This window comes from Vulpes vulpes, chromosome 4 (genome assembly GCF_048418805.1).
Source record: "Vulpes vulpes isolate BD-2025 chromosome 4, VulVul3, whole genome shotgun sequence".
In the NCBI taxonomy this organism is placed as follows: domain Eukaryota; kingdom Metazoa; phylum Chordata; class Mammalia; order Carnivora; family Canidae; genus Vulpes; species Vulpes vulpes.
Window position 1 is genome coordinate 40,662,514 of NC_132783.1, and position 144,179 is coordinate 40,806,692.

Below are 144,179 nucleotides of genomic sequence, written 5' to 3' on the forward strand. Positions count from 1 at the left end.
AACTCCTAAAACTGTGTCGTTGGATTAAAAAAAAAAAAGTGTACCTTTTAAGACTTTCTATATGATGCTCACAATCAGAATGAAAGTGCCAACTTTCATGTATTGTTTGTGAGAATAGTTTTTTTTTTCCTTTCCCTTCTAAATATGTGAGTAGTAAATAATTGGTCACCACTGTTTTAATTCATAGTTACTGGATTACTAGTGAAAGAATCTCGTATAGAAAGAAAATTATAATTTGTTTAAGTTCATTAAAACATTTGTTTACTCATTCTAAATACCAAATGGCCAGTCCCATATATTTGTAGAGTCCTTACCACATGCACGATTAGATCTGTCTTCATGTTGAAAAGAACTAATGACAAGTCCTTAACTTCATTAGGGTTTACAATCTCACTGTTAATCACAAACTAGCTATCACTTAATGAACTACTTCTAGGTACTATAATGAAGTCTTTTATATGTATTTTCTCATTAAAATCTCATGGCAATTTTATAAGAAATTATTTTATCTGCTTTATAAATGACAAAATCAAGGTCTAGCATATTTAAGAGATAAGACTTAGATGATTCAGCTGAAACGTGCTTCACTTCGATAGACTGAAACACTTTAATGGGTAGGATATAAATAATTAAACTTCAGTGTAATATAAACTTAGCACTGGATGGTGGTTTAGGGGAATGTAGGCGATTTGTGATCAGGCTTATTTGACTAATAGTTAATCTTTTCTGAATTCCAAGTCATTGTCTGAGTCACTTTTTCTCCTAAGCCGCAATTTTTTCCTTTAAAACAAGGTGAGGATCAATAATGTCTATGCTACGTTTTGGCCTTATCATATATTATGCACATAAATTTCTAAAACAGAGCTACCCCTCTATTTGTTCTACTGAACAATACACTATGGGAGAGCAGAGACTGTATCTCTACTGCTGAAGATTTTATCTGCTGTGCCTAGGTTACTGCCTGTCCAATACTAGACCCTGAATATTTGTTCCAGTTTCCCTTACTTTGGTTATTACTCAGTATTAGAATAGCCTCATAACTATCCATTAAAATCTATTTATGTATGTGCTTTTTATTTCATCTTCCATATAACTCAGTTTACTCTTAATAGACAGAAATATTTCCCAGCTTCAGTGATGAATCAGACCCAAAAGAAGAACAAATTGTGGAAATTATGTACTAATATGTGATTCATGATGGCCCATGTTGCTGCTACATTTAAAAAAGTTTTTATTTATCTGTAATTCTTTGAAAAATGTCATAAAGCTCTCTGTGTATAGTCATTTGACCTACTAAGAATACAGGTACATTAAAAATAATGAAAATAAATGTCATTCATGATAATAAATCATAAGTCAATGGACATCTTATTTTTTTTCACTCATTTCCTCTCAAATTTATTAGGCTGGAAATGTAGAGCGGTTGATCCAAAACATATTTTAAACCCTGCAAACCTCTGTATCCTTAGCTGCCTCTACAAAAGGCTAGCAAAGGTAAAACCCATTTCTTGGTCTTCTTTCAAATCTAGGGTTGTTTATATGTGACATTGCTTTGCACAGGAAGGATTCCAGGGGAAAGTAATTATTTTCCCAATATATTTTATTGACAAATATTTTCAGAAAATATTTGCTAGAAGAGTCCTTCATTTGGGGTTGATGTGTCACTATTTTGCTTTGAATGAGAGCAAGAAGGCTATAACTGTAGCAGTCACCTTGACACTGAATAGATCACACAATAATAGCAGAACACAAAGATGGAGCTTATCTAGGTCTTTTTATGGAATTATGGTGCAGAGAGATCAACATTGATTTCTAAATTTCTTTCATGTGAGAAAATACAATAGGAATTATTAGCTGGGGCTTTATGTTAGTTGAAGTCATATTCCTAACCTGATAAAGTTGACTTTCCTGACAAGCAAATAGTTTAAGTTAATACTTAACTGTTTATTTTCAGGGTTAACATAATATTTACAATGTTTAGAGTCCCAGGGCATTATTACTCAGGTGTTATTCATCTGGGAAATGTAGAGCAAAATAGTTAATTGTCAAATAGATTCTGTCCAAATGCAGAGAACATGAACAATCAAAATTAAAGTTTTATATATATATATATATATACTATATTTATATATAAAAATATATTTATATGTAGTATATATTAATATATATACTATTAAGTACAAAGCATTTCAAATAAGCCTAGTCCTTATCTTTCAAAATATCATAGTAACATCATCTTATATTAATCTAATTCTTCATATAGGTAAAGTTCTTTTCATATATCATCTCAATCATTTAAAAAATCATGTGAAGGTGAATATATTTATTCCATTTTTTTAACAAATGAAAAATTTAATAGGTTTTCTAATTCAAGCAAGACAACTAAAAAAGAAAGCTTTCCTTTTGCCTTTCTGAATCTACAAAAATAAAATTATAGAAATGCAAGAACTGATAAGATCAGATAACCTCCCCTCAAAACAAAACTATGAAGTTTCATTTAAAGATGTCAAAAAAACCCACGAATAAATGTAGAGACTTCTCATGTTTCCCTATGTGCAAATTTGACATGAAATAGTATTTCCTCCAAGAACAGTCTAAGAATTCAAAGTAACTCCAAAGGAAACCTTAAAATTCCTCAAGGAACTTGAATATTAATTATAAAGTCACTTTAGAAAAAAATTCAAGGATAGCTAATTTAGAAAAATTAAAAGTTATAGGGCAGTGAAAGAATTCTCAGGTTAATACAAACATATCTCTGTAGTTTTATAGAAAGGAAAACAAGATCAATGAATCAGAATGTGAGCACATATGCTGATTTCTGTTAATGTGAGAATTTAATACAAGTTAAATGGGGCATTTGTTTTTATGTGGGTGCAAATTGAAACTGTTTCACAAATGGCTGTGGAACAAATGGCTGTCCACTTGGGAAAACAATATTAGATGCCTATCTCAAAGCATTTATCACATTCTAGATAAACTACAAATGCACATTAAACATACACAAACACACACACACACACACACACACACACACGGCTATAAAAGCATTCAAGGAAAATACCTTAAGGCAGAAAATTTCTTCCTAGAGCAAAGGAGAGATTGTAAAACTTGACTACCAAGTATTAACCTTTCTTTATGATGAGGACAACACAAAGTTAACAGACAAAAGAGCACTGGGGGAAATAATTGTAACATAAATTAATATTTCCCATCTATGAAAAGCTCCTATAAATTTAAATTAAAAGACAAATATCTAAATAGGCAAATGCATAAAGGTTATGAGCCAGGTAATTAATAGTAGAATAAATATAAACAGCCAATAAAAAATAAGAAGTTCAACTTTACTATTACTATTTGTATTCAAAATACAAATTAAAAGCAACAATAATATTGGTCACCCAAAAAATTCAATCATATCCAAAGTTTGATAGGAACAATAGGTATTCCAATGCAATATTGTTGGGAGTATAAGAAAGTAGCATTTCTAGACAGAAAATCGATTTTACATATTCCTAAAAATCATGTATTCAGTTTGACCCAGTAAATCCATGTCATCTATATTTTCCAAAGAATACATGATTTTATTTTACTTATTTATTTTAGTTATTTTAAATTTATTTATTTTAAAGAGAGGGGACCGAGTGGAGGGGCAGAAGGTGAGAGAGTCTCAAGCAGACTCTGTGCTTAGTATGGAGCCTGACATGAGGCTCAATCTCATGACCCCAAGATCATGACCTGAGCAAAAACTAAAATTCAAGTGCTTAGTTTTAAACACCCAAGGGTGCTTATTTTAGTTTTATTTGTAATTGTGAGGAAGTGAAAACAATTTAACTATCTAGCAAAAAAGTGGTGAGAATACCTCCACATTTTTGATGGAGTCTGACTATACAAGTTGTTTTCATCTGTAAGAATTGTGTGATCACAATACTTTAAGCTGACATAAATCCAGAAATCTTCCAAGAAAGGGAGATTGAGACCTTAGGAGACTTTTTTTTCTTGAAAATCTCAGAATAAACTGTGCCTAAGTTGAACTGAGAACTGGTAATTCGGTTCAATCAGTTATTTTATTTTCTATCACAAAACCACAGAGACATTTAAATAAAGCTACATTAAGTGCTTATTGTTACCTGTTAACTGTCATAACACTCTGTTTATTGATATGTTAATTTATCATAAAAAATTTTCCATATTCTACTTATTTTTCAGCTGATTTATTACTAATTATTGTCAAGAATTTTAGTTGATAGTAGCAATAGAAATAACAGTTCTATTTTGCAACTATTGATGCTTAAATTATTCATTTTAAACACCAAACATCAGTTTAATTCATATGTTAGAAGAATTATACATTTTTAAATTTGTATTTATTTTATTTTAGAGAGCAAGAGCAAGTCAGCCAGTGGGGGAGTGCAGAGGGCGAAGAAGAGAGAGATGCCTCAAGCAGACTCCTGCTGAATATGGAGTCCACTGTGGGGCCCCATCTGACCTTGAGATCATGACCTGAGCCAAAGCCAAGAGATGGATACTTAACCAACTGTATCATACAGACACCCCAGAAGCATTACAAATTTGATTTACCCAATCACATTAACACTGACTCCAAATTTATTAGTTTGTTAATTTATTAAGGGAACAGTGGGAGTGTGTATATGCAATTTATATGAATTTCTACTGCTTTTCACCATGTCCGTGATATATTTGCATAGAGCTGATAAAAATATGTTATACTTTATGTAACCTGCTAACAGTCTCATGCGTCTTAGAATCCTAATTTATATTTAATGAGTTCTACAGTTGAGAATAAAGTGAAGCAGGCATTTTCACACATGGCCGAGAGATACATAAATTCATTGAAGTTCTCTGGAAAGCAATTTAAAAACATATCAAGATCCACAAAAGTGTTTAGAACTTTGACTCAGAATTCTGTGAAAAATCATTTAAACTAAGGTGAAAATAGAGAAAAAGATTAAGATTTATGTACAAATATGTTAACCTTCATATGATCAGTAATAGCTGAAAATAAGTATGAAATAGCTTCAAAACAAGTATTCAATTTAGCAAAACAAATTATGAGGAGAAAACAACAAAATAAGGGGATGAAACTCCATAGGGACACACAAAATATGTGTATACCTATAGAGGATGTGTAAAAAAAAATTGCAATTTGCTATGTTAACAAATTCATGAAATAGAACAAAGTAAATATGCACGGGAAAATTTGAGAACAAAGACTCCAGGAACTTTGTAACAAAACTTGACATTATAGCACATTATAAAATATAGTAGCTACATGTTTATAATGTATTAGAATTTGTTTTGCTTCCAGTAAAACTATTGACACACGTTTTGTTTCCTATTGCCTATGATAGAGGCAGTAGGCTAAAAATTCTCTCCATGTGTCAACTACTTGGCAGGAATGGTAATTTCATAATAATGGACAAAGAAGACAAGAGATTATAACTACTGTTTTCATGATCTAGTGCGCCAAGTTGCTGGTGTTTAATGTATATTTATTGCTAAATATATTGCTGTTTCTGTTGAAATGATTAATGTTCTGTATTTTATTTATTTATTTATTTATTTATAAAGATTTTGTTTATTCATTTATTCATAAGCAACAAAGAAAGAGAGAGAAAGGCAGAGACACAGGCAGAGGGAGAAGCAGGCTCTATGCAGGGAGCCCGACGTGGGACTCGATCCCGAGTCTCCAGGATTAGGCCCTGGGCTGAAGGCGCTAAACCGCTGAGCCACCCAGGCTGCCCCAGTGTTCTGTATTTTAAAATGTTTTATCAAAGCTCTGTTTTAACTTGAAATTTGAAAAGTTTATTAAATACTGAACACAATTTTCAATTCCCTAAGCTGTTTGAGGGTAGGATTAGTGTGGGAGGTCTCAGATTGTTTTTTAGAAGTATAGGAAATGTTAAAATAATAATAGAAAGGAAATGCAAAAAGGAAACTGGGTCAGAAATAGCATATGAGCTTTCACATCTATTTTGTCTTGCTGACACTATTTTTTAAAATATTTCTGAAATCTAATGACTTTTCAGCATCTCTACCTTCACTACTTTTAGTTCAAACCACCAATAATTATTTCCTAGGCTATGGTCATAGTTATAGGCTCGCTCTTTTCACTGTAACTCCTATAATCCTGATAAAATGCAAGTCACATAAAGTTCAGATCAATCAGTTACCTGCTGGAAACCACCAATAACTTAAAATTGCCTAGAATAAAATAATAGACCACAGAGCCTTTGTTATCTGGCATCTGACTATAGCTCCAACATCAATTGCCACTCTTATATACATCGCTCCACTTCAGCCAGTCTGGACAACTTGAGATGCAGCAGAAACTCTCACAAATGGCCCTAACTCAGGGGTCTTTGTCAGTTCCTTCACAACCTAGAATGATCTTCCTCCACATATTTCCGTGATTCATTGACTTGCTTTCTTTGATTTTCGCCAAATATCATCTTCTCAGAAAGAAAAACTTCTATCACTTTACCCTATATTCTTTTTCTTTACTATTACTAGACTATTATTGTTTGATTACATTTTTTTTCTTCTCCTACTGAGGCAAAGACTTTCTTTTAAACCACTGTATTCAAGGTTTCTAGATAGCAGCTTCCATATAATAAAAATTGTGTTAGTTAAATCAAAAAGTGAATTTTATCCTTACTAAAGTGTGATTCTACAGGTATCATACAGACTATATAGTGAAGGGCAGGGCCCAGAGAAGCTTTTACTTGGTAAAGTGGAGAAGCCCTGTCTCAGAATCCACAGTTTTGTCATTCCAAAAAGTATGCTTTTTGGCACCACATTGGATGAACTCATTCTTCTAGACCTGAATTATCTGGGAGTCTTCATAAAATATACATATCAGAGCTTCATCCAAGAAATGTTGATTTAGTGGATCTGGACTGAGGCTCCACAGATGAATCTGGTATGCAGCCAAGGTTGTATTTTTATTAAAATAATACAAATATGGTAGATACAGTTCATATTCAGTAAGTTATTCTTCCAAAATAATTTTACTATTACACTAATGTACCTAATTTGTTGAAATAATTAGTGTACATATCAAAGCTACAGGCTTTCAGGGAGAATATGGAGGTATATATATTTATATATAATATGAATGTGTCACTATATTGATATATATGTAATAATTTTTACTTCATGTATACATATATGTAATGATGTTACATATTGTAGCATTACACATTACATATATAATAGTTTGTATACAATATCATGTCATATTAAGTTATAGATATGATATTATGTATGTTAACTCATTTAATATTCACAATCTTGATTATATACCTGTTGAATTTCTATTTAAAAACGTGTTTTCACTGGGAAAGAAAATAGAACACTTAGGAACTTAACCAAAGAGGAAAGCGTTTTTTCCAATTTAGAAGAGAAATTGGACAGGATTAGCTCATCTTGAAAGTGTTTTTAAAAGACAGCAGCTAGAGATAAGCACAAAATGAACATATAGTTCGAAAGGAAGCTCCAGAAAAAGCTGTATCCACTGGAGAGAAAATTTAAGAGGATGAATATCTTAATTTTAAGATCAAGTGACTGACTAATGTGTGCCAGAAGGAAAAATAAATCTATTACTATACCTAGATGTTCAGTGGTGGAGACCATGCTGAATCCTGCTTCTGCAACATGTTACTTATGTGACCTTGGTCAAATTACTCCACTCCTCTATATCTGAGTTTTGTCAAGATCATTGTGAACATTAAATGACTTAGTACACGGAAAGTGTTTGAAGAAATGCTTGACACATGGTATGCGGCATGTGAAAACTTGCCCTTTTAATTTTTACAAGCTGCGTTGCTGGGGAAGTTATATCCCCAGAATAAATAAAATGACTGACTGACTAGAAATAAACAAATAAATAAATATACATCATTCCTCAGAGAATAATAATTCCTGTCTAACCGATTTTCTTTATGTATCAACAGTGTGAAAAGCTGTTTAAAAAATTAGAAATGTTGGAAACTAAAATGATTGTTAAAATCCAGAAAAATAAAATAAATAGTGCAATCACAAACAACTTTGTCTTTTTCTGACTTTGATATGACCTATATTTTTCACATTAAGCATAAGGTTGGCCTTTAGGATGAGATATGTACATACAGTTCATATATTAAAAGAAATATTTTACTAAAAAATTATAAAAAATCATTGTTCAATCAAATGTCCCTTTGGTATATTTAGACATGATTGTATGAGATTATATGATATTTCTCTTTAGGTATATTTATATTATGAATTACAGATCTGCGTTTCCATTTCTGGAATAAATCTTACTTATCCAAGTTATATTACACTGGATTATGTTGCCAAGATATATTTCTAGAATTTTTGTATCAATATTCATATTGAGACTGATCTAAAATTTTCTTCTTTGAACTATATTTGTCAGTCTTTTTATAAATATAATGCTTCCTTATGAAAATAATGTGGAAGCTTTTCTTTTTCAATACTCTATTTCATTCGCATTATAGTTAGCAATCTGTAACAGTTTCATAGAATTTCCCTGTGAAGATTTCTGGGCATGTTTATTTTTTGGTGGTGGGGGGAAGAATGGATATTTATTTAACAATTTCCTTTTTTTTTTAGATTTTTATTTATTTCACTTATTTGAGAAAGAGCATGCCAGCTGCGCACACACACACTAGTGGATGCAAGGGTAGGCAGGCCAGCGAGCAGGAGCAAGGGGAAGGGCAGAGGGGGATGAGCCCACCATGTGGTTCATCTGATGACCCTGAGATCTGGGCCAAAACTGAGACTCCCACACTTAACCAACTGAGCCACTGAGGTGCACCTACAATTTTCTATACATTTAAAATGTTCTAAAATCGTTGAAAATCGATCTATTTATTTATTTTGTTTTCTGGGATAAGATTCAGCAATTTAAAATCCTCTGGTATTTCCTCTATTGAATTCAGTTCTTAAATTTATTTTGAGAGAAGTAATTCCAGTCCAGGGCAGCCTGGGTGGCTTAGTGGTTTAGTGCCATCTTTGGCCCAGGGAGTGATCCTGGAGACCCGGGATCGAGTCCCACCACATCGGGCTTCCTGCATGGGGCCTGCTTCTCCCTCTGCCTGTGTCCCTGCCTCTCTGTGTGTGTCTCTCATGAATAAATCAATAAATTCTTTAAAAAAAAAAACAAAGCAATTCCAGTCTAAACATAGTCCCTTTTTGCCATGTCTTTTTGCCATCCTCACCTGACTTTTTTTTTCTCATAAGAGCAAGCTCTACAATCTGTGGAATGGTGTTTTCTATCTTATCACAAATAAATGTGAGTATGCAATGCCAGAGTTCACAGCATTCATCAGACTCTTTAAAGAGCTCATGACCCAAGGAAATTAAAAGCTAAGGGCTTTAATACAATTCTTTAAGGCTTTCCATGTAAGTCATTGCACAAATGTGTTAAGCAGGGCCCTTTCTTTCAGGTTTATTCTTCCCAGCTATTCTTCCCTCAGCCACTGGGGCTCTATCCTTAACACTATTTCTTAAAAGCCTTCAATGATGCTCTATTGCTCTGAACTCCTTAGTTTAGCACACAGGACATATGGTGAGCTGATTCATTCCTACCTTTTTCTAGCTTCAACCCTTAACTTGCAGTCTTCTCTCTAAGAGAAACCAACTGTGTGTCTGGGACTTCGTAGATGGTATTTTCTCTCTCTGCATGCCTTCACCACTAAATCATCTCCAAGGTAGCACAATTCATCAAATTCTTTAGGAAGGATTTCCTCTTCCAAGCCTGCATAAAAGTCCCTTTTTTAAATGTTTCCTGACAATCTTCTGTATATCCCAAACATTGCACCTCTAATACAGAAAACCTAATGGCGATTTGCTATTCATTCTGTCCATTATACTCTGAGCTTCTTGAGGAATTAGACCATACAATATATCACAATTTCTTTCAGGTACATAAGCTGACTTCCATAACTTTCATTAAATAAATGAGTAAACTTATTATGAACGATATATTCCATAAGAATTCTGAAGAAGAGGGCTCTGTTTACTAAGGCGATCTCTGACAATTTTGAGAGGCTAGAAAACACATTGCAGGAATTTTTCAATTGTATCTAGTGGCCTTGCCTACTATGAATATGTTCCCAGTCAGAAGCAATCTGGAACAATGGTTTAAACAATGATAATACTGCTATCTGGTAGCTAGCACTTGGCTATAATGCAATAAATATATTTCAGAAGCCAGAAAAACTGAGAATGGTCCTTAATTCTTTATTTTGACAACACTACTTGATTCTTATCTTCCAAGTAGTTTATTCCAAAAGCACCTATACCTGGTAACATTATATTCATCAGAATAAATGTCACTTCCCTATTGCAGGAAGCATTGGCACAATTCTATATAATTCAGGTTGAGTATTCTGTATAATTATTTTCTCCACTATATTCCATTTAACTTCATCAATATTATACTAGGTCTCTGAATTGATAATCTCATCATAGAAAAATAGCATTATTATCTTATATAGGGAACATAGTTCTATTATTTAATGTTTGATGTAAACTGATGCAGCTTGTTTTTCTTAGTTTTTAACTAATATCTGCTCATGTAAATAAGTCCCTGAGAACAAGAATGAATGATGTCCCATTGGTCACTTGATAACTGCTCAGATAAATAAAAATATTGAAATAATGGCACAGAATTAGTCATATTAACCAGTGGAAACCCTTTACAACTTTGAGGTTTTGGAAAAGCAAGCGAATAATCATAATTCTGCTTCAAAGGTATCAAAGAAAGGTTTCAAAGACAGCAAATCAAATCATGGATATAGAGACATACATGGCAGGTTAATATTTTAACACCCCCTCTTCATCACAAGGATACTTGTGGAAGGTATCTTGAGGAAGAGAAACACAAAATCTTTAGTTGATGAAACCACAGATTCAGATCACAGCCCATATTACTTTACCAATTTTAAAGAATTCAAGAGTTTCTATTTAAGTATTCTATAACATTTTATATGGCTATAAAAATATTTTTCTTATATTTTTCTCTCTGTGGTATCACTGTTCAGTACGGTTTGTAGAATTTAAATAAACTGATAAATTTATTTGTGCATATTAACTAAATGATTTAAAGGAAATATTCTAACTAATCTTTCTCCTTCTAATTTCCTTCTACCTCTCCTTACCATCTAGCTTACCTCTACTATAAATGTTAGCTTCCCCAAATTATTAAAAACATGTATCTAGCAGTATCACTCCACCTCTAAAGCTCCTCCCAATGGTTCCTCAACACTTTTAGGATAAAGGTCTAAATTCCTAGCATAAGATAAAAGTGCTTCATGAATCTGACCCTAGTGTACATAATCATCTCACAGCAATCAACTTTCCAATGCACATTCAATCTATTCTCACCAACACTCTCACACCTCTGTGCCTTTGCACTCATCATGCTCATTCTGCTTGGAATAACTTTTCCTCATTCCCTCTGCAGGTAAATTCAAGTTCTTTTCAAACCTCATCTCTAGTTTTATCTTTCCAAAGGGAACCTCACCAAGAGTTAGTAGTAATCTCATTCTTCCTTGAGATTAAGCAGTAGTTTTGGAGTGCCTAGGTGTCTCAACGTGTTAAGCATCTGACTCTTACTTTCAGCTCAGGTCATGATCTCAGGGTCCTGGGATCAAGCCCCATGTCAGGTTCCACATCCAGTGCAGAGTCTGCTTGGGAATCTCTCTCTCTCCTCTCTCTGTCCCTCCCCCTGTTCTCTGTGTCATAAATAAATAAATAATAAATAAATAAATAAATAAATAAACATAAAATCTTTAATGAAAATTGCAGTGAAGTTTTTTCTTGAGAACTATACTAAAACTGCATGGTCTTAGTAGCTAATTTTTTAAACCCATCCTACTTGAAGTTATATTTTTAATTTAGTTAATGTTTAACATGTTTTAAGCACACAAAGTACAACAGTAATAAAAGTTCTGTGTTATTATATGATTTTTTTCTGGAAACATATAGTACGGTAGGATGAACATGGGAATTCAAACAAAATCATAACTATGTCATGATTTTTCAAGCAGGTTTCACTATCATTTGCTGATGTATTAATAAGTATTCCATGAATAAAAGGATTCTTCTTTGGCCACAAACCTTTTTGAGAACTCCTAGAACTTAACATACAGATTTTGTAGTAACAAGACTCTTTGCTTATTTGGTCATTGCATGAGTTCAGCTTCGTTTAAAAGAGACTCAGCTAGAGTGGTTTTAACCAATATGTTTTGTAAACATGGAGTCCCATATACAGTGTCTTCAATAGGTCCATAAATCATCAGTGTCTTAAATTTGTTCTAACTTCTTCTCTACTGCTCTCATAATCATCTCATACTACCAAGATGGCCAGTCAGCCCTCAGCCTCTCATCTGAATGCCAGGCAGGAAAAAGGAAATGCCAAAACTTTTTCAGAAACACCAAAAGATTCCCACTGAAGTTTCATTGACCAGAACTGACAAGTTATCCTTGCTTAAGGTAGGCTGAAGTAATGACTTTTGGTTGAATCATATTTTTGCAGCTTCTCTTAGAAAAGAATGTAGACATTAGATAAGCAGCTATCAGTGATTTCCATTATCATAAGACCATTTTTATCCACAAATGTCAAGGAACATGAATATATCATGAAGCAATTTTTAGAATAATGGTAGCATTAAAAACAAACTAGTAACTAAATCTAGGTACCCATATTCTTCCACACAACCCTCTCTTTTGAACTACCAAATGTAAAATATTATGAAGTAGGATTTATGAATTTCATCATATTTAATCAAAGTAAAATTATTGGAATGAAATATAAATTAAAAGTTTCCTTGTAGGAAAAAGTCTTTATAATAGGAAAAAATGATTATGAATGCAGTTGAAAATGGTTTATGAATCTCATGAAGTACTTTTTAGAAATAATTTCAGCCTTTATGCATTATAATGCTATAATAAATATATATGATAATGTCACCTCACATTTTATGTATATTTATGACACTGCGTTGTATTTAAATAACCTAAAGTTTAAAATATCTTGTTTGGTTTTTGTTTAAAAATTTTAGAAAAAGGGCATGTCCATGTCTTCCTCTGTGAGATTTCTCTTCATGTCTTTCAATCGGAGAAGGACAAGCAGTGTATGTTCTCATTCATTTGGGGAATATAAATAATAGTGAAAGGGAATATAAAGGAAGGGAGAAGAAATGTTGGGAAATATCAGGAAGGGAGACGGAACATAAAGACTCCTAACTCGGGGAAACGAACTAGGGGTGGTGGAAGGGGGGAGGAGGGCGGGTGTTGGAGGGGAATGGGTGACGGGCACTGAGGTGGACACTTGACGGGATGAGCACTGGGTGTTTTTCTGTATGTTGGTAAATTGAACACCAATAAAAATTAATTTAAAAAAAAAAAAAAAAATTTTAGAAAAAGGGATGCCTGGGCGGCTGTGATTGAGCATCTGCCTTCGGTTCAGGGCGTGGTCCTGGTCCATGGATCAAGCCCTACATCCAGCTCTGCAAGGAGCTTGCTTCTCTCTCTGCCTGTGTCTTTGTTTCTCTGTGTTTTCTCATGAATTAAAAAAAAAAAAAAAACTTAGAAAAAAATTAGCCTAGAATCCTTGCCAAGAGTTGTAATATCATGAGATTTGTTTTACCTGCTCTGTGGAAGTCATAGACTATTCCCCCACTCAACCTTACACACTGGGATCATCCTCCCCCAATTGTGACTACCTACCAATTGTCTTCCTTGTTTCAAAAGAGTAGACACTGGTATGCTTTGTTTACCACTGTACCTCCACCACACCACACAGGAGACATTTAATGAATACCAGCTGAATGAACACAATGCTTTTGAATGAATGCACTGTGAGACTCACACTGGCTTGATACAATTGAACACAACTGATTTCTTCATCATTACCTTTTGATAATGTTGACTCTACTGGGAAAACTAAAAACTTTTGTTTGTTTCAACAAACAAAAATTCTGATTTAGAGAACTGCCACTGTCAGAACATGGTAGTTATTTAAATTGTATTCGGAAAATAAATAAATAAATAAATAAATAAATAAATAAATAAATAAATAAATAAATTGTATTCGATGTTATAAAAAGAAAGCTATTATGTCAATAACTTCATATTAACTGGAAGTAATGATAAAGTTCATAATTTAGCATTACCTAATAAAGCACTAACTAGAGCTTCATTAAATTTTAAGTTTTTTAAACTGTGATTTATTATAATTATTACACTAAATTATTATTTTGCTTATTCACTATTATCAACAGAGCAATATTGTGTTACACCAGAAAGCCAGACATATTACCTAATTTACAATTCAGAATCTTTTCATTGCCTTGAGTTCTCTTTGCTTTCATCAGCTATCTCTAATGAGCAATCCTAGTCCTTTGTGTTATGCTATTTGTCCATATTCAATACTAAAGAATAATCATTTTCTCCCTTTTATAGAAGTGTATATATGACAGTACTTTATTTTATTATGATGAATTATTTTAAAAGGTAAATAAAGGTATTCATGATGAGTACAAGCAGGGTGAGCAAACAGAGAACAATGCAAGTGGAAAGAAAATGCTAATTTAGAGAATATTGAGGGCATAAAATAAAGTTGCATTGGATTGGAAAGAGCCTGGGGGAAACTGTTGGGAATGAGTTGCCTCTTTTAATTTTCCAAACAGAGGTGGAGTAAAAGTAAGACAATATTCACATGCATACCAAGGAGTGCGATCATTTCTATATCATCCCTTACCTTAAATTGAAAGTCCAAATAGTAACCCTATGATCAGTTCTAGAGAAAACAAGAACAGAGAAGCCAATTTAAAATTGGTCATTTAGGCAAATGTTTTTCTTAAAACTTTGCAACTACTGATAACTCATATCTTCATTTATTGCATCTCTGTTGAGTATTTAATAACATCTTAATTAATGGATTTTTAAAACTCTTACATCGGGAGCCATTAAAGTGAAGTTAATGCAAAGCAATGTATCACTGTTTTAAAAATATGTAATTGCATACTTGAGTTTTATTATGAAATTGTATATCAGCATATTTTGCCTTTGAGTGTTTTCATTTGTAATTTCAAATCTTTTGTCTCTTTAGGTATATCTTAAGCCCTTGAATATTATTTACAACCAAAGCATTTTATTAATATTAGTTCTTTTTTAAATTGTGTATGCAATAATCATTTCTCAAATTTTCCTAGAAAACATATTATGCATTAATGCATAAGTCTATTAGGAATACAAATAGTCAAAAAATAGAAAACTTGTAAGTAAACTTGTAAGTATTTACATGTAGTAGAGAAAAAAAAATATAAAGTCTCTCAAAGTCCCTGACACATTATTTAATGCTCAGTGACAATTTTAAATTAGTTTGTTAGGCAAATAAATTAACTACATGACATAAAGCAGCCTCTATAATCAGTAGTCAATATATTGTGGCATGTAGCTATATTTATAATTGAAAAAAGAACGAGCATATACAATCTTAAGATATCTTTTTGGAGGCTTCTCAGCTTAATCTATCATATATTTTCTCAGAGCTAACTGCAGTATTGCAGTGAATGACTATGTATTTGATATACTATCTTCTTGCCTCCAAGTAATTCACTTCAGTCTATATTTTGTGTCTAAATTCCCTCAATTCTGTGATTGGAATATATAAGTAATTTTTTAAAGATTTTATTTATTTATTCATGAGAGAGAGACAGAGACACAGGCAGAGGGAGAAGCAGGCTCCATGTAGAGAGCCTGATGCGGGACTTGATCCCAGGACTCCAGGATCACACCCTGGGCCGAAGGCAGGCACTAAACCGCTGAGCCACCCAGGGATCCCCTATAAGTAAATATTGATGTTAGATTGACATCAAATCATTCCCTAGGTCAATCAAAGGTACTAACATCTGTGAAGTGATATAGCAGCTCCCCCACTGCAAGCTGTAATCAATTAAAAGATCAAAGAATTGAACTTACACTAAGCAAATTGGTTTCCAGTTTAGTCAAGTCTAGGTAAACTCCTTTATGCAGTAAAATTTCACATATGCTTTGTATTGAAAATTTTAAATGTGAGCTTTCAATAACGAAAGTATTTCATAAATAAAAATATTTTCATACTCTCAGGCTTCGTCTTCCAATAGAATAGGACTCTAGTCACCATGAATGTGCTTGAAGATAAAAATAATCTTTGAAAACAACAATAAAGAAGCAAATTTCCCAAGCAATCTACTTCCAGTTTCAGAAAAATGTAGGTTGAAGAATTAACTCCTAGTCAGATAGCTTGGGTTTATTCTGGTGCTACTGTTCAATAGCTGTGCGATGTAGGAAAAACTAATTATTACTTAGTTTCTTCATATCCAAAAATAAAAATATGCCATCTAAAGTATTATCTAATATTTGGGACGCCTGAGTGGCTCAGTGGTTGAGCATCTGCCTTTGACTCAGGTCATGATCCCAGAGTCCTGGGATTGAGTCCCACATTAGGCTTCCCACAGGCAGCCTGATTCTCCTTCAGCCTATGTCTCTGCCTTTCTCTCTCTCTGTCTCTCAGGAATAAATAAATAAAAAATTTAAAAAATAAAATAAAGTATTATCTAATATTTACCCTACAAACCTAATAGAGCTACTAAAAGACAAAATACATGAAAAGAGTTTAGAAAGAAGTCGGCACAAAGAATGTTGTCATAAATTCTAGATGCTATTGTTTTTGTTATTATTATTATTAGCTATAATTTTCAAGTAATAGACTTCAGTTGTTGATCAACCAATTAAGCAGTATTTTAGGAGTTCTCCAATTAGAAGTTAATGGATCATCTCTATACTCTTGAAAATTAAATTAGTAAGTAGTTTTTGACTAATGGACTAATGAAGTCCAGTTAGACTCTGGAACTCATACTTCTGTCAAGAGAGAGACCTCAGGAGAGTTGAAAGCACAGGATAATAAGTAGCAAAATGAAATAAAATCTAGTATAGCTGGATTTGAGCATCAAATCTTAATCTTAGGAATAACGTAGAGATGGTTGAGAGTACTGGCTTAAGTAGAGACTTTGAGGAACTTCTCTCCTTTTTAGGACTTGATATAAATCTTTGAAATTTACCACAATCCAGTTAGCAACTTTGAAGAAGAGAGTACAAGATAAGTAAGAAAGTTAGAGTTTTCCTATGTGGGAGCAGTACAGGCTATTCACCACAAAATGGAGAAAGACAACTCCATACCTTAGTGCATGACCTCCTAATCCAGCACCTCTGCCAACTCACAATCATGGTCCAATTAGAGCCTTAAAAACTGGACAATCTATAACAATTCCTCTTTGGTGAAAGAAGGGCTTATGACATAAATGAAGCAAATTTCCTCCCTTATTCATTCCAGAGAACTACATAGGAACAAATGAATTGCAATACATAACTACTTCCCTCCAAAGCTTGTCATATAATGTAAGATAATTCAAATTACTACTTCTACATAACAAAAAAATGTTTTAATAAATTAATTTTTTATTGGTGTTCAATTTACCAACATACAGAATAACACCCAGTGCTCATCCCGCCAAGTGTCCCCCTCAGTGCCTGCCACCCAGTCACCCCCACCCCCCACCCTCCTCCCCTTCCACCACCCCTAGTTCATTTCCCAGAGTTAGGAGTCTTCATGTTCTGTCTCCCTTTCTGATATTTCCCACACATTTCTTCTCCCTTCCCTTATATTCCCTTTCACTATTATTTATATTCCCCAAATGAAGGAGAACATACACTGTTTGTCCTTCTCCGATTGACTTATTTCACTCAGCATAATACCCTCCAGTTCCATCCACGTTGAAGCAAATGGTGGGTATTTGTCGTTTCTAATGGCTGAGTAATATTCCATTGTATACATAAACCACATCTTCTTTATCCATTCATCTTTCGATGGACACCGAGGCTCCTTCCACAGTTTGGCTATTGTGGACATTGCTGCTATAAACATCGGGGTGCAGGTGTCCCGGTATTTCATTGCATCTGCATCTTTGGGGTAAATCCCCAACAGTGCAATTGCTGGGTTATAGGGCAGGTCTATTTTTAACTCTTTGAGGAACCTCCACACAGTTTTCCAGAGTGGCTGCACCAGTTCACAGTCCCACCAACAGTGTAAGAGGGTTCCCTTTTCTCCGCATCCTCTCCAACATTTGTAGTTTCCTGCCTTGTTAATTTTCCCCATTCTCACTGGTGTGAGGTGGTATCTCATTGTGGTTTTGATTTGTATTTCCCTGATGGCAAGTGATGCAGAGCATTTTCTCATGTGCGTGTTGGCCATGTCCATGTCTTCCTCTGTGAGATTTCTGTTCATGTCTTTTGCCCATTTCATGATTGGATTGTTTGTTTCTTTGGTTTTGAGTTTAATAAGTTCTTTATAGATTTTGGAAACTAGCCCTTTATCTGATATGTCATTTGCAAGTCTTGTACCCAAGATGGCGAATCCGAGAAACCACCAAGAGAAGCCGACACCCATGCAAACACACGAGGGTTTATTTACAAGCTGGAGCTTGTGTCCAAGTGTACCCGACACAGCGGAGCAGGGACTTGGACTCCGAGCTCAGTCATTCATCAGGAAATGCATCTTTATGGATTTGGAAAGAACTGAGAGACATTATCACCAATGGTCCTGTTACTATGTGAAGGATTTTTCCCTGAGATTCTTCCCCTGTTTCAACTGACACTGAAACACTGTGAACTCTTTGGAAGACAAATGTCAAGGAAATAAATGTTAGGCATTGCTAATTAAAAAAAAATTAGATTTAGATTTAGTTACTTAAAATAATTATTTTTTTTTTTCATGGATTCTGTGGATGGTGACTTTGGATAGGGTACATTAAATATAGTTTGTTTTTGCTGAAAAGACTAGATGAATGACATTGATCATTGTTCCACAGCCTAGGACTGGCGTCAACTACAGGTTTATTTACACATATGTATAATAATTCATAATGGCTATTTGCTGGGTCTTCAGCTGAGACTTCCACAGAACCTCTTCATGACGCCTGCACTTCCTCACAATATGACTGCATTAAAGTAATCAAAATTCTTAAATAGCATTTCAGAGCTCCAAAAGCAAATATCATGGTGACCATTTCATCATCTTTTCTAACATAGCCTTTGTAGTCATGATGCAATTGACTCATAAGCCTACCCAGAATTCAAGGGAAGGGGACAAGTGTCAAGGTCATATTGTCAAAGAACATAAAGGATGGGAAATATTAGTGTAGCCATCTTTGTAAAATATAATCTGCCACAAAGACATAACATTACAATGAAAGATTAATAAAAAATCATGTTAAAAGCAAACAAATTAATTGTCAAATTTTGGAAATTATACTATGAGCATGAATGAAATTCAGGAATTGCAGATATCAGTGAAAGCAACTCTAACAACAAATAACCTAATGGAAGGGACTTGCCCTGAATTGGGCTTTGAAAGATATGTAATATAGTTTAACAATCCCTCTATACTTCAGGAATAAAAAATATTGATGCCCAGCTGTTCTCCATTTTCCATTTAAAACCAATTATGGTTTGCCAATTTCCTGTTAGAGTTAGTGTTTAAAAGAAGAAAGAAACTTTTATATCATTGGCAATGATAAATGTAAGAGTAAGATCTTCTAAAATAGGCTGAAAATATTAAAACAACTTTTTCTAATATAGCTAGCACAAAATTTTGCTTAACATACAAAAAGGAACAAAATTATAAGGAGTCACAAAGTTTCAGGTTAAAGAATGATGGAAACTATAGATTACCCATTGAAAGAAGATTGAGAAATGAGTTTTTGCATTTTCATGATAAGTATCTTTTGAACAACATTTTTTTGATGATCTTTTAAGTAACTTAGAACCTGAGAAATAAAAAATCTTTCTGGCCTACCTCATTCAAAACAAATGGCTCACTTCGTAAAAAATATTTTCTGGATACCAGTTTCTGGATATAACATTCTTTCTCTGAAAAACTAGAAAAGATTAATTTAGTTTATAATAAAGAAAACTGAAAAAAGAAAAGAAAAGAAAACTGTTATCTGAATAGCAATTTTAAATATACTATGAGGGGGATCCCTGGGTGGCTCAGTGGTTTAGCACCTGCCTTTGGCCCAGGGCGCGATTCTGGAGTCCTGGGATCGAGTCCCACGTCGGGCTCCGGGCATGGAGCCTGCTTCTCCCTCCTCCTGTGTCTCTGCCTCTCTCTCTCTCTTTCTCTGTCTATCATAAATAAATAAATAAATCTTTAAAATAAACAAATAAATATACTGTATGGTGTCCAAGCATATTATGAATTAGTAGTGAGTAGATTAAGTACATTGGTACTAATAAGTTTCAAATATAAAAATAAAACAACTGAAATAATTTCAGATCTTAAGAATGCTTTACATCATAAATTATTATTTCTTATATTGAATGGTTATGTCTGTTTGCTGAAAACATCCAACAACGTTGAAGCACACTGAACCACAGATAAGATGGCTTAGCCAATAGGCCATTTTTGAAATACTGGTTCTTTAGCAGCTGGGTTTCATCCACCAATATTTGATGCAATTTTTTCTTGACCATTATAATCTTTGTTTATAAAGTCAGTCATGCTTTGCTTTTAACCCTCTTGCTTTTTGTGCAATTTCATTTTGTGCTCTTCCACCAGGCACAGTCTTGTCATACCTTATTCAAATAATAGAACTCCATTTGCTCCCTCTGGATTACCTACATCTGCAAACTAAATTTCTCACTAAGCAACCATGTCTTAGTCCCTTCTTTGACTAGCAAATACAACAGAGTGTTAAAACACACTGTGACTTTTCTGTTTGTGTTTCAACACTCTGGAAGATCTGTCTTGATTTTTAATGATCCTTATGAAATGTAGTCTATGCTAATTTCACTTAATCATTTTAACACACAATTTTTAATTGAATAGACAGTGAAACACACACATATATTTATAAAACAATACATAGCAAGAATCATTACTTTGATGGCACATAAAAGCATAGCAGGAATATATGAAATATGTGTTCTAAAACTTCATTAGAAGACTTGTAGTTTCAGCCCTAACATGTAAAGATCTTATACATTTTCCCTCTCATCCTGCTAATGAAAACAAGTTGCAATAATAGTCAAAATTGGTGCCTTCATTTGGATCCATCATAGAATTGAAGTCATAGGGCAAATGTCACTCCAAAATCTGGAAAAAGAGGTATGTCCAGAAAGTATGACAACCAAGATTTGCTTACCTGGAGCAGAAGCCTATAGAGCCATTAAGTTGAAGTAATGTGGTAATTTTGAGACTGAGAATAGGGCTGTAGTTTTAGAGGAACTCATCCTTTCATAGACTTCCCCTCCAAGAATCCTACCAGGTGCTCACTGTAATGATCCAAGAAAGTTCCCCTTGTGGCTCTGACAGGGTGAGGAGAATAGTAGCCAATGTGAGACACTCCCAAAGCCTGCTTTCCAAGGGCAAAACTTTGTGGGAGCAAAATTTTGAAACCCTATCTAGCTGAGTGAAAGGAATTCCTATCCACAGCAGTCCCTCTGCAGTAGAAGAAAAATTAGTTTCTTGCCTCACTATGGGGAAGAAACTATAATCAACAGGAGACAGAACTAGAAGGCTATAAATTAGGAATGCTTCAGACAGGCAAGGGAAACATCAAAAAAAAAAAAGAAAAGAAAGCTATAAAATGGAAGAAGGATGGAAGAAGGTCAGGAATATTTGTGAAGGACACAGTCCAAGTCAAAGTCCCACTAAAAGACTAAGTCTTAACCAAAATACAATAGAAAAATTTCCCCTCCCCCACACCTTACTACCACAGAAAAAGGGCTCTCATTTATGTATTTATTTTTAAAGATTGTATTTATTTATTCTTGAAAGACACACACACACAGAGAGAGAGAGAGAGAGAGAGAGAGAGAGGCAGAGGGAGAAGCAGGCTCCCTGTAGGAGCCTGATGTGGGCCTCAATCCCGGAATCCTGGGATCACACCCAGAGCCATAGGCAGATGCTCAACCACTGAGCCACCCAGACATCCCAAGGGCTCTCATTTAATAATAATGATTACAACTGAAAAAACTCAGATTCTGAGGGACAATAATGGGGAAGCCTCTAGGACAGGAGAGAAGACAAAAACAAAGTCATTAGAAGAATTTAAAGCCCTTGCACCTATAGCTACAACAAATATTAAACACAGTCCAACTCTAAGATGATAAATAAAAATCCTTGCACTCAAGGCTGATTTCCTTTATTTACTATTACCCAACACAACGTGTATGGCTTGCAACAAAATATTATAAGGTATGCAAAGAGGCAAGAACACCCAGTGGGAAAGGATAACACAATTATCTGAACTAGGCTCACATATGACACACATGTTGGAGGTATCAGAAAAGAAATACAAAATAATTATGATTAATATGTTAAGAGCATGTGATAGAGTTCCTATGACAACTCTCAGGCTCACTTATTTACTAGAAAGACTGCCCAGAACATGGGAAAGCTATTATATTCATGACTAAGGCTTTTTACAATGAAAGGAGACAGATTAAAATCAGCAAATGAAATGATACATGGGGCAAAATCCAGGAGAAAACAGACATATGTTTCCTGGTATCCTTACCCAGGGAATCACACCAGAATGCACTTAATTTTCCCAGAAATGATGTGTGAGAACACATGATAAATGTTGTCAACCAGGGAATCTTATGTGAGCTTTGATGTCTTGGTTTTTATTGGAGATCAGTCACACAAGCACGCAGCATCTACATGACTCATCTCAGCTACTCAAAATCCCCTCCTCCCAAAATAAACTAATATATATATGTGTATATATATACATATATATATACTAATATAATATAGATGAATATATATCTATATCTATATCTATATCTATATATAGATATATAGATATATAGGTATATATAGATATATATCTATATATAGATATAGATATATATTAGAATAGCTACATTACATAAAGCTAACAATACAAATTGCTGGCAGGAATGCAGAACATCAAAAACTTTCATTCATTGCTGGTGGGAATGTAAATGGCACAGGCATTTTGAGAGACAGTTTGGCGATTCCTTCCAAAGCTAAACAGTGCCTTACCATGATCCAACAATCCAACACTCCTGGGTACCTGCACAACTGAATTGAAAACACATGCCAACATAAAAACCAGCATATAAATGTCTATAGCAGCTTTATTCATTATCACCATATACTGGAAGCAACCAAGATGTCCTTCCATAGGAAAATGAATAAACAAACTATGAGACATTCACACAATGGAATAATACTCAGTGACAAAAAGGAATAAGCTATCCAGCCCCATAAAAAAAATATAGATGAATTTAAATACATATTTCTAATTGAAAGAAGTCAGTCTGAGAGTGCCACATAGTTCCATTTTTATGACATTCTAAGAAAAATAAATCACGAAGTCGGTAAACAGATCAGTAGTTGCCAGGGTTTTGTGAAAAGAGATATTTTTAGGGTGGTTAAGCTATAATATGATACTGTAATATTGGATACATGACATTCTGCACATGTCCAAACCCACGGTAATTTACACCCATAGAGTGAATTTTTTTTTCTTTTTTATGATAGGCACACAGTGAGAGAGAGAGAGAGGCAGAGACATAGGCAGAGGGAGAAGCAGGCTCCATGCACCGGGAGCCCGACGTGGGATTCGATCCCGGGTCTCCAGGATCGCGCCCTGGGCCAAAGGCAGGCGCCAAACCGCTGCGACACCCAGGGATCCCCCATAGAGTGAATCTTAATGAATGCACATTTAAATTTAAAAATCACTTAGGGGGTGCCTGGACGGCTCAATAGGTTAATTGTCTGACTTTTGATCTCAGCTCTGGTCTTGATAGCAGGGCTGTGAGTTCAGTGTAAAGCTTACTTAAAAAAAAAATCATTTACAAGGTTGAAAGGTTGAAAGGATTGTAGAGTGGAATTCAGACTGTGACAAAGGAATTGAACCATATTAAAAATACATTAAATAACCTCATTTGTGGGAGTAAGGAAGAAAGTTTAGCTTCTGAGCTAAGCTACTTTGAAAATGGCTGAGTTTGTATGTTAAAGCCAAAAGAAACTGAACACAAGCAAGGTACTCTAACTGGCAAAGTTGTTTTCTTTTGGAGGTACAAGTTAACAATTCTGACATCATTATACAGGTATAATGGAATTGACAAATAAATAAATTGATGGGTGATGGTGAGATCCAGGTTCATCACATGTGGAATGGAATATTATGGTTAAGCCAAAAGAAGGGTAGAAAGATCCATGTAGTACTAGATTACAGTTAGACACATCAATACTAGTACATGTTTAGCCTAACAGAGAAAAAGATGGATACATTTAGAAATATTTGTAGATATGAGTCTATACACAAGCTACTATATGCACATACACATCTTTGTTCTGTCCTCTGAGAGGGCCTAGAATCAAGGACAGCCAATAGCAATGAACACACTCAGAGCCCACATCTAGATTCCTTTTTTTTTCTAAGGATTTTATTTATTCATTCGTGAAAGACACACAGGGACAGGTAGGCATAGGCAGAAGGAGAAGCAGGCTCCCTGCGAGAAGCCCAATATGGGACTCAATCCAAGGACCCTGGGATCATGCCCTGAGCCGAAGACAGACGCTCAACCGCTAAGCAACCCAGGCATCCCGATTTTGATTTCTAATACCATTCACCAATCAAACGAAATAGGGCTTCTTAGATAAATGTCTTATTCTTAAGCTGGGACAGGAATTATACCAGATAAGGCTAAAACATCTTACAGTGCCAGAAAGTAAGGAAATGCTAAAATAATAATAATAATGATAATTACACAACAATGGAATTTGTCAAAGAGACATGGAGGACAACCAAAAGAGCTCCCAAAGGCCAAAGCTGAAATAATTTGAGCAAGAAAATAAAAATACAGTAGTATTAAATTATAATCCAAAATAAAAAATTAATATCCATGAGTCTGTACTTATACAGATAGGTAGATAGATAGATATGTACATAAATGGGTAAGAGAAACATTTCCCATTCAGAAGATACCTAATACATAAATTATTTATGTAGCTACTCTGCCTGAAGGAGGTAAGCACAATTCCACACTTCTTAAGCATGGGCTACACATGGTGGCTTACTTACAAAGAATATAGTATAGAAAGAGAAAGAAAAGTGAGTAACTTTAAAATGGCTAACCATGACAAACACTACCTCAGTCAAGTGATCAAGGCCAATATCAACAGAGATAAGTCTTATTGATATAATGAACCTTTGATGCCATATGATGAGAATAACTTCATCTCTGTGGTCTTCCTCCCCACACCATGTTACTTCAGTCTAATCATGAGATAAGACTTCAATAAACCCACACTGAAGGGCATTTTTTAAAAGATTGATTTATTCATGAAAGACAGAGAGAGATAGACAGAGAGAGAGGCAAAGACACAGGCAGAGGGGGAGGCAGGCTCCTCGCAGGGAGCCTGATACAGGACTTGATCCCAGATCCCAGGATCATGCCCTGAACCGAAGGCAGATGCTCAACTGCTGAGCCACCTAGGCGTCCCTGAAGGACATTTTATAAAATGGCTGACTAGAAGTTTTCAAAAATGCTTCAGATCATCAAAAACACAGGAAGTCTGAGAAACTGTCACAGCCTAGAGGATCTAAAAGTATATGATGACTAAGTGTATTATCATAGCCTGAATGACATTCTGGAACAGCAAAACAGCATTATGGAAACACTAAGAAAATCTGATTTAAAAATATACTTCAAAGTAACACATTTATTAGTTTTAAGAAATGTTTCAGAATCCAGATGGGGCACCTGGGTGGCTCAGTGGTTGCCCATCTGCCTTTGGCTCAGGTTATGATCCCAGGGTCCTGGGATCGAGTCCTGCATTGGGCTTCTAGCATGGAGCCTGCTTCTCCCTCTGCCTATGTCTCTGTCTCCCTCTGTTTGTCTCGATGAATAAATAAATAAAATCTGTAAAAATAAAATAAAAAATAAAATTATCCAGAAAAAAGTTATTTTTAAAATCATTACAATCATAAATCGGTTATAATCTAGGGGAAAAGATAAATAAATAAATAAATAAATAATAAATAAATAAATAAATAAATAAGTTTTAAAGATTTTTCTTTTTAGCTAAAGAGGTTCCTAAGTATAATCAGTGTTTACATTTCATCAATAGGTCAGAGACCTATGACATGAGCTAAATTACTGAAGAAAATATGGCGTTTTACTACTTAATATTATCTATATACAAGCACAGGAAGATATAAAAATATACATTTTGGCAGTAAATGTATTTGGTCTCTGACCTATTGATGAAATGTACACCCTGTGTATTTTACACTCTGTATGATGATTTGACATTAAAAAAAAACATTTAGCCTCTTCCAATTACTTCCCATTAAAATTAGGCCAAATTTAAAATGGTTATAATTTAAAGTTGTTAAGTGGGTGGGATTTGCTGTTGAAACCTCTGGATTTGAACGCTGGCCCTGTTAGTTAAATTTCAAATTACTTTTCTGTTAGTTTCCTCACTCATACAATAGAGATGTTAACAATTATGGTAGTATACTTCTATATATATATAATTTTTTGGACTATATACACTTCTATAGTTGACTTAGGGGCACTGATTCCCTGCACAGTCAAAAATCCAAACTTTAACTCCACAAAAACTTCAATATTAATATCCTATTGTCTCCCAGAAGCCCTACCAATAATAAAACCAGTCAATTAACACATATTTTATATGTTATATATATTATATACTGGATTTCTACAATAAAGTAAGAAAGAGAAAAGAAAATGTTAAGAAAATAATAAGAGGAAATACACTTACAATACTATATTTATCAAAAAAAATCTGCATATAAGTAGACCCATGCAGTTCAAACCCTTGTTGAAGGGTCAACTGTACTGTAATACCTTGTATGTGTACTTGAAAGACTTCTGTTCAGGAAAAATAAGGAGTTACATTAAAAAATTTAAAGAACAGGGTATATGGGGAAAAAAGGTTCAGGGACCCTTCTCAAAATATATACAATTTAGTTACAAGAGCACTATCAACACTTCAAATCAGCATTGGAGGGATACTTTGGATGAGTGAAGTAGGAGGTAAACACACCTGGAGGTAGCGTCAACTGATACTAAAAATGTACCCACAAGGGACACCTGGGTGGCCAGTCGACTAAGTGTCTGACTCTTCATTTCACTCAAGTCATGCTCCCAGTTGTGAGAGTGAGCCCCCAAAATAGAAACAAGATACTATGCATCAACTTCCCAGTACTAGAGTTATCATTCCCTCAATTGCCAATCCCATGAAAACTAACACCTACAGGTACTTCAGTATGGAGTGTTTTATCTTTAGTTTTGGGGATACTGAGGAATTCCAAATGTTCCCAGGGAAGAGAATAAAACTTCCTAAGAAGAAAAAAGGAAAGTATCTATGTTTCAATCAATTAGGAGGTATATCAATACTATAAAAATTAGGACAACCATTTCTGCACACACCTGCTGACTCCCAGCTGCGTAGACAGCCACGCAAGTTGCAGGGCTGCAAATAACTTGTTTGTACAGGTTGTGTGAGGAAAGTAACTATGAAACATTATTTTTTTTACTAGGAAACATTATTAATATTTCAAATTAATTACAGAAGGGGAATTTTCATATATATGACCAGATCTACTCTATGTGGATGGAGATTACATATTGGGATCCTAACTGTATTTTTAAAAACTATTGTTGGGCAGCCCAGGTGGCTCAGCGGTTTAGCGCCACCTTCATCCCAGGGCGTGATCCTGGAGACCTCGGATCGAGTCCCACGTCGGACTCCCTGTATGGAGCCTACTTCTCCCTCTGCCTGTGTCTCCCTCTGCCTGTGTCTCTGCCTCTCTCTCTTCTCTGTGTGTCTCTCATGAATAAATATATAAAATCTTAAAAAAATAAAAACTTGTCAGTGGTTTCATCTTTCATTTTCATAACATCTTAAATGTACATAATATGTTAGTGCAATAATGCAATTTATATATTATTTGTGCATAAGTATATAATGATGCTTTCTTTTCAGCTCTTGATCAACAGCTAAATACTAAACTAGTCAGTTTATAATACTACAAAGATTAGAAGGTAATTTGTGCCTCAGAGTATTAGCTATATTTGGTTTTTTAATCTAAACCAGATTTAGATTAAACTATATAAAATGCTGATTTGATTATAGATTATGTTCTTAGAAATCTTCTTAAACCACTACGGACATTTTGGAATAAATATGTATCCAGAAAATTTTGTGCACTATTATGAGCAAAGTTTACCTATTTTCTCTTTAATATCTTTCCATTCTTGTGGAGTTTATGCAGAGATCATATTTGAAATGAAAAATTATGCCAAGCAAAACAAAGCTACTTAAATAAAGATATCAACCTCTCCTCTACACACTAATTTCTGATTCCTCCTTTAAATGATAGTAAATGAATGTGTAGTACAGAAATTATATACCAATCACGGAATCTTATAATTGTACTGATTACCTTTGATTTAATTAACAGATAGGAGTTCTCCAAGGAGCTCTTATTTTGAGAGCTAAAAAAAGCTGAATTATCCCCCCTACCTACTCACACACATTTTTAGCAGTTTTTAATTTAGGGTAATAGATACTTTAATGAGTTTTGAAAGATTAATTCTTCTCTTAATTATGTCACCTGTATATTTTGAATCAACATGGGAAATGCCAGTGTTCGTAGATAACCAACAGATGTCTCACCTACCACTCCATACTTATTTGAGTAGAACCCTTTCTTCTCTTAGACAAAAAAATAAACACACCTTAATGTTATTAAAATTCTGTTAATGAATTTATACAAATATGCTTTTCTTTGGAAATTGTCTCCAAATTACTCAAGGGTATAAATGCAGGTAGCAAAATTATCATCCCTCTATAACTCTATAAATTATATGTGCATTTCATTTTGTAAAATTCCAATAAACATACTTGGAAAATAAAGGAGGAAATAAATTTCTGTTGTTTTAGGCCACTCAGTTTCTGGTAATTTATTATGACAACCCTAGAAAACTGATATAAATGTCAAATACTAATGTTACAGAAAGGTCAAGGAAGTTAAGGACAGAAAGTGACAGTTTGATTTAACATGCAGATAATTGATAGGACTGTGCACTAAAAGAAAAGTACTAAATATTTGATACTTAAGAATATTATTGTGAGTGAGGAAGTGAAAATATTGAGTTTAGATATTTTGCTAAAGAAGCTCATATGGGGATAGAAAAGAAAGAAAAGTGGTGACCAAAAGGAATGTGGTCAGAAAAGAGCTATTTTAATGTAGAATCTTAGATATGCTTCAATTCTAAAGAAAAAAAAGATGCTAAAAGAGAGACAAAAGAGAGGATTTGTTGAAAGAACAGGTAGCACAGATAAAAGAATCGGTTTTAGTAGAAGATAAAGCACTTTCACCAAGATGATAACAAATGATGAAAAGATGGATGAAATGCACAGAAATGTGAAATTCATGGCTGATGTTCTTTTTTTAAGATTTTTTAAAATCTATTTATGTATGTATGTATGTATGTATGTATGTATGTATGTATGTATTTAGAAAGCAGGGGTAGGGGCCGAAGGCAAAGGAGAGAGAGCATCTCAAGCAAACTCCGTGCTTAGATCCCAATGCAGGGCTTGATTTCACAACCCTGAGATCATGACCTGAGTCAAAATCAAGAGTCAGTCACTTAACTACCACCTAGGAGCTCCAACTTGGCTGATGTTTTTTGGTTTTTGGCTTTTAGGGGTTTTTTGTTTTGTTTTGTTTCTTTTTTTGTTTTGTTTTGTTTTCAGATAAATTGGAGATAACTTGCTGAGCAGGAGAAGGATGATGAAGAAAGAAGAAAATTGAAGGAAAGTTTGGATTTGGGAAATAGGAATCACAATACCCCTTTTCTGTGGGATATCTGGCAGACAACAAGCATTTTCAAGGAACACCTGTCTACACAATTGAGTGCAGTTGTATCGATTGTTGATTAGTGATTGATTGCCAGCAGTACTCAGTAGCCTGACTGTAGGAGTCCAAAACTCAGAAAGTGGAAATGACCCGAGGTAATTGCAAAGGAGTATGATGAAATAACAAAGGGAAAAAGTGCAAAGCAAGAGTAGAAGTGTGGACTATCAGACCTGAAATTCATAGGAAAGAAAAATAAATCTCAAAAAGTGGTAACAGTGAACATACTGAAACCAAACTGTCAAAGAGAAGTGGTTGTCAGAGAAATCTGGAACTTTGACAAGTTTTTTCTAAAAATAACTTCTTCACTAGCCAGCACCAATACCTGAAATTCTACCTTATTATTTTCAAGAGGACTGTTAAAAATGCAAGTGTGAAATATGCCATATGGTTTCCTTGAGTTGTATGAGAGAGAATAAAAGGAGAAAGGAGGCAGGGAAAGCATGTCATCAGTATCCATTTTATTATTATAAGTTGTTAGCAAATTACTGGGGCACATTACCAATATGTATTCTAAGTGAAAATATGGAGAACAAATGAAACTTGAAGGAAATGTAATCTATTACACATCATAAAATAGTAAAACATTTCTTGGTCATTAGGAATAAATAACAAACATTCACATAAAAGATAATAATTTGTATTAACATTTATGCAGTCAAACCAAAATTTAATCACTATTATATAAAACCTACTAACATCTCCTATGATACTATGCTTGGCTTATTTCCTAGCAGCCTCGTGTATTTGCATACGGTTTAAATATGCTCAAACACACTCCTAAGCTTTTTTCCCCCCTTACTATACACGTCTCTTTTTATTCTTTTGGTAATCTCTTCCAGAGTTAACCACTAATTCCGTTTGTACATGATGAAACGTGTTAGGAATCCACTTCAAACATCGGCACAGCGCTGAGCATGGCCTTTCCCTTTACTTGAACTCAGAATTCATACTTTCAGTTCTTATTTTCTTTAATTCCGGTCCCAGAAGTAGTTTTCACTGTAGAAGTCATTTGCAGTCAGTCTTCTGCTTTCTAGCAGTAGTCTACAACCAGGCTCTAGTTTCTCCAGGACGCAACACAGGATGGGTGTAACTATTAAACTAAGAGGCATTCTCTCAAAGAGTTTAAATGCAACTTATCTTTACACAACCTACATGATACGTAATATATATATATATATATTAAGATATATATATAATAAGATATATATATAATAAGATATATATATATCTTAAAAACAATGCCTCTGCTCCAAATAAATCAGAGTGAAAAGAAATGATGAGCTCAAGATGACATCAGGCCCATTTGTCTAAGTCCTAGTATTGTGTGAGTGAAGAGCAACAGCCAGTTATGACAACAGGTGATATATCCAAAATAATAGCTAAATTCAGTAACATTTTTCCATTTCTAAGCCATTCTTAAAGAAACTCATAGATGAGGTCACTCCATTCTCCAGTAACCCAGCAAAGCAACCATGCCATCTGTATTCATGTTTTCTCCAATAAAGAACTGGTAAAAAAAATAAATAAATAAATAAATAAAAAAATAAAGAACTGGTAAGTTTTGAAATTAGCTAGTATGTGCCTGATTTGTTCCGCAGCTCCTGTCACAAAAAGTTTTACTCTTTCTGGCCTCTGTTCTTCAAGTTTGCCTTTGATTGATTTCACATAATCTCAGGTATACTTTTTGTAGGTTTCTTTTGTGAAGCTAGTTTCCTGCAAGTGATGGTTCATGACACTATCAACATCATTGATTACTGTGCTTCCAGTATGTTTGCCTTCATCCCTGTGTGACTTACTTGTTACATAACCGGAAACTTGTGTCTCCCACTCCCCTTCACCCATTTTGCCCACCCTCTCCTTTCCCCACTGGCAACCATCAGCATATTCCTTATAATTATGGGACTGTTTCTGCTTTTTTGTTGGTTTGTTTTGTTCTTTGGATTCCACATATAAGCAAAATCATATGGCGTTTGTCTTTTTTTACTCATTTCACTTATGATACGTTCTAGGTCCATCCAAGTTGTCGAAAATGGCAAGATCCCATTGTTTATGGCTGAATAATATTCCATTGTGTATATATACCATAACTACTTTATCCATTCTTCTATCAATGGTCACTTAGGTTGCTTCTGTATCTTGGCTATGGTAAATAAAGCTGCAATAAACAGAGAGGTGCATATCTTTTAATTACAAAGAAATTCTTTAAGAGAAGTAGAAAGAATCCAGAATCCAGTGAACACAACATCCTCCTATTCAGTTGCACACTCCCATTTTCCTCTGTACCTTCCTATTCTACTATTCATTATACTCTAATGTAATACTTGCTCTAATGTCAAAAATACTGCCAGACTGCAGGTTCAGTGAGGGCAGGGTTCATATCTGGCTTCTCCCTGTAGTTTCATTCCTCCATCTTTAGTACTTGGCCCAGCTCCTGTAAGGAAGTATATCCAGTACTGATGGGAAGAATCACTGAAGCAATGAATGAACAATAAATCCTCTACTTGGGTACAGAGAGATTCGTTCTGTGGAAGGCAGATCTAAAAGGAAAGCCATGACCTGGATCTTTCTCTTCCTCTGAAAGGAAAGAACTCACTGATTAAAACCCTGGCATTGTAAGTACTTCTAATCCTGTCATTATCACTTTTTTTTTTTTCATATCATTTCCAGTCAGGGAAAAGTTCAATGAAAGCAGAATCACAGACATGATACTCTGTACAGACAAGTAAAGCAACAGAGTAAACTGAATGGATTTCTACACAAGTAGGTAATTCTACGTTAAATATTTTATCAAAATATCCATGATTACCAAGCCACCACATGGCTTATTTGGTGCATGTCACACAAAAAGTTTTTAATTCTTCCTTGATTTCATTAGAGAAGAAAGAGGTTTTCATTTGTAACTCAAGTAATTTCTAAGTGGTGAATTGGCAGAAAGAAATAATCTGCCATTCAAAAGAAAATAGTTACATTTAGAATTAGTAAGCAGGACATGTGGAATCTCTATTAAATTCTCTTATAATTCATCACATATTTTCACAGGACTTTCTGAGAAGAAATAGTAAATAATAACTTTTGAAAATCATCATTTTCAGCATGCATTTATTTTGAAGCAGGGTTGTATCAAAATACTTATCAGGTTGCCTCAAACATTTCTATACACTACCTTGTTTGTCATAAACACTACAAGAAAGAAAACATTATTCATTACCAGACATCCTAAGTTCATTGGTACAATCCTCACTGCAGAGTTTTGGAAAAAATACATCCTTCACCAGGAAACTAAAGAATACAAAATGTTCACAAATCACATGCTATCTCTTCTTGAAGCAAATAAAACTTGCTGTGCCAGTCTATTTACCTGAAAATGTCTAGATGAAACAGACAATGATAACAAGAGGAAAGGGTGCTAACACATATGGAGGTCTCCCTCTTCCCTCCTGTTGCTGAAAGTCTGTTGAAACTACTCATCCCATAATTATCCTGTAAATAAGATTTTCTTAATATTCACTTTCAAATGAGGAAACTCAAGTTCAAAGAGTTCAATGTTTGGGGGAGGCTGCTAAAATATGCTTAACCGTAAATCTCTCTATCCCTGCCCCCCTCAAGAAACTAGAGCTTCTACTCTGGAACATATTGATACATCATCCATCTAAGCACAGACTACATCTTCCAGCTTGCACTCCACGCAACACTGCTGCTCACCTGCTCCAGGCCAAAGCTCAGAAGTCAAGCCCCCTGGGTCTGCACAGGAAACAGGTTACTGTCACTCATCCTTCTCAGTGTGTCCTCTTGGTCAGAGCCAAAAACTAAGGTACCGAATATCCAAAGCCATATAATCAGATGAATGTGTTCAGATCACTTACAAGATACGTTCACACCAGAGAAAAGAAGTGATTCAATTCTCATCATTGTATCTAAAAAAAAAAAATAAAAATCTACACCGGGGGCTTTCTGATTTACCCTCAGCGTGTTATGGCATTCCAGCATGAGCAGAATCCTCCAGGAGAAACCATAGTTTCTGCCTGGGAGGAAGTCAGAGAAAACTGATTTCTAAGTGATGGAGCTTAGAAGAGGACGAATGGGTAGAGACCTCAGAAGTGGGAGCAAGTGGGAGCGAGAGGGAGAAGGATGTGAGAAGTGAGAACATAAACACACAAGCAGAAAGTGGAGCGAAATTCCAAAAGCCAGGGAACCCCTAACAAAGCGCGCGTCCCAGCTGTGCCCACAGCCTGCAGCCCGTGACACCCACACACGCCCTTGTGGTCTCCCGGGATCTTGCCTCCGCTTTGGGGGTGAATGCTTTGACTGGTTTAGAAAAGAACAGCCCGTAATAAAGGTCTGAGAGCATGGACCTTAGCAAAATAGCTTGAAACTAAAAGAGGAAAAAAAAAAAATCTTGTACAGATTTCAATTACAAGCGAAGAAGTGCAGCCCTTCCCGAGCGCCTCAACCCCCTGAGGTCCTGCGCGCGGCTTCCAGCAGCGAATGAACCAGATGCGTGCCAAGGGCGCGCTGGGGAGAGGAGCTCAGTCGTAGCCCACGAAGGGGTTCGTCAGCTCCCGGCCCCCACAACGTCACCGAAGCAGGGGACTGCAAGAGACTATAAAGACCCGCTGCAGCGCCCGGGCCCCCGGAGTGCCCCGCTGGTGACAGCTCCCAACATCTCCCTTCCCTCCCCTCTCCGCCTTCTGGCCTGCTGGAGTCGCACACTCCTCCTCGGGGAAGGTGCCTCCCTTGCCCCCCCCCCGCCCCCCGCCCCCCGCATCACCTGCTGGCTCGCAGCATCTCCACCCAGCAAGGGCCGCGGTAGCGTCTCCGCCTCCCTTGCAGGCGGGAGCTGCGGGCCGCCCAGCAGCCAGAGGACCGGGAAGCAAGAGCTCGGAGGGCGTGGGCGGCCCGGCGGGCGGCTGCAGCGCGCAGACCCGCGGCTGGACACGCGCGGCGATGGGCTCCCTCCCCGCAGCCGCCGCCTGGACGGACCGCGCGGGCCCCGCGGGCGCGGGCGCGGGCGCGGGCGCGGGCGGCGGCAACCTGAGCGCGGCGCTGGCCGCGGGGGCGGCGGCGGGGGCGGCGGGGGCCGAGTGGCTGCAGCTGCTCGGGCGAGCCGGCAACCTCTCGGCCTCTCCGTCCGCGGCCTCGGCGGCGCCGGCGCAGCCCCGGGCCAACCTCACCAACCAGTTCGTGCAGCCGTCCTGGCGCATCGCGCTCTGGTCCCTCGCCTACGGCCTGGTGGTGGCCGTGGCGGTCTTCGGGAACCTCATCGTCATCTGGATCATCCTGGCCCACAAGCGCATGAGGACCGTCACCAACTACTTCCTCGTGAACCTGGCTTTCTCCGACGCCTCCATGGCTGCCTTCAACACCTTGGTCAACTTCATCTACGCGCTTCACAGCGAGTGGTACTTCGGCGCCAACTACTGTCGCTTCCAGAACTTCTTTCCGATCACGGCGGTGTTCGCCAGCATCTACTCTATGACGGCCATCGCGGTGGACAGGTGAGGCGAGGGCAGGGAGGCAGGAGGGTGGGGGTGGGGGTGGGGGGTGGAGGGTGGAGGGCAGAGGGGAGAGGGGAGGGCCGGGCAGTGGGATACAGTCACCACCAGATGCATCTCCATTAAAGGCAAGGGCCCAGGAGGAGCTCTTGGGAAAGGAGGTCACTGACACGTAGTCCTCCAACTGGCTCAGCCAGTTTCTGCTTCTGCGGCCTCCCACCGCTGTCCCCCAACCCCCTGATGCCATTCAGGGCGGTTAGAGGGGCTGAGAAGACAAATGAGGGAGATGGGGGAAATCTGTCATTCCAAGTAGGACAAACTCAGCTGGAAACAATGCTAGCAAGCTTTCTCGAGTGGCTTCAAACAATCGCTGAAAACCTCATGGTCTCTTTTGGTCCTCCTTCTTTCTAGTAGTCACTACTCTGTCAGAGAAATGGACTATGAGTCACCCTCCATCTTTCCCCCTTCTCTCTGGTCTGCTGGTCCTCATCCCCACCCGCCCTATTCCCTATCCTTGCTCCAAAGCCAATACTGGCGTGGGCTCCCAGGCATGGAGCATGCACTAGAGGTAACAATGACCCCCCAAAAGACTGCCTTATGCTGGAAGTTTCCAGTGTCTTGCCTTAGATTTCACTTTCAATGATCTGGGGAGGCTATGAGCTGGGTACACGTTGTTCTTGGAAGATTACATACAACCAAATGTTTCAAATGATGAGGGGAAAATCTCAAATAATAAACGGTTAAGGGGATCCCTGGGTGGCTCAATGGTTTGGCGCCTGCCTTTGGCCCGGGGCCCGATCCCGGAGTCCCGATCCCACGTCGGGCTCCCTGCATGGAGCCTGCTTCTCCCTCCTCCTGTGTCTCTGCCTCTCTCTCCCTCTCTCTCTCTGTGTCTATCATGAATAAATAAATAAATAATATTTAAAAAATAATAAACGGTTAAAAATGAGACATACTACCTTATAGCTATTCAATTTAACTAATAATTTATAATAATTAGCTAATAATTTATAGCTAATAGTTTTTTTAAATATTCCCCCATCTACAATGGGGATTTCTGAGATTGTTAAGCAATTAAAAGAAGCTAGATAAGTCACCAACATTTGTTCTCGTATTTAAGTTTTTAAATTTTCTGTTTGCATTTGCTTTCTCCTATTGAATATTATGGAATATGCATACTTGTGTTAAGACAATGGTGAACCCCTACTTATTCAATATTACACTTTAATTCAATATTATTGTTACACTTTAATTCAATATTGTTGAAAGCTGGTTACACTTTAATTCAATATTATTGTAAAACTTCAACAACACCAGTTGATTCCTCTCTGTTCTGTGATTGGCAGCTGCATGGGAAATGTAGGGGAGGTGGTGATGTGACTTGAACTTCAAGCCTCAATTTTAACTGTGAAAAGAAAGTACTTTTTCTATATTAACAGCCTGTTTCAAAATAAAATAAGACTTAATATTCTTACTACATTAAGCCACCACTGTGAAATAAAACAAGAAAAAACAAATTCTTTCCATAAATCCATGCTCTGTACTTACTATTTTGAAATAGTGAGCACAAAGATACTGAAAACATAAATCTTTAATAACTACTTTTACATGCTAGGCTCAGAGGATTAAACTGAAGGAGCAGTAGTTAGTGGCCACTAATTAAGATAAGCACAAAATCATATCTTCTAAAAGCCTTGAAACTGTCAATCTTCCCTTTATCTCTGATCTTCCACATATATCTCACCACTTTACTTTTACAGAAACAGGAATACAAAGTAGGAACAAAGCAGCTCCAAGTGGAGGGATAGGTGAAACTGCCTCTAACCTTACTCCACCAAGATAAAATGAATGTTCTTTTGGTTTGAGCATCTTCCTTTTTTTGTTTTGTTTTGGTTTCGTTTTTCCTTTTTTTTTTTTTTAATTACTTGTAAACATGTGGTTTTTAATGGAATCAGGAGGGGCATTGGCATATCATGTTTTAAAATTCTCACAATCTTCTTGAGCTATTATTAATAATTCATTATGAAATTTGATTAAAATTTACTGTGTGGGAAATAGGCATTTCAAAGTCTGAAGGGTACACAAGGGTTATTTTTCCGTTATTTTCTGCCAGCATTTATACAAAATCTGAAGTGGTCTTGGAGTTATTTCAGTTGATAATATAATGCTATTTCATCACAATCACTGACCTGATCTTAATGAATACTTATTCTTTACTATTTCTTTAGTAGAAAATATTATTCAGTCACCAAAACAATACAAAATTTATTGAGCATGCAATTTGTAACAAAATTTGAAGAATGTTTGGCTTAGATACTGAAAAGCTTTTTAAAAACTTGTTATTTAAAGTAATACTTTGAGCATACCATTGACAAAAAGAAATACAAACATATAGAAAAATCTACTTAAGATAATTTTTAGAATCAAAGACTATATGAATATAAATTATTAGAATTCTCAATAGTTTACCATCCCATCTGCACTAGTGTCTTATCAAATATGAACTGGACATACTAGTCCTGTGGTATTTGTAGTTACTTTGTAGATTCAAGTTTGCAAGATTGACCCCCCCCCCCCCCCATACACACCCTGAGAAATTTCAGGTGAGTCACAGTGCCTTTGGTTATGGTTGCATGGACTCTACACCCCATATGGAACATAGGCAATAGCAGATGCTCACAGAAATTATATTTTCCCATATAATTAATGCTTATTGAAATAATCATAAAGGTTATTAGTTCCCTAATTAGTTCTTATTGATAAAGGAATACATCATTTAGACTGCAACATGAATACTTGTTATTGTGCTTTCTATCCTCATTAAATATAAACTGAATTGCATTCTCCTAGGCTAAAGAGAAAACATATTTAACTCACTCTATCCCTCTGCATAAAATCAAAAGACCCTCTGAGCTTGAAAATGATTTCAGCTTTGAGTCAAGCACAAATGGCTTTTCTTCAGCTGTAGCAAAATGCTTGCAATCTCCTATGAACTTCGAAATTGTAGACCTGATTGTAGGTATTCCTTTTATGAACACATGTATTTTGCAAATGGAGAACCTCAAGCTAACTGTGACCACATTTTGTTTTGTTTTACTTTTGTATGGTACTAGTAACTCTGCTAAAGATGTTCATGTGAGGTCACAGGTTCTGGTCTTATCCTGACACATTTTCCCTTTTGCTTTGTTAGAAATTTCTGCAAAGCTATTTTTATTAGCTCAGAAAGCATCTTTCAGTTCTACACAGTCCCCTCATGCCTGGAAGTCTAATACCCATGCCCACAGACACCCACACACATTACAATTATTTGCCAATGAGCTTGCATTTCTCTTCACCATCCTTCCCAAATTTGCCATTTTGAATCTTAACATTTTTTTAGGATTTTATTTATTCATTGAGAGACTGAGAGTGTGCACAGTGAGAGAGAATGAGAGAGAGAAGGAGCATGAGTGGATTGAGGGGCAGAGGGAGAAGCAGACTCCCTGTTGAGCAGGGAGCCCCCCGATGTGGTGCAGGGCTCTATCCTAGGACCTTGGGATCATGACCTGAGTGGAAAGCAGACGCTTAACCAACTGAGCCACCGAGGCACCCCCTGAATTTTAACATTTAAACATGACATTTATTTGAAAGATGCTGAACTTTTCTCACCTGAACTCTGGATATAGCCTGAGAAGCAGATAACTCCAAGTTGTAAGGTACGGCTAAAGCTCTCCAAATCATCTTCCTTCCAGCCCTCAATCTCTGATCCTTATCTATCCCCTCTACCATTCTTTTTCCCAAGATCATGCAGTACAGCAAAGATTCAAGACACTGTAATCCACTCATGGGTCTGTGCTATTCTCAGGTTATAATACACTCTTAATGGCTCCTAAAGAATCCTGATGACTGTAGAGTTTAATTAGACAAAATTATTACCTTCATTTAAATTAGACTTTAGTGCTTGTTTATATTATATAAATTTTGTATCTATATATTATATATTTACATGTATATATATTTTATGTATACACTAACAAGATACAACACTAATATAAAAAGAACAAAAGATATGAACAGAAAACGCATAGAAGTAAAAATGTCTAACAAACATAAAATTATGAGCTGCTTACAATCCATATCTGCATTCCTTCACCCGCTATTTGCTCCTCAAACTACTCAAATCTGAATTCGTCTCCTAACACTATCTAAAGATAAGTTGTGAAACCCAGTAGGCATTTCAGTCCTCAACCCTTTGATTTTTCAGTAGTATTCCTATCAGGTAGCTACTGCTTCTTGGCTTCCCACTTCCCAGGTCCCCTCCTTCCTCCTTGGCCTGTCTTCCATGCTTGTATTTCTGATTCTCTGCTTCTATATAGTAATTAAATACATAGGTTCCTCAATGCTAAATCCTGGGCCTGAGTTTGTCCTAACTTTATTCTCTCCCCAAGTAAGTTCATCCAAACCCATGGCTTTATTTTTCACTTTTGAATAAAGAGCTCTCATTTTTTTTCTATCATCTAATTGGTTTTCCTCTGGATTGTAAAGACACATAACAATCTGTACAGTAGACAAATATAAATGAATGAAAAATTAAGTCTGGACAAAATAAAGAGAAAATAGGAACAAAATCAGGGTAAAGTTATAGCATAGACATCAAGTTAAAGAGTCATAATCATTAAAGTTGAACTTAAGATATGTCTGAGATTCTTGATATATATATGCAAAAAATACAATTAGTAATATAGCCTACACTGTCCATAAAATAATACATTCCTTAAGAGCTAAGGAATTCTTGGTATTAGGTTTCAAGAAATTCTTTGTATGGGCAGTAAAGAAGATACTGTCCTCAACTACACTGTCACAAATACAAAAGCAGGTTTCCTACAGGGTTTTTTTTTTTTAATAATAAATTTATTTTTTATTGGTGTTCAATTTGCCAACATAGTGCTCATCCCGTCAAGTGCCCCCCTCAGTGCCCACCACCCAATCACCCCCACCCCCTGCCCTCCTCCCCTTCCACCACCCCTAGTTCGTTTCCCAGAGTTAGGAGTCTTCATGTTCTGTCTCTCTGATATTTCCTACCCATTTCTTCTCCCTTCCCTTCTATTTCCTTTCACTATTATTTATATCCCCCAAATGAATGAAAACATATAATGTTTGTCCTTCTCCAATTGACTTATTTCACTCAGCATAATACCCTCCAGTTCCATCCACATTGAAGCAAATGGTGGGTATTTGTCATTTCTAATGGCTGAGTAATATTCCATTGTATACATAGACCACATCTTCTTTATCCATTCATCTTTCGATGGACACCGAGGCTCCTTCCACAGTTTGGCTATTGTGGACATTGCTGCTAGAAACATCGGGGTGCAGATGTCCCGGCATTTCATTACATCTGTATCTTTGGGGTAAATCCCCAAGAGTGCAATTGCTGGGTCATAGGGCAGGTAACTTTTACAGGGAAACCTTCCGTGAGGCTTCCAATTTAAATTAAATGTCCCTTTATTTGTTAAGGGTTCCTCTGGGTGAGCTAAAGGCATGTTTCAAAGCAGAATTCAGTGAATGAAGTCCTCAGGATACCAAATCTCTTTTTGAACAGTTTTTAGATGGTCAGGTTGGATGCACTGAAGAAATTACAAGAAAGGATAAAGTACATTTCCCCCAGAAGTATTTTTCTCACCTGAACCCTGGATATAGACTGAGAAGCAGATAACTCAAAGTTGTAAGGTATGGCTAAAGCTCTCCAAATCATCTTCCTTCCAGCCCCCAATCTCCGATCCTTATCTATCCTCTCTACCAGTCTTTTATTCCAATATTTTTTTCACTCATTCATTTTAAGAGGCACATATGCACGGTGCAAAAAATTCAAAAATTTAAATATTAGGAGGTTAAATTTACATATGGTTATACTACTCCCCAAATATAGCCAACCTATGATCTTCATATTTGTATTTCAACTCTCATTTTGTGATTTATAATCTCATCTCATATATATATGATATTTATACACATACTCTGGTGCTTAGTATATTATATACATGCATAAATACAAATGTCTTTCATTTATTACTAAAATAATGTCACATTATGTCATTTTTAATTTAATATACTTATAAACATTTATTGAACAAATTATAGATCTCAGACACTATTTGATATAAGAATATAGAGATTTATCTTGCTGTATAATGTTCTTTAAATTTTTAATAGACAATACATATATTTTGTTTAAAATTCAAAAAGTAAATGGCTCACAATTTAAAATCCTATATCTAAACCTTCTTTGAGCTGTGGTTATATGCATTCAGTTACCTACTTGACATTTCCACTTGGATGTCTGAAAGCCCCTTAAACCCCATCAAATGCATTACCTTACCTCTAAACCTTTTTCTTTTCCAATGTTCCCCATTTCAACAAATAGTACAAGCATCCATTCAGTTGTTCAAATAGCTCCCAAATCTATTACCTTTTTTCTGTCTCTACCCCAATTTTCCAAGTCCAGCTATCATTATGATCATACAAAGAATGATGCTTTCAAAATATATATAAGACCATGATTCTGTACCCCTGCTTAAAATCCTACAGTGTTTTCCCATTGCTCTTATGAGAAAAAAAATATTCTTAATCCAGACATAATGACTGGATTCCTTCACCTGTCTAGCTTCATCTCATACTCATACCACAGCTCAACCGGCGTAATCTCTGTTTTAGGCACTCTTATCTTCTTTCAAGTCCCTGAATGTATGATGCTCTATTTTTGCCACAAAATCTTTTTTTTAAAGATCTTATTTATTTATTTACTTATTCATGAAAGACACACACACACAGAGAGAGGCAAAGACACAGGCAGAGGGAGAAGCAGGCTCCATGCAGGGAGCCTGACATGGGACTTGATCCCGGGTCTCCAGGATCAGGCCCTGGGCTGAAGGCGGTGCTAAACTGCTGAGCCACCCAGGCTGCCCTGCCACAAAATCTTTGAACAATTTACCATTTCAAATTTCCTTCTGCCATTTCCTCATTAGTCAAATGTACTCCTTTTTTTAAAAAAAGATTTTATTTATTTGAGAGGGACACAGAGAGAGAGAAGGAGAGAGAGAACAAGTGACCTGGGTGGGTTGGGAGCAGAGGGAGAGGGAGAAGCAGACTCCCCGCTGAGCAAAGAGCCTGACACCAGGCTTGATCCTCAGACCTCTGGGATCATGACCTGAGCCAAAGGCAAATGCTTAACCAACTGAGCGACCCAAGTGCCTCAAAGGTACTCCTCTTAAATAACAGATCAAATGTCACTTTTACAGAGAAACCTTCCATGAGGCTTCTAATTTAAATTAGATGTCCCTTTATATACTCTCTTAACACATCAGTCATGGCCTTTTTCATACCTTAAATTTCATTTTTATTTAGGAATATTTGATTAATAATTTCCTCTAATAGACTTGTATATTTTTTCTAGTAGACTTGTAAACACCATGAAGACAGGTTCAATTCTGATCTTAGTGCCTTTTGTATGCTTACGCTGATCATAGTGGTTTACACATGGTAGCACACAATCCAGACTATTGAATAAATGAATCTTAAGAGTAATTAAGCAAATGAAAATTAAAATAATGAAATACAACTCTTTATTAAAATTGGCAGAGATTGGTAAGTATGTTTGTAGTGAACAGGGCATTTTTATATATGCTTTTAGGTTCAACCATATGCAACTGCCATTTTTTTTTTTAGTTTAAAATGTCAATATTCTGGGGGATCCCTGGGTGGCTCAGTGGTTTAGTGCCTGCCTTCAGCCCAGGGTGTGATCCTGGAGTCCCGGGATCGAGTCCCACATTGGGCTGCCTGCCTGAAGCCTGCTTCTCCCTCTGCCTGTGTCTCTGCTTCTCTCTCTCTCTCTCTCTTTCTGGTCTCTCATGAATAAATAAATAAAATCTTTAAAAAAATAAAAAATAAAATGTCAACATCCTATATCATTTAGCCTAACAATTGGATATATTTTGTCGAAACCTTTCAGGAGTTCAATTTGCCAATATATTCAAGGATATTTTTCTTATTTTTCTTTTCTCTTCCTCTTTTTTTTTTAAAGATTTTATTTATTTATTCATAAGAGACACATAGAGAGACAGAGACACAGGTAGAGGGAGAAGCAGGCTCCATGCAGGGAGCCTGATGTGGGACTTGATCTCAGGTCTCCAGGATCACACCTGAAGACAGTGCTAAACTGAGCCACCAAGGCTCTTTCTTTTTTCTTTCTTTCTTTCTTTCTTTCTTTCTTTCTTTCTTTCTTTCTTTTCTTCCTTCCTTCCTTCCTTTCTTTCTTTCTTTCTTTCTTTCTCTTTCTTTCTTTCTTTTCTTTTCTCTCTCTCTCTTTTTTTTTTTTTGAGAGAGCGAGAGCGAGTGTGCATGGGAGAGAACAGGGGAGGGGCAGAATGAGAGGAAGAAAGAAAATTCTAAGCAGGATCCTTTCACAAGGCTCCGTCTTAGGACTCTAGGATCATGACGTGAGCCAAAATCAAAAGTCAGACCCTTAACCAACTGAGCCACCTAGGCACCCCTCAAGGATATTTTTCAAATCAAAATTCAAAGTTTAATGAAAACATTAAATTAAACATTCAAAGTTTAATGAAAACATTAAAAATTCCAACAAAAGAAAATGATCAAATAAATGATGGGGCATCTATGAGGCCAAAATGAAATTCTGTATAGAAACTTAAATCCCATATTTGAATATAACATTAGTCCTCTCAAGTCTCCAGGCACACATGTGTAAATGTGGTAACATTAGCAGAAATATCAATATATTTAGTTCATAACCTTTCCTTATAAACCACTTCTTGGGGCGCCTGGGTGGTTCAGTCAGTTAGGTGCCTGTCTTCGGCTCAAGCAGTGATCCCAGGGTCCTGGGACTGAGCCTTGAATTGGGCTCTCTTCTCAGCAGGGAGCCTGGTTCTCCCTCTCCCTCTGCTACTCACCCTGCTTGTGTTCCCTTGCTCTCTCACTCTCTCGCTGTCTCTCTCTCTCTTACAAATACATAAATAAAATCTCAAAAACAAAACAAAAAAATACTTCTTGGTAGTCTCCAATGATTTCAGAGTCCTTAGGAAGGTCTGATAACGGTTCATCAGTAGTCCTCTTTAGCACTTCTAATCTCCCCATCCCACCCTAAGGAAAAAAGAAAAAGAAAAAGCAGTATCATCACACTGGTAGAGAGCATGACAGTATCTCTTGAGGTGGAAACACTGTCTTTCTCCAGACTGTTGTTTGGGCACATTGCATCGAAATCTGCAAAATTCATAAGTTACAATCTTTACTCTGTGCTTGAAATTTTTGTGATGACTATTTGTGTTGAAAGAGCATTTAGAAGAAATGATCTTGTTCCTAATCTTTGTTCCATTAACAGTTTCCTAATGACCAATATTCCTTCATCTTCCACTTGCAATTCTCTCTCCCTGGGCTCAGCAATAAATGATATGTCCAGGATGGGGAACTGTCCATACCTCCTCTTCCCCATGCCTCATAACTCTGAGCATAAATCATTTTTATTGAAGCCTGCTCACTGGTATATTAAATAAATTCTGCAAAATACACAATTGGGGTTTGCAGCCCTACCACCTCATTAGACACAGTCAGAGTCTGAATCCCATTTTAGACTCAGCAGGATTTCTAACACATGAGGAATTTTTAGACTATGGATTTAACAGTCTGATATAATTCTATATATGCAAAAGGTTTATTTGCTCTGAATGGTAAGACTTTGGGTAACTTTATTTCGTTTTGTACTTTTCTTTTTAAATTATCTACAACATGTGCTTATTTTACATGAAGCAAATTATTAATTAATTGAAGTTCTGTGGATAGTGGTGAAGGCTGCACAACAATATGAATGTACTTAATACTTGGACTATACACTCAAAAATAGTTAAAATGGTAAATTTTATATATGTTTTACCGCAGCACAAATTTTTCAAATATTAATTAAATATTTTTTAAAGAACCAATAGTGACTCTGAGATATATGCCAAATAGTTTGAACTGCAGAGCTAAATAGCTTGATTAAACTTTGTATAGACATTCTTGTGGTAGATGTCTTATGGCAACATTTTTAAACATATTTCCTGGCTGAGTTTGAATTTATGAAGAAAGCTCTGGCAAGAGAGTACTGTTAACATTATAATAGATTATTTTATAGGCTATGAAATCTTTTTTTCCAGGAATTGTATAATAATATCTCAGCTGTGTGGAATAGCTTAAAAGCCTGGCTAATGGTACAAGATAAACTTAGTTTGGTATGTGACATAGGTTTTTAAATATTTGCTTAAATATCACATTTTGAGCTTTTATTATAATCTATGAGATTTTTTCCTTCCTATCTGCCCAAGTATCAAGATTATTTAAAATTCTCTTTTATGCACACCTGTAAGTAAGGAAAATATGTATATGATTATATCACTAGGTAAGAGTTGGCTCAGTTTTGTTCTGGAGCTGGTTTATACTGGCTAGAGGGACTCAACTCCACACATTTCTTCCCAACTCTACATTTAGTGATGTTAGTTTGGTAGCTAGAAATCATGGTAGGAGTTTACACCACAAAAATCTGAAAACACTAGAAATGGGAAGTTTTGTTTTCCATTTGATTTTTTTCACCCAGTGTGGTTGTAGTTTAACATTTACCAGCATACAACTCACTATATTTGTAGTCACTCACTCAACGGGTATTTCTTGAGTACCTTCTAAGTACTAAACACTGTATAGATATGGTACACACATTGGGATAAACAAGGTAGATATGGCTCATATCCTAATGAAACCAATTAATATATCTAACTTGAACCCCTCAGCTGTATTCCAGCATCTTAAATCCAACAACCTATTCAACTTTACCAGTGAAATGTCTAACAGGCATCTCAGACTATCCTGGGGTTGAGATGTCCCCAGACTTTACGGAGTTCTTTACATTCCTTCAAACTTATTCTTCCTGCAGTCTTCTGAGGTCAAAATCTGAGCCTCAGGTCAAAACTCTTAAACATATTCTTGACTCGTCTCTTATTTCCTACTCCATATCCAATCCATCTAGAGACAAATCTAACACCTCTATATTTAGAATATATGTAGAACCTAATCACTTCTTAAGATATCTACTGTTGCCTTCCTAGTCTTAATCCATTTCTCACCTAACATGGTTCCCTACTCCTACTCTTATTCATTTTTGGTTTGTTCTACATGAAACCACCAGAGGTATCCTGTTAGTAATGAATCTGATCATTTTCCCCTCAACAAATTCTCCAATGGCTCCCCAGTTCTCTCAGGACAGAAATCAAAGTTCTTACAATGCTTTATAGAAATTTGTAGCAACTGGTCCTTTGTTACTCTCTGCTTTTATCTCCTGCTACTCACTACTCCACCACTCTGCTCCACCATCATTAGTCTCCTCTGTTTCAGCAATATAGTAAGCATATTTTCACTTCAGGATCTTTCCTTTTTCATTTTCTATGTGAAACATGCTTTCTCCAGATAGCCATATTCCTCATTCCCTGTACTACTTCTGAACTATAACTGTTTTACTTAAAATTGATTTATTCTTTATCATATGTATCACCTTCTGAAATACTATACAGTTTCTTAAAGATTTTTTTATTTACTTATTCATGATAGACATAGAGAAAGAGAGAGAGAGTCAGAGACACAGGAGGAGGGAGAAGCAGGCTCCATGCCGGGATCCCGACGTGGGACTCGATCCAGGGACTCCAGGATCGTGCCCTGGGCCAAAGGCAGGCGCTAAACCGCTGAGCCACCCAGGGATCCTGTGAAATACTATACAATTAGTTCATCTTTATTGCTTTTTGTTTTCTATCTGTCTGTCCTACTGGGTTGTAAGTTCTATGAGGACTAGATAAGACCTTTATTTCAATTAAATGAGTGAATAATAAAATTTATGATAACTATAAGAATATGTAGTAGGGGAAAGCACATGTAGACTGTTAGAATAGAAAAAGATAGAAATTGTAGAAGCATTTTTAAAGTTCATTGTACAGAGGAATAGAAACTATCTCCTAATAAGTTGACTATGAGTAGTTAATATTTAAGTAAAAATAAAACATTTTAAATACTCTATACAGCCTAATGCATGATTATAATATCCAGCTGAATTATCAATAAAGAAAAAGGCTTGGAGATTTTCAAAGCATAAGAAACAATTTTGAAGAAAACAAAATATTCACAAAATTGAGTGTTTATGTTGAGTAAGTACCTTTAATCACAATTCAGAATTCCCAGAAAAAGAAACCTATTGAATGTAAAAGATGGCACAGTACCCTGTGTATTGGTTTTATATACCTTCAAACTGAATGGATATATGTATGTAATTTTTCCCATAAGCTAACTACTTGGCATAAGATAAATTCAAAATCTTTTACTCCTTAAATCAAGATGTTATCAATATCTCTTCAACAAAGACATACATAATCCTAATTTCATGTTGAAGGCTACAGTGTTTCAGAATCAAACAAAATGAGTATAATCCAATATTATTTTTTAAATAATAGATTAAAATATCATTGCTATGCAAGATATTACTCATTCACCTGTCACACAGAACCATTGCTGATAAATATCTCGAATGAACTTAATATGCATTTTTCCTTTTTTTCTCTCCCCTTAGGACAGGAAGGCTAGGGTATGATAGAGTAGGATACTTCCCTTCTCCTACTTGGAAGGCTATACGGGGCTGGATTTTGCTATACCTTTCCCCTAAGACAGTTAGTTAGATTCTGATAATACCTTGTCTGATTAGGCTCTGGCTAACTAGTTTCCCCTATTGGCACCTAATTAAGAACAGTCTTTAATGTGTTTCAAATAGTTCCTTTCCCCCTCTCCTTGCCAGAGCATGAGGGAGTGTTTCTCCGATAGTTACTGTGGCAACATGGTCAAGTTCCTGGAGATAACTCTGATAATATTGTGGGCCCCCTTATGATTGGGTCTTCCTGAAGTCTTTAGGTCTCAGACATGTCCACTCTGAGCCTCCAGCAATTCATATACTACAGCTGAGGTTTTCCTACCCGCATACTAGTTCTGATGGAGTTTTTGCTTGTGAACCTCTGTTCAGATATTTGCCTGTCTGCTCAACTTTGGTTCAGTGGTTTTCCCTGCATCCTTCCCTCTCCTCCAGATCTGAGAAACATTGCTGATTTTTCAGTCTGTGCAACTTTTTACTAGTTAGGATGAAGTAGTAACTTCCAAGCTCTCTGCATGCAGAACCCAGAAACCAGAAGTGTCATGATATTTACTTTTACACACACAAAAAGAAAGAGAAGGAAGGAAGGAAGGAAGGAAGGAAGGAAGGAAGGAAGGAAGGAGAAAAGAAATAAGAAAGAAAGAAGAAGAAAGAAAGAAAGAAAGAAAGAAAGAAAGAAAGAAAGAAAGAAAGAAACCATACTTATTTTTCAACATTTCGAATGTTTAAAATTACACTGAATGAAATATTAGTTTTACTATTTTTTTCATTTCCTTATGTACACATGACTGAAAGAGATTTTTAAGTTTTTTGCAGAAATTTTTAAAGGTTACAGAAAATCTGTCATTTTTCTCATTGATTATTAAGATCATTTTGCACAGTTTCAACTTGCATAGTCATTATCATGTTCCCATACTTTGCTAAGTGAGAACTGCTGGCATGTTAGGCATCACAACTTAATTGCCTAAGTTTGGTAATAAATACTTTTTTTTCTCAGACAGTTGCACACTGGTTAGCACATACAGACCATTCTATTCACCAAAGATAATTATTATATTACTTAAGAATAAATCTTGCTATTTGCAATGACCTGGATGGAGCCTCAGTATAATGTTAAGCAAAATAAATCAGAAAAGACAAATACCATAGGATTTCCCTTGTATGTGGAATTTAAGAAACAAAACAAATAAGCAAAGGGGAAAAATTAGAGCACAAGAGGGTACCAAACCAAGAAACAGGCTTTAGCTATAGAGAACAAATTGATGGTTACCAGAAGGGAGGTGGGTTGGGGATATGTTAAATGGGTGATGGGGATTAGGGAGGACATTTACTGTGATGAGCACCAAGTTATGTATGTGAATGTTGAATCATACATTGTACACCTGAAACTAGTATTACACTGCAAAAAAAATAATATTACACTGCAAGGTAACTAACTGGAATTTAAATAAAAACTTAAAAAACATACCTTTGTCAGTGATACAAATTATAAAGCTATGCAAATAGAATTAAAAAGGATTATACAAAGAAAATACCAGAAACTAATAAAAAGCATAGTTAGTCCAATAAGAAATTTGGAATTTATCTAATATTTTGGAAAAGCACAAGTTAGAGTCTCACTTTACACAATGTGCTAATATAAATATCAGATAGACTAAATAGTTAAAATATAACAATCAAACCATGAAGAAAAAAACAGAAAATCTTATCATTAAATAATCTTAGCTAGGAAAAAAATTCTAAGCATCAGAACAGCAGAAGAATACAGAGTAAGATATTAGTTGCATTGACTGTAAGAAACTATATAACCAAAACATATAGTTTAACCACAAAATCAAAAATATTAAAGCATAATTAAATAGCAAGCAAACTGTTTTAATTATTTTCAGTATAAATTATAGACACAGGGTTTATAATTTTAATTTATAATAAGCTCCTATAAATCAAGAAAATATTAATGCAAATATACAAAATGTGACAATTTTTAAAAGAATAAAACTATTACAAAATAAATGAAAAAATATTTATCTTCACAATATTCATTTCAAAATATTTTATACCTTGCTAATGAAAGTTAGAGAAGCAGCCATTCTAAATTTTTGCTGATGGAAATAGAAATCAAAAAACATTTTGTGAAATCAATTTGGTAATGTATATACTAAAATTGCTCATTCCATTAGACACAGCAATTCTAACTCCAAGTATCTATCCATAAAAAATAAGGTTGCAAAGAATGACTTTATTGTTTTCAATTTTTTCACATTATAATAGGTCAGAAATAGATATTCTTAGGCACATTTTAGAGTAGTGTGTAGTGATTAAGAATAACATTTCAAGAATATTTATATTCAAAGAGCATACAGTAAAATATTAATTACAGAGAATGTATATTACTATAAACAGGTACAGGATATAATGATACATGCATAAATATGCATATGCATAAATAAAATAGTAAAAGGGAAATGAATGGGGAATATAAATAATAGTGAAAGGGAATAGAAGGGAAGGGAGAAGAAATGGGTAGGAAATATCAGAAAGGGAGACAGAACATGAAGACTCCTAACTCTGGGAAACGAACTAGGGGTGGTGGAAGGGGAGGAAGGCGGGGGGTGGGGATGAATGGGTGACAGGCACGGAGGGGGGCACTTGACGGGATGAGCACTGGGTGTTATTCTGTATGTTGGCAAATTGAACACCAATAAAAAATAAATTTATTATTAAATAAATAAATAAATAAATAAAAGCCATCCTTCCCCCCCACCCCTGCAAAAAAATAAATAAATAAATAAAGGAAATGAAAAATGAACCAGGATATATAGCAATATTGTCCCTTAGTGACAGAATTATAGGGAATTTGTATTTTCTTTTTTTTTTAAGATTTTATTTATTTATTTATTTATTTATTTATTTATTTATTTATTTAGAGATAGAGAATGGGCATGGGAAGGGGCAGAGGGAGAGGGAGAAGCAGAGCCCCTGCCGATCAGGGAGCCTGAATTCAGTCTCCATCCCAGGAGCCTGGATCACAACCTGAGCTAAAGGCAGAAGTTTAATCAACTGATCCACTCAGGAGCCCCTGTATCTTCTTAATATACCCTAGTATCCTCAGTTTCATAATCTGGGAGGGGGGAGTAACTTTCTATAAAGTAGGAGAAGATTATTTTCCCACAATTTCATTTTGTAGAAAGACCTGAACATTCACATGCTTTCTCATTATTCTATTACTTTGCTGATTTACATCGGCTTTGCCTTTGCTGTGACCTGTTCCGTAAAACTCATTTTGAGGTACTGTTCCTACAAATCTATGGAGTTATGGAATAAAGGAGATTTAATGACCCTTTGCACAGTATTTTCCATTCATTTGCTATTTGGATATGGTTCCACTATTTGATTTGTTAATTTTTAGGGAATCACTCTGATAGGTTGTTTAAAAAATTCTACAAGCACCACATATATAAAGTTTCAAAATAAATGGAGAGAAGTGTTAACATTTTCTGATGTGATGAACTCTCCTCTATAATTACATCAAGTTCACTAATCATGTTCAGCTCTTCTTCATCTTTACTAGGTTTTGTTATTGTTGTTTTGTTTTCTGCTCTACCAGTTACTGAGAGAAGTATGCAATAGTCCAACTATGCCTGGGAATGTATTTTTCATTTTAGTTCTGTCTAATTTTCTTTGCATATTTTAAAGCAATGTTAATACAAATCTAGGATTTCTTTCTCATTCCTGTTGAATGTATCCTTGTATCATTATGAAATGTCTATCTTTACATTTTTATCACTTCATGCCTTAAAGTCTAATGTTTGTGATACTTTTTTGGGGGCGGGAGACTGTGTTTACATAATAACCTCTTTCACAGAAATATTTTAATACCAAAAATATCTAATATGATTAGAAATCACAAACTTGATTTCAATGATGTATGAAAATATGAATTCCAACTATATAACTTTATTTATAATTAACATACAGTATAATTGATTTTAATTGATGTACAAATGCAAGATTTTTAATGCGTGAATAGATTCATTTAACAGCCACCACAATCAGAATACATTTTTTTCCCTTTTGCTATATCTTTGTATTCATACCTTCTCTTTGCCCTAAGACCTGGTAATCACTTATTTGCCTTCTACCACTGTAGTTTAGTCTTTTGGGGAAAAAAATATTTAATTAATATAATCATACAACATGTAAACTCTGAATCCAGATACTTTCACTAACTATAACATCTCTGAGGTTTATCTAAGTTGCCAAGTATTTCAAAAGTTTTCTCCTTTTTATTACTGAGGATATTGAATTGTATGGATGTACCAAAGTTTGTTCATCCACTGTTGGTAAAACGTTTGGGTTGTTTCTAGTTTTGAGTGATTATGAAGAGAGTTGCTATAAACACCCATGCAAAGATTTGTGTGTGAACAGAAGTTTTCATTTCTCTAGGGTAAATAACAAAAGTGGGATTGCTGGGCCATATAATAAATGTATATTTAACTTTGTAAGAAATTGTGATAACACTTCATACCTGTCAGAGTCGCTATTATAAAAAAGACAATAGATAACAAGTGTTGGCAAAGATGTGGAGAAAAGGCAACCCTTGTGTACTTCTGGTGGGAATGTAAATTGGTGCAGCCACTATAGAAAACAGTATGGAGGTTTCTCAAAAAAGTAAACGTAGAACTAGCATACGATTCAGCAATTCCATTTCTGGGTATTTATCCAAAGAAAACAAAAAAAGGTTCATTTGAAATAAATAAATAAATAAATAAATAAATAAATAAATAAATATCTGAAATATATATATATGTGTATATATATATATATTTATATAATCACTATATTCATTACAGTGTTATTTACAATAGCCAAGATAAGAAAGTAACCTAAGTGTCCATCAATAGATGAATAAAGAAGATATGCTACATGTATGCAATGGAATATTGTTTAGGTATTAAAAAGAATGAAATCATACCATTTGCAACAACATGGATGAACCTAGAGGGTATTATGATAAGTGAAACAGTCAAATAGAGAAAGGCAAATATCCTATGATTTCACTTGTATGTGGAATCTAAAAGATAAAACAAACAAAACAGAAACAAACTCACAAGTACAGAGAATGAACTGGTGTTTGCCAAAAGAGAGGTGGGTAGGTGGATGAGCAAAATAGGTGAAGGGAATTAAGAGTTACAAACTTCCAGTTATAAAATATGTAACTTACAGGGACATGAAGCACAGTATAGGGAATATAGTCAATAATATTTTAATAATTTTGTATGATGACAGATGGATAACTACACTTATCATGGTGAACATTTCATAATGTAAATAAATGTCAAATCAGTGTCATGTACATCTGAAACTAATGATATTGTATGTCAACTATACTTTAATAAAGAGAAAAAAGAAAAAAATGTGAAACTGTTTTCCTCAGTGGCTATACCCTTTTGCATTCATACCAACAGTATATGAGAGTCCAGCTTATCCAGATCCTCATCAGCAATTGATATTGTCAGTATTTTTGTTTTTATTTAAGCAATACTAATGTGTGTGTAATTGTATCTTAATGTGCTTTTTTTAATATTTATTTCTTTGAGATAGAGTGAGTGAGTGAGAGAGAAAGTTAGAATCTGAAGCAGACTCCACACTTAGCACGGAGCCCCATGTGGGGCTTGATCCCACAACCACGAGATAATGACCCACAGGACCCAAGAGTCATATGCTTAACCAACCAACTGAGCCACCCAGGCTCCCATCAATGTGGTTTTAATTCATGTTTCATTAATGAATAATAATGTTGGACATTTTTGTGTGCTTGTTTGTCATTAATATTTCTTCATACATGAAGTATCTGTTCAAGCCATTTGCCCATTTTTAAATTAGATTGTTTTCTTACTGTTGAGATATTTTTATAACCTTATTGAATTATAATTTACATTCCATAAAATACAGTCATTTTAAGTACATAATTCAATAATTATTCATAAGTTTTTAGTTAGGTAACCATTAACACAATCTAATTTAAGAACATTTTTATTTCCCCGAAAAGAAACTTCACTCTAATTGTAGTCATTCCCATTCCTAGTCCTAGGAATGTTCATTTCAAGTTGATTTCCTTTAACACCTTTGTAAAATGGAGTTTGTTAAATGGCTTATCTATTTAATTTTATAAATGGCCTCTTTATTAAACTCTCTTCAGTTTTCCCACTCCAGTGTGCAATCTCTTTTCCCTGGAGCTCTGACTGACACAATGTAGTAAATTTGAGCATAAAGTAAGATATTTAGTGACACTGTAGTAAAGATTGTGCAGCACTGCAGTTAATTCTGTCGAAAGTGAAGAAACAGTGAAATAATTTAGAAAGATAACTTTAAAGACATTGTGAATAAAGCGAAGAAAGAGTAGCATCAGGAAAATTCATTATGATAATGTTCCAATAGTCCAAGAATTGAGATTTGGAAGGGACAATAGAACAGATTTGGTGATGTCAGAAGTTGAACTGATAAGGCTTATGATTGTGCAAAGAAAATGAGAAAAATAAAGGGGTTCAGAGTAACTCATATGCACATATAAATGATATTTACAATGATTCATACTCAAAAAAGTATTCATTTCCCAAAAGTGAAAAGCCTATTAATGAAGCATGAACATATTTTCAAATGTGAGTAGTAATATTCATGCTTTTTTCTGAAGTCATTGACACTCTAAAAGAGTAGATATAACATTGTTTCTCTGTATTCTCATAATACTCTTAATGTTGCCCATTAGTTAAGAAAAATGTCTGCCAAAACTATTGACTTATAGTACCAATTATAATATGTAACTTTACTTAACCACATGCATATAAAAGCCATATAAAAAGGGAAGCCAAATAATTTTAAGGCAACACTGATAGAGAGGAAGTGAATTTTGGCTCAATACCATTTAATATATGAGTCATACATGTCGTACTCTGAAAATTATACAAAGTAATAAGTTATTTCACTCAATTGTCCCAACAATCTTCTTCCTGTTATAATTCTCTGATAAGGGACTGGAATTATAATTAATTTTCAGACAAACTCTCTTTGATTAAAATTAGAATCTCAAAGTTGCGTGGGAGACTACTTTTACATATTTCAACAATTTGCCTTACATTTATAATCCTTTAATTCATTCAGTAAATGGTGATTCATTCTATTTCTGATTCCTGAGTGCCCTAACAAAGGAGAGAAAGAAGAAAAAAGACTTATTACCACTGGAGACAATCTATTGTCCCCTAGAGACTTGTGATTCATCTTTGTCCAGGAAGTGTAGTTTGAGTTTTACCTCCTATCGTGATCTCAAACTGCTCTATCTACTCTATAGCTCTTCATACATTTGACTAAAGCTAGCAAGTGTCCTGAGTCTTCTCTGCTAAAGAAATTTCAGTACCTTTGTTCATTGATTATAATTTTACATGTCTATTGCTCCCGCCTGGGAATTTCTTTAGCTCTTATTCTAACTCCTCCACTTTGGGGCAGCCTTTTGAATTCTCTTTTTATCTAAAAACTCTTTTCCTTATAAAACAAAATAAAACTGGATGCATATCTGTTTGTATTGCCCCAAAAAGAGGCTTTGTGTATGCATTTTAGGAAGCATGTTATAGTATAAATAGAATATCATGTATAGTTATACACAATTAGGTATATAGTGTTTTGTATTATCTCTATGAAACACTGAATACTAAAAATATTTATAGGTCAATTTCAACTTCAAATACATTTAAATTAGGGGATTGCTTCCAGGAAAATAATCTGCCAAGAGTTCAAAAGTATTTTCAAGGGGAATTAGTTTCTTAATATCTGATTGATAACATAAAGGTGACTGTGAAAACAGCACTTTCGAAGTGATGTATAGAAGTGGTTATGTAAAAAAAAAAAAAAAAGTGGTTATGTATGTTCCCATTAACTTTTAAAATTTATTTATTTATTCATGATAGAGAGAGAGAAAGAGAGAGAGGCAGAGACACAGGCAAAGGGAGAAGCAGGCTCCATGCAGGGAGCCTGATGTGGGACTCAATTCCGGGACACCAGGATCACACCCAGGGCCAAAGGCAGGTGCTAAACCGCTGAGCCACCCAGGGATCCCTTCCATTAATCTTCTAAGACAATATAGAGATGACACAAGATGTTAGTTAGTTGGACTCTGAAAAAATGATTAAGAGTTTTATAGTATCTCATGGATGAAATAATCTATTATATTCTGATTTTTGAATTATATCATCAGAGATAGTATAAATAACATAAAATAATCTTTTATTTTATAAATAAGTTTTATATTGTCAGTACAGAAAGCCACTTCTAGGGATCCCTAGGTGGCTCAGCGGTTGAGTGTCTGCCTTCCCCCAGGGTGTGATCCTGGAGTCCCAGGATGGAGTCCCACACTGGGTTCCCTGAAGGGAGCCTGCTTCTCCCCCTGCCTATGTCTCTGCCTTTCCCTCTCTGTGTCTCTCATGAATAAATAAATAAAATCTTTAAAAAAAAAAGAAAAAGAAAACCACTTCTAAATTCATATTTGAAATTTTGACAAGAAATTGTTTTATGTCATACTTAATGAGGTGGCTTTTTGTTATAACTCATTTTATAATTACTATAAATAGAATTTAAAGATTAAATGATTTACATATAAAGCTCTTAGAAGAGTGTCTGGTAGAGGTGTTGGCAATTATTGCTTTTATTGTCAAAAAAGAAAATCTAAATATATATTGAATATATAATATCAGTGAAGTCATGAGTAATAAATACTCCATCTCCAGCTTCATTTGACACCTCTGCTTTCCCCTCCTCTGTGCTATAGTGAAGCTGGCTTTTTTATTTCCTCAGATACCTCATGGTTTCTCCAACCTCAGGACTTGTTATTCTGCTTTCTCTTCCAATCTCACCTTCATTCTAATTAACTCCTATTTACCATTCTAAATTGATGTTGCTTCCTCAGGAAAGCCATGACTACTAATATATCTCTACCATCATTTCAACCTAGGTCAAATTACCTGTTGTATGCTTTCTAATTACTAGTACATTCTTTATAGCATCCTGGTGTACACAATGGAGACAGTTTTATTTTGCAGACTTCCCAAAGGATTACACTAGACTGACTAGTCTATTGACAGTACAGGGAACTGAGCTAAACTTCTCAAAGCATTGTAAATGACAGGGTCACCCATGGTACATGTAGAGTTTTTTTTTTTTAATTGCATAATATAAAGTGAGTATAACAAAGAAGAAAAGTCAGGTTTAGAATCATAGGATGAAGACTAGTGGTATATTCTCTCCTCCCCTAAACTCCTAAAATTTTGAAATCTGAAATTCTTTATATAATTGGATTTGTTGTGGAAATCATATGACAGTACAATTTCACTCCAGGTTCACAATGGGTGAGATAAATGTTTTTGACATGGTTTCAAGAACAGAAACAGGGTACCAAGTAGGTCAGATTGGATATCACTTAGAAATCATGGGGGAGGATGCTGAACGTGTGCAGGCCATTAGAATAAAGCTCCAAGGAAAGTTTAACTAAATATCCTTGAGTCAATGTTTCCCAAGCAACATTTAGGTAATTTCTGAAGTATTTTGTGACTATTTGAATAATGTATTTCTTCTATGTAAGACTCTGAACTCCACAAGATTAGGAACTATATCTATTTCACTTACCAATATGGCCAGAAAATGTAATACAATCTTGGAAAAAAGCATTCAAGAAATAATTGAAAACAAATAGTTGATACTAGATTAATAAATGAATAGACAAACCTAATTGTCAAATTTAAATTGAATGTGTATACATTGAAAGTCAAGTACGTTTTCTATTCAGAAACTTTATTTTTTAAATACAGTCTCCCTCAAATGCCTGTTTATAAATTTTACTCATACAAAACAAAAACTTGAGTAAACAAGTGATTTGTTCCTTGCTTGATAATATTTTGAAGTTCCTATTATATGTGTACATATATTTGAATATATGTATATATGTTTGTTTTAATAAATACTTGTTCCCTTCAAAATTCACTAAGACAATATTTATAATAAATTAATTGACTCACTCTTGCTTCTTTAAAACACCTATGAAAAAGCACAAAATAAAATTTGTCTACAAAATGCAATTTCATAAAAGATTATATTTCTCTCTAGCCATTTTTCAAAGCAGAAAATGCCTTAGCACCAAAGGCCTGAAGTTGAAATTTTATGGGTCATGAACAGCTGTTATAACTAATTATTTTACACAGACAATAGCCAGACAGCATATTATATTTGGGCTTTAGAGACTAAAACATTGTCTACCGTGGCCAGAAGCAAATTGGAAAACAGCAAAATCCATGTCTTTTCAGGCAAATATTTTTTGCATTGTTAATATAATCAAGTACTCATCTGCAGAGTGTACTCTGTATTCATACTAAAGCTTTAAAATGCAAAGAGGCTCATAAAGATCCAGAAACAGAGCTTAATAAAAATGTTCACAAAAGGAAGAATTATACCAGATATCAAGAACAATTGCAAAATGGAAAAGGCTTACTTATTGAAAAAATTATGTCAAAATATTCTATTTTAGACATCAAAGGACCAGAAAAGACCCTTAAATTATATCAGAAAAATATAAGTGGTAAAGGAATGTGAATCTTATAGTAGAACGAAAAGGGAAATTGATAAAAAGATGGCATTAAAAATATGAGCTTTCAATGGATGCTTCTGAGAATTTCAGACTAATGGATAATGAAAAAGTGATTTTAAACTTGTTTAGGTGATTATGCTAATTGGAAGAGTGAAGAATCCAGTCGTAGCTATTACATACAAAATGACCATACCAAGAAAAATAATGCATTTACGAATCTGTTTAGTGAGAAAAGAATGGTAGTGAGAAGCCCAGCCTGGGAACAGCTAACCTTTGATCACATCAAAGGTATGCATTTCTTTAAAGGAGAAATAAAGTACTGACAATCATTTGAATGATACTGTATCTCAGATTGGATCATTTCTTCTCAGGCCCCAAGGATATTCATATGGATGAGCCTTAAAGATCCAGGGTTTTTTTCATGCCTACTTTTGAGCAAATTATTATGGAGACAGTCACAGAATAAGAAATGTTGATGCCACAATGAATCCCTAATTACCAATTTCAAATTGGTCTTGTCAGCAGTGCCTGGAACTCTACCTACTTCTTAGGCCAACTGGCTCTCCCTTTATACAGTGTTTGAGCATTTCTTATTTTCCTCAAACCCTTAACAGAATTCAACCTTCCAGTAACACCCTACACCAGGCAGCAGTCTTCTCATCCAAACCAAAACAATAGCCAGGTTACTTCTTCCCCTGCTTCCATTCTTTTCCCTCCTTCAGTTCCCTCCTTTTCTGTACTAAAATCTGATTATTCTTCTCTGACTAATCATCTTGATTACTTGCCATAGGACAAAAAACCAATCTGCTCTGCAACTCCATCTTAAACCACTTCCCCTTTCACTTTCCATGTTCCTATTACAGTAGTGTTTACTCAAGTGCCCAATGCTTCCTCCATCCTTACCCATTGCTTTGGTTTCCTGGGGCTGTTTTAACAAAGTACCACAACCTGAGTGACTTAAAAACAACAGAACCTCACTGTCTTAACAGTCTGGAAGCTAGAAGTCTGAAATCAGGGTTTGGCAGGGGCCACGCTCCCTCAGAAACATGTAAGGAAATCCATCCTTGCCTCCTCCTAGCTTTTTGTGGTTTGCAGGTAGTCTTTGGCATTGCTTGGCTTTTAGGTGCATCATTCAATTCTCTATCTTCATATAGCCTTCTCCATATGTTTCTCTCTGTTCCCAAATTTCTCCTTTAAATCAGTCATATTGGATTAGGGCCCACCCTAATAACCTCATTTTGACTCAGTTGCCTTTATAAAAAGTTGATTTCCAACTAAGACACATTCTGTGTCTCTTTAAAAAAAGATACAACATATCTTTTTTAGAGAGACACAACTCAACCAATAAAAACCCATTAACACAGGATTTTTTCACATATCCTTTGTTCTTCCAGAAATCTTCCTGGTAATTCCTATTCTTCTGCCACCTTGCATAGTCACCTTTCCAAATTTCAACCCAGAATTTTCTTAGGGAAGACTGAGTCACATTCCAAATATGTTTTTCTCAATAAATGCATTCACATGTCTATATATTGCTTGCCTTTGTAACACTTGTCATATTTGTAATTTTATGTTTATTTTACATTATTTGGTTAGTCTAGAGAATGAGCTCTGTGAAGGTCATTTCTCCTCAGTGTTGTATCACTATAGTGTCTGGAATATCACAGTAGGCATTCAACAAATGTTTGGTTGAATGAATAATGGATCAGACCAGAAATGACAAAAATGTCAAATTGAAGTTCCTAAATTTCTATTTTTACTAAAGTGTTAGTTAATGAGAACATAAACTGTTTGTTTTCATATAATTCATATGAAACAATACCTGTCAGGAAGTAATTTCTGTAATATAGAGTAATTTACAAAAAAAATCAATAAGCAACTTGCACCTTATTTTGAATTATATGTGCTAGAGTAACTGTGTAGGACTCTTAACTCTGCTCATGTCACTCAAATTCTCTTTTTTAGTCTCAAAAAATAAACTGTTTAAACATCAATATTGCCTTCATACACTTCTGAGGCAAGCAGAAAAGCAAAAAATTATGTTAGAGTTGAAGAATATTCAGTTCAGTACAACAAAAATTTATTGATAAGTGTTGTGCTTGGCTCTAGAAATGCCCATTAAGCAACAAGTCAATATAATGAGAGAAATGCTGTGGTGAATCATAATCAGCAGCAGTGTAAACAGAAGTGCCCAACTACAATTATTGCCTTTCTATGCTTGACTTTTGTCTTTAATATTGAACATGAACACTTTTGGATCTGAAGCATAATGTGGTTCTTTGGATGGCATCTACCACATATATTTTTCTTTCTCTTTCACAATTCCTTACATGAACAGTCATATTCAAAGCCATAGTCTGTAAATATATGGACTTTTAAGACTGGCAGGACTGGTTTAGAATTCTGCTTTTACCATCTGAGGTCATTTTGAACAATTTACTTAATGTCTTTAAGCTTCAGTTTTCTATCAAATAGAGATAATAACAAAAAAGAAACAAATAGCGATAATATTATTCGGTTGATTAGATTGTTCTGGATATTAAATATATATAATGTATATAATAAATTGCCTGCTCATTGTTAGCAATCAGTACATGCTGCTAGTTTTCACCAACATAAGCACAAGAGGTACATTTTAAACAATTTTCAGTTTCAAATATATGCATTTTATTTTCATTGTGGTTCACTTTATTTTCTGAAACTGTGGTACTGTTTTTATGATTTTTTTCATACCTAACATTCACTTTTATCTATTAGCTGTCATACATAATAATGAGGATGTTTCCTTTAAGTAAATCTCAACTAAAGTTAATATTATTAGTGGTATATAGATAAGTTCCAATATATCTATTAAAGGTCCAATTCTGTCTAATATTCATAAAGCAAAGAGCAATAAGCAAATTAATAAATTATCCTTATCTTGAGATATTTATTCTTAAGATTAAAATGTTTTGTGTTTGAGTAACACTCATTCTTTGATTAAATTGTTGCCTTTGAAAATTTTGCATAAATCAAAATACATTTGAGAAACACAAAATGGTCAACAGTAAAATATTTAAATAATGTTTTATTGATAGAAATGCAGAAATACAATTGATTTTATGTATAATTTGTAATTAATTTTCTGCTCTATTAGCCAGAGTTTGGTAATTAACTATGTTATTCAATTTAAAACTGTAAATTGATTCACTATTTTACCAAGTGAATAAACTTGAGTTTTGTTAGCATATTCAGAGTTTCCAATTTCCCAAAAAGTTGCACTCAAAAAATCATATATGTGTTTTTCAGAGTCTCAAATATATTTTCCTATAACTATTATGTTATGTGTAGTTACATAGACACTATGAATATTTTCATGATAAACCATGACTTCAATTTAGAGGTAACAGCAAGACATAGCCTCAGTCAAGCTTGACTTATTTATTATTATTTGAGTCCTGAACTTGTCTCTTGAAGGTTTTAAGTGAAGTTGATGATATACTTTACAGGGGCCTCCTCATCTTTGTCAATCATAGCCATATTAGTTCTCTAGAATTTTCTTCTGAACAGTTAAACATATAGAAGAAAAATGGTGGTTTTGAGGTGTAGAACTCATTTTTAAACATTGACTACACACTTGTCCAATTCAATTCAGCAGACATTTATGAATTCTAATAATGTGCCAGGTACAGCACCAAATAATCGATACCTTTCACTTAAATTATTTCTATTGATCTCTACTTTACCCCTACAAAGCGGATGTTCTTATTTCTATTTTTAAAATAATGAAGTTGAGGTTTAAAAATATTAAATAAGTGACAAAAGAGGATTTGAACCTCAGTCTGCCTGATTCCTAAGACTCTGCCATGATTATCATTCTATGCTGCCTCTATGAGCAAAATCCTCATTAACTTGCTTACCAGAGAGATAACTCCCTTGAAACTCCATCTTTCACTTTGCTAGCAAGAGAGGCAACAAAATGATTTTGTTTGTTTTTATATAGGTATATGGCCATTATTGATCCCTTGAAGCCCAGACTGTCTGCCACAGCAACCAAGATTGTCATCGGAAGTATTTGGATTCTAGCATTCCTACTTGCCTTCCCTCAGTGTCTTTACTCCAAAATTAAAGTCATGCCAGGCCGTACCCTTTGCTATGTGCAATGGCCAGAAGGTCCCAAACAACATTTCACGTAAGTTAATTCTCTATTATGGCTGTTAATTCAATTTAATGAACAGTTGAGGGACTACAGATTGGGAGCAACAATTAAGCAAATAAGATAAACATTTCTGTGAAGGGTTCACACATTACTTGGGGAAAGAGACACATTAAAATAGCATAATACATGGAGCACCTGGCTGGCTCAGTCAGTAGAACAACTGTTTGAATTTTTTAAAATATTTATATTTGTTTAGGACAGAGAGAGAGAGGGAGAGAGCAGGGGGAGTGGCAGAGGGAGATGGAGAGGGAGACAGAGAGAGAGAGAGAGAAAGAGAGAAAGAGAGAGAGAATCCCAAGCAGACATCACGCTGACCGCAGAACCCAACATGGGGCTCGATCCCAGGACCCTGAGATCATGACTTGAGCCAAAGTCAAGAGTCAGCAGCTTTTTTTTTTAATTTTTTTTATTGGAGTTCAATTTGCCAACATATAGCATAAGACCCAGTGCTCATCCCGCCAAGTGCCCCCCTCAGTGCCATCACTCAGTCTCCCCAAGAGTCAGCAGCTTAACTGACTGAGCCACCTGAGCGCCCGTTTGCATTTTTTACTGCAATTATTTAAATCTTAATCCAATAAAATCTTATGTAGTGTCCTACTTTTCCCTTTCACAATAACAAATGATACAAATATAACGGTTACCTTTTAAAGCAGCTGTTTTAACAAACTGGTCTATACTCAATGTCCAGATTTTTTTAATTTTAAGTTTTTATTTTAATTCCAGTTGGTTAACATGCAGTGTAATACTAGTTTCAGGTGTACAATATGTGATTCAACACTTCCATATACCACCTGGTGCTCATCATAAGTGCCCTCCTTAATCCCCATCACCTATTTCACCCCTCCCCCCCACCCACCTCCCCTCTGGGAAGTATCAGTTTGTTCCCTGTAGCTAACAGTCTGTTTCTTAATTTGTTTCTCTCTTTTTTCTTTCGCCCATTTGTTTTGTTTCTTAAATTCCACATACAAGTGGAATCACATGGTATTTTTCTTTCTCTGATTGCCCAGAGTCCAGATTTTTAAAGAAAAATATTAGGGAGTATTTATCGAAGGAAAAGCAGGCAGCGGTCATTACACTGAGTGCTGTTATTCTATCTGATATTAATAAACCTTATCTGTATAAGAAAACAAAAGTAATCATGGTAACAAAATGAAATTACTTGTTGACAGAATTGCTTCCCATTACTGTAATTCAATACCTAATAAGCTATCAGGAAATGGGAAGGCAAGGAGGTAAAAGATTCCCTTTACAAAGAAACAGATATTGAGAAGCCTAGTGTACCAAATTCTTTAATTACTTTAAAGCCTTCCTAAGACAGTAGAAGCTACACAAAACTTTATACAAATTCTAATTGCATGGTTGTATTATCAGTTGCCTTCCTATTCCTCCCCAACTGCATCCTTATAATTTTGACTGAAAGCTATGAAGTCCTAGAATTTAGTTTGTTAATCCTGACACTGGTGTGACTAAACATCTGAATGTTATTTACCAAATCAACAATGCAACTGAATGTGTCATGACATTGAAAAGAATGTGTGTAATGTCCTTACCTGATTTTTAAAATTACAGTCATATAGCTTAGAGATCCAAAGTGCCTTAGAATACCTATTACATTTTTTATCTGGATAAAAAACACAATTTATTTCAAATATGGCTGGTGTTACAGGGATAAATAGAATAATTTTATGTGTGAAAAAATATCTGTAATTTGATTCATTTTTTCTGTTTGATGTCTTTCTCTCTGATAATAAATTTAATTAGGTTAATTCAATAATTTCCAAGCAGAGAAATGGCATTCATCCTGAACCTCCAGGCAAGGAGAGTATGGGTAGTTTAAATTAGCAATGCATTGCAGCTATAGTTTTTGTATATGAATCAAAGATTGACAAAAATCAACTGGTAGCCATGACTGTAGTAGACAATAACACCATATCTTGATGGATTTGTGAAATGACGACTTAGAGAAAATGTGGAAATAATCTTTGGAATTGTCAATTAATATTTAAAAGGAGATGAATTCAAAGTTCACATATTGCATCTCAATATGCTCTTTGGCATGTGTTGTTTTTTTTATTATTTCTTGCAGTTACCATATTATTGTCATTATACTGGTATACTGCTTCCCATTGCTCATCATGGGCGTCACATACACCATTGTTGGAATTACTCTTTGGGGAGGAGAGATCCCAGGAGATACCTGTGACAAGTATCATGAGCAGCTAAAGGCTAAAAGAAAGGTACTGTTCATATAATTTTATAACATTTGTGCAAGTGGCCCATCAGAGAGGGCGAAAACTTAACTATGGCGTTTTAATATGATTTAATGCTTTACTCCTATTTTTGTATTGTTTTCTTTCTTTCTATCTATCAATATTTTAGTTTCTTTCTGTCTTCTTAAGCATTGTCTATGTACAATATCAGACTGGAATATTCACTTTCTTAAAACCAGACTTTTATTACGTTTTGCTGAATACTGTCAATTAATCCACCTGAAACTTCTGAAATTTCACTTTAAGTCCCAGTGATTATACTTCTGTCTGTAGCTATCTTTGTCCTTTATTGAACAGAATGCCTCTGATGTCCTCTAATCTTCCAACAGCTTTATCCCAGAATCTCTCCTAGCCTGTGTTATAATTTCCTAATATCCATCTACCTATCTCTCTCCTTCCACCCACACCTCGCCTCCTCCCCCATCCCCATCTGGTTTCTTTTTTTTTTTTTTAAGATTTTATTTATTTATCCATGAGAGACACAGAGAGAGAGGCAGAGACATAGGCAAAGGGAGAAGCAGGCTCCATGCAGGGAGCCCAATGTGGAACTCGATCCCGGGACTCCAGGATTACGCCCTGAGCCAAAGGCAGACGCTCAACCGCTGAGCCACCCATGCATTCCCCCCCATCTGGTTTCTACCCAGCCATCATATAAGTCTGATTAAGAGATAAGAGCTGCACTAATACTCTTCTATGACTTATTGGGTGGCAAGGAAAAGCTTATTTTTTAACAATTTGCATTAAACAAAAAGCCTCTAAAATTATTATATTGACATTTTACTAGAACTACTTTTTCTTTTTTTTTTTTTTTTGGAAACACTAATTTTATTTATTTTATTTTTTTAAATTAATTTTTATTGGTGTTCAATTTACCAACATACAGAAAAACACCCAGTGCTCATCCCGTCAAGTGTCCACCTCAGTGCCCGTCACCCATTCCCCTCCAACACCCGCCCTCCTCCCCCCTTCCACCACCCCTAGTTCGTTTCCCCGAGTTAGGAGTCTTTATGTTCTGTCTCCCTTCCTGATATTTCCCAACATTTCTTCTCCCTTCCTTTATATTCCCTTTCACTATTATTTATATTCCCCAAATGAATGAGAACATACACTGTTTTCATTAAGATTTTTTCTATCATCATGTGACTCAGTAAGTGATATTTTTTAAAAAATTTGTGGAGTTAAAAAGAATCCTAGAGTTATCTATTCCATCTTCACTCTCCAGTTCAAATCAGAGAGGTTTTCCCAGAGATAAAAGTCATACTGGCTATGCCAATTATTATTTATTCCATTTCTGATTCATTTATTTATGTAGAACTACTACCTACTACATGGACACTTCCCTTAAAAAACACTCAACAATTTAAAAACCACTTACCTACAAACACTCACTTAACAAAGATCAATCATGTTATAAAATCTAATGTAGCAAATTGATTCCATTTTAGTACTGTTATGTTTTTCCTCTGTTATTGATAAATAATGGAAGATAAGACTTCAGTTCAGTCCACATTTTATCATAGTCTCTAGTATTTGAAAACAAAAAGTAAACATGAACTTTTACACACTAATTTAGTCATTTCAGCTTATAATATGGATAACTGGATTTATTTCTCTTTCAAAGAAACTTACCTTAAGAATGAAGTGCACAGTCGAACTATGCCTTTAGCACCAAAAACAAACACAAAAAAAAATCTCCTAAAACTAGCAGAATGCCAGTAACACATCTTAAAAGAACATTTCTCTTTATACTTTGTAGTGTCAGTCCTCATTTTCCAACATCTTGCTCATATTGCAGGATGCTTTTGGGGGTAATATTTTTTATAGCTATATTTTAGGTGTCATCACATTAAATAACTGATAGGTATTTCAGAATAATGTCTGTTTCTGTACTACCCACTTAGTTTCCCATCTTTTACTTCTTTCTTTTGGGTTAGGAATCTTTTTTTTTTTTATCATTTTTTCCTTGCTATCTCTAAACAATTTAAAATAAGCCAAGTAATTGTTAATTAAGTTCTCTTTTTCTCATATTCATATACTATTTTCTAGCAAGGCATGAAGTGGGTATTCCTGTTTTATTTTTGACAAGGCAAATCTCTGTGTCCTGGGACCCAGGAGACTTTTTGATTTAAGTCCCAGAGGGAAGAAAACCAAGAGGGAATATTTTTGTCTTTGCCCTTATATAACTGATGAGAGTAAGGCAGAAATGTTTACTTTTTGTTTCTTTATAATTTCAAAGTATAAATAACAATTCAAACTGAGAGGGTCACTCTTCTAGAACATTTCAGAAAGGTAAGACACTTAAAAGTTCCAGTCCTTATTTCTGTCATATTGTGTTCTGGGCTAAAATAAGCCAAAACGACATCCAATGCCATTGACTTCTCATAATAAATCACCTTGCCCTTGGATTTCTTTCTCAGGCATGTATTTGAATGATTATCAGTATCTCAGGAGTAACACTCATTTTGTCTAAAAAGTTAAATTTCAAAATAGAGCTAGTTTTTCTCTTAATTTCTTTATTTGTATCTAAAATTAAAATAATGTCTTATATGGTCTGGAATTCAATTATCTAGTAATCATGTTTTTATATATTTTAGTATGACAAATTAAGTCAAAGATGTAAATCCTACCCTGCATGAGCAGATGCCTAATTCCTGATGATAACTTCCCTCTTCTTGAGCCATTTTCTACCTTTTTCAATATGATTTTAAATATCTAGTGGTCAACTTACAAACTAATTTAAAATACATTTGCAATTTTAAAAATTTATTCTAGAATGACAGATATGATCAGAATATTAATTTCATGTATCCCTTGCTTACTGCTATTCTGGATTAAAATCAAATGCAGTATAAGGAGAAAATAAGTATGGAGTGTTAGCATCTCATATTTAGGATATTTTGGTAAAAGAAATAAAATATGTTCTTTGACTTTTTTCAATTCTTGTCAATATTGTTCCATTTCTTTGTATCTAGAATTAAGAAAACTAAAGTTACTGCCTCATAAGCCATTGTAATGCTTATTTAAGTTAGGATTTTATCTGCAACTAAATCTACAGAGCTACAGTTTGAACTCATTCATTTTGGAAAGAATTTGGAAGAGTTACTATCCATCTCTCCCATTTAGTATTCTTATAAATTTACTACTTTTGGGATCCCTGGGTGGCGCAGCGGTTTGGCGCCTGCCTTTGGCCCAGGGCGCGATCCTGGAGACCCGGGATCGAATCCCACGTCAGGCTCCCGGTGCATGGAGCCTGCTTCTCCCTCTGCCTGTGTCTCTGCCTCTCTCTCTCTCTCTCTGTGACTATCATAAATAAATAAAAATTTTAAAAAAAAGTTGTTAAAAAAATTTACTACTTTCTTGGCGATGTGGGTGAAAAAAAAGTAGTGACCTTCTTTTATAAATGATACTAAATTCTTGACAATGACAAGATAGATCCCAAAATATATGTGTGAGTCTGCTGGAATTTTGGAGTAACCATGTAGAACATAAATTCCACAAGACCAGTGATTTTCAAGATGGGAAGAAACTAAATTATACCTATTAATAGATATATGAGTTGGACATAAAACATAGCTTAGTACTTCAAATAATTGTAACTATTGAATGCATCAATAGGAAAAATAAATAGCAACTAGATAGAAATGAAAACAATGATAGGAAATACATTATATCAACTTCAATTCATTCATCAAAGGTTATTTATTAAAAGTTCCTATTATGGAAAGACCACTAAGTTTGCTGATATCAGAAAAAAAATGCTGTCTTGTAATATTCTTACAAATCAGGTAAAGAAAAATGGCCTTGTTGCAAATAGCACTAATATTTATTGAATTTGGATGTTCCATGTGTGCTGATGAAGAGGATATCAGTCTAAACAGAGGCTTTAAGGTGGCATGTCAGAGCTCTGTCCTCAGTACTAGCTCATTCAAACTTGATCAATAACAGGAATATCAACTCTTTGATGATGATAAAAATAAGTCTACAGATAGAGACAGAATATTAGATGACTGAATTAAGAACTAAGACAAAACCATAGGGCCATGTACATGATGTATGGTCTTGATCCCGTGGCTGACCAGAAAGAGCAGGGTCTTGGATGTCAGTTATCTCTATTCTCTTTTTCTCTAAATTTATTTATGTATTTATTTATTTGGAGAGAGAAAGAGAGAGAGAGAGAGCAAGGGGAGAGAGAGATTCTCAAGCAGACTCTGAATGCAGAGCCTAACCTGAGGTTTGATCTCATGACCCTGAGATCATGACCTGAGCTTAAATCAAGAATCAGGTTCTTTTTAACCAACTGAGCCACCCAGCTGCCCCATCAATGGATCTGTATTCTAGTTACTGCCCTATCAAAGTATGATCTTAAACATATCTCTTTAACTTTCATAGGCCCTGTGTACTGAAGACTGCAGGTTTGAAAAATGACCTTTTGGAATTAAAATTCTGTGGTTCTAATGCCCAGCATCATGACTTTTACATAGCAGATGCCTAATTCCTGATGATAACTTCCCTCTTCTTGAGCCATTTTCTACCTTTTTCAATATGGAGAACCTAAAACTAAATGCAGAACTCAGGTCTAGTCATTTATATCTGACTCTCACTTTACTCCTTTTAATAAATCAATGCTTTGTATTCAAGACAGCTATAAATTTTATCAAGACTTATAGTTGAGATAAACTACATTAAGGATAAAATCCATTTCCACGTGGCCTAGAGTTGCTTGTTTATTTCTATGCATTAATTTACAAAAAATAGCACATTTCCCTCTCTTGTGTTTTAAAATTTACATCACATTTTATTCTATTAATCTGATTTTTTCCTAGCAATTGTCTTCCTTTACCTACTGAGCTATATAGCAAATAAAGTAACACAATATGTGCATATTTTTCTAAAAGAGAGCTCGTTGTGTAATGTCAGCGGTGGCAAACATTTAGATTAATTGAGAATCTACCGAAGTGTTGGCTTTGTGAATAAACTAGAAGTTTTGTGTCTGACTTTTTCCCATGACCAATTGTTTTATCTTTATGGACTTCATTTTGTTGCAATAAAAAAAACTTGATGTTATCTATATGATGTAGACTTTAAATATTGATACATTATGTAAATGTACAAGCGAGCGTATAATTCAGAGTGATTTTCCTATCTCTGTATCCCTCCCTCATTTGTATGCCTCCATGGCACATTTCCACTTATTTTCATGCATCTTCCCCAATAATTTCCATAATAATATTATTCATATTATTAATCATAAAACCATATATCCCTTTAAAATTATCTCTATATTTTAAGAAACACATATACCTTCTCATGTATTACTTCCTTTAAAATGTATATACTATCATCCAGGTATAAAACCAGTATTTTAGTAGTAAATTTCCTAGGGAAATGAAAATCAAGAACTATAAAATATCTTTCTAAATTTTTTTCTGTATTGCAAAATGTCTCCTCCATAAAGAAAAATAAACATGGTGAGCACTTTAATGTAGAAGTTCATGATAATTTATCAACTATTTTTCATTCATATATTTTTAGAACAGTTTGTGGGTTTTTGTTTTTGTTTTTGTTTTCGTTTTTGTTTTGTTTTGTTTTGTTTTTTAATTTAAGTGAGGTTTGGTTTATTGCTTAAAGGTAAAGGACAAAGGTGGGAGGGAGGATGGCTGGTCCCCACCCACTATGTGCTGGGGCCCAGGACCTGGCCTCTCTTGCCCATCTTCACCTTCCCTGTCCTCCTTCAGTGTCTCCCAACAAAGCCCCCACGTGTCATTTGTTTGCTGGAACTTGTTCTTATCCCAGAAAGGGGAAGGAAGTAAGGTAGGTGAGTCTAGAGGCAGGGAGACACCAGAAGTCAGCTGATGGGGTGGGTGGGGATGGTGCAGAGAGCTTTTCTTATATTTGCCTTGGGGGTGGTCCCAGGCTCTAGGAGGGACTCCCAGGAAGTCTGAATCAGAGGTTGGACTCATTAAGGCAGGGTTAGGAGGATTATTGGGGTGGCTTGCGGGAAATAGTGCTGCTGAACCCCAAAGCCATGGTCTTGCCCCCTCCCCAGATGGAGAGCAGACAGATTTTTAAATGCAAATGAGAATTTAATTCCTTTTTCACCGTGAAGTATTGGGAAAGGGAGTTGTAGCGCTGCTGCAGAACAACTGGGTGAGGATGAACAGGATGGTATCATGGAGGAAGGAAGGTGACAGGGAAGGATGAGAACTCAGCCAGTGACTCAGGCACCCACATCTATGCACAAGCAAACAGCTCCAAGTCATGTCCTCAGACACACCCTTACTCCTGCTGTGCCGAGTCGGACTTGCGTGTATGGGAAAACAAACACAGGCCTCTGAACAAGATCTTCTTGTGGGCAAAGGACTCAAAATCATTGCCAGGTGCCCGGTAGCCTGCACACAGCCCCCTACAGGTGCGTTAGTACACACATACAGGATGACACAGTCTCACTTGAACATGCCGACACATGCATACACACTGACTCTCAGTCACACAAGCCCAAACCTCTGAAGAGCTGCGTAAGGACAGGCCCATGCCCAGAGTGCACAGACACACCCCCCTGCCCTTCTACAGTGGCACTGAGCACAGGCCCTTCCCCAGCCCCTGGGGCAGTAAAGAAATCTACAGCTTAAAAAGATGAATTACAAATTATACTCTCACCATTTGGATCCTGTGTGGAGAGGGAACGTGAAATTTAAGTCATTTCTTTTGGGAGAGACTTGTTTTGGAAGCTCCCCCCAGCCCCTTCTCCCCCACACTGTAAAATGCTGGGATTGTGGGTCACAAAAAGAAGTGGGTTTTTTAGTTAAAATTTTTTTTAAGATTTTATTTATTCATGAGAGAAAGAGAGAGAGAGAGAAAGAGGCAGAGACACAGGCAGAGGGAGAAGCAGGCTCCATGCAGGGAACCCGACGTGGTACTCCATCCCAGGTCCCCAGGATCATGTCCTGGGCTGAAGGCGGTGCTAAACCGCTGAGCCACCCGGGCTGCCCTAGTTGAATTTTTTTTTTTAACATTCCTCATGAATGTAAATTTATACTATTTAACTGACTATTCTTGGTGTAAAATCTTGTCATGTGTATAAAAATAAAAAAGATCCCAAATACTCAAAGAAAAAAAAATCAATGAGCATCATTAGAACATATCTGCTTTTCTTTTTTTATTTTGGAAATTATATACATATTTTAATCCATTGGGATAAGATGAAAATTTATATGATTGGGTCTTTAAAAACCTCGATGTCTTCAAGGAAAAGAATGAAGATCAAAACAAAATCAAAAGAGTACCTGAAATTTATGATACATAGGAATAATATTACCTTGATATACTTCTAACTGCCCTTGATCTTAGCCAACAGGCCGAGAAGCGATGAAATACTTGTATTTCTTTCTGGCATGCCAGTAGCACTCAAGAAGAGGAAATGTTTACTCCTTTTGAAATGATAGCACTTTTTTTTTAAAAGATTTACTTATTTATTTATTTATTCATGATAAACATAGAGAGAGAAAGAGAGAGAGAGAGAGGCAGAGAGAGAAGCAGGCTCCACGCAGGGAGCCCGACGCGGGACTCAATCCCGGGACTCCAGGATCACGCCCTGGGCCAAAGGCAGGTGCCAAACCGCCGAGCCACCCAGGGATCCCCAAATGATAGCACTTTTGAAGGAAATATCTGCAGCCCCTAAGTGCTTGGAAATCACTTGAAAATATTTCTCTGTGGATTACCCATTAATAGTTCTTATTCTGCAATCACAAGTGCAGAGAATATTGGGACCAGGTTCAGAAATCATAGATTTCTCATGGGAAAGTTAAGCTTAGCATATGAAATCTATAAAAAGTGCTATAAAATCAACACACAGGTATCTGTTGCATTTCTATACACTGATAAAAACTATCAGAAAAGAGAAATAAACAATAAACAAAACAATCCCATTTACAATTATATCAAAAAATAAGAAAATACCTAGGAATAAATTTAACCAAGGAAGTGAAAGACCTGTACACTGACTATAAGACACTGATAAAAGAAAGTGAAGACAACACAAATAAATGGAAAGATACTCCATGCTCATGGATTGGAAAAATTAATATGTCAAAATGTCCATACTACCCAAAGCAATCTACAGATTCAATGCAATTCCTATCAAAATTTCAATAACATTTTTTAACATAAATAGAACAAACAATCCTAAAATGTGTAGGAACCACCAAAAAAAATATATAAATAGTCAAAGCAATCTTTAGGAAGAAAAATCTAGCTGGCGGTATTAACTTCCTGATTTCAAACTATATTACAAAGCTATAGTAATAAAACAGACAGTATGGGCAATAAATATTGAATACTCCAAAAAGTGCCTAGCACATAGAACTGTTCTTAGTAAATGGTACCTTTAGGTACTTCATTGTAAGTATAGATGCCAGTACTATAGAGATCAGAAAGCATACTGTGGTAGTGAAGCAAAGAGGTATAAAATTGGCTATTTATCTTTTAAAACATAATATTGACTGACAATTCTGTTTGTGCTCTTAATTCCCTTCACTTATGTCATCCATCCCCCCACCTACCTACATTGACTTCCTTCCACATATATATTAATTCTCACAATATCTGTGTGAATTTTTCTTGCTTTACAGAAAAAATGAAACTGAGTCCCAAACTTATAAAATTAACTAGTGGCAGAACTTGGACTTGAATCCTAGACAGAAGTTTTTAGGACTTTGTTCTTTTAGAAAACTACTTAGTCCAAAGAACCAGGTTTCAGAATGATACTCTATGTCTGAGTATTATTTGTATTATACAAGGTACATTCTTATATATTTTCTGTACTGACCTTCATAATTCCCCTGGGGAAGTAGACCTGGTGGAAGGTGTTTTCTTCCATTTAACAAATCAGGAAATTGAAGATCCAGGAAGGTGAAAATTGCCCAAACTTAGATAGTTGGTAAGACAGTTGGCAGCCTATTCAGAAGGAATGCAAGATGACCATTACATTCAATTCTTTTACATTAAATCCCTAGACAATACTTTGCACATTAAAATTTTCCTCCTGGCAATTCTGTTATGCATTCTGACATACTCTAGAATAATGCTATCCAACAGATGTTTCTGCAGTGGTGGAAATGTTCTTATCTGTCCAATGTGTCATTAGCCACATGTACCCAAGTGAATGGACACCAAGTACAGCTACTATAACAAGAAGCAAAAATTATTTTATTTTATTTTATTTTATTTTATTTTATTAATATAAATTGAAATTTAAATCACCACGTCTGGGTACTGACTATCATATTTTTATATTAGAACAATAAACTAACTAGTTCTTTCAACTAGTGTTTATTCTCATTTACTATGATAATATAGAAGAATTGAAGAAAATTAGTAGAATTAGTAATTCTACCATTAGGTTCTTACAAAAATTAAGATTCTCTTAACATTTTGCTCATTGAATTATGGTATTTGAAATATCATTTCTCTATTCTTGATTCTTATTATGTGTCATGTGTATTTCAACTATATTGTGTCACATATATACTTATTTTTGCTACAGGTTTCTTAAGCCATAAGTAAAGATTTCTTTGTAAGAAAAGGGCCATCATGACTTCCTTGCATTTCTGAAATCATGCCTAACATAAACACATGTAACATATTTGTGCATTGTTAATGGGAAAAAACAAAACAAAACAAAACTGTGAAGTCAGATAGGCTGCTTTAATTCCTGTATTGTCTGCTACTCATTCTCTGACCCTTAATCTCTCACCGTCCATTTCTCATTTATGAAATACCAAAATACTATGTCTTTTCTTGAAACTTTTTGATGAGAGCTAATCAAGATAATGTATGTATTATATTATCTGGTACCTAATGCTCATAAATATGCAATTCCGGTCTGCACTTATTTTTGTCTATTCATGAGACAAAAATAAACCTAATTATGATCACTAATAAAAAGAATAATGTTTATGATAGCTTTATAAAATCAACAAGCATTCATTGTGCTTGTTATGTACCAGACACTTGTTCAGGTGCTTTAAATAGATTAGCCAACTGAATTCAGACAACCACATGAGGAATTTTACAGATGAAGAAGCAGCTAATAGTTGGGTTAAGGAATTGCCTAGTCTCCTGAATGATAAAGTCAAGATTTGAACCCAGCATATCTGATTCTACAAAACATGTTCTTTTTCTTTCAGATTTATTTGAGAGAGAGCAAGTGAGCACAAGTGAGAATGGGGGGAGGAGGATAGGGGAAGAGGGGAGAGTGAATATCATGCAGACTCCCTGCTGAGTGTGGAGCCTGATGCAGGGCTTGATCTCAAGACCCTGAGATCATGACCTGAGCAGAAATCAAGAGTCAGATACATAACTGACTGAGCCACCCAGGCACCCCTAGAGGATGTGTTCTTAATCTATTATACTGATCATTTCCATACTTTGCTCAAGGTGGGGGGAGTAAATAAGATAACGTAATCCTTCACTTATTTCAATTTGTTTAATTACTGGCAGTACAATTTAATTATATTATTGTATTATTTATTGACATACTCTGAGTTGAAAGGCTTTTGAAGATTAAACTAACCAAAATACATAACATGTGTTTTTTTTTAAAAAACACTTTTTTAAAAAAAATTTTATTTATTTATTTATGATAGTCACAGAGAGAGAGAGAGAGGCAGAGACACAGGCAGAGGGAGAAGCAGGCTCCATGCACCGGGAGCCCGATGTGGGATTCGATCCCGGGTCTCCAGGATCGCGCCCGGGCCAAATGCAGGCGCCAAACCGCTGCGCCACCCAGGGATCCCCCATAACATGGTTTTTAAGGAATAATTATTTCACAGTACCAACAGTCAATTTAAAAATTAATTCTTAGAAAACAATCCATCAGTAAACTAAGACTGCATGCAGTCACCAAATTGAAGAGGCATCTATTTTAGATATGCAAAAATGTACACTAAAAATGTGTTTGCTAATCATTAAAAGTTGTAAATCAGCTCAATATATAGTATTTTTTCTATATTTGGCTTAGATCAATTGTTAATATTCTAAAGCTCCTTTTGATATATACCGAATAAAAACAACCCCCCCAAGCTCCCCTTAGTTAATATAACACCCTAAAGAATGCTGTTATTGTTTTGCAACAACTAAAACAATTTCTCAATAATGATATTACCATTGCCAACTATCATTAGACAGGTATAAATACAACTATTATATTTGGAGGAAATCTAGATATGTAAAGTCAAATAAACACATTTTCTGTATGCCAGAGAGGGAGACGAAGAGAGAAGAAGAGAGGGAGTGAGGAGGGAGAGAAAACTAAGGAGAGTGATACACATGATACAAAACAGAAGAAATGAAACATTTTCTAATATAGTGGAGGTAAAACTGGGACTCAGGATGACTGAGTGCTAGACCTGCTATATTTCATCATTCTCTTATTTAAATCATCACTTTTCTCTGGATTCATTGTCTTATTTGTAAAAATAAGAAGATTGAGATATATCACCTGTAAGTTCTATTCCAACTATAAATATCTGTGACTAAGATTCATAAAATCTTTATTCAACATCTAGTATATACCAGGCATTGTGCACAAGTGATTTTATTTCACCTTAAAAGAGGATATATTTCAGGTCAGAGATATTAGTGGTCCAAGCTCACTGAAAATTTTCTAATGGATTCTCTGCAGTTGATTTTGCTTACATACCAAAGTTTTCCCTCGATTCTCTGACCCCACTCAAGCAATCAAAGTTACACATAATTATATTGTTGTCTGAAAGTGATGTATCATGCAGATAGATGGATAGAAAGACCTGCACTTAAGGTCAGTTAAGCATCGAGTCCCCTCCATTCAAAAATAAAATCTATCCTTCTTTTAATTTGTAGCACTTCAGTCCCTACATTTCTTCTCTGTGATCTCAGCCATCCCTCCACTTCCATCTCCTACCCTGACCCCTATCTAGTTGCGGGAAAGAAAAAGTATGTGCTTTGATGTATGTTTAGGCAAGTGTTTCATGGGGCAGAAAACAGGAAGGAAAATCACAGGAAATATTAATGCTTAGAGTATCAACTTATGCTTATAGTTCAAGGTCATGTCATTTATATGCAGTAGTTCTGTGTCCATTACTTATATAATATGTATTCATATAAAATTTACATGTCTTTATATGCACTGCAGCAGTGCACTAGATGGTGAGGCAAGGAAACAATCGAGTCTGCAACTAGCTCAGAATCTATGATGAAAGAATTTTCCAATTCCATAACATTTATAACACACAATCTCTACATTATTTTACTTTACACTCACAACAATGCTCTCGGAGCAACAGGAAAGGTTTTTATCTTACTTTAGAGATACATAAGCAAGAAGTCAAAGTTAGAGAAGGTAGAGGTGAAGTAGAAAGAGATCAATGTGAAAAACTTAAAATAATCATCAGAATTTGGTGACTGATTAGATATGAAGACAGAGAGAGGAAATTAAAAGTTTTATTTAAAGACTCAATTACTGAAAAAATTAAGATGCTAGTGACAAGAAACATGAAGCCTGTGAGCAAATCCAGCAATTTGGAGTGAAGATGAATTCACTTTTAGGAGAATCCAGCAGGGTGGAAATGGTCTGCATACAGCTGGAGATGTGTTCCAGCAGAGGGAACACTTACTTGTGCTAAGGAAGATGACAACTCATGTTACAACTGTGGAAAATGTTTCACACTCCTGGAATCTAAGAGCATGGTGGTCAATCAATCTATTCTGTACTGTGATTAGAAATTTTCATCAGAACATTCTCTGCCACCCTCTGTAGGACATAATTATGAATATAGGTGCAACCCCTTCCAAGTATCATGAGCACAAATTTCTCTGTTCATGTCTCTTTTTCCTTCCTCCCATTCTCCACACCACCAACCACCTAAAGCCCAAGTTAGAGGAGCAGAGAAAAATATTTTTGCCAGAAGTGTCTGCTTCTATTTATATTTATTCCATTATTTCTACTTTATTATTTTCAACTCTGTTAAATAAATATCTTTCAATCTGCAGAAAATTCCACTGATAGCATTGTTACTCTTTACTAGAGGTAACCAATTAATAACAGCCTAGTAAAATATTCTTTGAAACAGGTGAATAGCTAACTGACATTTTATGCAGCTATTTTTGTGCTCTCAAAAGTGAAAGTGAATAAATATCTGTCTTCTTCTATTCCTGTTTGCATCATAGTCATACAGCCTGTATTACTATAAATGATAAGGTAGTAGTAGTCTTCAGCTTGTGAGATTATCTGATGTGACTGGGTAAAAGTCAAAATCATGAAAGGGGAGAACAATTCTGGAATTTAGACTTCCTGAGTTCTACCCTCTGCCCCTTGTCCCAGCATGCACGGGAAAGATTTTAGGCTAAGTCTGTGGAATAAAGTGAATGTCTTCAGGACTATATTAATATTCTCAGTGCTAAAAAATGAAGTCTACTGATCTATTGCTGAATGAGTTGAAGAAACTTGAAAAGTTTCTAAATTTCATTAAATAAAAATATTCTTAGCCCTGCCACAGGTAATATATAGGACTCTATTGTACAAATTCTTGATAAAGTATTCCAGTAAGCTAAGAAGTCTAGTCAGTAAAACGAGTTTATATGCATGCATATAATACTCATTACATAATTCCAAATTCCTGTAACATAAAATTATGCTGGAAAAAAGTCTCGTTTCTTTCATAAAGGAAAAAATAATTTCAGTGTTTTTTCAGGACTAACTTTATCAATATCAAATATAAATTGCCTGACCATGTAAAATAATTAATAGAGAGGTTCAGTTAACAGAACAATGAATAACAGAGGGTATACTCCTAGGCTTAAGTATTGTGTATCTGCATAGCAGATTTGCTGTCCTAGCAAACATTTTCACAAACCTCCTGTTCTGCCCCATGCCCTCAGCTGGCAACATCAACCATAAATCTTTTTCTAAAAAGAAAAATCCCTTCCAAAAACCCAGAGAATACATGAAGAACAAGCATTTCTTTCTTAGTGTCCTTTTGGTTGACAGCTAGGACACAGGGGTTGACAGAATTAAGGGCTCTCTCTGCTGCAGGTAACCAGTAAGAGCAGATTAAATTAGCCACTTCAGCCACAGGAGCAGCTATGTGAATTGCACATGGATGGAACTCACCGTGGATCTATCGAGGTTAGGTAACAGAACACAAATATCAGTTATATTTCATAATACCTCCCACATATGATTTAGAAGTGATGACATGACGTGGGGGAGAAAGATGGAAAGAAAATGTATGAGTTTGTTAGCGAAGCCATAACAAATAACCTCAGACAAAGTGACTTAAAAACAGAAATTTGTTTTTCCAAAGTTCTGGAGGCTTAGAAGATCAAGGTGTCTTTCCCTTTCCCTGCCTTGTGGCTGGCCATCTTCCTCCAGTGTCTTCATGTAACTTGCCTCTGTATATAAGGACAGCAGTCATATTAAATTAGGGTCCACCCATAGGACTTTCACTTTACCTTATTTAACTTCTTAACGGTCCTGTTTCCAAATACAATCACCTTCTCGGGTATTGAGAGTTAGAACTTTAACATATAAATTCGAGAAGGGGGGGCATTGATAATTTTTGGAAAGGAACCCTCTGATTAAGTCACTTCAGGGCTCTGGCAGCTTGCTGGCACCAAGGAGTATTTCTGCTGTTATAAAGATGCAAGTTCCTTAACAAGGGAGAGAGAGTACACTAAATGGGAGGGTTAGGGTAGTACTTCCCTCTACTTCATTCCAACAGGCTTATCTTCAGCTGACAGAAAACCGAAACCATTTTTCTGTTTGCTGGACTTGAATGTTTTATTCTTTCTCATCCCTAGTTGGCAGTTGGCTTGTGAGAGCCCTCTTCACTACCCTGTTCTCCTCCAGTCCTCTTTTTTCATTCCTGCCCTCAAAGAAACAGTGCCTTCTGAAAAGACTTTACCTTCCCATCTTTACATAATCTTTGCAATCTTTTAAAGTGCCTGCCATGGAGCACCTGGGTGGCTCGATGTTTGAGTGGCTGCCTTTGGCTCAGGTTGTGATCCCAGGGTCCTGGGGTGGAGTCCTGCATCAGACTCCCCACAGGGAGCCTGCTTCTCCCTCTGCCTGTGTCTCTGCCTCTCTCTGTGTGTCTCAAATAAATAAATAAATAAATAAATAAAATATTTTTTAAAAATAAAAATAAAGTACCTGGCATGATACGCAAGCCCCCCAACACAGAGCTCGCGAGTGACTAACTCCCCCCCATGTTTATCAAGAGCCAGTTCCCAGGACTCTTCCATTGTCATTTACCATTAGTTATGTGACCTGGTTTTTAACTGACTTCATGTGTATCACTTTTTTTCACGTGTCCTGAATGAAATATGCAAATACCTCATGGACTTTGTAGATTAGTCAAAAGGGGGAATTTGCCTCTCAGAACATAAAATTCCTTTGGCATGTCTTCTCAAGTCAGCAACCACGTAATTATGTCTGTCTCTCCCTCTTCATCTTCTTCCTCCCCACCTGTCCCTTCTTTGCAGCCTCTCCTTGATCCATTTCTCTGCTCCAAAGACCATGCACTCAATTTTCAATTTAGTGCTGTTCCTACAGTTCCAATTGTAGTATTGTCCTATAACTCAAATAGTCCAAATTCTGATCTATATCTATTACCCTTCCCAGCAAACACTATATCCTCCCTATATTCAATGTCACTCTCCTCCATGTCAGGAGATGATTACAGATAGTATAATAATGTTGGGGGCACCTGGGTGGCTTAGTCAGTTAAGTGTCAGCCTTTGGCTCAGGTTATGATCGCAGGGCCAGGTCCTACATGGGGCTCCCTGCCCTGAGAGGAGTCTGCTTCTCCCTCTCTCTCTGTCCCTTGCCCCTGCTCATCTCTGTCTCTCTCTCTCTCTCTATCTCTCTCTCAAAGAAATAAAATCTTTTTAAACAAGAAAAGGAAGGTTGTTGTCGATGTTGTTTTCTGTCACACAATGTTGCATAGACCCTTTATTCTAATTATTTCCTCTAAGTCTTTTTCAGATGTCTTTGTGCTCCTGTTTTTATTTTTATTTAATTTCTGAAAAGATTTCAGAGAGACTTTACTCCTTTACTTAGTTAATCCTAAAGAACTATGATTCTCTGTACTTCTATATGCTTTCCTCAGTGTATTTCCAAATTTATGTATTTTTTCAAATCATTTCTGTTCCTTCCAAACCTGTCTTTAATCTGTTTACATTCTGAAATATTTAGAACTAGCAAAATAATACATTGTGAATACTTCTTACATTTTCATTCTCAGGTATTATCTGCAGATTATTTCTGCTTCATTATTGCATCATTCTCCAACATGATCTGGAAGTATTATACAAATCTCTGAAATAGGAATTTCTAAAGCCTTTCGCCATAGCCATCTAAGCCCAGATGAGAAGAATGTTTTTCACTGACACCTTAAAGGAACACATACATGCTTCACATATTAAAATGTAAAGGAAAAGAGCATCGTAAAAGAACTGAAAACAATGGATAGAATAGTAGTTGTATAGCAAAAGGGAATACAAACTTCAGTATTAATTAGAATAAACAATAGATCCTCCAGCATTATCCATTCTGATTAAAAGGCAGAAGATCACGTATGAGATACTAATTTCCTTTATATTAACAGTACCTTACCAGATATTGAAAAACGCATGATTGATGGCCATAAACTCACATACCATGTTAATCCAGCTTGAACACCACAGACTAGTTTATTTTAAAACAAGGCTTCATGGAGAACTAAAAGACACTGTCACTTGACTGAGAAAACAAATCAGGTCTCCATCATCACAACCCCAGTCTTCCTTCTAGCCAGAAGATTTCATGAGACATTTCCTAGAACATTTCATTACAAGACCAGGCATTTTACTAGGAAGGACTCTGTATAGAGAGCTGTAACTCCACTGCTGGGAGACAATAAGTCAACTTGCATTTACTCGGGGATGACCTGTAATACATTGATTGGGAGACCACAGACCTTACAACTTGGTTTCTATTGTTCTCCTATCTTCCTATAAGACATCTTAGAATGTCAGCAGCTTTGAGAAAATTAATCAAATGCGAAGGTTTTTCCCTGTACCTTTCACAAGTCCCATAACCAAAAGGCAAACATAGTGCAGGAGCATTTTACTGAGGTTATTTCATTTTATAATACATATGTGGCATACAAATGGCTGTTCTATTATATTCTGCAATGACAAACCACAAAAATATTTTTGCCATGAGCAAAGGAACTATTTTACAGCACATGCGGTTTTTCTTTTTTTTTCTTTTTGTTTTTTTTAAGTTTTAGAGAGAACTCACAGAATCCATGTCTTTGGGTGATTGAACAACAGATCAGATTCTCTCAGCTCTCTGAAATGTGTTGCTTCACACATAATCATTTTTTTCTCATCCAACTATAGTACCAGGTTATATTAGTTGGCTGAAAAATAAACATTCTAGTTCTTTTTTTAGCTTCTAGTTTTATTTATATTAATTTTAAGGAGAAAAATACGAATCTATTTATTTTGAATACTTTTTCTAAGACAGTTGTATGTATATTTCAATTTTTGGACAGGTAGATACAACAAATGAACTTATAGCATTCCCATTGATTTTTTGTCCTCCAGTTCATTCTGATTCAAATTTCAATATGGATTTCATTTTAATTTTAGGAAGTGTGGTTCCTTATAGCTGATGAGTCCTCTTCCCTAACGGCCTTAACAATGGTCACGCCTGGGTTTGATTGCTCCTTGCAATTGAGTTCCACAGCAACACATCTCTTCTGCAGTACAGAACAATTCCCAGCATTCTATTCAGATTTATTTCAGGGTGGAGGTTAGGGTTTCAAGTGACCACAGATTGCTTTCAAGGCTCATTGTCTGCACACCTCTCCAAGCTTCTGCAATATTCCTCTAGTCTTAGTGTTCTCATGTTCTTCATCTATCCATTTCTTGTGTTCTGGATCCTTGGCACTTCCTACTCAAGAGTACTCTTCCATCAGTTAAACCTTCTTTCACGTCACTATGATTCTCCTCAAAATGCAAGCATGCTTACATCCCTTCCATCTTTTGCTGTTTTCATTTGCTTTCTTCTCTTGTTTACCAATCTTTTACTCCTCTTGTTATAACTTTTTGGCTTCCAACCCACCATTCTCCTGAAACTATCTTTGCCAAAGATACTTTTGCCTTCGTCACTAAATTCATTGGAGATATTCAGTCTATGACCAGATTGAAGCAATAGATATCTTCTGATCACCTTTCACTTGAGATGTCTCTCCTATAATATTTGCCTTTATTCTTTCCTCGGGCAATTCCTCTTCAGTGTCTTTTTCTGGCTTTTCTTTCTCTAACAACCACTAAAGTGCTACTCTTTACGTCTAGGGGCCCATTTTTCATATTTTGATAGCTTTCATATGGAGTCTTATTTGGATAATTTCATCTACGTTAAGACACTTGAAAATTACTTCCAAATCTACATTTACATTATGCCCACTTCTAGACTTTCCTTCTGAGGTCCAGGCTCTAAGCTCCAGATTAAAATTCTATCAATCATTTTTCACCCCAACCCTAGGTGTAATATATTAAACACTTCAAAATAAGCTGGTCAAAATGATATAATCATCTTTATTCCTGACATTCTTCTTCCCCATTTCATAGAGTATTACTAACAGCCAAATAGTGGCCCAGATCAAAGCAAACACACACACACACACACACACACACACACACACACAAACTGAAAATAATCTATATCTTCCTTTCATCATCTGAAATCCTATCAGTAACAAGGTTCTTCAAATTAACTCTGAAAGCACTTCGATAGATTCCCTTCTTTCATAATAAGCTCCTGCTCTACTCTTATTTAGATCTACATAATTTCTCACCTAGAATAATATCCTTGCCTACTAATGATTCTCTCGCCTCCATTAAATCTTACTCAAATAAAATCTATTCTACACTGTCTTCATAGTGATGTCTCTAAGATCTAAATCTATTAATAACCTTCCTTAAAAATCCTTCTTTGATTTCTCCAGCCTATAAACTGCACCTTGCCCCTCCCTAATCTCATTTCCATTTCTCATTCCCAGTTTCTCCATCCTATATATTTTTTTTAATTTTTTATTTATTTATGATAGTCACACAGAGAGAGAGAGAGAGGCAGAGACACAGGCAGAGGGAGAAGCAGGCTCCATGCACCGGGAGCCCGACGTGGGATTCGATCCCGGGTCTCCAGGATCGCGCCCTGGGCCAAAGGCAAGCGCCAAACCACTGCGCCACCCAGGGATCCCTCTCCATCCTATATTATACACGTCATCCTAGTCAGTCAAATCGTTTGTAGTACTAGAGTGAGATATAAGTTTTGCATATTTTATTTTCTTTGACTAGGACACTCTTCTCCCCTACTCTTCCACCCCTTTTCTGCTCCTCTCACTTAGCTACTTCCTGTCTTTCAAATTGTACCACAGCCAATTCTTCCTCTAGCAAGCCTCTTTGATACCTCCACTCCCCGTTTGCATCTGGACATTTACAATATCAAATAGAAAACTCTAGTATGCAACTTACTATGTTATATAGAAAACATCTGCTTGCTTAACTCTATCTTCCAACAAACTACAAAGCTGAAGAGCAGGGTTCATGTCCTATTCTCCTTTAGATATTCAACAATTTAGAGAGTGTCTAGCATAATTCACAAACCCTATAAATGCTTTTAAAATGAATGAATGAATCTTTTCCTTGCATATTTTTTCCTGATGACCAAATGCCCTTCAAGGAAGACTGAAAATATAGTGAGAATTTGATTCTTTGAAATCCATAGACACTGAATTTTCAATACATTGCATTCTTTTTCATTCATTTTTCTTCTTTATAAACTTCATGGGATCTTGAGGTATATTTTTTCTAATTGCCATTATTCCTGGATGCCTGATGAACACATTTTCTTTCAAAGTGGGGATGTATGGTAGTTAAATTCTTTTATTCCTTTATTTAAGTGAGTCATTACTTTAAAATAATTATTATCACATATAAAAGTTTATACTTAACAGGGAAGATAGAATATTTCAAAATTAATCAAATTTTACCATATGTTGCTTGCTTAATTGTCTTAAACCTGACTCAAATGAATCATAGTCTTATAATATTTATGACTCAAATATTAAAAGATCATGACTCATTTTGGCTGTCTAAATCTGGTTTTAATTTTTTAAAGATATTTTACACTAACTTTCATGTTTTGTGATTTACTAACAAGAATAGACTCTAGCCAAAAATGGCAGCAATTAATGGGAACTCAATGCTTCTATGATTTTTCTAATTTAAAGGTTCTAAGAAATTTATTTTTCTCTCCTAGTAGTGATAGAAAAAAATGTCTTATTATAGGAATATAACTTTAGAAAGTAATATAGATACTGACAAAATTAATCAAGTATTATCAAATAATTATTAGCAATATTCACATAACCATAATTGAAATGAAATCCAGTGCTCTGTATTGATTTCAGATATTTCTATAAGATCTTCACTTCACTTTTGATATATCTCCTGAGAGCCTGCATCTTTTAATTCATTATAACCACCTTTTCCTGTAATTATTTTAATATAATTATCATAGTTATTTAAAGGCCTTATTTCCTAACTGCAGAACCTATTGATTCATCTTTTTCTTGATTATATATCACATTTTTATATGTGCATGTGTAATAATTTTTGGTTGTGTACTGGATATTGTGAGATATGATGTTAGGACTCTATATGCTATTATCTTCATCTGAAAACTGCTGTGCTTTCTCTTAGCAGGCAGTAAAATTACTGGTGGGAACGTTCAAATTTGGTGGAAATTTGTTTTATACTTTACTAGAGTAAATCTGTTTAGCTTTGATCTTCATTTTAGGGTTAATCTCTTAATCATGGGCATAGTCTTTACTCCTAAGGCCTAGTTCTTCTGGGAAAACTCAAGGTGTTTACTGAGACCCTCTAGTTTGTGGAGACTGAAACTCTAAAACTGTCTTTTATATTAGAAGTGGCTACTAAAATCTCTACACTCTGGGAAACGAACTAGGGGTGGTGGAAGGGGAGGAGGGCGGGGGGTGGGGGTGAATGGGTGACGGGCACTGAGGGGGGCACTTGACGGGATAAGCACTGGGTGTTATTCTGTATGTTGGTAAATTGAACACCAATAAAAAATAAATTTATTATAAAATAAAATAAAATCTCTACACTCTTGCAGCCTTCATCTATTGTCTGCTTCCCAAGTTACTCATAGCTTTGGTCCTGTGCATATACAGTGCAGGGCAGCCACAGACTTAGGAAAAGTTTGTATATATAAATATATGAATTTCACCCAGTTTATATAGTTCCAGATGCACCTTCCTCTTGATCAGTCTCCAGTGCAATGAAACAGTTTTGCTGTTGTTACTATTGTTTATATTTTTTCAAGAGTTTATAATTGTTCTTGGGAAAAATGTTTTATCTGCATATGCACATACATATACATATATACACACATATACATGTTTATGTGTGTAAGACATATACAAGCTACTGTGTATATAGAATATATAATAAAATATACACTATATGTATACTTATATAGCTTATGTACAAGTTATATAATATATTAATGTTTCTTATATTGGAAATATCTTTATAATACATACTGTCCTTTATCTTTACTGTATCTTTTGTGCTGTGTAGTAACCCACACACTTGCACTGTTTCACTTCATATTCTCTAATATCCCACCTAGGAGTTTCCTCTAGCACAAGTCGCTAATTTCTGACATTACTGATCTGGGTCCATATCATTTAATTTTCTAAATCACTTCCAATTTTCCTGACACATTATGGGAAGACTTAAATTTGCTGTTTTAAAATATATTTCTGGAATCATTAGAGCAGAGAACATCACTATTTCCCAGAAGTTATTCATGCATCTAAAGGAATAGGTACATAAACAGGTTGTCTCCTTTTTTTCTCAAATGAATTTCACAAGCCAAATGAGATCTAAAATACTAATAGAAAAAATTCCAAGATTGTATGCCTTGCATTAATTTTACGCTCTAAATATTCTAGTTAAATGACCGTGACAGTCTAAGAGTTTAACTTTTTTAACACATTTATGATCTTTTTACTGTTCAATTAATATTTTTATTAACTAAGTTTCACATTGCTGATTTTCTAGTGGTAAAGCTAAAACAAATATTAAAAACAGACATTTAGGGATCCCTGTGTGGCACAGCGGTTTAGCGCCTGCCTTTGACCCAGGGCATGATCCTGGAGACCCGGGATCGAATCCCACGTCGGGCTCCCGGTGCATGGAGCCTGTTTCTCCCTCTGCCTGTTTCTCCCTCTGCCTGTGTCTCTGCCTCTCTCTCTCTCTCTGTGACTATCATAAATAAATAAAAATTTTAAAAAAACACATTTATTATTCTTTCTCTTCCTGGTAATATAACAGTTTTTTTTTTTTAATGTAGGAAAGCTTTTCAAGGAATACCTGATATCCTGTTACTTTATAGAAATATGCTATGTTGGTGAAATGACAAGGCCACTATAACTAAAATAATTAGGCTTGTTTTTTTAAGCAATAATGGAAAACATGTATTTAATATCACTTCTCATTTTTTCTTTCCCTCTTTCACTATCTATCCATCATTCACAATCACAGACATTCACATTCACACACAGGTAGCAGGACTATGATGAGAAAAGAGCCATTTTTAAGACTCTTATCATCTGCACACTTTCTGTTACAAAATTTGGCAAAATTCCTTGGCTCTCTAGTTCTCAATCTGCATTTTACCCATTGTCCCCAGCCTGCCACCACAGCCTTTCTTTGCCTTTACTAAAGACATGTTTGTAATCAATTTAGGCCATGGTACCAATGACTTAAATTTTGCTTATAAATTAGTCAAATTGGGGAATGAAGTAAAAATGAGTATCTCAGTATGCCCGGAGTATCTGATGAGCCTGGCATCCACATTTCCATTTAATTTCCACAGTCCCTGCATGATAAGTATTCTTGTCTTTTCTTTACTACTACTATTATTGATGTGAAGAAAGATGAAGCAATTTTCTAAAGTTCATGTAGCTGTTTATGAACAAGACCCAGATTTAAATTAAAATCCTGGAGTCTAGTGCTCTTTACACTGTAGTACATCACTGTACAATGAAGACTTCAAAGTTGCTTATAACTATTCCAGAGACTGTATGTTTAAACATATACCACTGGGCAGCCATGTGATGAGCCATTAATTTTTTTTTTTTGCCTAAACGCTAAATAAAACCAAGTTAATAAATCCTTAAAATATCAGGGAAAGAATTCTTCTCAGCAACTCCTTAAATAAGTTGTATGCTTTGTAACTCTCCAAATTTGGAAATCATTCTTCCTAGGCAAAACAATGAAATACATCCATATAAATATTAAAACTAATATTGAAAGAAAAACGTCACTTTCTAGAAAACACAATAGATAATTAACAACTCAAAGGAAAAGTCTAGAAAATAAAAGAACTAATACATCTATAAATGAGCACTTGAAACAATATTATCTTACATTTATTATTGCTAAGGACAAATTGTGTCCCCCCCCCCATTCATTTTGGAGCTCTAACCCCTACAGTGATTATTTTTGAAGATAAGCCCTATAGGGAGATAATTAAGGTTAAATGAGGTCATAAGAATGGACCCTCATCCAATAAGAATAATACCCTTATAAGAATAATCACCAAAGAGTTTACTCTCTCTCTCTCTCTGAGCACACAAAGAGGTCTTGTAGGCACAGTAAGATGATAGTGGCTACCTACAAACCAGGAAATGGACTCTTACCAGAAACTGACCATATTGGCACCCTGATCTTGGACTTCCAACTTCCAGAACTGTGAGAAAATAACTATCCATTATTTAAGTCATCTAGTTTATGTATCTTGCTACCATTTACTCTGCCAACCTCATTCTGTGCCACTTTGCCATTCATACACTGTGTTCTAATAATACTTGCTCTTAGTTGTTTGAACACATCAAATTTTCTTCTACTTCTCAGTTTTACTCACACTATTAGTGTGATGTGCCCTTTATTCTTCTGTCTATACCTCCTCTGGATTTCAGCTTAAAGAGTGCTACCTCAAATAGACCTTCCATTGTATTCTACAAATCTAGAAAGGATTGTTTTTTCTCTATAGAGTTAATTTGATATGTTTTGTATACTTATTATTTAACAAATGTCTCTTTGAAAGGATATAAATGCTGTGGAAATAGATAACAATTTTTTCTTTGTTAATTTAGCACCATATCTCTAGAGTCTGGAGCCTTGGTTTCTTTAGAAAATTGGCATTATTGTGGGAAAACTGTTATATAAGTATACAATAAATTAAGTATGTAAAAATAATTGACTTCCTTCTTAAGCTTAAGCCATCACATGGTTCAAATATTCTTTTTAAACATCCTGCTAAACACAAAAGTCAAGGGTCATCATAATTATTTTAATGTAGATATAAGATATTTAAATGTATTTTTGTTTTATTCACTGAGATCTATAAATACACAAAACAAACTGATGGTTGCCAGAGAGGAGGGGGATGGAGAATTGGACAAAATGCATGAAGAGGAGTGGAAGATCCAGGCTTCCAGTCACAGAATGAATAAGTCCTGAGAATAAAAGGCATAGTATAGGGAGTGAGGGGAGAAGGAAAAAATAAAAAGAAATTCTACCTTCCTAATTCAAAAAATATATATTTTGAAATCCTATTATGTACATGATAGGACAAAATACTGGTGAGACAAAGACAAATGAAAATCCAATACCTCAGTCAACAGACAATTTATTCAATGTCAAGAACTATGCTAGGTTCTGGAGACACAAAAACAAATAATGCATATGCCCATATCTGGACTGAAGGAAACAGAAACATGCTTGACTGTAACATGAATCTGTGTTATAAGGTGTAAGATGATATGCTAAAATCATTAGGAAAAACCTAACACTACCTGCGTGAAGAAATAAGGGAAGCTACTGAGAGAGGTGAACTTGAGGTGACCTCTCAAAAGGTAGACAGAGAATTTTATAGGAAAAGATATCGGATCATGGCATTCCAGAGTGATAAGCATGTGAGAATCACATAGATTTACTTCAAAGTTAACTACAAATCAGGATAATAACATTATTTACAATCCACACCTTCTTAGTTTGTCTTATATCACAGAGAAAAATCTTAATATTCAGTGGCTGATCTTATTTTCTACCAGATTTAGTATAGAAAAGCATATTATTTCAAGTATTCTAGATTTATGCCGTTCCAAAAAGCAATTAAAGTATGCACCCTTTTAAAACAAAAAGGCTATGAGAGGAGGCAAGATGGTGGACAAGTAGGGCTCCTCGTTTCATCTGATCCCCTTAATTTAGCTAGATAACTATGAAACTATCCTGAACACCTACAAATTCAACCTGAGATGTGAGGAAAGAATGACTGGAACTCTATAAATAGAAAAGTGACCATTTTTTGCAAGTTTCCTATTTTATCAACTCTTTGTGGTTGAATCTTTTCTTTTGTAACTTTCATATTTTACAATGACATTATCACATATATTCTTAATTTTTGGCTTCCTTTCACTGTATTCAATTTTATGTTTGTGTAAATATAAGTTTTGCTTTCTTTATAATTTTGGAATTTAGAATCTTCTAACACAGAGACCAAAATCTAACAAAGAGACCAAAATACACTCAAGACCAACTGGATCACCCCCTATTTTGGCCACTCTGTGAGATTATATTCTCTCTTTCCCCCTTTAACTCCCTTCCTTTTTTATTTTTATCTTTTTTATTTGTTTTTCTTTTCCCTTGTCCTTTTTCTTTTATTTTCTGGTTCCTGACCTTTTCAGAATCATCTAGTGTTTATTTTGCTTGGGTCGAGGTTGATATTTTTGACTGTTTACTCATACAGCCATTCTGCACTGAACAAAATGACTAGAAGGAGAAATTCACAACAAAAGAAAGAACCTCTGGTTCTTTCTCCACCACAGATCCAATGGATATGAATTTAAGTAAAATGTCAGAGATAGAGTTTGGGATTACAATTATAAAGTTACTAGTTGGGCTTGAAGAAGGCATAAAAGACTAGATAATCTTACTACAGAAATGAGATCTAATCAGGCCAAAATTAAAAATACTCTAACTAAGATGCATTCTAAACTGGATGCTCTAATAGCTAGGGCAAATGAGGCAGCAGAGAGAATAAGTGATATGGAAGACAAGTTGATAGAAAGGAAGAAACTTAAGGAAAAGAGAGAAAAATAAGAGCTCAATAAATAGGAGAGGCTCTGAGAAACAAGTGATAGTTCGAAAAAAAATAACATCTGAATTATTGGAATTCCTGAGTACAGAGAGAGGTAGAGAGAGAGAACCAAAATGTATATTTGAGAAAATCATAGCTGAGAACTTCCCTAATTGGGAGAAGGAAAAAAGCACTCATATCCAAGAGGTAGAGAGGACACCTCCCAAAAATCAATAAAAGTACATAAACACCCCAACATATAATAGTGAACCTTGCAAATTTCAGAGATAAAGAGAACCTCTGAAAGCAGCTCGAGACAATAGATTCCTAACATACAGAGGAAGAAATATTAGATTAACAGCAGACCTATCCACAGAGACCTGGCAGGCCAGAAAGGGCTGCCATGATATATTCAGGGTACTAACTGAGAAAAACATGCAGCCAAGAATACTTTATCCAGCAAGGCTGTCATTCAGAATGGAAAGAGAGATAAAGAAGTTCCAGGACAGACAGAAGCTGAAAGAATATATGACCACCAAGCCAGCCCTGCAAGAAATAATAAGGGAGATCCTGTATAAGAAGAGGTAGCCCAAAGAAACAGAGACAATCTGCAGAAACAAGGACTGTACAGGTAACACAATGGCACAAAATTTATATCTTGTAATGGTTATTCTGAACATGAATGGGATAAAAATATATATTCCTATGACAGAAATATAATTTGCAAGTATCTTAAAAAAAAAAGTCAAAAGACACAGAATATCAGGTTGGATAAGAAAGCAAGACCCATCTATATGCTATTTACAAGAGATGCATTTTAGAACTAAAGACACCTTCAGACTGAAAATGAGGTGGTGGAGAACAATTTACCATGCAAATGGACCTCAAAATAAAGCTGGAGTAGCAATCCTCATATCAGATAAATTAGATTTTAAACCAGACTATAGTAAGAGATGAAGAGGGACACTATATCATACTTACAGGGTCTACCCAACAAGATCTAACAATTATAAATATTTATGCCCCTAATGTGGGAGCAGACAATTATATCAACCAATTAATAACCAAAGTAAAGAAATACATTGATAATAATACATTAACAGAGGGAGACTTCAACACCCCACTCTCAGCAAGGGACAATCTAAGCAGAAGCTCCACAAAGAAATAAGGGTTTTGAGTGACACACTGGACCAGATGGACTTCACAGGTATATATGGAACATTCCATTCTGATGCAATAGAATACATATTTTTCTCAACTGCACATGGAACTTTCTCCAGAATAGACCACATGCTGGGTCACAAATCAGGTCTCAACTGATAGCAAAAGATTGGGATCATTCTCTGCATATTTTCAGATCACAGTGCTTTGAAAACTAAATTCAATCACAACAGGAAATTTGGAAGGAACTCAAACACTTGAAGTTTAAAGAGCATTCTACTAAGGAATGAATGGATCAACCAGGAAATTAGAGAAGAATTAGAGATTCATGCAAACTAATGAAAATGAAAGCACAGCTATTCAAAACCTTTGGGATACAGCAAAGGTGGTATTAAGAGGGAAGTACATTTCAATATAAGCCTCTCTCAAAAAATTAGAAAAATCTCAAAAACACAAGCTAACTTTACACATAAAGGAGCTGGAGAAAGAACAGCAAATTAAGCCTAAGAGCCTAAACCAAGCAGGAGAAGAGAAATAATAAAGAGCACAGCAGAATGTAATGAAATAGAAACCAAAAGAACAGTAGAACATATAAATAAAACTAGGAATTGGTTCTTTGAAAGAATTAATAAGAAAATAAATGCCTACCTAGACTTATTTAAAAAAAAGAGAGAGAGAGAGAAAGAGCCAGAATTAATAAAATCATGAATGAAATAGGAGAGATCATGGCCAACAACAAAGAAATAAAATGATTTTAAGAACGTATTATGAGCAATTATATGTCAACAAACTAGGCAATCTGGAAGAAATGGATGGATTCCTGGAAACTTATAAACTACCAAAACTGAAACAGGAAGAAATAGAAAATCTGAACAGACTAATAACCAGCAAGGAAATTGAAGCAGTCATCAAAAACCTCCCAAGAAACAAGGGTCCAGAGCCAGATAGCTTCTCAGGGGAATTCTACCAATCATTTAAAGAAGAAATAATACCTATTATTCTGAAGCTGTTCAAAAAATAGAAATGCAAGGAAAATTTCCAAACTCTTTCTATGAGGCCAGCATTACCTTGATCCTAAAACCAAAAAGGAGAATTACAGACCAATATCCTTGATGAACATGGATCAAAAATTCTCACCAAAATACTAGCCAATAGGATCCAACAGTACATAAAAGGATTATTCACCACAATCAAGTGGGATTTATTCCTGGGCTAAAGAGGTGGTTCAACATCTACAAATCAATCAATGTGGTACACTACATTAATAAAAGAAATGTAATCTCTATCGAAATACCATGGGCTTTTTTTTCCCACAGAGTTGGAACAAATAATCCTAAGATTTTTATGGAACCAGATAAGACCTGAATAGCCAGAGGAAGGTTGAAAAAGTAATCCAATGTTGGGGACATCAAAATGCCTGACTTCAAGCTGTATTATAACTGTGATCATGAAGACAACATGGTGCTGGCACAAAAACAGAGATGAGTGGAACAGAATAGAGAACCCAGAAATGGACCCTCAACAATATGGTCAACTGTTCTTCGACAAAGCAGGAAAGAATATCCAATGGAGAAAAGACAGTCTCTTCAATAAATGGTGTTGGGAAAATTGGACAGCAACATGCAGAAGAATGAAACTAGACCATTCTCTTACACCATACACAAAGATAAACTCAAAATGGATGAAAGATCTAAATGTGAGGCAGGAATCCATCAAAATCCTAGAGGAGAACACATCAGCAACTTTTTTGACTTGGCCACAGCAACTTCTTGCAAGACAGAACTCTAAAGACAAGGGAAACAAAAGCAAAAATGAACTATTGAGACTTCATCAAGATAAAAAGCTTCTGCACAGCAAATGAAACAGTCACAAAACAAAAAGGCAATATACAGAATAAGAGAAGATATTTGCAAATGATATATCAGATAAAGGGCTAGTATCCAAGATCTATAAAGAACTTATCGAACTCAACACCCAAAAAACAAACAATCCAATCAAGATATAGGCAGAAGGACATGAATGGACATTTCTCCAAAGAAGACCTACACATGGCAAACAGGCACATGAAAAATGCTCCATGTCATTTTCCATCAGGGAAATACAAGTCAAAACTACAATAAGATACCACCTCACACCAGTGAGAATGGTGAAAATTAACAAGATACGAAACAACAAATGTTGGAGAGAATGTGGAGAAAGAGGACCCTCTTACAATGTTGGTGGCAATGCAAACTGGCACAGCCACTCTGGAAAACAGTGTGGCAGTTCCTGAAAAAGCTAAAAATAGAGCTACCCTATGACGCAGAAATTGCACTATTGGGTATTTACCCCAAAGATGTAGTGAAACGATGGGACACCTGCACCCCACTGTTCATGGCAGCAATATCCACAATAGCCAAACTGTTGTAGGAGCTGAGATATCCTTCAACAGATGAACGGATAAAGAAGATGTGGTCATATATATACACAATGGAATATTAGTCATTGGAAAGGATGAATACTTACCATTTACATCAATGTTGATGGAACTGGAGGGCATTATGCTAAGTGAAATAAGTCAGTTGAAGAAAGGCAATTATCATATGGTTTCACTCATATGTGGAATATAAAAAATAGTGCAAGAGACCATAAGGGAAGTAGGGGAAATTAAATGGTGAAAAATTAAAGAGGAAGACAAACCATGAGACTTTTAAATCTGGGGAAAAAACTGAGAGTTGCTGAAGGGGAGGTGGGTGGGAGGATGAGGTAAGTGGATGACAGGCACTAAGGAGGGCATATGAAGTGATGCTCACTGTGTGTTATACTATATGTTGGCAAATTGAATTTAAATAAAATTAATAAACAGACAAAAAGCCAACTGCAAAAGTACTGTAAGACACTGGATGACTTAACATTTCAGACTACAATATATTAATAACAGTGTATTTTCAAAAGGACAAGTTATGTCAATGTAGAACAAGACATAAAATTTCTTGGTCTGGCAAATGATGTCAGCCTAGCCTTTTTACCTGGCCAGGCAAACTCCCAAAATATCAGATTTCCCTCCCTGGCAACTCCTGGAACAGAATAGGAAGAGTTGACCCTATGCCATGTTGTCAGCAGGCTGACAGCTGATTGCAGTTGTTTGTTCATTTACACTCACTTCGGCGCAAAGGTAATTGAGGCAGAAATATTCTTCACTCATTCCCCTTCTGTGAATGTCAAAAGATCTTAAATTCTAACAGTAACTATTTGGGATCAAAGTAGTCCTTTCAGCAGATCTGCTTTATGGCTACTAGGTATAAAGAATATAGGAGACTGTCAAGAATTTATACTTTCCTGTCCATTAGTCTTTAAATATGCTCAACATAAATGCAGTCTGTGGAAGCAAGTGGTACCACACAAGCCCATAAAACATTTGAAGGGCTGAGTCCCTATTTCACAGTTTTAATGCAGATAAATCTGTCCATATTCCCATAGCAATAGATAAACTAGATTCCAAGTTCAAGTCCCAGCCTGCTCCATTGTTCCAACTTCTTTTCTCACTCTTTCATCTTCCAGCTTCAGGAAACTATCCTCCATAAAGTTCAGATGGGCAAAATTCCTGGTAAAATAAGGTAGTTTTACTACCCTTCACTTGAGCATCTCCTTAGCTTACTAAATAGAGAACGAAGCCAGGACTATTTCTTTTTTTTTTTTTTTTTTTTTTTTTTTTGAGGCCAGGACTATTTCTAAAGGTATCCAGAAGTAAAATGTATACAAAATGAGCCCTTAACTAATGAAGAATTAAGAGACCCAGGAATCCTAGCTCTGAAGCTGCCTTTGGGATCTTGAGAAAGCAACTACCTTTTGGGTTTTAAGTCTCTCATCCATAAAATAGAGAAGCTATACAGTCAAAGATTTGTCATGAACATTAGATAAGTTCATATATCTAAGAGTTTTTTTAAATGGTTATAAAAAGCACTACGCCTATTACTAAAATCAAAAGTGATCATGACTCCACTGAATCATCCACCAGTCTCATCCTCAAATGTGTCTGCTGGCCTTGCCTCTCTCAAAGGACAATGTTGCTCTCAGTATGATTTTCCTTTGCTGAGTCTCAAAATGCATGTTAGAACTACCTGGTCAATGCATAAAATACAGAACTTGTGCTGAACATTGCATTCTGTAGCATAGAGTCTGTATACACAAAGTCTGTATAGGAAGGTAATCAGGGAAAAGATAAGGGAATAGAAGTTTTTTGTTTTTGGGGTTTTTTTCTTTTTTAATAGAAGTTTTGAAAGATAGGATGAAAGTCATTAAGTAGAACACAGGATAAGTTCTGGAAACACTGCTGTACCTTCGAGACTTTATAAAGCAGAAATTTGAAATGCAGAGTCAGGAATGGGCTCTTTACTATACTCCATTTAAAATTTAACAACCCACCCACCCCCTGTCCCTTAGAGCACAAGATACTGATCAAAGAATCTCAAACTTCATTCCCATTACCAGACTTCCTTCTCATAGTCCATTATGAATTAGTATTATGTTTTGTCAACATGTTGTGAATAATATACAAGAGTACAAGAGTATTACATTATTGTGTTAATTGCTAAACATGTATATTTTTTAAGATTTTATTTATTTATTCATGAGAGATGCAGAGAGAGAGAGAGAGAGAGAGAGGCAGATACAGGCAGAAGGAGAAGCAGGCCCCATGCAGGGAGCCAGATGTGGGACTCAATCCCAGGTCTCCAGGATCACGCCCTGGGCCAAAGGCAGCGCTAAACCGCTGAGCCACCCGGGCTGCCCTAATTTGCTAAACATGTATTTAAAAGTAATCCACATTGTTTAACCATACTCTGACATTGCTTCCCATTCTAATAAAACAGAAGCCTCAGGAACATGACTTTGTCCCAATATTCACAAAATGTGACAATTCCTTTTCAAAAACTCTCTGTAAAATTGCTCTTGATTATTTGGATACCCGTGAAATTCTGGTAAATAAATCTACTTCTCCTGTTTTTGTAAATCATAGAAATTGTTTTCTGGCTATTTTCTATTTTAATTTTCTTCCTCTACCCTAATAAGCCATAACAGCTCTGATCTGTCAGAGGTGAACACCTAAATGTGATAACAAAGAAGCGCCTTGCCTTAATCAAAGGGACCACTCTTCAGTTTAAGCTCAAGTGACAGATTCAATTGGATTTTTGAATTGTATAACAACCAAGAAAAATCTATCCTCTCATTCAGCAAACAAGCTTTCAACTTGCAGTGTCATTATTTCTGCTGCAAAGGAATTATCAAGGAAAACAGCGCTCCTAAGGAAAACCATATATAACCTAAGAGAGGCTCATCTGATGCAACTGGAGATCTTAGTCTATTTCTGATATTGCTAAAAGCAATTCTACAGGCCATACAAACCTTTCTTGAAATCTCCATTTTCTGGGACCCTGTATAGTATTTTGCCTCCTATTTTGCTGGCATGAAGCCATATCATCTAGTGTCCTCAACATCTTAAACACTGTTGCTGTCTTTTCAAGCTGCCATAACAAAATACAATAGAATGGTGGTTTAAACAAGACATTTACTTTCTCACTGTTTTAGAGATGAGCAGTCTGAGTTGAAGGTGTCGTCAGGGTTGGTTTCCTCTAAGGCTTCTCTGCTTGGTTTGCAGATGGTTGCAAACCTTTATCTTCCCATGGTGTTCCCTCTGCATGTCAGTGTTCTAATGACTTCTTCTTTCAAGGATACCAGTCATCCTGATGTAGGCCTCATCCTAATGAACTCATTTTAACTTAACTGCCTCTTTCAACACCCTACCTCCAAATTCAGTCTCATGTTGAGGTAATGAGGATTAGGACATAAAACGAATTTTGAAGAGTGATGTCAGCAAGATGACAAAATAAGACATCTCTTGTCATATCCTGAATAACAATTTGGTATACATCCACAGGCAAAGGTGCCTTTGTGAGAGCTGAAGGATCCAGATAGATCTGGTACAGTCCAAGAGGGAGGAGAGTCATTTTGAGAAGGCAGGCCTGCAGCCAAGAGGGTAAAAAGGGTCCTAGCTGTAGACACAGAAGTAGCTCTATACCCCTAACAACTTGAAAATAACCCCATTTGGCTTTGGTTCTTTCGCCAGCACCAAAACCATAGAGTCTCACCCACTATGGGCCGGGTAATAGATATAGAGACCTCCATGCAACTGTGCACCTATGGTGGCCCTTGAACCAGCTCTAGCTCCTCTCAGCTACAATCCAGGAGCCCTGGAAAACACTGATTTAGACAGTCACCCATGGACCAAAGAGTCACGTGGAAGTCCAGGAATCTAGCAGAGAAGAACAGCATTAGAGAAAAAAAAAATCTGTTGCAGATGCACTGAAGAGGGTAAGAGAAACCATTTGACCCCACCCACATCATCTCTTCCTGAAAGTGACAGCCCAGGGCTAAGAGGGGCTATCTCAGAGGTGATTTCTCCCAAGGCAGGAAAAGAAAGCACATTAGTGAGTGAGTGAGTGAGTGAGTGAGTGAGTGAGTGAGTGAGTACGAATGAGTACCTACTGCCCCAGCTCTGCAGGGCACTGCTGAAAAGGCCCATTTCTCTCTCCTTCCATCCAGAGAACTGATTCATGAGCTACAGAACTAAGAGACAGGTGAGTGGCTGGGAAAACAGCAAGCAGGGTAAACAGAACTTATCTGAGGGACTTGGATTCTACCAACCTGTCATGGACTCTATGGGAGGCCAGTCCATAAGCAGCTGGGGATGCCTTTCCTGCAGCTCTCCCACTGGCCTGGTTATAAGATGAATACAGTCTGAGGATCGGGTGTAAAGCATGGGAACTACAGTTAACTCTCTTGGGTTACATACTTGAAAGTTGCCAGTAAATCTTAAATGTGCTTATGACACACATGCAAAAACCAAAAACAAGGAGATAGACCTTATTGTGGTAATCATCTCACAATACATATACGTATTAAATCATCACATTGTACACTTTAAACATACACATTAGGTATCAATTATATCACAAGAAAGCTAGGAAGGAAGGAAGGAAGGAAGGAAGGAAGGAAGGAAGGAAGGAAAAGAAAAAGAAAAAGAAAAAGAAAGAAAGGAAGGAAGGAAGGAAGGAAGGAAGGAAGGAAGAAAGAAACAAAGAAGAAAGAAAGAAAGAAAGAAAGAAAGAAAGAAAGAAAGAAGAAAGAAAGAAAGAAAAAGAAAGAAGAAAGAAAGAAAGAAAAAAAAAAGAAAGAGAAAGAAAGAAAGAGAAAGAAAAAGAAAGAAGAAAGAAAGAAAGAAGAAAGAAAGAAAGAAGAAAGAAAGAAAGAAAGAAAGAAAGAAAGAAAGAAAGAAAGAAAGAAAGAAAGAAAGAAAGAAAGAAAGAATTAAGCAAGTCTTGTAAACTTAAAAAAAAAATGGGGGAAACACGATTTTGTCCATAAGAAGCCGCCATACATTTTGATCTCCAACCAGGATCCCATAACATCAGTCATTATTCGTCTTGCTTTAATGTATTTCCTTTTCTAATCTTACCTAATCTTCTTGACTGGCTGCATCACTTTCTTTGGCTTCAGATCGTAGTAAGCCTAAAATCTTAATGTTGGTCTCAAAGTCTAAGTTTTCAATGGAAAAAATGAAAATACACTAAAAACAAAACATGACCAATAACACATAAAAGAGTGGAGTCCAGGGATCCCTGGGTGGTGCAGCGGTTTGGCGCCTGCCTTTGGCCCAGGGCGCGATCCTGGAGACCCGGGATCGAATCCCACGTCGGGCTCCCGGTGCATGGAGCCTGCTTCTCCCTCTGTCTCTGCCTCTCTCTCTCTCTCTGTCTCTCTGATGACTATCATGAATAAATAAAAATTAAAAAAAAAAAAGAGTGGAGTCCAAATACAGCACTGCACACACACACACGTGCGCGCACACACAGTTTTCCACAATTGCACACAGACATACAGAGGTTTTTTCCATTTGTTTGGGCTTGACATAATTTCTTCCAGGCATTACTGTAAACTAATGTTAACTGCATGCCCATGTTACTTGTAGTTGGCACGAACATCCCATTTCTTGGACAACTCTAACACAATATGCCTGTATTCTCATCTCACTCTAAAATTACTAGAAAAATTCAACTCCGCTTCTGGACCATGGTGCACTTTTTTTCACAACTATTATTACTTAGTTCATATTTTCACACTCAAACTGAAAGTTTTAAGCTTACTGAATGTAACTGAAGTGGCAAAAGCTCAACCTAACAGCCCATGAAACAGTATTTTAAACTTTGATGGCTTTTTTTTATTTTAAAGATTTTATTTATTTATTCATGAGAGACATACACACAGAGAGGCAGAGACACAGGCAGAGGGAGAAGCAGGCTCCATGCACCGGGAGCCCGATGTGGGATTCGATCCCGGGTCTCCAGGATCGCGCCCTGGGCCAAAGGCAGGCGCCAAACCGCTGCGCCACCCAGGGATCCAACTTTGATGGCTTTTATTGAATTTTTCCCATATCCTATTCTTAAGGATATTATTTTAATTTGCTAATGTGTGGTTAAAATAAACAGGCTTGGGATCCCTGGGTGGCGCAGCGGTTTGGCGCCTGCCTTTGGCCCGGGGCGCAATCCTGGAGACCCGGGATCGAATCCCACGTCGGGCTCCCGGTGCATGGAGCCTGCTTCTCCCTCTGCCTATGTCTCTGCTTCTCTCTCTCTCACTGTGTGCCTATCATAAATAAATAAAATTAAAAAAAAATTTAAAAAAAAAATAAAAAAAAAAATAAATAAACAGGCTTGAAGTTTTGACTTAAAGAAATATAACAGTCCATTAAGAACATTTGTGCAAACAAAAGGGCATGGTGAAGTGGTAGGGTGTGATCCATAGGATGGTTCTCCAGAACATACATTCTGTGGGGGTTCTAATCAAAACAAGAAGCTTCCTATCACATGGTGCTGAAATTTTCCAGTTCAGACATTTAGAAAGAATAAATCCTACACTGAAGAATATAACTCCTAGACATTTTTTATGGTTGGCACTATTTTATTTCATTCCCTAGACTTACGTTTTTTTTTCTTTTATGACCTAAACCTGAAAATCATCCCTCTTACACTAATTTAATATGAAAGATAAGAACAGCTGCAGGCATTCCAGTGTAACCTGTACAGGATACAAAAATCAAAGATTTTTTTTTCTTCAATACACAAAGAAAAGGTGCCCAAAGCTTATTTTCACTTACCAGGACATGCATTTCCATCCCACCAATGTGCATAAAGTGGATTCTTAACTAGTAAAAACAGGCAGTAGAATTGTATGAGCTACATCGCTTGTCCCACATTCCTTCTTCCTCCTGCTAGTAAGTGTGCCAAGGACAGTAGGTAGGCACAACTGTTCATGTTGCCCTGGAAAATAAATCCCATTGCCTTAGAAGTGGGACATGTCTCAGATTTGTGAAATACCCAATATCAATCAATCTTTATATCTAATTGTAACAAAATTTGTTAAGACATGGTGAAAGATTTGAATTGTCTCTATCCCAGCCTCTTATCTTGCCTAACAATTTCAGGATTTCTAGGAAGTCTACCAACTGAGCACCTTTCTCGCTTAGTGTGTATCTGCTAGTGCCATTGTCCTGCCATGAGACACATGGGAACTACTCACAGTGTTTGCACATCTATCAAGGTTTGTGCTTCAAAGTCCTCTTTTCCTTAGCGATTTAAAGAGTAGGATTACAATTTCATGATTTTGGCACTTCACAAATCAATGCAATTTCTCTCACCCAAGACCCTGCTTTTGCATTTACATTACACCTGGGGTCCTGAAAGTTTGATATCTGAAATAATTCCACAAGATATTCTGAGCAGAGACTGAAGCTAATAGTTAAAATGTATTTTACAGAAATAAGTAGGTGAAGTATATTATAACCATGATTCGCTGTAAAAGATTCTTTTCTTTAGGGTCTTTTAGATTTTTCCTTATTTTTTAATCTTTTAGGGTCTTTTAAGTTTTTTCTTTATTTTTAAATAAGTTTCTAATTATTTTATAACAAAGTCCATAAGGCCCTGTATATGTAATTAGAAGTTGTCTGAAACTTCTGTTCCAGAGGCATTTTCATTTATTTTAATTCTCCACATGCACTTTAATTTTTCCACATTATGGATTTCTTCCACATTAATGGTTGGAAGTCACTTAAAAGATTCTGATAGTCTTTGTAGGTCTTTAACTATTGTTAGAAAACAATTTCATGCACCTGGAGTTTGTGGTCAGCCTGTAGAAAAGCATTCAAAGACATTCAAAGAAGCATTTATGCATATTTGCTGATACTGTATTTAACAGAGTAACCTGTACCATGTTCACATTGTCATAGATTTTTTTTTTGCCCTTTAACATTTATTCAGAATAAAATTTAATGCTTTCATGCACTCAAAATCATATATTGGTTATATTGTTTGTACAGTCAAACTCTTTTGAATTTGTTTGCCTTATAAAAGTAAGATAGCAATAAAATATCAGGCTCATTTTATACATCCATGCCCATTTTAAACTCAGAAGACAAATAAATGATACCTGTAATTAGTGACTGAGGAAAATTAGGGACATCTCCTAACTGCCTATATGACTCTTAGTTTCTTTTTTTCTTTCTTTTTCTTTTTCTTTTTTGTATTCACTTTCATTTATTTATTTAAAAAATTTTTGAGCACTGATTATTATGAAACCCAGTCTATGTGCCTGCATACATTAGCAAACAAAGCAAGCAGAAAATTCTTGCTCTTTTATATTTTAACATGAGGAGACAGAAAGTAAAGAATAAACATAACAAACTGAAAATAAAGAGCAAGCTAAGGAATTTGGTGCTGGAAGGGAAGACTACAATTCCAAACAGGTTGGTCAGAATGGGAGTCACAGAGAAAGGGACAGCTGCGTAAAGGTGTGAAGAATGTGAGGGTGGTACCCACAGGGAATAATTAGGGGAAGAGTATTCTGGTGGGAGAATAATTTGGGGCAGGAGCTTTACTGTTGTATTTAAGGAATAGTATGATGTTCGTATATTCAAGATAAAAAGGCAATAGAACCTGTTTAATTTAGTCTTATATCCCCTGAGCCTACAGTTGCTATGTACCGAGTCATTTCATTCTTGCTCATAATATAGTAAGTTCTCATAAATATTATTTCTATTTTGTATGCACATGCTTATATTCCACACTTTTCCATGCATTTTATTTACATTGTTTCATTATATTGTAAGGTTCTTCAGAATAAGAAATGAGTCCTCTATTCATTATTTTTCTCTATACTGTTTTCTAGACCCAGTAGATGTTTAATAAATGTTATTAACTGTAAGCAGGAAGAAAAAAGACTTAAGAATCTTAGTTTTAAAACTCCAGCTTTGTTTCATGAATCACAGTGGTCAAATCTTTTAGCCTTTGCCTCAGCTTCCTAAAGCACAATTGAAAATCAACTAATAAGTTGTTAAATACATGAAACATTGTATAAATGTGTATTATAATAAAATATCATTCTTTCTTATATTCCACAAATACATGCATAAGAAATAGGAGACATAAATATAGAAATCAGAACACAGCTTTTCAGAAAAAAGAAAAAAGGGCTTAAAGTTTAAAGAGCACTGAGAAAAACCTTTAGATGGTAGGGCCAGTAATGACCTTCAGTGAGTTATTGACCTGGATCTTCAGCTCTGATGACCAATTTCCATCAGCTCAATACTACTTACCTGGATGGTTCAGTGATTAGGACCTTGGGAAAGAGCCTTCCAGATTGATCCACTTCACGATTTGCCTAGTCCTAGAATCATATCTCTCTTGACTCTTAACCTTGCCAATTTTCCATCCAAATCCCTAACTTGTGGTGAAATGATGAATCCAGTCCATGAATATTGTATTTTCATAGTCTAAGATGCCTCATAGATCATTTATGTCAGGACTCTCTCTGATTTGTGTGCTGATCTGACTAAGGGTAAACCCTGAAATTACTTTATTTAACATATATCATTCTAAATATTTTATTTTCCTATTTCTAAATTGCCAAAAGAAGTATAGCCCAATTTAGTAGGTAGGCTACTAATGAGAAATATCAAATGAAGTCATCATAGAATACTATTTCCTTTTCCACACAAAGCCAAGCTGCTTTGAGTCTACTTTTCTTATATTCATAGACAATGGACAGATTTTATTTCATTTAGGGACACATAAAACATCCTCCCATTCAACTTATTATAGCAAAATATGCATTGTCATTCATTATTCATTCATTCCATATCTAATTATTTACCTTCAGCTATATACTTCGGGTTGTGCTAGTGCTGGGAATATTAAGATAATTAAGACATCCTTTCTGTCATTTAGGAACTTAATAAGCCTTAGTGGTAGAGAATAAAGGTTGATATGCTATTTTTGGCCAGGGTTTTCCAGAATATTTTTTTTCAAAGGTGTGGAAATCAAGGAAATGATCCGTGCTTACCAAATTCATATGACTTAATGTATAGACCAGTTGGCTGCCTATGTATAAATTTAAAATTAATGATATTTCCTCAGACTAATGTGAATACACATAATCACTATCCAGAGAAACTTTTCCCAATACCAGATTACAAGTGAAACCAAATTAATGTTCAGAAGTTTGCTTAGTGGGCATGGTAGTAGAATAAAAAAATCTGAAGAGTCTTAAGCTATATTCAGACTATTATAAATACTGAGGAACCAGCCCAACCCTTATAGCTTACATTATCCCCACAGTGACTCAACAGTCAGTTTCTTTAGATACAGAATCTCTGCTATTTTACCTTTCATGCTAGCACAGCCAAATCCTGTTCCTCTCTCCCCTAGGCTTGTTAGAGTTTTATAAACACTTACTGTCTTCAGGCCAAATACGTTTGTTTCTGTTTGATTTATTTTAAATCTTTTTTTAATATTTTATTTATTTACTCATGAGAAGCACAAAGAGAGAGAGACAGAGACATAGGCAGAGGGAGAAGCAAGCTCCATGCAGGGAGCCTGATGTGTTCAGGATTAGTCCCTGAGCCAAAGGAAGATGCTCAACCACTGAGCCACCCAGGCATCCCTGTTTCTGATTGATTTAGTGCCATCCCTTCACTTGGGTTCGGTAAAGAAAGAATGGTGACATCAGCATGTTTTCTTGAGATTTATCTTAGGCAGCTATCCCTATATTACCTCCCACTTTTTAAATACTAATCCTTAGGCATGCTATGTATGTAACTGTATTGGCAGAAAAATGATTTGCAGTAAGCTACTGCAACTAATATATTTAATGACTTAAATTTTCCAAAATTGACCTCTTTCCTTCTTTCTTTCTAGGTTGTAAAAATGATGATAATTGTTGTGGTGACATTTGCCATCTGCTGGCTGCCTTATCATATTTACTTCATCCTCACTGCAATCTATCAACAGTTAAATAGGTGGAAATACATCCAGCAGGTCTACCTGGCTAGCTTTTGGCTGGCAATGAGCTCGACCATGTACAACCCCATCATCTACTGCTGTCTGAATAAAAGGTAGAAACAAGATTACCAAACCCAAGTTTCTCATAATTCCTGGCTTAGCTGAAAGCATATAATGTTGTTCCAGCTTCTTGGTGCAAATTAAAAATGCCCAAAAGAAGGAAATATTTTTAAATTCACTGAGAGGAATACAGAGTTTGATTTTTTTTTCTAAATTTCCTCCTACTTTATGAAATATCCCACCTTTACAGTTACATCCTCAAAAGACTGAACTTAAAGGTCTAAATGGGAAATTTTTATATGGTCTAAAGTCTCCCTCCAAACCCTTCAGAATTTTGTCTGCACAGAAAAAAAATTTCCATCATAATTGAAGGAGGTGAGTTGAATATGTGCTTAAGCCCTCAGAGAAATGAGGACACTTCATAAAATATACAGGTAATTTCTATAAGATGGAGAGATGATGTCATATGTCAGTGAACTCTATTAACAAGGATGTCTTATAAATGGACTTCAAAATCTAAGATGTTGCTGTGAGGATTATAGAATCAAGAGTAAGGGCAAGGAGAACGCCAATCCTTCTGCCTATATAATGAGGTTAGTGAGTAAGAGAGGGTGCAGTCTCCATGGAAATGGGTTGTGAAGAAATTGAAGCGGTCAGGGAAAAGCTGCTTTTAAAGTCCAGTTTTTAAAAGGCAGTATTTTGACTGCAGTCAAATTTAAGACTTGAGGGAAAGGCAAAATGTGGTTTTCAGATTAAATCACCTTGGGTGTATGGTCAGCACATGGAGAAGCAGAGTTAAATTTCCTAAGATTGATAATTCCCTTAAGAAACCAATGTGTTTTGAGCACAACAAGAAATAGAATTTCATGTAAGTAACTGTGAGCTAAATTCTAAACTCTTTCCAGTTGGGCCTCTACTGCACTGTGCCTTAAGTTTGTTAAATACTTAATTCTTCCTTTTTTTTTCATTAATTGCATAAGCCATATATCAATTCAAGCCATCCCACAAGCAGTGCATCTGTTTTTAATCAACTTCATTTAATGGTTTACTAAGCAAAGGATTTTGCACTTTCATATATGATTAGATAAAAAACAGTAAGATCAGTAATTAATTCTAACATTAAATGAGACTTTATCAATGTGTAAACATTTCTGAAAGAAGCTGTTTTTAAATTTGTCATTTTTAAGTGCCTTAACCACCAAACCTAATTTGATTACACTTCAGTAAATGTACAATATTATTGAAGAAAGGTACACGTTTCTTTGGCATATGGATTACTCAGTACTGTGCTTTTACTATTTGATGACTTGCTTCTCATTGATAGGGAATTAAAATCCAAAGAAGAAAACTGAAAACACTAGTACCAATCCTGTGGCATACGCTTTAAGAGTTTGGCTAGAAAATCCTATTCAAAAATTGATTTTGCTTAATTGCCATAAGTAGAGCTTTCTGTGGCAATTAAAGGAAATTTCCACCTAAAAACATGATGTTTTCTTTCTGTGTGGCCTGCTTCTCTTCAGATTTCGAGCTGGCTTCAAGAGAGCGTTTCGCTGGTGCCCTTTCATTGAACTTTCTAACTATGATGAGCTGGAGCTCAAGACCATCAGGTTTCACCCGACTCGGCACAGCAGCCTGTATACAGTAACCAGGATGGAGTCCATGACAGTAGTGTTTGAGCCCAGCGATGCAGACAACACCAAATCCAGTCGGAAGAAGAGAGTGACTCCAAGAGATCCAAGCTTCAGTGGCTGCTCCCGCAGGAATTCCAAATCTGCCTCCACCACTTCAAGTTTTATAAGTTCACCCTATACATCTGTGGATGAATATTCCTAAATTCACTTCACTTCAGAGAGTAGTGTGAGGGCATCATGATGTCAGCATATCCCCCATTATCCTGTTTAGCAGTCCTATCCCACCTACTTTCTGGAAACAGAGGGCAAGTTGGAGGGCAGCTATGCTTCAATTGAGAAAGGTAGAATAGAAATGTAACAGAGACACTATTTAGATATCTGTCCCCTCAAAAATAAAATGGGCTGTCCATTGATTCTTTGAAAACTCCAAACTATTACATGAAACAAACTAAAGAGACATCTGAAAAGTACTTCTAGAGTGTTGGGTTTTTCTCATTTAAAATTTTCAATATACATTTATGATACTAAAGTGATATATGATTTTTCCAAGAGATGAAAGAAGCTTTAAAAACATAATGTTGTGAGTGAATAAAAACAAAATATATATAAAAGAAACATTTCATTTTTATCTATAGCTATAAAACAGAAAAAAGTTAAATGACTCATTTTCCCATTAGAATGAAGGAAAATTGCCTCAAAGAGTAGGAATTAATGAAAATCTTTGCTCAAATGAACTCACTTTGTAGATGAAAAAATTTAAAGATCTTCTCCATGAAATGTAATTGGAAAGGAAATCTAGTAAAATTATTAGGCAGCTGTACATGTCATTCTCTTTATTATTTTCTCTGAGACAGTGGCTTCAAAAGAAAAAAATAATCCTTTACTTTTTGACTATACTAAACTAAAAAATACTCAAAAGGACCTTAAAAGGACAAAGAAAATTCTTATGATCCTCTTTATGTTATTTTTCACAAATATTTAAAAATTTTTAGAAAACAGGCAGATTATAAAACACTAAAGATGCCTTCTAATGAAGAAGAGAGGAAATTCATTCGTTTCTGAAATGGACTACCAATTTTTAGGCAAGAATTAAAGATAGTAATTCATAATTATGATGGCAGACAGGAACATCTAACAGCCCCAAAGGAAGAAGTGTTTCTACCCCATAACTCAAGGAAAAAGCTTAAGATGGACATCGACTTTATCAATTGTATAGCGTCCTTCTCCCCTCCTCTCCCTCCGTTGAAAAAAAGAGTAAGGACTAAGGGAAAGTATCAGAAAATATACTCAAATGCAAATCTTTAGAAAAGAAAGTCTATGTACTACCTATATGTACTAACAAACATGTAGAAAAGTGAATCAATCAACTGTTAGAATAGAAAGCAGGACAATAGTTTGGATACATGTGAACTAATACCAGGCAAACAAGAATATAATACACACCTTTCCACAGAGAACTTTCCTTTTGTCTGTTTAAATAATTCAGACATCTCCCAGGAATAAATGAGCTAATGGTCCTAAAGGAGCACCTGTTTACTATAAGAAAAACTTATTGACATATTTCTGAGAGCCATAGTGAAAACACACACACACACACAAAAACAAGAAAACACTTTAAGTGTAGAATTTATCTTCCAGACCTCAGTGCTTATAAATCCTCTTTCTTTGAATTAAAGATATTGTCAATTTTGCTCAAAAAAGGAGAAATCTTCTGAGAATATGGATGTATAATACAAACTTTTCAGAAAGTTTAAAATATTCCGTGGGATTTTTTTAAAGCTATCCAGTGAAAATAATTACCTGTAATGTGTTACTGGATTGTTATGTCTCCATCAGTATAGAAACAACTATTGTTTTGAAGAACAAGATAAAAGCAATTATTCAAAAGCAAATCATGGTCAACTGCTGCTACTACACTAAATTTTCCAGTCTTCTTTCCTATTTTGAACCCAAAGCCAGACATACCTGATTGTTACAAAGTGTTAAAGTTCTAAAGAACTCCATCTTTTTCTGATTGTACCAATAAATGGACACATGTGTATATGTGTATACACATAGGCTAAGTGTGCAAATACAATCATTCTAACATATGTAACAGCCTCAAAGAATTATTTTTTTAAGGGTTTATTTATTCATGAGAGATTCAGAGAGAGAGAGAGAGAGAGAGGCAGAGACACAGGCAGAGGGAGAAGCAGGCTCCATGCAGGGAGCCTGACATGGGTCTCGATCCCAGGTCTCCAGGATCATGCCCTGGCCTGAAGGCAGGCTCTTAACTGCTGAACCACCAGAGATCCCAACAGCTTCAAAGAATTAAATTCAAAATCGAACGCCAAAATAGTAAGTGGTTACTACAGAGGTGCCACAAAAAGATTAACAAAATCTATGAAGCTTGTGTGCATGCTTTGGATAAGCAAAGTTATCATTATTTAGTATTTAATTGTTGAATATAATTTTTAAATGTTCTATTCCAAAACATGTAAATGTTTATCATACAATGTGAAAGTGTCAAGAGAAAGTCTAACATTTTAAAGCAAACATTGTCTTCTTAAATTTACAAATGATTGTGAGACTAACATTAATTAACCTTCCTGAGAGATGCCTGGGTGGCTCAGTGGTTGAGCATCTGCCTTCAACTCATGGCATGATCCCGCAGTCCCAGGACCAAGTCCCACATTGGGCTCCCTGCATGGAGCCTGTTTCTAACCTCTGCTTCTGCCTCTTTCTGTGGGTCTCTCATGAATAAATGAATAAAATCTTTAAAAAAAAAATAAACTTCTCGATACACTGGACCATACTCAGCTGCAAAATGTGAATGTGAAGTACAGCCCTCAGATTCACCATAGTCAGCCACCACCAAATACAGTTTGAAAAACCTAACTCCTGGTCTTTGCACAGTAGGAAAATTTAGCATAATTTGCTAGGACATCTAAGGAAAAATACTGCTTCAATCTGCTGTTTTGTTTGATTTCCTTGGTTTTTTTGTCTTTTGGTTTTTCAGTAGATTTCTTGTTGCTGTGCTTACCAAGTATCATCCTTCAACTGGGACAGAAATTCTGTAGGTCCAGATAGTACTGGGAAAACTGACATCATTAACTCAGTACTTAAGACTCCTAAATGAAAACTTACTAAGCAGAATTTTTAAGGTCAAAAGTTTAAAAAATAATAATAAAACAAGAACAATGTGAAAAAGAGAATACTTTAGCCCTTTTGTCTGAATTTTGACACTGAGAATAATACACATGAAATCATTTTTAATAGAGGTCACTTTAAATAAAGCTATGCTGATATTTTCATATTTGTCAGTGTTTGGGATAATTTACCTCCAAAACTCACCCTACTCTCTGATGTTAAAGTTCACTGCAAATATTTTTCATTATTTGAAGGTAAAAGCAGGCTAGAAATATGAGGCAGTTAGTTAAAACACTGTAGGATATTTTGGATTTAGATCAGCAACAGAAAAATACAAAATATTTTGAGATAAAAGAGAGAATTAGAAATACTTGTATCATTTTAAATATTTTTTAAAAGACAAAAGTAAATAAATAATGAATGTTGTATTTTCATTATTTTGAATCTGGAAAAGTGTTTTTGAAATTACTTGCATAGGAAAAAATTCACGCAAACATGATTATTGTAGAATCTTATCTAACATCTTTATTTTTTTAGCAAGTTCAGTATACTGCTGCATTATTCCATCTCCCACCTTCATGATGGTGACATTCTGACCTACAGTCAAATTTGTATTCTTTTCCAGATCCTGCCAATCTCTTACCAACAGAGATCTGATCAACTTCAAAGTGACCTCCATGCTTACAAAGCACACAGAAGAATGCCAAGAAGCTTAGTATCAAACCTCAGAAGCACAAACTAAATGTGAAAAATCAATGCTAGCCAGCTGAGATTTGAGCTTGAATTTTGTTAATGCAGAATTTCATCTGAAAACTTCGATTATTGTCTGGTAAATTAGTCCAACAAATGCAAAGTCATCGGAGAGTTACAATTTCTCACACTTTTAATAGTAACAAATTGAGATCTCATTTGTTGCTAATAGCATTCCAAAAGTTAAGGAAATGAAGCATAACACCGGCCATGTAGAATAATGTTGTAATAATTTCCCTCAGCACTAAGCAAGAATAAAGAATAAAGTACAAAAAAAATTTTTTAAAAATTAAAAAATGAATAAAGTATAATAGCTCTGTACAAGGTCAGTGATTGCATGTTGTAAAATAGCTTGGCAAAAATTCTGTGTATACAAGAAATAGATGAATATAAAGTTTGTAGCTAGTAAATAAAGTATTTTTAAGTTGTTCTAATTATACTGAATAATTTAATACATGCAAACCCTTTGTATATGTGCTAATATGTGACAGATTTGATTTTGCTTTTTTCTTTAAAAATATTAAAAATAATATTAAAAGCAAAGGCTGTCCTAATATTTTCCTACTGGCTAGCAAAATATATATTATGGAAGGTCCTATATTGCCTGAACACACACCCTCAGAATTATTTTGTGCTTTCTTCCTTAGTTTTCCTCATTAAAAATATCTAGTTTTTCTAAGTTACCTTGTTGCAGAAGAAAAGCATCTATAGAAATAAAAGTTATCAGGCAGCCTGGGTGGCTCAGTGATTTAGCGCCTGCCTTCAGCCCAGGACCTGATCCTGGCGACCCTGGATTGAGTCCTACGTCGTCGGGCTCCCTGGGTAGAGCCTGCTTCTCCCTCCGCCTGTGTCTCTGCCTCTCTCTGTCTCTCTTTCTCTTTCTCTGTCTCTCTAATGAATAAATAAATAAAATCTTTTAAAAAAAGAAATAAAAGTTATCAAAATGTAGAAAAATATTCTGTGTGAAGAGCAGGAGCACGTGAATTGCAATATAGAATAGAAAGAGTATGAAGTTAAGTACAGAGCATAGCATTTTAGAGCTACAGCTTCAAGGCTTCAACAATTGACAGATGAGTTTAAATCTAAGCCTCACCAACTGACAGCTGGAGAACCTGGGGCAAGTGATTCGGCTCTGAGCCTCATTTAACATATCAATAAAAAAGAGAATAAATAAATAAATAAATAAATAAATAAATAAATAAATAAATAAATAAAATAAAATAATTTCCTCAATTGAATGAGCTAATGCATGAATAGGGCAAAGCCAAACATTAAACAAATGTTCAAAACAACATTATTAGTAACACTGTTTGCATGGGGAGAATTTAAAAAAAAATTATTTTTTGCTTGTGTCATTCTGCCTCCATCCAAAGCCCTTTGAGGCATTTGTAGCCACATAGCTTCCCATCACTTAGACCTGGGCTATTTTCAGAGTCTGCACAAGATTTCATGGATTATGTATGAGTGTTCTGGGAATTTGCTACCTGGCCCTGGGCCCATATGTACAGAAAGCTGTATAGGTGAAGGGTTAAGAATAACCAATTAATAGAAGTGACTTTGGACATGTGAGGCTAAACTCACTTCTTGGGAAAGATGCAGCCATTTCAGGTTGAAGGATAGGAATGTTAAACTTCAAAAGAAAATAGATGAGGAAGACAATGCAGAAAAATTTCTTTTGAGATTTCCAGGATGGCTCCACAGACTGCTCTCTTGGTGTTCCTCCCATGTGCTCAAAGAAGAGTGCCCAGAGACAATTCCATGTCAGGTGTCAGCATTGCCTATCCATTTCCAACAGTTGCACTTGATCCACTTCCTCAAACCCACTCAGATACAAGCCAAGTATCCTCTACCCTATTGTATCAATTTATCATAAAGAGAAGAGAAAAAAGAAGCAGAATATTTTCACCAGCCTACCACGCATCCAAAGCATCAGGACATCCTCTAAGCTCTTAAAATATCCCCAAGATTCAATTGATATGTACCATATCAACTGCTACAAACCTGGTCCAAGCCCCCATAATCTCCTACTTGGATTACTGCAAAAGCCTCTACTCCATGCCCTCTCTAAAACTGATTCTCAATAAAGCAAGCAGAGTGATTCTTTTAAAATAGCATTATATCATTTCACTTCTTTGCTCACAATCCTCTCATGGCTTCCCACTTCAGTTAGAAAAAAATATTTTCTTCAACCACAGTGTAATGAAATTAGAACCCAATAGCCCTCAAAAGTAGAAAATTCATAAATATATGGAAATTAAACAACATGCTCTTATACAGTCAAAATATTGAAGAAGAAATCACAAGCGAAATTAGAAAATACTTGAGATGAATGAAAACAAAAATACATTCCAAAACTTAGGAGATGCAATGAAGGTAGTGTTCAGGGGAATTTATAGCTATAAATGCCTACAGTAAAAAAGAAGAACTATTTCAAATTAATTACTCAACTTTACACACTTTCTAGTTAGATAAAGAAGAACAAACTAAGCCCCAAACTATTAAAAGAAGGAGATAACAAAGATGAGAGCAGAGATGAAAGAAAGAGAGAATAGAAAAACAACAGAGAGAATCAACGAAATCAAAAGTTGGTTCTTTGAAATGATCAACAAATTGGACAAACTTTTAGCTAACCTATCAAAGAAAAAAGAGAGATATGCAAATAACTAAACTCAGAAATGAAAGTGGAGATAAAGTATTATAAGAAATACTAGATTAGATGATCTAAAGTGCAAACTCCTAGAAATACACAAATTACCTAAGGTCATTGAAGAAGAAATAGAAAATCTCAAATATCTATAACAAGTAAAAAGATAGAATTGTAAAAATATCTAAAAACTAAAGGATTGGGACCAGATGGCAAACAACTAAAGAAAGAATAACAGCAAGCCTTCTCAAATTCTTTCCAAAAATAGAAGAGAAAGAAATACTTTTTTAGCTCATCCTATTAGGCCAGCATTAATGTGATACCAAAGTCATAAAAACATCACAAGAAAAGAAAATTACAGGGAAATGTCCTTTATGGATATAGTTACAAAAATCCTCAACAGAACCCTAGTAAACTGAATCCAATCGCATATTATTGAAGGAAGCATAAACATAGTACACTGAAAACCACAACATATCACTAAAAGATTTTATTTTTTTATTTTTTTTTTCACTAAAAGATTTTAAAAGCAAACAAATAAATGAAAAGACATCCTATGTTCATGGATTGGAAAACTTAGTATTGTTAAGATGTTAATACTATCCAAAGAAATCTAAAGCGTCAATTCAATCCCTATTAAAATTATAAACAGCATCTTTTGCAGGAATGGAAAAGTCAATCTTCAAATGCATATGGAACTGCAGTGTACCTACACTGATGAAATAATTTTTCTTTAAGATTTTTATTTTTATTTATTCATTAGAGGCACAGAAAAAGAGAGAGGCAGAGACACAGGCAGAGGGAGAAGCAGGCTCCATGCAGGGAGCCCGACATGGGACTTGATCCTGGGACTCCAGGATCATGCTCTGAGCTGAAGGCAGATGCTAACCACTGAGCCACCCAGGCATCACCTGATGAAACAATTTTGAAAAAGAAGAACAAAATTTAAGGGCTCCAATCATACTTCCTGATTTCAATCTTAGTACAAATTTATGGTAATCAAAACAGTATGGTACTGGCATAAGAATAGACATCTTCTTGGACCAAGGGAACAGAATTAAGGATCCAGGAACAGACTTGTATACCTCTATGGCCAACTGATTTTTGACATGAGTGCTAAGACCACTCAATGGGGAAAGAATAAACTCTTTAACAAATGCAGCTAGGAGAACTGGATTTCCACCTGCAAAAGAATGAATGCTTATATTACATCACATCAAAAATTAATTCAAAATGCATCTATAACCTAAAAATCAGCACTAAAAACATTAAACTCTTAGAAGAAAAATAAGAGAAAGAGTGGAAAGGGGTAGTGAGGAAGCAGTCTTATAGAACCAAGCCTTTAACCTATGGATTCTGATGCTACCTACAGGTAGACTGTCAGAATTGATTGAATTTTCAAACACCCTGCTAGTGTCTGAAAATTGCTTGTAGTTGTGTGTGAAACTCCCCCCACCCACCCACACACACACAGACACACATACACACACTTTGGAATTTGGTCCAGGAACCCAAAAGATCCTGAAATTAAGCATAAGAGCTTTCTTCAGAAAACTCTAGAGCATAGGTAGAATTTATTCTAGACTCAGAAGCATGTGTAATATGATTCCAATCATATAATAAAAAGTAATCCACTAATTCAGTGTTTCTGGTTACAAGCAATAGAAATGAACTCAGGCAATCTTAGTCAAAAAGATTTTTTTTTAAGATTTTATTTATTTATCCATGAGAGACAGACAGAGAGAGAGAGAGAGAGAGAGGCAGAGACACAGGCAGAGGGAGAAGCAGGCTCCATGCAGGGAGCCCGACCTGGGACTCAATCCTGGGTCTCCAGGATCATGCCCTGGGCTGAAGTCAGTGCTAAACTGCTGAGCCACCCGGGCTGCCCAGTCAAAAAGAATTTTATAAAATATGTCAGGTAACTAACAAACTCTTTCTGAGAACCCGAAGAACAGGCCTAGGGCAATGCAGTCACTGGCAACAGGCAAAAGAACAGCTTAGAGCCATGAAAGTAGCAATACCACCACCAGAACTGCTGGGCACAATCATTGTTATTTGCAAAATTTCCATCATCAAAATCAAGCATCCCGCACTGCTGACATACTGCTGTTTTAACCTCTGGAAATTGCATGTTGGCGCCACTGCAGCACCATCTTCATTGGAATGGGTCCTCCTGCATCTCTGCTGCTTTGCTTCACTAGCTTTCAATCCAAAGCCCATGGTGGGCATCTGATTGGTGTAGCCTAGGCTGGGTGCATGCCCTTAGCAACAAGCCCAGTTGAAAATGAATATTAGATTTTCTGCTTCTAAAATGAGAGACAGGGGATCCCTGGGGGGCTCGGCAGTTTAGCGCCTGCCTTTGGCCCAGGGCGGGATCCTGGAGTCCCGGGATCAAGTCCCGCATTGGGCTCCCTGCATGGAGCCTGCTTCTCCCTTTGCCTGTGTCTCTGCCTCTCTCTCTGTCTCTGTGTCTTTCATGAATAAATAAGTAAAATCTTTAAAAATAAAATAAAATAAAATAAAATAAAATAAAATAAAATAAAATAAAATAAAATAAATAAAATAAAATAAAATAAAATGGGAGACAGGTTCTGCCTCATTGGTAGAAATTCCCCAAACACACGTTAGGTATTTGATAAGGATGGTAGATGTTTGTTAGAGGTGCCTTGGGGAAAAAATATATATTTAAATGTTATGTAAATATCTTTCATTAGTAGATGCACAGTATACAATTTCCCTTTTATTTTTGCATTAACCACATTTTCCTTAACAAGCACATACTGTATAAGTTACAAAAATTTTCAAGAGCATTATTCTACAGGAAAAGAGTGAAGCTTTCTATTTTAATTGTATTCACAAGAAATATGTCCACTTTTATAAAGCTTATTGTTACCATGGCTTACAAACATAAAAAACAATTGCTGTGTTTTTTAAAGGTTAGAACATTTGGCTATTGATTGGCAGATGATATCACTATTAGATGAAATTAACATAATTACTGTCTAAATATAATGTCATATTCATAAACACATGTAGAAATTAAAATAACTCCTGTGACTCTCACAAGCCAAACAAGGAACAATGAATGTTGACCCAATCTCCTCCTAAAGAACTTGAAATGCCCAGTCTGAGATCTCAGGAGGACAAGGTGAAGCCTTTTGATTAATTTGTATTTTATATCAGTCAAATGTTCTTTCAGTTTATAACAAAACACCTGTAGTTCGTTTTAAAGTATATTGGGAAATCTATAGGAAAAGATCCTATAGTGTATGAATGAAAAGGCACCAGAATATGCTCCTGTGTGCTAAATCAGAATTCTCATTTGTATCAGAGGTCTCAAATGTTGGGTTCCATTTTCCTCCAACCTCCAAATAACCTAAGAGTGGATCTGTATGGGCAGTCCTAGGTGGCCTGAGACACAAAGGCATTTTAACAAATATATCCCCTGAGCACAGGCTTACGCACCAGGCTAAGGAAAGCATGAAAACATGTAAAACTTGAACTTTGTGATTCTAAAGGGCAGACCCCAAAAGTACATGACTCTTAATTTAACACAGCACCATTAAGTCTTAGATAATTAAGTGAAGTGGGTGGGGAGAATTTGTAGGATGCATGGTTGAACTAATAGATTTCAAAATAAGCAATCATGATAGCAACAAACCCTCAGCATCCAAAGAGCCACTGAGAACCTAAACTAGGCAAAGAGAGACCAAATGAAACTGACCTAGTGGGAAGTGCATGAGGACCATGGATCAGTGAAGAGTCATATGATGGTTTTAAGCAAGAGAAGCTGACTCAAAAATGTTGGGTACTAGGGGAAGAACCCAGACATCTGAAAGACAATTTTCCATAGGTATATGTTTATATAGTCAGAGAATTCATGCTAAAATGACAGTCTTGACAAATATGGCTAATTACTAAAAAAATGAAGGAGTTTGGTTGAAATTAAATTTTCTCTGCTTATATATTAAAGGCACAAGAGATCAAGAAGAGCATAAATTTTCTAGACAACTCTTTACCCTTTCATTTCAAGGCCTCATGAGTAGAGGTCAAAACAATACTGTTTCTTTACTTAAGAATAGTCATCCAGGGACTCTTGCGTGGCTCAGCAGTTGAGTGTCTGCTTTTGGCTCCCTGCATGATCCCAGGGTCTGGGATCAAGTCCTGCATTGGGCTCCCTGCAAGGAGCCTGCTTCTCCCTCTGCCTGTGTCTCTGCCTCTCTGTGTGCCTCTCATGATAAATAAATAAAGTCTTAAAAAAAAAAAAAAAGAATAGACATCCAGACTAACACCCCAAAAAATTGTGAAATTTACCTCCCTACTCACCAAGGTCTACCTGTGTAGACCTTGCTACACAGGAACTCCATCTTATCCGCCTCATCCCTTCATGTTGCATCTCATCCATTCCCTCCATCCTACACCACCTGTGGCCAAGTAAGTCCTCTGCGTTTTTCCTGTCTGTTATCCCAAGCTGAGATCTGCAATACTTACCATAAGAATAGTAAAAAGATAATTGACTGCAAATCCAAAAGCTTTAAGACCCTGAGGACAAATGATTTCTTAGTCCTCTACAATTTAAAGAAGAAGATGGTAGTACAGAAAGCATAGGCCTATGACAAATTTACTAAAGTTGATGACTTAACTATATCAATTAAAAAAAAAGAAAAAATAGCTTTAAAAATCAGATGTGCCATTCATTTAAAGACAGAAATTGAAAATAGTCTTATAAACATATAGTCACTTCAAAGTCACCCAAAAAAAGGTAAGAGTCACCCCCAAAACTTAAATAATTTTTTTATAATTAGACTTTTAACTACCAAATACATCTGTGCATTACTTAAATGAGCAATTAAATGTATGATACAAAAAAAAGTTACCTTAAACAGTTTATTTTTCAGATAAAGTCCAAAGGTAGAATTCCTGCTTTTAGAGTATGTGGTTCTCCATGAATTGAGCTCTTTCCCTCTGCGGCTGTGGTATTCTCAAAACTCAGCTTCCAGTGGGAGTGTTTTCTTGAACCAAAGCATGTGGGAAAAGTTTGGGTACATCTATTACTAATTATAGTCCACTGACAAGAATTGGACACATGGTACCACCTATATGCAAGGGAGCCAGAGAGATATAGACCTTGTGAGAGGGCGGCTAATTCTCTGAAGAAAATCTAGCCTTCTGCCACAGATAACCCATCTGACCACCAAATATCTTTGCACACCATTTGTGCTCAACACAGAATATACCCCCCACACTGCACATAGACCCCCCAGACATCACAAAATGGCATCCAGTTACTGCCTCCAGTTCAAAGATCAAGATATCCAGGTGGAGTGCAGTCCTCTCCATCTGCTCGGGATAGGGTTACTCATGGTTCCACAACTGACAGTCTAAAATGATCAGCCTTTTGCTCCACCCCAAATCCAGCATACAATGGTGGAGAAGGGATGGAACCCACATCATTACAAACTCAAATACAGAAAAGGGAAGAATGGAAGCACGCACCTGGCACTGGTCCTTGGCAATGATGAAATTGTAGAAGAGAAGTATTATGTGTAGCTCCTCTCCTAGTAGTAGACTATTTCAGAATCAGATTTTAATGGCTGTCATATCTGAAACGCATGCGCCACAAACATATGTATAGACTCACATGGAGAAATGAGATATCATTAGCCTCCTTTACTCTTGACTATGGATGTTAAAATATAAAATGAGTGCAAATACTCCTTATATGAAAATAATCATGCAAAATAATTAATCATTACACTTATGTTTCTTCAATTACACAGAAATTTCCCCTAATATTCTGGTCTGTAATTCAATTGCTCGCTCTTATATCTTGAAAGGTGCTGTATTTTCTCAGGTGATTAACAAATATTTTAAAGTGCTTTGTATGAACACTGAGGAATGGAACTTGTAATAAGGAAAATTTAAATATTTTAGAAAAAAAAGTTGTTTTCAAGCTTCATATGCATGCAAAAAAGATTTTACAGGAAGTATCTTTCTTTGTTCTTGGATTATGGAAAACCTTTCAGATTTGGAGTTCCAAGTTCCTAGTGAAGCAAAATCAAGCAACCTCTTTGCAAGTTCTTTTGACCCTGAGTACGACAACTAAAGTATACATAGTAGGGGCATCTGGGCAGCTCAGTCAGCTAAGTGTGTGCCTTTAGCTCAGGTCATGATCTCAGAGCCCTGGGATGGAGCTCTGTCCCGTGGCTCCCTGCTCATTGGGGAGTCTGCCTCTCCTTTTCCATTTGCCTCTCTCTCCCACCCCCTACTCATTCTCTCTCTCTCTCTCTCTCTCTCTCTCAAATAAATAAATAAAATCTTAAAAAATGAAACATAAAGTATGCATGCTAGTTGTTCTCTACATGCTGAAAAACCTATCACCCTAAGTGATGGCTGTTTCCTCTCCTGGTTTAACCTCTCTTAGACTTCACCTCCTGATTTCTCTCTGAAATCAAAGGAACTTCTGCAATCATGAATCAGTCATTTCCCTTTTATGCCTGTCAGAGTTCATGGAGATGATGGTCAAATATAAAATGTAGTCCCCACCCACCTCATATGATAACATAAAAGCAGACTAATAAGGACAGACCTCTACAGATACAGGTGAAAGCAGCTAAAAATATTTAAACATTAGGTAATTGCATTGCTAATACTCTTAAATGGTTGACATTTTATTGTTCAGAATGCGGTTGCAACAATTGTAATGTTTCAATTTAGGATTATGATTGTCCTCACAGAATATAGATTTTAAGTATCTTGTCCAAATTTCAGCTTGCTTCTGGTGAAAGTTAACCCTTAAAAAAAATTTAAGACTTTATTTATTTATTTGTGCGAGAGAGGGAGAGAGTGTGCTCAAGCAGGGGAGATGGAAAGGGACAAGCAGACTCCCCACCCTGAGCAGGGACCTAGATGGGGGGCTCGATCTCAGGACTCCAAGATCATGACCTGACCTGAAGTCAGATACTTAACTGACTGAGCCACCAAGGCACCCCTAATCTTAAAGATTTATTTACTTATTTGGGAGAGAGAAACCTTTGCATGAGCGAGGAGGGGGATGTGCAAAGGGAGAAACAATCTTGAGCAGAATCCCCTCTGAGTGCAGAGCCCAACACAGGGCTCCATCCCAACCCTGAGATCATGACCTAAGCTGAAATCAAGAGTTCAATGCTCAACTGACTGAGCCACCCAGGTGCCCTGGTAAAATTTAACATTGAATCCAGGAAGCTTGACTGCAGAAACTATCTGTGACTTTGACTAGAGTAGTCAGATCTAGCCACATGAACTTGGTTGAAGTAAAGGCTCTATGTGTCTGTCTCTGATAATAATCTTAGGAAACAAACAACCCTTTCACATTCTGCTATCTTCATCTTTAAATCTGAATACTATGCATTTAAGGTGGTAATTTTGAAGTAAATGCACTACCATTACCAAGTGTCTCAAAATATGTAGTGCTTTCAGAGAGGATGCTGATCAGTAAGATGCTCAGACATCTCATGAGGTCTAGTTATCCTGATGAATAAACAAACTCCAGTCCTCATTCTTATTATATTATTTTAGTAAAACTGACAGGAAATTGGAGAAAATACCAGAACATTGGCTAACTAGCACATTAATGTCCCACATGGAAAAACAATTATTCAGAAAATTGATGAACATGAAATCACAACAAGGGTTATTATATAGTCATTTTCTTTTATTGGTTTCCTCTATTTTTTTTCTCTTGGACTACAGTTCTCATCTGTCACTAAGATACTATTGATAAACATAGCATCTATCTTTGTTGAATCCATCTTGTTGAATCTTCAAAATATTAAGCTCAGTTACATTTATGAACAATAATTTCACTTCAGCATAATAACTGACTAAGATTTATTGTGAGACACCGTGGGAATAGACTAAGGAGAGCACCTCTGCCTCTCTGGAATTACAAGGAAAGAAGAGATGCATAGAGAATAATTTTCACAGATGATGTTTGAGCTGAATCCTGAAGGATAAATACAAATTCTCCAAAGAGAAGAAAATTCAAGCATAGAGAACAGAGTATACAAAGGAAAGGAGACTTAAATAATCCACAAGGGTTTTTTTTTTTTCACTAACAGTTAAATTACTTTCAAAATTAAGAGTAAAGAAAGCCAATACTAAAACTGTCTTGAGTGAAAAAAAAAACTGTATCGAGATGTGAATATGCCAAAAAAATAGATTATTTCTGCCAGCTTTTATAATGCCAATTTAGATTCACACAACCAAACAAGTGCTCGCATCTTCCTCACGTTCTCCTTGGGTTCTTCTAGCCATGCATCAGAGTCATATGAATGGACACTAATATGATTACAAATGACCAAAGCCTTTCCTCTCTGTAACTTTTCAGGTCAAACTTGGTGTGCAGTAAATTTCCTGAATCATTACAAGCAATGAAAGGAATCTTTTATTATTCTACATTATTTGTCGAAGCTGTTGGATTTCCTGGGTACATAACATTTTATTTTGGCCCAGAAACATTAATGCAATCATTTTTTTGTTTAATTTCAGGAAGACTTTAATATGAAATATTCACCTTTATTACCATACTGTTTAAAACAGATGTATTCATTCCTTGTCTGAGATCAACCTCTTAAGATCAGGGATGAAATGAAGGAAAAGATGATGGCCAAGTTTGACTGGAGAAATAAATGGCTTTTAATAGATTTTTTTAGAGTGAAATGGAACACAGAAAGCTATTATAAGTTATTATAATATTTAAAAAAAATTCTTCCTATAAGCTGGGAACACCTGGGTGGCTCAGTGGTTGAGCTTCTGCCTTTTGCTCAGGTCATGATCCTGGGATCCCAGGGTCCCGGGATCAAGTCCCGCAGTGGGTTCCCTGCAGGGAGCCTGCTTCTCCCTCTGCCTATGTCTCTGCCTCTTTGTGTCTCTCATGAATAAGTAAATAAAATGTCTTAAAAAAAATTCCAATAAACTATCCTAGACAAAAGGTAAAATGAAAAAGCAGTTGAAATCAGTTTTGTTTTTATCCTTACTGTTAAATGGATTCCTTCCACTTCCACTTATGATTGAGAAGAGAAAACCCAAAAGATTTACGGTTCATTCACACTATGCTAAGACTTCTGCCAAACACTAGAAACATCATTAAGAACAAAATAGAATAGGAAAAAAAATAGAAAAAAAAGAACAAAATAGAGATCAGGAATCTTAGAACTTACGGTTAAGTAAAGAGATAATAATTACCTGTACTCAACTAATTACCTGTATATGCATTCAATCATGACCATCAAAGAGTTGTAAAGGAAAAATTTACAATGAGAATACATACCAAGGAAACATAACCTAACTTGAGAGGCCAGGGAGCTTTCTGAGAAACAGACATTTAAACAGAAACCTAGGATGATCCTGATTATCCAGAAAAAAAATGGAGACTGTTTTTTCAGGCACAGACAAAAGTATATGCAAATATCCTGAAGCAGGTACCTGCCTTGCTTGTGCAACGAAAAGGCTAACAAGGCTTCACAATAGTTATTGAGGGAATGTGGCATTAGTGAAGGCAGGGGCATGTGGTGGTGGCCTATACCTCCACCTGTTGCAATTTCTAAGGTGACTAAGTACTTACCCTATAAGATAAGAAACACCCCATAAATTACTACAATGCTCTCTGAAAGACAGATAAGGCTAACTTCCTATGGAAAAAGAATGAATGCTTCTTTTCTTTTCTTTTTTTAAGATTTATTTATTTATTTTAGAGAGCGACAGAGAGAGAGAGAGAGAGAGAGAGCACATGCACAGTGTGCAGGGGGAGGGGCAAGGGAGAGGGAGAGAAGCAGACTCCCCACTGATCACAGAGTCTGATGCAGGGCTTGATCTCACAACCCTGATATCATGACCTGAGCCTAAATCAAAAGTCTGATGTCCAACCAACTGAGCCACCTAGGTGCCCCTGAATGTTTATTTTGTAGATCCACATGACTTAGATTCCAAGCAGATTTCATTGTCAAAATTAAACAACTAAATCTAGAGACCAGTAGACTCACTGGTTTCACTGAGCTACAAATTGAGACCAGCACAGAAAGTCTGGTTTCCTCTCCATTTCCTACAACTCCACAGATATTCTCTGCTCAAGGTTATCAGGTTGTAAATCCAGAGACTACTTAAGTTACAAGACAACTCTGGAGCATTTGTCACATATGTTCACTTCTTTCTTGAAATATTTCTCTTGGATCATGATACTTCACCTTCCTGGTGTTTTCCCTATCTCACCAGCTACTCTTCCTGGTCTCTTTGGTACTGCTCCCAAAGTGGAAATGTATCCAAAGCTAAGTCTTAGGCCCTTTTCTCTTCTCTATCTATATACTCTACTCTACTCTCCCATCCAGGACTATGATTTTACAAATCCATGTAAGGATAAATCATTACCTCTAATTCTGACCCTCACAGTCTAGATTTGTATATCCAATTTGACACCTCCATGCAAATGCAGTCTTCACACAGACATCTCAAACATAACATGGCCAAAAAACCTCAATACCCACCCTCCCTATATTATAAGATCTAAAATTTCAAGTGCTGCCTTGACATCTTTGAGCCTCACAGGGCCCCAAAAGTCTAGCTGTGAGTTCCTCTGATCTTGCCAGAAGTACTCCTACCCAGGGGGAAAGTTTCCCCATCTAAATACTACTCCCATGAGCTGGACCAGCTGCACTGTCCCCCAAGCTAATATTCAACCTAACAGATTCACCTCCCTGCTAACCCATGAAATCATCCAAACAAGCTAATCATATCTGCCTGCAAGAACCAATGGGCACCGTACCTTCCTGTTACTATCAGGCCTGCCTCCCACAACCCTTCTGGTTCACCCAGCTCCCAAGTACAACACATGTATGGCCTACCATACTATGCCGTGTACTCTTCCCCTTGACTAATAAACTGCTATCAATCTCATTTGTCCAGTATCAGGTGTTGTGTGTTTGACCATCTCCTATATTTTAGGGCACAGGACGCTTCTTTCACCAATGGGATGAATAACAGGTGGTTATGACACCCAAAAACTAACTCTTCCTCTAATCTACATCTCAATATATAGTGCTATCATCCAACAAGTTGCTTATGCCAGTAAGCTATCTTTGATTCTTTTTCCCTCCTACACAATCTAATCAGTTTAAAAATACTGCCAACTCTGCCTCAAAAACTGTTTCTTTCTATCTGTGTTACCTCCTATGTTAAGCTAACATTATCTCTCTATATCACTGTAGTGACCCTGAGCTGGACCCTTCATCTTTACTTTTATTATAAACAATTATGTATTCACACAAAAGCCAGTTTAAACTCTCCAGTGGTTTTCCATCACACTTAGAATATAAATTATTTCCCTACTTTACAAAGTCTTAAATGATTTTGCTCTGCCTGCCTCCTTGATTCATCTTCCCTTATGCTTCACATCACTCACTCTACTTCAACCATATTAACCTTCTTCTGTCCATAGAACTAGATTCTTGCTTTTGGGTTTTTACATTAGTTGTTCTTTCTGCCTGGAAAGAGTTCCTTCTGATATTGTTATGGCAGGCTAATTATTGTCAATCAGATCTAGGTTAAAATGGCATCTCCTCTTAGATATATCCTCAGATACCTCAATCTCTATCACATCACTTTCTTTTCATTTCCTTCCTGCATTACCATTATCTTATATCTTTCTTATTTATGTATTTGCTCATTTGCTTTCTATCCATCTCTGCTACCAGATTGAAAGCTGATGGGAGCCAGGAATCTTAATGGTTAAAAGAACAAATGAATAAAACACAGGAATCCAATGGCTAAAGCATAATGTTTGGATTCATACAGGCTATTGTTCAAATCCTATCGTATGATCTCTCTGAATCTTCGTTTTCCTCTGTAGAATGGGAATAATAACTATTTCATAGGGGTTTTCTGGGTGATGGATGAATTTTAAATTTCTAAGCAATTCCTAGAAAATAATAACAATAATAATTCTGCTTCAGTCAGCTTCTAATACATCTTGAGACAACACACAGAAGGAAGCAAAATCAGAATCACAAACTCCAATTCACTCAGATTACTCCATTGCTAGACAGTTTCTTTAAGAAGATTGAATAGAAATTGTATAACTTCTTTGTCAGCTTCTAGTTAAAATCCATCCTTCAAATTATAGAAAAGTAAATAAGCTATTAGGAAGAAGCATCTATTAGAGAAAGTCTACCCTTTATAACTTATTTGACTGAGTTATGATCTTATCATTTATATTAAATCATAGCTCACAAACTATGCTTAAGGCTCAGGACAATTGTGTAGCAATATACAAAAGTCATAGGCCCATAATGCTATCCTGAAAATTTATGTAGATGCTTGATATTACAGGAGTGGAAAAAATTATTATGCAGTTTTAAAAAGCTGAAACACAATTCAATGTGCCTCATCCTTTTGAGCTACAAATACTATACAATTTACATTATGGAGAATGATTAGGACATGCATCTAACAAGCTTTAATTGACAAGAAGAAAACTACTTTTATCATGAACTATGATTTCTTTCTATGTATTTTCATATAACACTTAAACCAAGCATTTGTCAGGAACACATGTTGAGTATTTCTCTCCAGTTAGTCCCCTTCACACTATTTCCAACATATAACATATGATGTATATATGATAATAGAAAGTGCTCTGTACTTGTTATAAGACTATGTCAGGGCAGACCTGGTGGCTTAGCGGTTTAGTGCCACCTTCAGCCCAGGATGTGATCCTGGAGACCCAGGATGGAGTCCCACATCAGGCTCCCTGCATGGAGCCTGCTTCTCCCTCTGCCTATGTCTCTGCCTGCCTTTCTCTCTGTGTCTCTCATGAATAAATAAATAAAATCTTTTAAAATAAATAAATAAATAAATAAAATTTTTAAAAGACTATGTCAAATCCATAGTTTACCATCAAACAGAAAATTGAACTAAAGACTAAGTAACATTTGAAAGTAGCCACTATGAAACTTCTTTTACTGTTTGAGATTTTAAAATTGTTATATTAGATTAATGCTGTACAGTACTCCACTCTGTGTGGTTATCATACTATATTGTATGATTGAACACTGGGATATTTCCAGTGTTGGGGCATTTCAGAGGGTGATGCTATGAGATATTCTTGTGTTTGTCTTTAGATGCACTGGTCTTAGAGTTGTAGGGCATATGTATATTCCGCTTTAGTAGATGCTGCCAAACAGGTTTCAAAAGTGATCGTTGTAATTTATACTATTGTCTCCAGTGGTTCCACATCCTCAACAACTTTGGATTATCTGTCTTTTTTCACATCAGCTGTTCTGGCAAGGGTGCATTAAGTCATCTTATTGTTTTCACTCTTTACTTATGACCAATTAAGTTGAGCACCTTTTTAAAAAATGTATTGGTCATATTAACCTATGCTTTTATGAAGTGCTTGCTTGACTCTCTTGCTCAATTTTTTATTGGATTACTTGTTTCTTCTACTTGATTTGTATGATACCTATGTATTTTAAATATGAGTGCCTTGTCAATTATGTACATTTAAATATATCTTCTACTGTATAGCTTGAATTTTCTAATATTTGATTAATATCTTCTGATGAAAATAATCTTTAATTTTAATCATATTACTTTTTACCAATCATTCCCTTTAGAGTAGGTGCTTTCTGTGTCTTTAAAGAAATGGTTGTCTACTTCAAATTTAGGGACATAATCTCCTAAGATTTATTTTAGAATCCTTTTTGTTTTACTTTTGACATTTAGATCTGCTATCATTGTGGAATGATTTCTGTGTATGGTGTGAAGTAAGTGTCAAGATTCATTTTTTTTTTCTTACATATGCCTAATTACTTCAGCATTACTTACTGAAAAGACCATCTTGGGCAGCCCGGGTGGCTCAGCGGTTTAGTGCCTGCCTTCAGCCCAGGGCATGATCCTGGAGACTCAGGATCCAGTCCCACATCGGGCTCCCTGCATGGAGCCTGCTTCTCCCTCTGCCTCTCTCTCTCTGTCTCTCATGAATAAATAAATAAAATCTTTTTTAAAAAAAGAGAGAGAGAGAGAGAGAGAGAGAGAGAGACCGTCTTTCTCCTGTCTCACTAAATTGAAATGCCACTTTTTTGGCAGAATGAATATCCATGGGTATTTTTCGGGTGTATGTGTTTATCTGTATTCCATACGGTCTTTTTTTTTTTTTTTTTAAGATTTTATTTATTTATTCATGAAAGACACAGGCAAAGGGAGAAGCAGGCTCCATGCAGGGAGCCCGATGTGGGACTTTATCCCCTGGCTCCAGGATCACAAGCCCAGGCCCGAAGGCGGCGCTGCTGCTGAGCCACCCAGGCGTCCCTGCATGCTGTCTTAATACTATAGCTTTGACTAAGTCGATGATATGTGCGGGTGAAATCCCTCCAATTCTTTTCTTCCTTTCCTTCAAGACTGTCTTGGCTATTCTAGGTTCTTTAAAAGTTTTGCATTAGCTTGTCATTTTTAACAAGAAAATTGTTCACCTTCAAATGAGATTACACTGAATACAAGAACAATTAAGAGGAGGGGAGCGTGAGTGGCTCAATCGGTTACATGTCTGATTCTTAGTTTCAGCTCAAGTCATGATCTCACTCAGGGTCTTGGGATCAAGCCCCACAGTAGAAGCTCTGCACTCAGCGTGGAGTCTGCTGGAGATTCTCTTTCTCCCTGCCCCTCTCCCTCTGCTCTCACCCCCCTGCTCTCTCTCTCTCTCTCTCAAATAAAAAAAGTTTTTTAAAAAGGAATAAATGAGAGGAAAATTAACCTCTAAACAACACTGAGGTTTTTACCTATTAACATATGTACTTCCATTCCTTTACGTTTGTTTTATTCTTCTCAATAACTCATAAGTTTCTGTGTAGAAGTCATTGGAATTATTCATTAATACCAGGTGTTTTAAATACCCTATTAATGGTATCAATTTTTAATTTTATCTTATACCTATCTGCTTCTGGTACATTGAAGTAAAATTGATATTTGTGTGTTGATTTTGCATCTGGATGGCCTTGCTAATTCACTTAGATGTTCTAAAAATATGTCAATAGATTCTTTTGGATATTTTATAAACAGCATCATATCACTTGCAAATCATAACAGTTTTTTATTTCTTTTTTCCTAGTTCTTTAACATTTATGTCTATTTCTAGCCTTTTTGCACTTGTTAAGAAAAAAATACTGGATAGAAGTAGTAATAGTGGTCATATGTGTTTTGCTCCCATATCAGAGTGGAATGTTACGTTGCTATTAAGTATATTGTTTTTTATACTTATACTTTATACTGGGTTTTTTATAAGAGTCTTGTGATAGATGTGGCCCTTGTGAGCTAATTAATTAATGGATGAATAGATGGTGATGGATGGATTGGCTACCATTCTAAGAAAAAGATTTTATAAATTCCAGGCACAACTCAGAAAGGTTTCTAGCTACAGAGAAGTGTTGACACAGTTAACAGTTTCATCCAGAAGAAGAAAAAATTATTTTTGTTTATTTTTTTAAATAATTTGAGAGGGCAAATGATTCATTTTACAATTTTGATTACACCAGATCACAGAGTCATTAAAAACTCTTGTCTTTGTGGTAGGAGTAGGGACAGTTGGAAGAAAGCAAGCAAAGAAAATGGCTATTGAAACTTTTATCACAGCTGTTCAAATATACACTTAGAACTGTTTCAAAAGATGTTAATTTTTTATTTAAACCTGTAATATTCCAGTCCTAGGTATATATCTGAGAAATCTACACATTTGTGTACCAAAAAATGCATTCAAGAATGCTTCTACCAGTACTATTCAAAATTGCCCCAAACTAGAAACAACCTCCTTATGCCCACCAACCATCCTGCAGAAAGAGGAGTCATCAGCCTGGCAGAGGTAATTGATTCTTATCATCAGGAGAGGATATGGACATTATTTCACATTGCAGTCAGGAAGAATATGGCTACCAAGCCATCTATTGAGTACTTCCCTTCTTAGTATTCTCTTGATCAGTTGGTTGTTGTTTTTTTAAATAACCAAAATAGTTAACTATTTATTTATGTATTTATTTATTTATTTATTTATTTATTTACTTACTTACTTACTTATTTAGAGAGAAAGGGAGAGAGAGAGAATCTTAAGCAGGTTCTACAATCAGTGCAGAGCCTAGCACAGGCTTTGATCTTATGATCCTGAGATCATGACCTGAGCTGAAATCAAGAGTTGGACACAACAGAGCCACACAGGTGCCCCAAAATAGTTTATTTTGCTTATAAATATGGGGCTTGACTAGGTTGTTTCACTCAAGGTTTCTCATGCTGATGTTTCCAGATAGTGGCTAGGGCTAGTCATCTCAAAAGCTTATTCACTCATATGTTTGGAGCCTAGTCTCAGGAGACTCAAACAGCTGAGGGCTGAAACAGCTGGGAGACCTTGGCATCTCTCTCTTTCTCTCTCTCTCAATAGAGTCATTCATTGTTGTTTCTGTTTGCAAAATTGCGGTTGTAATACTTTGTTGAATATACCACAATCTATTTAATCCATTCTGCTGGTGGGCATTTGGGTTGCTGGTGTAATCAAAATTGTAAAATGAATCATTTGCCCTCTCAAATTATTTAAAAAAATAAACAATTCTCATATTTGGGGTTCAACATTGGTTTCTCTTACTGGAAGGCAGGCATGCAACAGTAGCAAAGTTATATTCACCTAAATAAGACAAGACCCATACTGTTAGGCCAAGCATAGCCTCCATCTCTCCCACCATGGCCCCATGTACATGTTCCCATCAATATGAATAAACACAGATATTAAAGTTTTTTAAAACCCTGTGATGTAATATCCCAATAATTGTTAGAGAAAATAAAATATTTATAATATACAGTATATATAATATATTAATATATTACATAAAGGTCTCTATATGCCATTATCATTAAATATACTTCTATTCCAGAAGAAAATGCAATTCAAGAAGCATCTTTTTGATTTAGTTTTTGATGGGCTTATCTTACATTAACTTTTAAAAAGACAACTTTTGACCTAACCTCTGCAAAGAGCTAAGTTTTAGAAATGAATCTTCAAGTGTCCACATTAATGTGTTTATTTTAATACAACCCTCTCTATAACAAGTGTCTTGACTTAACCCTACAGAACAGTATTCCTCAGCACTAAAGGCATGGTCTTAATCAATTCAGGCTGCTGTAACAAAGTAAAATAACTAAGTGCCATATAAACAACAGAAATTTATTTCTTGTAGTTCTGGAGGCTGGAAGTCAGAAATTAGGGTGCCAGCATGGTCGGGCTCTGGAAAGAGCTCTCTTCTGGGTTGCAGACTACTGACCCCTCATTCTCACATGACATATAACAGAGGACAAATGTGAGCTCTCTGGTGACTCTTATAAGGGAACTAATCCTCTTGATGAGGGCTTCACCCTCATGACTTCCTCTAATCCTAATCACCTCCCAAAGGCCCTACCTCCTAATACCATTACCTTAAGCGGTAGGGTTTCAACATAAGAATTTTAGGGAGGGATCCCTGGGTGGCGCAGCGGTTTGGCACCTGCCTTTGGCCCAGGGCGCGATCCTGGAGACCCGGGATCGAATCCCACATCGGCTCCCTGCATGGAGCCTGCTTCTCCCTCTGCCTGTGTCTCTGCCTCTCTCTCTCTCTGTATGACTATCAAAAATAAATAATTAAAAAAAAAAAAAAGAATTTTAGGGAGACACAAACATTCAGCCCATAAAAGACATCGACTTTATTACAAATACTTTGATCACTGCCCCTTTGGGCATGTAGCTTTACAGAAATTTGGAGAGTGAATGTATTTTTAAAGAGTTTTGAATGATGTTGAGGCAGGCTGCCCAATTAGCCATCAATTCTTCTCTTCCCATTGAAGGGAAGAGTCCATTTCCCCAGCCCTTGAATCCGGGTTAGCCATGTGACTTACTTCACCTAAATGGAACATTAACAAGCATTATTATGCGAGCAGAAGCTTGCCAAGAATTTGGTTTGTTTTTAATGCTTGGAACAAGAATAAGGCTTGCCATATTGCTGCATTTAAAACCCATGTTGAGAGATACATGGCCCAGCTGCTCCTGGGTCATGCCAGGCAATTGCCAAACATGTGCCTGAGGCCATGCAGAATCAGTCAGCCATAGCCACCACACCAGCTGATCATAAAGGCATGAGCAAACCTAGCTCTGATGAGCAAGACCAGTCCAGATCAGAACAGCCCAGAGGCAGTAGGAGTTAAATAAATTGTTACTTTAAGCTAATTTTAGAGCCACTGAAGGTTGTGTTTTTTAACAGAAAAGGTTGCTAGTAGATGTAGTGATGGTTATTTATCTTTGTATTATTATTTTTTAAGGAAACAAATATTTCTATTAAAGGGAAATATCTACTCTCTGTCACTGACAGTTTTTGCATTCCTTGAATACTACCCAAGTAAAAAGATATCCAAAGTCCTTTTCATATTTTTCCAACAAAATTCATAACGAGTTAGGTATTTTGAGTCAATTTGCGAGTAACTATGCAATTTAATATACTAACAGAGATTCAGTATACTATCAGTTACATCCAGATTTGGTTCTTGGTGCTTACATATTTTCTATTAGAATGAAGACAGATAATAATGATATGTATGGCTGTATCTACATTAGAAAAAGAAAGAAAAAACTTTCAGAAAATGAGATAAGAGATATTGACATCACTGATACCATTTTTTAATCTAAGTCAGAACTCAATTATCGGTTGTATTTGCTGTTTATTTAAAAAGTTACTTGGAGAGTCTTTCAGGGTGCTTGCAGCAGTGAAATTATTTGCTTGTGTTCAGCAGCAGGGGATGAAAACAGAGTTGTTTGGTCCATTACAAAATGTTAAAAACGGTAAGAATCTTAAAGGAACCACACAAACACCCCATAGGCTATAAAAATGCCTTGCAAGCCATAAAAATGTTCTCAAAACCTCACACCACAAAAGAACTAATTTGCACACCAGGTACGCAAGAAAAAAAATTCATACACATTCAGAGGAATTAACCAATTCAAGATAAGAAAATGTCTAGAGTGATCAGAAAACAAATGCAAAATATTTAAAGACATGAAGTATCTATATAATTTCCTCACCTCTTCACTCCGCAAAATAGGATGACACTTAACCTACCATCACACCATTTAAGAAAAAAATCATACTGCACCATATGCTTTCATTAATATGCTTTTCCAAACAAGAAAACAGAGAAAAATGAAACTGTAACAGAGATGTTAAGTTTCCATTTAGGTTACCAAATATTTATGGGCCTTACCATAAGTTAATGCATGTGCTTTTGTGTCTGTTTCTATTGCTAATTATGTGATCTTGGACACAGTACCTTTTATAGGCTTCACTACAAAAAATCCCTAAGATTTGATCATAGAACAAACACGTGTAGTGTCTAATGTTTACAACAATCCTTTGCAGTTTTTAAAGCGTTTTTATAAAAAAAGTTATTTTGTCTCCTTCAGAACAATCCTATTAATAGGTATTAGTCTATATTTTACATTTAAGCAAGCTGGATTTCACTAAGGTTAAGTTCCTTGAAATGTACAAATAGATACTAATGTATATTTAAAACACACTTTAAAACTACCATCCAGAAAAGGACTTGGCATTTAAGAGGTATAGATGTGATACCTGCCTGATTTGTAGAGTGAGAGTAAACAGTCAACTACGATTAGGAGCAGACAGTTACGAGTATTGTTTCTTAAAAAGTCACGTGGAAAAAAATTAATATAAGCCACTATATTTGTCAGGGTTCTACTGAAAAAAATATAAATCTGCTCTACCTAGTTTGAGCAAAAAGCGGTTTAATTCCTTGAACTTTCTAAATCATTAGAGTGCCTTGAGAGGTAGACCCTGGGCGAGCCTCTGGGAATGACTCCAGGAAGGGCATCAGAGATGCCACCTGCCCAGGATGCCATCTGCTCTGCCTTTCCAAAGTCATAGAGGCCAGATGATTCTTCTTCATTTTCCAGCAGAGTTCACGATTAGTTGTAATACTCTTCTTTTAGGAAGATTTTGCAGAACCACCTCCACCCCAGATTTATGCCACCTCTGTAACCTCTATGATATTAGTATAATGCAGAATCCATTTGTGTTCCATTCTATTTATTTGTTTCAATGTGCACTACTTCTAAACTCAGTTCTTAAGGATGTGGTCTCTTTTTAGCTATATCCCTAAGTGTTTATCACAGGTCTTGAATTATAGTAGGCCCACAATAAATGTTATTAAATACTTACTTCATATCAGCCATAATTCTAAGCACTTTCATGAATTAACTTATTTAATATCCATAATTTCTCTGTGAGAAAGATCCAGTTATTATCTTCATTTATTTATTTTTAAAGATTTTATTTATTCATAAGAGACACAGAGAGAGAGAGAGAGAGAGAGGCAGAGATATAGGCAGAGGAAGAAGCAAGCTCCATGCAGGGAGCCCAACATGGGACTCAATCCCATGTCTCCAGGATCACGTCCTGGGCTGAAGGCAGCACTAAATTGCTGAGCCACCCGGGCTGCCCTATTATCTTCATTTATACCTAGGCAGTCCAGATCCAGAGCTCACATCTTAACTACCATGCCACCTTTCCTCATTGTAAAGGTAACGTCTTCTCAAAAAAGTTTCAGGAGATTAGATAAAAGCGGTTTAAAAAAATAGATAGATAGATGATAGATAGATAGATAGATAGATGATAGATAGATAGATGATAGAATAAAGTGAAATAATAAAGGAAAACATGAATAAAGGAAACACTGAAACTCCACAGATTCAATCAAGTTATAGAGACTGAACTAATTTGATGGATCTTTAATGAAAAGCTTTTTTATTATTTATTTATTTATTTTTAAAGATTTTATTTATTTCTTCATGAGAGACACACACAAAGAGAGGCAGAGACACAGGCAGAGGGAGAAGCAGGCTCCCTGCAAGGGAGCCCAATGTGGGACTCCATCCCGGGACTCCAGGATCATACTCTGAGCAGAAGGCAGACACTCAACCTCTGTGTCACCCAGGCATCCCATAATGAAAAGCTTTTTTAAAGCCACTCTATATTGAAATAAATAGTCATCTATCATAATTTATTGCTTTTTACAATTAAAAAACAAAGCTAGAATCCTGTTTATAAAGGTTTTAAATGTGACATCCTATGAAAGAATTCAGATATGGTAGATGACAATTTAAAAGAGCTCACCACTCCCTGATCTGAAGCTTGATGGGATAAAGTGAGTTGTAGATGGAAAGATTTGTGGGGAATGTGACTAGAAAACAGTCTTTTAGGAGTGTGGGTAGAAAGTCTATTGTATTTTAAGAACACTTAAACAGTTTTTCAGTAAATGTTAGATATCAAGTCAACTGAAAAAAAAAAAGCAGTAGAGTAACCAATTTTCTCTTTCTCCACGAAAGCATTATTTCAGGAAGAAATATCTGAAAAGGCATGCAGCATAATAGAGAAGGCAATGTGAGGATCCTGGACAACCCAGAAATTGGATAATCAGGCCCATAGAGGGCTATAAAACAGAAACTATTGCTTTGCAATAATTCATATTAACTACTCATTTCAATGGCTTTTTGGGGAATAGTGCAACACTCCTATAATCCATTCTTTACCAACTGAAGAAAAGGAGGGTTAGATGACTCAAGACTGCTCATAGCAAGGCAGTTGCAATTTTGAGACCATTCCTTCATGCCCATGAGTCAGCTCTCTGCTCACCTGGGGAGGATTCATTTCCTCTTAAAGGAACAAACACCACATAACAATTGCTTAACATCCCAAAACCTAAATGAAAATTCTGTGAAAAGAATAACTACTTCCTGAAGACTTTTCTAAGCCAATCTCATAAATATTTTATTTGGTTCAAGATAATTGCATTGGTCTTTAGCCACTAGTAGAAAAAAAAAAAGAGATAAACTATATCAAATCTTTTTTTATTGGCCATCTCTGCCACCAAATATACCTTTATTAAGACACAATCTTAAATATCTTTCTTCATAAGACTGTTGACATTATTCATGTTTAGTATAACATTTACATATAACCAAAATAATAATAATATCAATAATAATAAGTAATTGGGCTAAAGATTCATTCTCATACTTTTGATCCTTCATTTTCAGGAATGGTATGCACCTGTTTTGTATGTTGAGAATTGTTGTGACACCTAGTGTAGTCAAGACAATATACTAATAGTAACTTATTTAGGACCAGATAATACTTTTCAATTCCATTGTATATAAAATAGATTCAATTATGTCAAATGTGATGTACAGAAATCTCTTAGCTACTGAGGGAGCCAACCAAAATTTCAGCATTCAAATTTAACCATTGCTTAAATGTTGCTATTTATCAAACAAATTCAGCACCCTCAGGAATTTAAATTTTACAGAGTCTTAATGTGTGAAATGTATAAGCTGAAGCAATATTCACAAATTTAGAAATCCACCAAGCTCCAGACAGTGTTTCAAAGATAAGATAACTTTACCCTCTGGTAAAAAAAAAAAAAAAAAAAAAAAAAAAAAAAAAAAAAAGCTGAGACAAAGCTATTTGCATCTATTGGCTCTGCATTATAATTAGTAGCAACCCTTTCATTCTTGATGGGCTCTGTTTGGATGACAGATTAAATGGCTCTCTTGCTCACTGATGACAAAACTCTATTGTATTACCAAATTTGATGATAAATTTTTATCAAAATGTTCATGGGCTCTATTGGCAAAAACGAAGAGTAAAGATATATAAAGTGGTTTGGACTTTGTCAATTATTTTAATGATGACTAAGATGTTCTCATTTTGTTAAAGTTCCATTACTAAGACACCTAAGAATCTGAACCTTTAGTTATGCTTTCCTGTATTTCTCCTTCCATCCAACCTGTCAGTGACAGGTCACGGCCTAAGACAGCAGTTCTTAATGAGTGGCAGTGGATACATGATTATTTTCATAATAAACTAAAATGCAATTTGCCCTTTCACTCCCTTTTTTCATAAATGTATGGTAGAGTTTTCCAGAGACTTTATGATGTATGATGACATCATCACACTGATAGTTAATGGAAAGAATGCCTGTGTATTCTGTTATGTTCTAGATTTTTCTAAAGTAGAGTTTAGGGTATATATAGAAGTACACAGGTTCAGATTTAACTCACTTTTTTCTCAGTACCTCTACTGTATTGTTACTATGTTCTTGGTTATACAAGCTATAATCTCTATAACTTCATAATCACACAATGAATCATTACCTTAAAATCTCTAAATTTTTCTTATCTCCTTATTACCTCCTACATAGAAATAAAACAAGTAAGTTTACTACATAATTTTGATCTGTAAAAATAGTGAGTAAGGGACAGGCAAGTCTAGGTAGGAAGGCTAGGTAGGGGGCTATGGAATCAGGCTCACAAAAATCCCTAAAATGTGGAGATGAAAGGGAACCAGTGATAAACAAAGCATGCCATACAGTCCTAGGTGACAGAGGTGGGGTCTTGTTATAATAGCTACCTGTGACCAATAAAGAATTACTAGACCCTAAAAAGGAAGTAAGCCATTGAAGGTGTTATCACTAGTCCTCACACAAGGGTGAGGACTCAATAGAGATGTTAAAAGGATTTAGGTTCCCTGGTTGGCTTTTTTTTTTTTTTTTTTAAGATTTTATTTATTTATTCATGAGAGAAACACACAGAGAGAGGCAGAGACACAGCAGGCTCCATGCAGGGAGCTTGATGTGGGACTTGATCCCAGGTCTCCAGGATCACATCCTGGGTGGAAGGTGGTGCTAAACCACTGAGCCACCCAGGCTGCCCCTGGTTGGCTTTCAATAAAAGACCAACCCTACAAGCCCCCAGTGACAACCCTGTTGGGACCCCTTTCACTTCTGAGAATTTTCTCTGTATCCTCACTTAATAAAACTCTATCACTTTACTCACTCTCCTTCATCAGGATAGTCATTCTTCCAACTCCATGAGACAAGAACCTAGTTCTACTGCTTCAATAGTTTATAATTTTTCAGAAACTAAATTTTACATTTTAAAATTTTAATTGTAAATTTAAATTTCTAAATTTACATTTTCTAAATTTTCTAAATTTTACATTTTATGTAGAGATGTCATTGTTTTAGGATTTAAAAATATTTAATTCCAAAATTAAAGAAAGAATCTTTTCTTATAGATCATTAGTTTTATTGATTGATTGATTGAGAAAGAGAGAGAGCGCAAGCAGGGTGAAGGGCTGGTTGAGGGAGAGGGAGAGAGAGCCTAGCATGGGCACTATCTCATGACCCTGAGGTTATGACCTGCCTAAGCCAAAACCAAGGGCCAGATACCCAGCCAACTGAGCCACCCAGACACCCTGGATCATTAGTTTTAAAGGAAAGAGGCTCACTTCAAAGAAACTGGGCAAAACTGTAAACAACAAAACAAAAATATGATGAAAGTTACCTTCCCCTAGTTTTATAGATATTAATATTAACCTTTCTATGTGTCATTTTATTCAATAAAACATTTTTAATAAAATTATAATATCAGCTAAGTTGCATTGTCATTTTGAGACTGGGTACAGTTTTTAGCTTCTACTGTGCAAAATGTCTTTAAAGTATCCATATTATTGCATGAATTAATGGTTCATTTCATTTTATTGCTGAATAGAGAACTCCATTGCATGGATGTACCACAGTTTTTGTTTGTTTGCTTTTACTTTTGAGTATGTTTATTTATTTATTTATTTATTTTTATTGACTCATCTGTTAAAGGACATCTTGGTTATTTTCAGCTTGGGGCAATTATGAATAAAGCAGCCACAAGCATTTGTGTACAGGGTTTTGTGCAAACATAAATTTTCTGTTCACTCGAGTAAATGCCTAGGAATGAAATTTCAGGTTGTAAGATAAAAGTTTGTTTACCTCTATAAGAAACTGTCAAATGGTTTTCCAAAGTAACCGTATTAGTTTACATTTCCACAAGTAATAAATTAGCATTCTTGTTGCTCCATATCAGCTTTTAAACAAGCTAAAATTCCTTTTAATTTTTTAAAATTTCTTTTAAAGATTTTATTTATTTGAGAGAGAGGGAGAGAAAACATGAGGTGGGGGGGGTTGGGCAAAGGGAAAAGCAGACTCTCTGCTGACAAGGAGCCAGACTTAGAGATCCATCCCAGGATCCCATCTGAGCTGAAAGTAGACGCTTAACTGACTGAGCCACCCAGGTGCCCAAATTCCTTTTATTGTAAACTAAAGTCTGGACTAACCTGGAAATCAGGTATGTATATATTCCACATCTATTCTGCTTGAAGCTCAAGGAACCCATTTCCAGAAAGCTGTTTCCTTCTAATCTCATCCCACTGCCAGCACAGTCCTCATTAACATAATTCTCTAATTATTGTGAGGTGCTGGTTATCAGCATATGACTGGTACAGAGAAAAAAGTCCAAGGAAAGGAGGATATGCATGAGGTTTAGCCACTCTAGAAAAGTCTGCGCTGTTAAACAAATTTACTAACCCCACTTCTGGCTATTTGTGCAAGAGAACTAAATTTATGTTTACATACATGCAATAGTCAAAATCTCATCCCAGATGGGTGCAGACATCAGTTTCATGTAGTCCTAACTGGGGCCCATTGCCCAGTGCAGTCATGCTCATAGGACACAGGGAAGACAAGAATAGAAATATTATAAGCCTGATGGCAGTTAAAAAGAAAATAAATGTGGCTTTTTTTGGTTCACTTTTAGTCTAAAGAGAATCAAAAAGCAGCTAATGTTCTCAAATTTCAAATCAGATTTGCTTTAGAAATTGATCCTAATGTAGTGTTCTCCTACAAAATAAACTCTGTTAGGGTAGAACATTACCTTGCTCCAAATGCTCTCCTAGGAAGATCACAGAGTTTGATTTTTTAGCCTCTCTGACTACATTGATCTTTCTGGTTTCTAGGAGAATTTTGTAAAACTCAATCTTGTAGAATAAGAGAAAAAGATAGAAGGGATTTAAATATAATTAAAATAATATCTCAATGCCTTGTAAAGATTACATAGCCCAATCTTTGATTCTTTTTTTTTATTTTATTTTTTTTTAAATTTATGATAGTCACAGAGAGAGAGAGAGAGAGAGAGAGAGAGAGAGAGAGATATGCAGAGACATAGGCAGAGGGAGAAGCAGGCTCCATGCACCGGAGCCCGACATGGGACTCGATCCTGGGTCTCCAGGATCGCGCCCTGGGCCAAAGGCAGGCGCCAAACCGCTGCGCCACCCAGGGATCCCCCAATCTTTGATTCTTAAACATTTATCCAGTTCTGTGACATTTTATTCATGCAGAGTGACAGTCTGTTTTAAATTTGGTTTATTTTGCCTTAGTTAAGTTTGTCTTCTAATCTCTCTTTTATCTTTTCCATTTTTTCCCTTTGTGAATTATTTACATTTAAATAAAATGAAGCAAAAATTAAGCATGTTTGTATATTTAGAGGATAGAGAGGAAAAGATTTACAACTGAAAGGCATTAATATATACATTAGACCTTTTCCTGCTATCTCAAAATTTCAGCTAATGCCTCAAAGCTGGAGAAAATGAACCATACATTCTGAGAAGCACATTGAACTTAATAGGAGCTATGCAAACAGGTCTTTGGCAACTTCAAGCTAGATGAAAAAAGAAATCCATATAAGTAGAGAGCCTTATCGTGGTTCTCCTTATGAGGGAGAGTAGAGGGGATGCTCAGCCTCCTCCTCAAGCCAAGCTGGAGAAGGGAAAAAGAACTCATGGAATTTGCAATTACCTGCAATGGAAGAGATTAGACTGTTGGATTTGTGAGGTCTCCTCTTCATACTTACCTGTGGAAGCATGGAGGCCAGGTGGGTGGTGCTTTTTTCCCAAACACACTGACCTCCAGGGCTCCCACTTGATGCCAATTGATGGTAGTGTTGCAGGTGATGATGGAGCCCTAATGATCTAAAGCTGGGAAACCAAAAGCACATACTTCTAAAATGGAAATATAAATACTTATTTACCTATCCCTATTCATTATATCTCAAATATAAAACCCAGGTCATCAGCATTATGTAGCGGATTAGGGCCCAAACGTGTTTTCATCCTTTCCTCACCAGTTATATAAATTTAGGGGGGCTATCTGACCTCTTTAGGCTTCAGTGTTCCCACTGGCGAAATATCAATATATTATATAATATATGTGTATATGTAATTTAAGTATCTGATTGTTGTACAAATTAAATAATATATATAAAGCACTTAGCCCAACATAATGCACCGTTTATGCTGTTTATCACAGCATTATTTACAATAGCTTAGATATGGAAGCAACCCAATTGTCCACTAATAGATGAATGGGTAAAGAAAATGCGAGATGATAGATAGATCGATGATAGATAGATAGATAGATAGATGATAGATAATCTCAGTAATATTAAAAAAAATATAGCTCAGTCAGTCATAAAAAGAGTGAGATCTTGCCATTTGCTACAACATGGATGGCCCTAGAGGATATTAATGTGTGTAAAGTAAGACAGAGAAAGATAAATACCATGTGATTTCACTTATATGTGAAACCTAAAAAAAAAAAAAACAAAAAAAAAAAAAAACAAGTAGGCTAACAAACAGAAAACAGAAACAGACTCTAAAATATGGAGAACAAGGGGATCCCTGGGTGGCGCAGCGGTTTGGCGCCTGCCTTTGGCCCAGGGCGCGATCCTGGAGACCCGGGATCGAAACCCACGTCGGGCTCCCGGTGCATGGAGCCTGCTTCTCCCTCTGCCTGTGTCTCTCCTCCCTCCCTCTCTCTCCTCTCTCTCTCTCTCTCTGACTATCATAAATAAATTTAAAAAAAATAAAAACATTTAAAATATGGAGAACAAACTGGTGTCTGCCAGAGGAGAAGGGTGTAGAGGATGGGCAAAATAGGTGAAGCAGATTAAGAGGTACAATCGTCCAGTTATAAAATAAGTCACAGAGATGGAAAGTATAGCATAGGGAATATCATCAATAATACTGTAGTAACACTGGATGGACACAGACAGGAACTACACTTCTTGTGATAAGCACTGAGTAATATATAAAGAAGTTGAATCACCATATTGCACACCTAAAACTAATGTAACATTGTGTGTTAACTGTACCTCAATTATATAAATTTTTTAAAAATAAAAAAAGTAGGGGCACTTGGGTGGCTCAGTGGTTGAGCATCTGCCTGTGGCTCAGGGTGTGATCCCAGGGTTCTGGGACCAAGTGTTGCATTGGGCTCCCCACAGGGAGCCTGCTTCTCTCTCTGCCTCTGTCTCTGCCTCTCTCCCTTCATGTCTCTCATGAATAAATAAAATTTTAAAATCTTTTAAAAATTAAAAATTAAAAAAATAAATAAATAAATTACATAAAACACAATAATGACGATTTACATCTCCAAGGGGCACAGGAATTTATAATTACAAGTGTTCCAAGTTGAACACTTTAAGAAAAGAGAAGAGAAGGACTTCTAGGGTATAGATTCTGTAAGGACCAGGGCTGAGAGGGAGGGTCCTAAACACAGAAAGAGGGCTGTCAAAATTTTAGTTGAACTGAGGAGAACATTAAACCCATCTTGATCACTAAAAAGTCAATAAGTAACAAAAGATATTTAACAAAAGATAAATTTATAGAATAGGGACACCTGGGTGGCTCAGCAGTTGAGTGTCTGCCTTTGGCTCAGGATGTGGTCCCGGGGGTCCCGGGATCAAGTCCCACATCGGGCTTCTTGCATGGAGCCTGCTTCTTTCTCTGCCTCTCTCTCTGTGTGTCTCTCATAAATAAATAAATAAAATCTTTTAAAATTTTTATAAAATAAAGAGATGTGTTATTTTCCTCTCAAAATTACCGTGCCCTTTTATGTCATTCCACTTAAACATTAATTTGTATTTTTATAAAAGTTTTTTCTCACTCTAGTATTCCTTGAGATTATATTACAATTCACCTCTTGTTCTTCAGCTCCAGGAAGGCTTGGATCCAGATATGCAGCAGCAATAATACAACTTGCCATCAAAGCCCCAGCTGGAACCCTGAGGCTAGTTACTTTCAAGTATGTCCCATCTTCCTCTCTATTCCTTGCTTTTCTAGTGCCCTTGATCTATAATCCACATTGCAAACCTTCCACCTAATTTATATCTTCTCCTCTTCAGAGCTATCATTCTCTTGCTGATTCTACTTCTACCTCTTTTACTGAAATGACATAGAATCTCAACCTATTTCAAAGAAACTTCTCTATGATACACAAGACCTTGACAGCTCCCTCTACCTTTTGGCCCTAACTACAACCTGGCTGACCTCTAATACTATAATTTTCCTAAATAAGTCCTCAAAAGAATGCTAATTCTCCCTGCATTTTTAGTGAGGAGGTATGTACACCTTTCTCCTCATTATTCATTCTCATTACATTTCATTCTTACTACATTTGATACTCCTCCAAAAACTCCTACTCCTGTGAGTCCCTGAAAATTCAACCATACCTTGTGTTACTCATCTTCATCACTGTCATCAACTGACCTCTACTTCCCTATGCCACATTTATTGAGGATTTTGCTATCTGGATTATAGTCTTTTTTTCCACATTCTGAAAAACAACACTCATGTGGACGGCCATCAAACAAACTCTGCTCTCATTTGCCTCTGACAAAACACTAGTAAGTTTCTATTCCAGACCTCATCATCTTCCCAAATTTATTTTCTGATCTGAGATTTGAAAATATAATTTGCACACCTACTCTTATACCTCTATCACTATTTCTTCTCACTACACATCCATAAGACCTTCTATACTCAATTAACACTAGGAACCCA

General features: G+C 35.7%; 1 protein-coding gene across 1 annotated transcript; it reads left to right on the plus strand.

Moving 5' to 3' along the window:
* The first annotated feature begins 34,891 nt into the window (after positions 1-34,891).
* Positions 34,892-112,265, plus strand: TACR3 (tachykinin receptor 3). Its single transcript, XM_072755543.1, has 5 exons — positions 34,892-35,566; positions 62,876-63,064; positions 65,178-65,328; positions 106,069-106,265; positions 107,733-112,265. Exons 1-5 carry the CDS (start codon positions 35,016-35,018, stop codon positions 108,043-108,045), a joined length of 1,401 nt encoding a protein of 466 aa, XP_072611644.1. The 5' UTR covers positions 34,892-35,015; the 3' UTR covers positions 108,046-112,265.
* Positions 112,266-144,179: the final 31,914 nt, after the last annotated feature.

Coding starts and splice junctions, on each gene's coding strand:
- TACR3 (XM_072755543.1), top strand. CDS start 35,016: ATGGGCTCCCTCCCCGCAGCCGCCGCCTGGACGGACCGCGCGGGCCCC. Junction 35,567..62,875: donor ACGGCCATCGCGGTGGACAG/GTGAGGCGAGGG, acceptor GTTTTTATATAG/GTATATGGCCATTATTGATC. Junction 63,065..65,177: donor GGTCCCAAACAACATTTCAC/GTAAGTTAATTC, acceptor TATTTCTTGCAG/TTACCATATTATTGTCATTA.